This window comes from Cyclopterus lumpus, chromosome 13 (assembly GCF_009769545.1).
Source record: "Cyclopterus lumpus isolate fCycLum1 chromosome 13, fCycLum1.pri, whole genome shotgun sequence".
Taxonomy (NCBI): Eukaryota; Metazoa; Chordata; class Actinopteri; order Perciformes; family Cyclopteridae; genus Cyclopterus; species Cyclopterus lumpus.
Window position 1 is genome coordinate 17,377,365 of NC_046978.1, and position 137,755 is coordinate 17,515,119.

The 137,755-nt window shown below is 45.5% G+C and overlaps 17 protein-coding genes across 18 annotated transcripts in view; 8 read left to right on the forward strand and 9 right to left on the reverse strand.

Moving 5' to 3' along the window:
- Positions 1-1,690: 1,690 nt before the first annotated feature.
- Positions 1,691-3,404, forward strand: apoa1b (apolipoprotein A-Ib). The gene is made up of 4 exons (XM_034548344.1): positions 1,691-1,795; positions 2,368-2,419; positions 2,505-2,649; positions 2,801-3,404. The coding sequence occupies exons 2-4, from the start codon at positions 2,377-2,379 to the stop codon at positions 3,402-3,404; spliced, it is 792 nt and encodes a 263-aa protein (XP_034404235.1). The 5' UTR covers positions 1,691-1,795; positions 2,368-2,376.
- A 1,689-nt stretch (positions 3,405-5,093) lies between these two features.
- Positions 5,094-8,783, forward strand: LOC117741819 (T-box transcription factor TBX1-A-like). Its single transcript, XM_034549047.1, has 9 exons — positions 5,094-5,115; positions 5,277-5,451; positions 5,586-5,687; positions 5,864-6,035; positions 6,142-6,297; positions 6,533-6,600; positions 6,885-6,994; positions 7,100-7,273; positions 8,656-8,783. Exons 1-9 carry the CDS (start codon positions 5,094-5,096, stop codon positions 8,781-8,783), a joined length of 1,107 nt encoding a protein of 368 aa, XP_034404938.1.
- bace1 (beta-secretase 1) lies at positions 8,684-17,078 on the forward strand. Its single transcript, XM_034548343.1, has 9 exons — positions 8,684-9,584; positions 11,753-11,841; positions 12,044-12,260; positions 12,542-12,679; positions 12,804-12,938; positions 13,031-13,132; positions 13,415-13,564; positions 15,226-15,397; positions 15,577-17,078. The coding sequence occupies exons 1-9, from the start codon at positions 9,246-9,248 to the stop codon at positions 15,813-15,815; spliced, it is 1,581 nt and encodes a 526-aa protein (XP_034404234.1). The 5' UTR covers positions 8,684-9,245; the 3' UTR covers positions 15,816-17,078.
- Positions 17,079-17,536: 458 nt separating this feature from the next.
- On the forward strand, positions 17,537-28,210 carry pcsk7 (proprotein convertase subtilisin/kexin type 7). The gene is made up of 17 exons (XM_034548399.1): positions 17,537-17,664; positions 19,736-20,045; positions 20,417-20,653; positions 20,991-21,125; positions 21,285-21,450; positions 21,575-21,665; positions 21,912-21,966; positions 22,137-22,275; positions 22,388-22,488; positions 23,371-23,538; positions 23,637-23,741; positions 23,874-23,976; positions 26,142-26,298; positions 26,569-26,663; positions 26,840-26,945; positions 27,056-27,173; positions 27,781-28,210. The coding sequence occupies exons 2-17, from the start codon at positions 19,797-19,799 to the stop codon at positions 28,072-28,074; spliced, it is 2,319 nt and encodes a 772-aa protein (XP_034404290.1). The 5' UTR covers positions 17,537-17,664; positions 19,736-19,796; the 3' UTR covers positions 28,075-28,210.
- Positions 28,211-29,342: 1,132 nt separating this feature from the next.
- On the reverse strand, positions 29,343-36,132 carry tagln (transgelin). 2 transcript variants are annotated; one of them, XM_034548928.1, is made up of 6 exons: positions 35,997-36,132; positions 32,120-32,162; positions 31,245-31,433; positions 30,431-30,602; positions 30,196-30,298; positions 29,343-30,077 (listed from the first exon to the last, which is right to left on the reverse strand). In XM_034548928.1, exons 2-6 carry the CDS (start codon positions 32,129-32,131, stop codon positions 29,939-29,941), a joined length of 615 nt encoding a protein of 204 aa, XP_034404819.1. In that variant the 5' UTR covers positions 32,132-32,162; positions 35,997-36,132; the 3' UTR covers positions 29,343-29,938. The 2 variants fall into 2 exon arrangements, with proteins under 2 accessions (XP_034404819.1, XP_034404820.1); XM_034548929.1 differs by lacking the exon at positions 32,120-32,162 and having other exon boundaries at positions 35,997-36,127.
- Positions 36,133-38,624: 2,492 nt separating this feature from the next.
- cbln18 (cerebellin 18) lies at positions 38,625-40,803 on the reverse strand. The gene is made up of 7 exons (XM_034548882.1): positions 40,763-40,803; positions 39,918-40,017; positions 39,606-39,785; positions 39,324-39,482; positions 39,123-39,211; positions 38,960-39,040; positions 38,625-38,835 (listed from the first exon to the last, which is right to left on the reverse strand). The coding sequence occupies exons 2-7, from the start codon at positions 40,015-40,017 to the stop codon at positions 38,698-38,700; spliced, it is 747 nt and encodes a 248-aa protein (XP_034404773.1). The 5' UTR covers positions 40,763-40,803; the 3' UTR covers positions 38,625-38,697.
- Positions 40,804-43,524: 2,721 nt separating this feature from the next.
- Positions 43,525-44,456, reverse strand: LOC117741820 (complement C1q-like protein 4). Its single transcript, XM_034549048.1, has 4 exons — positions 44,450-44,456; positions 44,274-44,369; positions 44,052-44,192; positions 43,525-43,958 (listed from the first exon to the last, which is right to left on the reverse strand). The coding sequence occupies exons 1-4, from the start codon at positions 44,454-44,456 to the stop codon at positions 43,525-43,527; spliced, it is 678 nt and encodes a 225-aa protein (XP_034404939.1).
- Positions 44,457-45,614: 1,158 nt separating this feature from the next.
- On the reverse strand, positions 45,615-47,083 carry LOC117741821 (complement C1q-like protein 4). The gene is made up of 3 exons (XM_034549049.1): positions 47,077-47,083; positions 46,170-46,310; positions 45,615-46,084 (listed from the first exon to the last, which is right to left on the reverse strand). The coding sequence occupies exons 1-3, from the start codon at positions 47,081-47,083 to the stop codon at positions 45,615-45,617; spliced, it is 618 nt and encodes a 205-aa protein (XP_034404940.1).
- A 619-nt stretch (positions 47,084-47,702) lies between these two features.
- Positions 47,703-51,826, reverse strand: ftr86 (finTRIM family, member 86). The gene is made up of 11 exons (XM_034548276.1): positions 50,776-51,826; positions 50,347-50,442; positions 50,010-50,243; positions 49,735-49,897; positions 49,551-49,640; positions 49,406-49,456; positions 49,294-49,332; positions 49,152-49,193; positions 48,992-49,057; positions 48,694-48,896; positions 47,703-48,536 (listed from the first exon to the last, which is right to left on the reverse strand). Exons 1-11 carry the CDS (start codon positions 51,283-51,285, stop codon positions 48,201-48,203), a joined length of 1,830 nt encoding a protein of 609 aa, XP_034404167.1. The 5' UTR covers positions 51,286-51,826; the 3' UTR covers positions 47,703-48,200.
- nudt8 (nudix (nucleoside diphosphate linked moiety X)-type motif 8) lies at positions 51,813-55,776 on the forward strand. The gene is made up of 5 exons (XM_034548278.1): positions 51,813-51,917; positions 52,596-53,438; positions 53,519-53,651; positions 54,305-54,382; positions 54,884-55,776. Exons 2-5 carry the CDS (start codon positions 52,597-52,599, stop codon positions 55,067-55,069), a joined length of 1,239 nt encoding a protein of 412 aa, XP_034404169.1. The 5' UTR covers positions 51,813-51,917; position 52,596; the 3' UTR covers positions 55,070-55,776.
- A 95-nt stretch (positions 55,777-55,871) lies between these two features.
- On the reverse strand, positions 55,872-61,077 carry mfrp (membrane frizzled-related protein). The gene is given in 13 exon segments (XM_034548279.1): positions 55,872-56,385; positions 56,529-56,656; positions 56,803-56,937; positions 57,141-57,271; positions 57,576-57,724; positions 57,815-57,891; positions 57,994-58,119; positions 58,262-58,392; positions 58,958-59,186; positions 59,189-59,443; positions 59,634-59,771; positions 60,277-60,385; positions 61,013-61,077. Coding segments are annotated over 13 exon segments (1,887 nt in total). The 5' UTR covers positions 61,067-61,077; the 3' UTR covers positions 55,872-56,160.
- Positions 61,078-62,221: 1,144 nt separating this feature from the next.
- si:ch1073-280e3.1 (complement C2) lies at positions 62,222-68,028 on the forward strand. Its single transcript, XM_034548144.1, has 19 exons — positions 62,222-62,340; positions 62,436-62,542; positions 62,995-63,142; positions 63,243-63,428; positions 63,883-64,056; positions 64,394-64,492; positions 64,644-64,786; positions 64,866-65,007; positions 65,131-65,265; positions 65,427-65,531; positions 65,635-65,772; positions 65,876-65,994; positions 66,078-66,189; positions 66,616-66,763; positions 66,939-67,012; positions 67,104-67,195; positions 67,289-67,421; positions 67,518-67,567; positions 67,673-68,028. Exons 1-19 carry the CDS (start codon positions 62,289-62,291, stop codon positions 67,835-67,837), a joined length of 2,322 nt encoding a protein of 773 aa, XP_034404035.1. The 5' UTR covers positions 62,222-62,288; the 3' UTR covers positions 67,838-68,028.
- Positions 67,913-74,316, reverse strand: pnkp (polynucleotide kinase 3'-phosphatase). Its single transcript, XM_034548145.1, has 17 exons — positions 73,972-74,316; positions 73,530-73,576; positions 73,058-73,336; positions 72,010-72,303; positions 71,253-71,332; positions 71,092-71,149; positions 70,867-70,974; positions 70,702-70,773; positions 70,511-70,559; positions 70,202-70,272; positions 69,959-70,051; positions 69,761-69,857; positions 69,597-69,658; positions 69,281-69,390; positions 68,912-68,999; positions 68,593-68,660; positions 67,913-68,390 (listed from the first exon to the last, which is right to left on the reverse strand). Exons 1-17 carry the CDS (start codon positions 74,087-74,089, stop codon positions 68,270-68,272), a joined length of 1,815 nt encoding a protein of 604 aa, XP_034404036.1. The 5' UTR covers positions 74,090-74,316; the 3' UTR covers positions 67,913-68,269.
- A 276-nt stretch (positions 74,317-74,592) lies between these two features.
- On the forward strand, positions 74,593-81,286 carry LOC117741245 (TRPM8 channel-associated factor homolog). The gene is given in 13 exon segments (XM_034548147.1): positions 74,593-74,645; positions 75,402-76,078; positions 76,446-76,662; positions 76,838-77,129; positions 78,145-78,446; positions 78,528-78,702; positions 78,780-78,874; positions 79,048-79,258; positions 79,351-79,587; positions 79,745-79,947; positions 79,949-79,969; positions 80,102-80,212; positions 80,709-81,286. Coding segments are annotated over 12 exon segments (2,718 nt in total). The 5' UTR covers positions 74,593-74,645; positions 75,402-75,440; the 3' UTR covers positions 80,925-81,286.
- Positions 81,287-82,370: 1,084 nt separating this feature from the next.
- Positions 82,371-90,604, forward strand: LOC117741244 (TRPM8 channel-associated factor homolog). Its single transcript, XM_034548146.1, has 12 exons — positions 82,371-82,453; positions 82,696-83,362; positions 84,015-84,231; positions 86,356-86,653; positions 87,017-87,318; positions 87,490-87,664; positions 87,834-87,928; positions 88,149-88,359; positions 88,649-88,866; positions 89,121-89,381; positions 89,475-89,588; positions 90,046-90,604. The coding sequence occupies exons 2-12, from the start codon at positions 82,716-82,718 to the stop codon at positions 90,286-90,288; spliced, it is 2,781 nt and encodes a 926-aa protein (XP_034404037.1). The 5' UTR covers positions 82,371-82,453; positions 82,696-82,715; the 3' UTR covers positions 90,289-90,604.
- A 1,609-nt stretch (positions 90,605-92,213) lies between these two features.
- On the reverse strand, positions 92,214-96,150 carry si:dkey-243k1.3 (endonuclease domain-containing 1 protein). Its single transcript, XM_034549051.1, has 6 exons — positions 96,018-96,150; positions 95,672-95,691; positions 95,441-95,541; positions 95,158-95,272; positions 94,396-94,552; positions 92,214-92,605 (listed from the first exon to the last, which is right to left on the reverse strand). Exons 1-6 carry the CDS (start codon positions 96,148-96,150, stop codon positions 92,214-92,216), a joined length of 918 nt encoding a protein of 305 aa, XP_034404942.1.
- A 14,478-nt stretch (positions 96,151-110,628) lies between these two features.
- dpf1 (D4, zinc and double PHD fingers family 1) overlaps positions 110,629-137,755 on the reverse strand; it is a 36,251-nt gene continuing 9,124 nt past the window's right edge. Inside the window, 11 exon segments of the mRNA XM_034548618.1 lie at positions 110,629-110,714; positions 111,606-111,687; positions 112,204-112,316; positions 114,535-114,654; positions 128,906-129,037; positions 129,152-129,230; positions 130,326-130,415; positions 132,392-132,519; positions 132,936-133,043; positions 134,071-134,231; positions 134,812-134,841. Coding sequence (XP_034404509.1) covers positions 110,644-110,714; positions 111,606-111,687; positions 112,204-112,316; positions 114,535-114,654; positions 128,906-129,037; positions 129,152-129,230; positions 130,326-130,415; positions 132,392-132,519; positions 132,936-133,043; positions 134,071-134,231; positions 134,812-134,841 — 1,114 coding nt within the window. The 3' untranslated portion in view covers positions 110,629-110,643.

The following is a 137,755-nucleotide window of genomic DNA, read 5'->3' on the forward strand; positions in this document are numbered from 1 at the left end:
ATAGTCTGGGGGGTAGCCAACCTGAACCGAAGACATTCAATAGCCTTCTTCCAGCACGCTGTATGGTATTAAGCAAATACTGATAGTGCAAGATCAAAAGCAGTGTAGGCTTGTAGAGATCCTTTTTTTCCTCCTAAATAATCTCCACCCATTTCTGTAGTTACATAAAAGTTATGGCACCTGGATATTTTGTTGTTGTTATATTGCTTTTCCTCAAATCCTTCCAGTGTCAAGTGTCTTGAATGTCAAATGTAAATATGGGTGTATGATTGGAGTTGTGTCTCGCAGCTCCGTGTTGCGCAAGAGATGAACTGGATGTGTTTCGGTATTGAGAAAGACGACATTCAGAGAAGAAAAGTGCATTGATTACATGCTACTTCTGTACCTTCTGCACTGTATGTATATTATGCAAGAAACACAGGTATGTTTAAATGCCACTGACCCCTGATGACAATAAATTAACCTTGCACCGTTAGACGGGCCAATGAGCACACGAAGACGCTTGTGCAGAAATACCTTCGACGGCTCATTAATGCACAATTGCGCGTGTAAACGTACACATTGTGTAACCCTCTCTGGTTGAAGTAAAGACCTGAAGTTATTGATCTCACTTTGCATCAGTCTTTGTTTTCCAATAAAGGGAAAGAAGGACATTTCACCCCTATTTGAAATGTCAAAAGAAAAGCCGTGGAGCTTTTGAGGGCATGAGACATTATAGTGTCTATTTAGAGATTAACTTTCAAAACTATGACCATTCCTGTTTCACAAATTACACAAAGCCATGGTGACAAAGTCCACTGGTGATAGGACAACAAACAACCGCATGGTACACACTCCACTCTTTGACCTATTAATCATCGCACACACACGCAGACACACAGACACACACACACACACGTTATCCGTACACTGAGATATGTCTGTCTTGGTACACTGTCCTCGGGTTTCTTCCTACACGGCGTCATGTGTGTTCGCGTGAATTTGAGCGCACGCCGGACAAAATTCACTTTCCGGTGATACCCGCTGGGTATGCAAGAAAAACCAGTGGGCGGCAGGGTCCGCTTGAGTGTTTGCTGCAAAAGAATTTGGAAAATAAAACAGGATCCAGTACAGACGGGCTACCTTGAGCTATGTTTTTTTTTATTTTTATGTAGCCTATTTACTTGTCATTTTATTCCAGTTATTTCCATTAATCGTCTCCCTGCTCCCTGTCTCTCTACTTTATGTCTTTTCACCACCTCCCATTTTGAGTATATTCACACTCCTTTTCCTTAAGTGAACCAGCTTTCACGTCTCCGTCTTTCTCACCGGGTTGTTTATGTCAGCCTTTCATGTCCTTCGACACGCAACACACAAGCTTAAAGCGATCCCAGAAGTATCGGCAATAAAATATCCCGTTGCCCCCAAAAGAATGTGGTGAATTAAGAGGATTGATAGGCTCTCGCTAAGAAATGCTCCGTACTTTGGTTCAAAGTTACGGCGCATTTATGACACTGATAATGAAAAGCAAATCTGTGACTGCCTGTGTGTGTGTGTGTGTGTGTGTGTGTGTGTGTGTGCGTCTGCGTGGGTGCTGAGTGATCTCCTCCCAGCTGGTGACCATTGAACTCTCAACCCAGTCCCCCTGCTGAGGGAGCTGGCAGGGGGGGGGGGGTGAGGTCCACTTCCACGGAGACACACAACCCTCACACCTCCACCCCCGCTCCTCCTCCCCACATGGACTCATCCCGGACCCAGGCACTATAAAAAGTCTGCTCTCGCTGAAGTTTTTCAGTCTCATCACGAACTCCACCAGGTAAGACAAGCGACAAGCTGGGCTCTTCTTCTTGGGACGTGGGGCGCCAGAGCGGATAGTCAGAAGGCTTTCTGCAAGCTGTAAACTTTGTGTGAAGTTTAACTTTGGGATCCTGCTGTTTAGCCCCAGTGGTAATATTTAAACTGTTGTCTCCATTTCCAGAGACGTAAGATTGTCTCTCTGACTTGGTAATTCTGTGGCTGTCTTTTAACCTCAAAGCCAGGATGAGCATGACTTAGCGGTCCAGAGCTCATCAGCTTGAGCTCTCTCTGTGCCTTCGGAGCCCTCCCTAATCCACATAGATTACAGGTTATTTTAATTAGCAGCCATATGTTTAGTGTGAACTCATGTGGACCACTTCAGGGATGCGTGTGTAGCTTTAGCGGGGAGTTAAACTAGTGTGTACTTCTAAGCCTGCTCATCTGGCCTTATTGTGGTTTGAAGTGACTCACTGGATTAACGGGTTTCCACATTTAAAATTAGTTTTCTTTCCTTAAAACACGTTTTATTCAAACTCCTTCACTCCTTCATACTGTGATTGTGTTTTTTGTCCCTTTTCTTTCCCACTCTAGACCACCATCATGAAATTTGTTGCTCTCGCTCTCGCGCTTTTGCTGGCCATCGGTGAGTACGCAGCGTCGCTTAGCCAGAACATCGACATCGTTTTCTATCGCTCGTCGCTCATTCCCCCCCCTCCCCCCTCCCCCAGGCTCTCATGCTGCTACCCTGCAGGCTGATGCACCCAACCAGCTGGCCCACGTCCGGGCCGCTATGGATGTGTACCTGACTCAGGTGAAGGACAGTGCCAAGAAAGCCCTGGACCAGCTCGATGACACCGAGTACAAGGAGCTCAAGTAAGGCCAAGTCTCACTTTCTGTAATTGATACTTGCTCTGTCACTCTCTCTCTCTCCTCTCCTTCAAATTTCCTAAATCATATAATATATATATATATATATATGTATATGCTAAAATGGTCTTCCTCCTCCATCTCTGTTCTTTCCCAGGACCCGCCTGTCTGAGCGCATCGATGACATGCACACCAAGCTCAGGACTCTGCAGGGCGCCGTCTCCCCCGTCACCGACAACGTCGTCTCCACCATCGCCGACGCCACCGCCGACTTCCGCTCCTCAATCATTACCGACATCAACAACCTGAAAGCCCAGCTGGAGCCCAAGCGCATCGCCCTGAAGGAGGTCATCGACAAGCACATCGAGCAGTACCGCGTCACCCTCGAGCCCATCATCAGCGATTATTCCGCCAAGCACGCCGCCGACATGGAGGCCCTGAGGATCAGGATGGAGCCCATCGTGGAGGATCTGCGTATCAAGGTGGCCAACAACGTGGAGGAGACCAAGGCCGCCCTGATACCCATTGTGGAGGCCGTGCGCAGCAAGCTCTCCGAGCGTCTGGAGCAGCTGAAGATGATGGTTAGCCCCTACGTCGAGGAATACAAGGACCAGATGAAGGCGGCCTACGACCAGGTCCAGGGCGTCAGCGCCGATGACCTCACCGCCCTCAAGGATAAGGTTCAGCCTTTGGCCGAGGACATCAAGATAAAGCTCAACTCCATCTTCGAGCTCGTCGCCGCTACTATTAACAAGCACTAAAAATCCTTTCTTGTTCCTTGTAACTAACCTCAGCTCCCCATACCCAGTCCTTAGACCCATTCCACCTTTCTCTCCGTTCCTTCTTTTCCTCACAACGCGCAGCCAGACCCCCACCACCCCCACCCCTCTCAAAAAAAAAGCAAAGCCGGTGCCGGACTCGTTGCACTCGTTTGCAACCAAATGGCAGGACTCTTGCTCTCTCTCTCTCTCTCTCTCTCTCTCTCTCTCTCTCTAACACCTTGCTTTTTTTGTTGTTTTTTGGTGGCGCGCGCACCCTCAAGCACATGCAAGCAGCAGACACACACACATAACACTCAGCACACACATGCTTTTTACTCTTCGCATGACACGGCCAGCTGCTTACGTTTTGTGTAGGAATTGTATGTGAATGACCACAAGTGCCCTGAAGCTCTGTGTAATGATGCTTGTCTGAATGAAAACTGTGCTTTGAATACAGCTCAATAAACAAAATGACTTGTTTATACAAACTACCTCGCTCTCTGACTCTTAACTTGAATAAAGGTAACTTTATCTGAAACTGTGAAAATATATAACCTGATAACAGAAATGACCCTCTCAGGAATTTACCGGCACAGCTTCGTCTTTTTTTGAGGTCAAACGTATCACACGGGCAGCATTCTGAGGGGGGGGGGGGGTCATCATTGATCACAAGGACCCTTAGAAAAAATAACAGTATTAATACAATCAGTTGTGCTTAAGAGAGACGTCCAATGACATGTGACATATTTTCCGCCTGTGGTCCTGAAAGCTGTGATTAATGAGCTGGATGTGAATTGGCCTATTGACAATCCTAAAGTCGTGTTGTGCTTTATTAAAGGGGAAAAGACCGCTTTTCTGCTTTTGGATCCCTCAGGCAGGAACCCTTCGACACCGTCCCATCATAGAGCTACATGAGGCTACACGCGCACGCACACACACACACCCACACACACGCACACGCACCCACACACACACACCCACACACACACACACACACACATTACAACCACGCCACTAAACCTCTGCAACTCGCATTTGTACTCAGACAACTTTGATTCCTTTAAGATCATATATCAAATAATTGCTATTGTGCATCTCACACGTGTGCTATGAATGTTTAAATGAATCTAAACCAGGAATGTGTCCACGACATGGGAATATACTGACTCTCTAATTAGTATGGTGTTGAAAGAAAGTAAGTAGGCTATGAATAATAAAAGCAGTTTGTTGCTGTCTTCATCTGTCCACACTCAGCTGATTAGGGTGTTATTTGTGTCCTCCTGGTTCGGTCAAGACGAGCTCCACTTGGGTGCTTCGGGCGATATGAAACAATGGCAAAAGCAAAGCAGGGGATCTCTAGATGCTCCAGAAAGGTGTGTGTGTGTGTGTGTGTGTGTGTGTGTGTGTGTGTGTGTGTGTGTGTGTGCGTGTGTGCGTGTATTCACAAAATCTTGGGGGCCACATGCATGCATGCGCGTGCAGCTGTGATGTATTGTAATGGATGAGGCAGGCACCGGGTCCCCAGTGAGAGTCTCGTGGTTTATAAAACCAGCGTGTTCCTGGACACAAGCAGCCACTCCTATGCACGTCCACCACAGCGCCTGGCTCTGGACCCGGGAGGAAGATCCTTTTTTTTTTTTTTTTTTTGCCTTGATTTCTTTATCCATTGACGGTTCTCCGCTGGTCTCGATGTCAATGACGGCCGTCGCTTGTCAGAATTGGCAGAACGGACGGCAGTGAACAGAGGAATCGAAGAAAGGGACCAAACGGCATCTTGTAAACCTTCAAATTATGAATGGTGAGCGTTTGCTTTATGCAAAATGATCCGAGCGAACATACAAACGTTCAACCGCACATCTCCCCTCTCCTCAGGTCCTCATCTGTCTCAGAGCTGTGAGCTATCGCTGCCCTGCTGTGCAGACGGAGGGTCGCCGTCGAGCGCCAAGGCCCACCAAGTCAACGGGGTCAGAGTTCAGCTGGAGATGCATGCACTCTGGCAGCAGTTTGACCAGCTGGGCACGGAGATGATCGTCACCAAAGCCGGAAGGTAGAACAATAACGCTCGTCGCCTTTGCCCTTTCTCTCTCCCCCCCCCCCCCCCCCCCCCCCCAGCATTTTTTTCCGGGCAGGTCTCACTCCATCGTGTTTTTTTTTTTTAACGTGTGTTCGTGAAAACTGCAGGAGGATGTTTCCAACGTTCCAGGTGCAAATCTCCGGGATGGATCCGACCGCCGAGTACGTCCTGCTCATGGACTTTCTCATTGTCGACGACAAACGATACAGGTGAGGAGCATTTTTTTGCAGCACACCGTAGATGTTTTAAGCTCATTTATGATCTGCTCTAGTGTTCCCAATCGCTTTACTCGAGACCACCGGGGTCTCGAGTAACCTAGAACCGTGCCAAGTCGCCCCGTCTGACCTCAGCCGGTCCCGTTCGACCTGTTTTGTGCGTCCATCAGGTACGCGTTCCACAGCTCATCCTGGTTGGTGACGGGACGAGCGGATGTTGTCGCCCCGAGCCGGATGCATTTCCACCCAGACTCACCCGCCTGCGGAGCCCAGTGGATGAAGCAGACCGTCTCCTTCGACACTCTCAAGCTCACCAACAACCTGCTGGACGACAACGGGCACGTAGGTCCACGAAAAAAAGAACAAAAAAGAGCTTGTGTAGAAATGTCTCTTCTTTGACTCGCTTTGTCGTTTGTTGTGTTCTCCGACTTCCTTCCCGCGCTCCCAGATGATATTGAACTCCATGCATCGCTACCAGCCGCGCTTCCACGTGGTCTACGTGGATCCGGCTCCCAACAGCCACTTAAACGCGTACAGGAACTTCTGCTCTTTTTCCTTCCCCGAGACGCGCTTCATGGCCGTCACTGCCTATCAGAACCACAGGGTACGTGGATCAGTTTTTTTATTGTTATGCATTGTTTTATTTGTTTTACCTGTATTTGAGCTATTCTTATTTATTTATTTTTAGCTTTTAGGATGTTTTAATTGTGTGAAGTGTCTTTGAGTATTATGAAAAGCGCTATATAAATTAAATGCATTATTATTATTATTATTATTATTGTGCACTAACTTGTATAACTGGTGAGGGTCATTTCTTTGATTTGTATCTCATCTCCCAGATCACCCAGTTAAAAATTGCCAGCAACCCATTTGCTAAAGGCTTCAGGACGACGGACCCCCAGAACCGGTGAGTGTCCTTCAGTCATGTCTGAGTGCAGTTTGCCTGATTGACCAACACACGTGAAATACTATCTCTAGAAAAGGCCAGTCAACGAGATCATAGTGTATCTTTAGCGCTGTTATCAGCTGGTACATTGTGATAGCTAATCTTTGACCTTTGTTTGCAAAGGAGTTGGGGTTGTCGGCCATAGGGTAGAAATGTGAGGCACATGACATATGTATACATATGTGAGTGTGTCACTATATACATATCGCTATATACAGTTTCTATGTGGGTCAATGTGTGTGTAGGGTGGGTTATTCTGGACCCCTGGCAGTGTGGTGTCCACCAGAGGGCAGAGCTGAGCTGCTCTCCAGCAAACCTGGAGAGCAGAGCATCTGGGGCTCAAAGACCACAACCGGTGAGTATCTCTCTGCATGTCAGTGTGTGTTGGGTGAAAAGAAAAGTGTAATAACACATTTTCACCCACAACCAATACAGTAACTGTGTCCTCTTGCATCTCCAGGAGAGGAGGACCCGGCTCTGTTGCTGGGGGAACCGTGTGGACTGTTTCACCACTGTAAAGACTCTGTGGGACTCACCATGGAGGTGAAAGATGGGGATGGCGTGTTGGCAGCGGCTTCCTTCCTCCCTGTTCCTTCTTACTGGGACTGTCCGGGGTCATCTGAGCAGAGAGGCAGTCTGTCATAGGGAAGAAAAAGAAGCAAACTAACTTATTATTGAAAATTATATTTGAGCTATTGCTCCCGTGCAACTTTATTATGTGTTTGATAATGAATGTATATAATGTGTGGTCTCCGTCACAATGTATAGGATATACTATGCATGATACAAGTGTTGTATTAAAATAATAATGTAGGCTATATAAAAAATACGTAAATGATATGCTATCAATAGCATAGCATACCTAGATTATAGCAACAATACAGTGATGCCCCAAACGCACAGCTGGGAACAACAAACACACTGTAAGTTTAAATCACGTGGTCGTTTTTTGGTTTAACATGTGGGCAACTGCATCCGTCTGTTATCTGAGATAATAAAATGCCATTTTGCCATCTTGGTATCAGATTTTTCTTAAATTTAAACAAGATCATGTCGCATGGGAATAGAGACGCCTGTGATCCGCACAGCGATCACGGTGAAAACTGCATTACCCAGAATCCAGGGGCACTTCCTGAAGAGGAGATACGAGTCGCAATTTTGCCTTCAAAATAAAAGACGTTTGAAGTCTTGTTCAACAAGAAGCTAAATGTATTTTTGAATAAAATAATCAAATAAATAATAATAAAAAAATACTACTAACATAATTAAATAATGAAAACAATTATTGTAAGATAATAAAAACTATGATAATAATAATAACAACAATAATAACAATGACAAACTAAAATATCACAAACTAGTCTAAACATTATAGTTATAATTTAAATCCTCTGTGATATGGTAGTGATGTAAGTCTATGTTATTGGCCCAAAGAGGTCTTCTGGTGTTCTTCTCAGCGCAATCAAAACTCTTGGTGGACATTCCCTTAAAACCGTCTGGTGTGTGCCACTTTCATATGAATGATCTTTTATTTCCGTTTGGGTATCCATCCATCCATCCATTTTCAATACCGCTTATCCTCATTAGGGTCGCGGGGGCGCTGGAGCCTATCCCAGCTGACATAGGGCGAAGGCAGGGGACACCCTGGACAGGCCGCCAGTCCATCGAGGGCACATGTAGGGACATACAACCATTCACTCTCACATTCACACCTATGGGACATTTAGAGATCAATTAACCTGCAGCATGTCTTTGGAGCCCGGAGAGAACCCACGCTGCCAAGGGGAGAACATGCAAACTCCACACAGAAGGACCGCTCTGACCGGGAATCGAACCCACGGCCCTCTTGCTGTGAGGCGACAGTGCTAGCCACTACACCACCGTGCAGCCCCCGTTTGGGGATACACATTTTAAAAGACGTTTATCTAGATAATAACCTCAAAAAATCCATTTAACAGATTAGTCAGTGCCGCGATTACCCTCTCGCTGCCGTCTTATTTTGAAAACCCTCCACAGGAAGTCGTGCGATATTCGTGTTTAACTTGACGGTGGCGATGCTCGCTGCTCCCGCAGCACAGAAGGATGCAGCGGGGTGGATGGAGGAGGAGGAGGAGAAGGTGAAAGACTGGAAGGCGGAGAACTGAATGAACGGTTCGGGGAACGATGCGGATTACGGTGGCTCCTCGTCGGTCAGCCTGCCCTTCCGACGACGGTTTCGGTCGTCTGACATGAGGACGTGCAGGAGGAGGAAAACCGACAACGGGGCGAACCGTGCGGTGCGTTAAACCGAGCGCGTAGGGAGAGACCGTTACGACGGCGTAACCGTTAACCTCAAAGGGGCTTTTTGTTGCTCCGCGACACTGGTCTAGAATCGGTTTATGTTCTCTTAATTTAACCGGAGGGTGGGGAAAGAACACAGTGACCTCCTCATAATTTGCAACTGCCATCATGGTTTTAACCGTCGTTTTAGCATCCTCGCAACCTTGTCTCCTCTCCTGTGTCCTCGATGTCAAACTGAACGGAGCGTCGTGAAGTAAAAAAAAAAAAAAACAACAAAAAAAAAAAAACACCAAAACGTTAGTTAACCCCAAAAATATTATTTCATCATGGAGGCGTCGTGCCTGCTAGTTTGGGCGACGTTGTGTCTGCTCACCAACGGTCAGTCCGCGCCGGACGCCTCGGGCCTGCCTCGAGCCATCCGCGTGCCACTGCGGCAAGGCGCTCGCGACGAGCAGCCGACGCCGCTGCCACCTGCCGCCGCCGCCGCCGCCGCCGCCGCCGCCGCGATCCTCGAGCGCGGCAACGCGGTAAAGCAGCACGGTTCGCGCAGGCGGAGAGGAGCGGCGGCGCGCGGCATCAGCTTCGTGGACATGATCGATAACCTGCGTGGGAAGTCTGGTCAGGGCTACTACGTGGAGATGGCCGTGGGCTCCCCTCCGCAGAAGGTAATGGCTTTATTTATATTACAGTATTATGTTGTAAAAAAAACTCTAAACACTAAAGAAACTAGACTTTACCCTCTGTGGTACCACTTAAAACAAAACTAATTAAATACAGTGCTCTTTGTTGATTAAAAAGTGTCAAAGTGAAGGGCTTTTTATCTTTAAAGCCATAACATATTACATTTATCTCGGTTTTACCACAATCCTGCATCTCTATGTTGACGATTAGACAAGTTATAACACAATAATAGCAATAATAGGCATATTTAATAATACCAAATGCACACACTACATCATAATTATTATACTAAGGCCACTAGAGAAGATGCAATGCGATGTGATATCATTGATCATTGAGATGCATATTACAACACATTTACAGTGCAGCCCATGCCCTTTACCTTTACTTATGTGTGTATATATATATATATATATATATATATATATATATATATATATATATATATATATATATATCCTCAAACTTGAATATTTATAATGCAATATTTCTCCAATTACATTTGGAATGCAAAATTAAAGTAGTAATAGTAGTTAAAGTAAGTTGGTGGTACTTCAAATGAAATATACTGTCCAAGTATGGACTTGCAACGACAGATGGGCCTGTGTGTGTGTGTGTTTGTGTGTGTGTGTGTGTGTGTGTGTGTGTGTGTGTGTGTGTGTGTAAACTGAGAGAAAGGCCTGAATGGCACCGACAGATAATGGACCCATTATCAATTCTGCAGAGTGAGGAGTGTCAGCTGGGTGCAGCTGCGGTGTGAAGGCTGGCACACAGAGGGCGACGGAGAAAGTGATGATGATGATGATGAGGTGATAGAAGAAGAAGGAGAGAGGGAGAAGGTGAATGGGCAGGCAGTAAAAAGAAATGAATGAAAAAGGGAGATGAAAGATGAGAGAGTGAGCTGCTTAGCACCAGTTGAGGCCGATCAGCTTCACTGTTTTGGTGATTGAAGCTCTCTAGGCACAGATATATTCTGATATTGAATATTAAAGCAATGTTTTTTTAACACCTTACTTTAACAAATATATATATTATTGTTTTCTTTTTTTTTTATGTCCACAAATCAACAGGTTGTTGATGGTGTCTGAATAAAAAGCAAAAAGTGGCAAAATGATGATTTGAGAAACTTGATTTAAAAAGCAATGTATGACCAAACTACACGTATATTATATTATATACATATAAGAGGTATCCAAACATTTGAAGTTGTTCCCCCGAATGCATGGCTTATGACATGTTATGCTCTCCCCAATGCTGCTGTGTGATGCTCAGGTCATTTTCATCCCTTTTTGTTAGGTTCTTTAGGTTGTCTCACCCTAAAAAAATGATCGTAACCCTAAACGTAACGGCTTGAACGGACAGCGAGAGAGAAACGGACCGCGAGGGAAAGACGTGAAGTCTCAGTGTGTCAGGATGCAGCACACATCCACCCTGAGCAGTCAGCGTTATTACACGTGCAGACAGCAGTGTGTGTGTGTGTGTGTGTGTGTCATTGACTCGGATGTGTGTGTGTGTGTGTGTTAGAAGAAAAAGAGAGGGAGACAGAGTCAGTATTTGTTTCCGGGCTTTTCGGGCGCCACCCTCGAGACAGCAGCGCTCCTCCGTTTATTTAAGGAGCCGATCCATTATTGAACGGCCTGCTGTGGCTGTTTTTGTGTCCCTTCATCTGTTTTTGGATGCTTCTCTGTAGCTACCGCATTCCCTTCGATTTGTAGAAAAAAATAGTCGGTAGGACACTTTGCCGTAACTAAGGAAACCGTAGACATGAACCGGAAACCAAGTAACTTCTGTGACTGATTGGGCAAGAATATGATACTCACACACAGAGATGCAGAAGAGGAGGAGGGAGGGGGGGGGGGGGCAATGAAAAGAGGAATGGATACAGAGAATGACTGAGAGAGGAGAAATGAAAAGTGAGCCAAAGAAGTGCCAAATAAATAAAAATAAACTAAAGATGATATCAATAGCAGACATAAAATGTCTGCGTCTGTATCCAAGGAAGCGGTGATTAAACTTGCCCTTCGGAGATTGAACACAATCAATTTTCACAGTGTAACCCAAGCGTCAGTTTTACAAACCTATTGATTTTTTTTGGTGCAAAATGCACACAGCATCCAGAATATTTACTAAATCTCTCTCTCTCTCTCATCAGTTGAACATCCTAGTGGATACAGGAAGCAGTAACTTTGCTGTCGGGGCAGCTGCTCATCCCTTCCTGCGCAGATACTACCATCGTTCTCTGTAAGTAGAGTAATTTAGGTTTCATGTGATGAATGAATTGTTAAAACGGACATCATAATATCAAATCATAGTCTCATATTCTACATCTTATAGGTAGTATTGATTGAAAGTTAGTGTGCGTAGCTTTTTTCCTGGTTAACAGTCTCAATTGAATACTGTTGCCACGATACATATGACCAACTTTTCTCTTTTCGTTCCCAAGCTCCAACTCGTACCGCGACCAGGGCAGGAGTGTGTACGTTCCCTACACCCAGGGCCGCTGGGAGGGGGAGCTGGGCACCGACCTGGTCTCCGTCTCACACGGTCCCAACGCCACGCTGCGCTCCAACATCGCTGCGATCACCCAGTCGGATCGCTTCTTCATCAATGGCTCCAACTGGGAGGGAATCCTGGGACTGGCCTACGCTGATATAGCCCGGGTAGGAACTGCTGGTGGAGATATGATCCTTTAAAATATATCATCATGTCCCCATAAGCAGCATGTGGTTGCAGACTGCTTATGGGGGCACTGCAAAAAAATACTGACCTTCCTTTTATCCTTTCTAAACTTTCTGAATTCCTACTCGGGTGTATGACATTAGATCTGGGGAAGGATGTAGCATACAGTTTTTAAAAATGAAAACATCCTCTACTACTACATTTCTGTAATTCTTTCTCTCTCTCTCTCTCTCTCTCTCTCCCTCCCTCCCTCTCTCTCCAGCCTGACGAGACATTGGAGCCTTTCTTTGACTCTCTGGTTCGCCAGACTTCTGTCCCCAACCTCTTCTCCCTCCAGTTGTGTGGAGCCGGCTTCACCCAAAACTACTCCCTGGGCAGCGCCACTGTTGGCGGCAGCATGGTGAGACACACACACAGACACACACACACACACACACACACACACACACAATCACACACACACAAATCATCTAATGTCACATTTGGAGCCGGCGCTGGATTTGTATTATTCCCACTGCTCTTAGATCATCGGAGGACTGGACCCCTCGCTCTACGTGGGAGAGCTCTGGTACACTCCCATTCGCAGGGAGTGGTACTATGAGGTCATCATCGTGCGTATCGAGGTGAATGGACAGGACCTCAACATGGACTGTAAAGAGGTGAGATCGGATTTATATACGGCCGCACATAAATACTGATTTAATGCTCGGCCACTGACACTAAGAGAAACCGTTTGTCTGTCTTTTTTCAGTACAACTACGATAAGAGCATTGTGGACAGCGGCACCACCAACCTACGGCTGCCTAGAAAAGTCTTCCAGGCTGCAGTCAAAGCTATTGAAGCCGCCTCTTCGGTCAGTCCTTACGACGCCATGGTTTCCCTTATTATGATCTGCATAAAGCTTTGTTTACGCGCGTGGCACCGTAGCGCCGAGCCTCAGCAGGATTGTTATCGACTGTGAACCCATGTCTCATATTCATGGACTGCTTTATTGCCTTTATACGGGCCCTGTAAAGAACTAATTCATGCATTGAAAGCATTATAAAGACACAAAGGTCAATACACACTTATAGCATTTAACAACCTACATAAAAATCTGTTGCCCTGATTTGTAACGGGCAGGTATGTCTTTCAGACCGAACAGTTCCCCTCTGGGTTCTGGCTCGGGGAGCAGCTGGTATGTTGGCAGACCGGCACGACACCCTGGCACATCTTCCCAGTCATCTCCCTCTACCTGATGAGTGAAAACCACAACCAGTCCTTCAGGATCTCCATCCTACCGCAGGTACGTGGTCGCATAAAGCGACCGCCATGGGGGCCATGAGGTATCTGAAGTAATATGGCTTAACGGTACAGTGGGTCGCATATAGGGGGATCTATTGGCAGAAATGGAATACAATATAGTTAAGTAGGTGTTCATTAGTGCATAATCACGGGAAAATAAGAACCACATTTTCGTAGAATGAGCCACTATCCTCTTTACGGAGCCGCCTGCCATGTTTCTACAGGAGCCCAGAAAGGACAAACCCAACGCTGGCCGTAGTTGCGTTTTAAGGATTTTGTGTTGACCACCGTAGTTGTCACGGGAAAAATCTCAGTTGGATCGCCGCTAGATGGCGCCAGACCCTACACACTGCACCTTTAAGGCTACAATTCCAAATGACCAGCAGCTCCGATGTGTTGCTTAAACTGGATTGGTGATGGGGACATTAAATCTAATTTCGGTGATCGGTTTAAATCGTGAGACAGATGTTCGATTTCCCCTCTCAGCCTCTAAGGCGTTTTGATATTTGCTCTGAATTACATTTAAATAATCGGTCACTGCTATGAGCCACGTACATCCTCTGTAATTCTGAGGTTTTAGGTGATTTCACTGACTGCCTGTAATCCTGAATAAATGCAGTTTCCATCACCCTCTGTATCCTTCAGTCGTGCTCTTTTATGTAATCTCAATAGATGAAAGCCTGGCGAGGTACCATTAGGGTGATGAAAGAAGAAAAAAAAAAACATTTCAGAGAGAATTACTTTTGAATATAAGCTTTTTCACAAAGCCCGGAAAAAAGTAATTAAACGGTTTTCATTCAAAGCCTCCCAGAAATGCCTCGATGCTGGTTGAATGAAAAAAGATTTGACAGCGAGATTTAAAAAGACGCGGTTTACTGCTGCGAGGCCGGCGACCTTGATGCCGACGGCAGAATGAAAACGCTCGAGAAGAGTGTGTGTGCTTCCGTTGCCTTCTGTTGTAACTTCCATAGCAGGTTCAAGAGCAAATCACCAGGTATAGAAGGCACACTGACCTCACATATGTACTGGAAAACTTAAATATAAACTACTGCAATCTTTGAGGCTTTATAGTGACTAAGATATGTGCTGAGTGGGACTGTTGCCAGATGCAAAAGTCTGTACATGTCAGAATAACAGCACTTTTTTTATAAACACCATTTATCCAAGCTTACTTATCAGACAAAATACATTATATGCAGCTAGAATATATATATGAGATAAACTAAAACCAATAATAGGCCTCAGCCTTCCAAGACTAACATGCAGGAGTTTGAGGTGCAGGGGCCATTCGGTTTCTATATGTAGCGAGTCTAATAACGCTCATTAGTGGCGTGTAAAGGACAAGCACCACACCTCCTGTCCTTTGACTGTGTCTTTTCAGCATTTTATTGCAAAGCACCAAACATGGCAACGGCATAATCACCCTGAAATTCTAGAGACGCAAACTATTCAATGCTCTTAGTGACTTACCAGGAAAAGGTCCAGAAGGAAAAAGAATAACCGCATACTAACATTACAAAAATATCAAGACATTTCTAAAACAAAAATAAATATAGTATGGTTCATTAAATGAAACAAATGATGACAACATTAGCTGTTTTGTTTTAGGTAGCTGTGTCTGACCGAGGGTCCTTAATTTCTTTCTGTTTTTGGTTCCCGTAGCAATACCTGCGGCCGGTAGAGGACGTGGCGTCCGCCCAGGAGGACTGCTACAAGTTCGCCGTGTCCCAGTCCAGCACTGGTACCGTGATGGGGGCCGTCATCATGGAGGGCTTCTACGTGGTCTTCGACCGCGAAAAGAAACGCATCGGCTTTGCCGTCAGCACCTGCCACGGTGAGTGGGAGAGCGTGGAGGGGTTGAGAAGGAGAATCATTCAGGTTTGCAGGGTAAAAATAGAGGAAAATACAAAAAGATGGCGGCCCCATAGAAAGAAGTTTTGGGGTGGAGGGACTACTGTCATCGTAATCTTTGTGTCTCTCACACACCCACCATCCCATTCCCCCTATTTGTAGTGCACGATGAGTTTCGCACAGCCTCCGTGGAGGGCCCGTTCCACGGCGTCGACCTGGAGGACTGCGGCTACAACATCCCTCAGACGGACGAGTCCACCCTCATGACCATCGCTTACATCATGGCGGGAATCTGCGCCCTCTTCATGCTGCCTCTGTGTCTCATGGTGTGCCAGTGGCGCTTCGCCCGCTGCCTCCACCCACACGGGGACTTTGCTGACGACATATCGCTCCTCAAGTGAAGGGGGGCGGGGGACGGGGACGGAAGGGATGGATTGTGGTAAAAGAGATGTGCATCGTTACAAATCGGCCAGGGGTCGTTTGGTGCGGCTTTGAGAAGGGTTCTTCAGGAGTACAATAGGTGAAAAATGCTGACATACGGCAAATATTAAGCAAAGCGGAGCATTCGGGGATAACCAGAGCCATCACTAACCTGAAGGACAGACGGGAGAGAGTCGGTGTCGTCCGCGGCAACGTCTCCTGTTTGAGCTACCTATGCAGATCAGCACGGCGAGAGGAAGGGAAACGCAAAACAAAACTCTTGGTTACGAATCTGTGTGTAAATAGGCCACGGAGATGGATTGGATTTGGAGTTTTTAAAAAGATCTGCCTCTTACCATTGCGGAGCTCGGCGCTGAAAAATGATTTACAAACAAGGCGAATTGAAACAAAAATAACACCCTCACAACCTGGATGTGAATACAACGTGAGCGCGTTAATAATCGAGCTGCTGTTTGTGGCTTGTGTGGGAATGAAACCAGGTAGATGTGCGTGAGCATGCTTGTGTGTGTGTGTGTGTGTGTGTGTGTGTGTGTGTGTGTGTGTGTGTGTGTGTGTGTGTGTGTGTGTGAACAGCTGTACTGTTAAATGAGAGTGTATGGGAAGATTTAACGAAGATGAAGATTATACTTGTGAAAGTGAATACGATACTACTGACTATGAATAGCATCTATTAAATTACACTTTTTTGCAAATGCCTGCAAAGAATTCTGCAACGCAAGCGAAGCATAAGTTCGTTTGATGAAATGTCAGATCGTAACAGCATTTATTGCATACAAATCAGTTTTGCTTGGTGTGAAACTGAGACTACTGAACGCAGTCAATATCAGATGTCATTTCCTCCTCCTTTATTTATAGCTTAAATGTACTTATTGTAAATAAAATGTGTGCATACCAGATCCTCTATTACACATTGTTTAGCCTCCTGCTGCACCATCTGATGATTTGCACATGTAACAACACATTACATGTTAACTAACCAGGACTTAATAGGGCTTCTTCCACAGAAACAACTCACCACATCTCTCAATGGGGACCACATATGTATGCTTGGACATGGAAACCAGCCCAAAGTATGTTATACACGTAAGAACACTATGTACGTCTACAGTGGACAGTTGTTTTGTCACTCAGCAAGCTGTAAATAGATAAACTCAGAACTGTATATTTATCTGTCAGGCGCTGGCAGCACTGTGGAATCAATAAAGTACTCATTGTAACTGTGACGATCGTGGTGTCATTTTCATTTCTTCACGCACGACACAAACCGGGGTAAACTAACTTATAGATTGACGTCCAGCGTAGTTGAATTTTAGAACATCAGTGTCTAAAAAAGTTTTTAAAAAATAACTTAGAGAAAACAAATGCAATTAAAAATGTAATTCCTGTTATTATTGAGACCCTTGGAGAACTGTTTTAAATATACAACTAGATCCCACAACAATAACAATTTAAGAGGTGTGCATAATAATAATCTTTCATCTTTACATGGTTGTTACATTTTCTGCACTCCACTTTTTTCAACTGTTTAATAAACTATTTTTCATTTAAAAAATATGCAGAATAAAATGTAATAAATAAGATATCTTGTCTGGGGCCCCTACATCTGTTACTATTTGTGGGCGTGTACCTCGTTCGCCTCGCTGTGACTCCTGACCAATCAGGTTGCCCCTTCGACGACGCATGCGCAACGACCGTATGACGTATCACGTTCGGGGGCTAACCACTCTTGCGTTACGGAAATAGAATGACGTGCTTATTGTTATTCCTACATTTGACCAGGAACAGATGCAACAGCAGTTCGGCGGAAAGGTAAAAGAATATTAAAATAAAAACGGACATCATAATGTTTCCTTGCATTAACAGAGATTACGTTATATCACCAGTTAGTTAACGTTAGTTAGCGCGTGACACAGACGTTAGCCGACTGTCAACAAACAAAAGCCTCGGCTTTTTAAAGTCACACTCCCAAGTTATGACTTTATTCCGTTGGTTTTTAAAGCTCGTACCGGTTTGTTTTTGTAGCGTTTGAGTGTCTCCAGTTAATTCACGACTCTAAAGAAAAAAACGACCATCGTTAACCTCCGCGAGCTAGCTAGCTGACCCTTCTGGGGTTACTACGAAACAAAAATATAAACTCAGCAAAAAAAACTTGAGCGCTAGCTCGCTCAGGCTGTCGGGAAGCTAGCAAGGTGTGATTATATGATTATGAGCAAAAGCAGCGATATCGGGTTTTGTCTCACACACAGGTTTTCACCATATGTCACACAAAATGAAAGCTTATTTAACTTAAACTCTTAGATGCCGCTGTGAATGTTAAACGTCGCGTGAAGCAATCTGTTGATACATCACTCCCATCGGATGTTATCTGTGTGCTGTGAGCACGTGTTGTATATCATTTATAACGTGGTCATAGCCAAATATTTGATTCCGGTTTGGCGTTAAGCCCCAGGATGTTAAGGGCACTTTTGGGCGTTGGTGACTTGACTGTTTTTTTTTTAATTCTCCTGCAGCCTCTGGCTGTTGGGGTGACCGTTGTGACATCTAGCTACATGACTGTATTATAATCTTGTTATTTGACAGTTTGTGGTTGGTGAGTCATTATTTTCTTTTATATATATATATATATATATGCTGAATGACTTATTTCTAAGAAATTCTTGAGCACATCTCTGGTACAAACACGATTTAACGTGGTGTGAAACTCAGTGTTATGGATCTGTTGATTAAATTCGCTGATTGATGAGTGTTTACTATCTGTATTTAGGGTATTATTTTGTCACTGTGCTTGGGAGAGACCGATAACACACAACCCCCATAACAGGTTTATCCAGCCGCAGGTAAAAGTGTTGTGTTTTTTTGTTGTTGACTGCTCTCCGAAAAACAATCACGTGTACATTACATTACATGTCATTTAGCATTAAACCATGAGTCCAAACTCAGAACAACAAGAATCAAGCAAGTACAATTTCTTCAATAAAGTTAAACTACAAAGTGCTATCAGTAAGAGACATTTAAGTGCTACTACGGCTCCACCTTCCCTATTCAAGGTATAGTCGAAATATGTGTTTTTAGTTTGCGACGGAAGGTGTAGAGACTTTCTGCTGTCCTGATGTCAATGGGGAGCTCGTTCCACCAATGAGGAGCCAGCACAGCAAACAGTCGTGACTTTGTTGAGTGTTTAGCTGAACGAGCTGGGGTGTATGGTTTGACCATGTCCTGGATGTGAGGTTAGACCATGTCCTGGATGTGAGGTTAGACCATGTCCTGGATGTAGACCGGACCCGATCTGTTCGCAGCACGGTACGCAAGCACCAATGTTTTGAAGCGGATGCGGGCGGCCACCGGTAACCAGTGAAGGTCGCAGAGGAGCGGAGTAGTGTGGGTACATTTCAGGAGGTTGAAGACCAGTCAAGCTGCTGCATTCTGGATGAGCTGTAGCGGTCGAATGGCATTCACAGGTAGACCGGCCAGGAGGGAGTTACAGTAGTCTAGACGCGAGATGATCAGAGCCGTGTGCAAGAATGCATTCTCCAACCTAATCTGTCAAATCAAGGATACGGTGCGTTGCAAATTAAAAGATGCCCTCACTTGAACTCTCCGAGGTTTGCGTTCGGTTATTTAACTTCCCGAGCCCGACGGTCGCTAATGGAATAGCATTCATCAGTTAGAGCCGCTGCACGGGAGTCTGTGCATTGAACACTGAAGTGACCGCAAAGTGTTAATCGAATGTGCTGCAGCCACAGCCGTCTGAACCGGTGTCCAGTTAGTGCGATGCTGTGAATTTAGTAAGTGGCCTCTGAATGCAGCACGCAGGCGGCGATTCTCATTGCCCTCAGGACTAACAGGGGAAGGGGGGTCCTTCTTTTCTCCACCCTCGCAGGTTGCTGTACAGATGAGGAGGGCTCGCCTGGTTGACCCGGTGTGTCACCCTCTCCGTTGCCATGGCAACGCCCTATTTCCCCACATTCCTGCTCCTCCTCTTCCTGTCCTCCTTCGCCCTCTTGCTCCTGATCCTCCTGCCCCCCGTCGCCCCGTCGAACCCCTCCTCCGGCTCCCCTCCTCCCTCGCCCTGGCGGTCGCTCCCCTGCGGCCTGGGTCAGTCCTGGGCCGTCCGGCTCCACTCGGGCCCCCGTCGTGAGGGAGAAGATGGCGGACAGAGCTCTGTGCACCTGGACGTGATAGCCAACAGGGTACAGTGCTTCATGAACACTCTCAGCCGATACATTTGGATCTTTTCATTGGAGCTCACGTCTTCATAACCTCAGAATTAACTTGCTATACTAATTGTCCATGGTTTGTGGGAATGATGCGTTTGGTATTGCCATCTTCCTACTACATAACATAAGTTTGACAGATATTCTTATATAATGCTCTTAAAATGTAGTTTTCTTTATCTTAGTCATTAAGCCTTTTTTTAAATTCAATATACTGTGTGTTTTTATTCATTTGATTCGTATCCCTTTTTCTCCACACCAAACTTCAAGGTAATATAACTTTTTTTTAAACTTTTGTTTAAGTATTGTCCCAGTTTAATTAATCTTCAGGATTGTCTCCATCCCAGGTTGCAGAGAAGGCTGGGCTGAAGAACCACGGCCAGATCGGACAGCTAGAAGGTCACTACCTGCTGTGCTCTGCCACGCCCGGATCCGCGGCCGGCATTTGGAGCAGGAGTTCCCGGCCCGGTGACGTCCTGGCGGCCCACCCTCACGTCCTGTGGCACTCCCAGGAGAGAGTGCTGAGCCGCTCCAAGAGATCGATGGCCTTCAACGATCCCAACTACCCCAAACAGTGGCACCTGGTGAGAAGCTGGACCATTGTGTGTCTTTGTTGTCATCTTGCTCAAGCACTCGTTGTCTAGAAGTCCGGCTTACTTAAAATGTGTGCCTGAAATTAAATGAATGGCTGTCAAGAATACAATTAATAAATGAAAATTGTACCTATCAAATAATCCGTATAGCATATTCTTTAGTGATTTTATTGTGTTATGTTTCAATGATGACACTTTATGTATAACTAGTCTAGTTTGACAATGTATGCTTTTATTTACTTTTGCACTTTTGGAAACCCTCACTTCAGGTTTCCTCTCCTTTTTTACCCGACCTTACCCGTCCCTCCCTCCACTTGTTCTCTTGCAGCACAATCACCTCAATAAGGGAATGGACATCAACGTAACCGGGCTGTGGGAGCGCAACATCACTGGCCGAGGAGTCACGGTGGTGGTGGTAGATGACGGGGTGGAGCACACCCACAAGGACATCCACCCCAACTATGTAAGTCAAAAACCTCCAATGTCCTACGATCAGTGGCTTGTTACTTATGAACCGTGTGTCCCGCTCTCACGGCTGAGGATTTAAAAAACAATAAAGCTGTTTGGAAGCTAGCCAGCAATTCCCCCCCTCCCCCCATTCCTGATTGTTCGACCCTCTCAGAGTGCAGAGGGCAGTTACGACCTGAACTCCAATGACCCGGACCCCATGCCTCACCCGGACGTCCACAGCGACAACCACCACGGGACGCGGTGTGCCGGAGAGATCGCAGCCGTTCCCAACAACAGCTTCTGTGCCGTGGGGGTGGCCTACGGCAGCAAGGTGGCAGGTACAGACCAGTTTGGAAATTCTAAACGCGAATGTCCCAGTACTAAGAACCACTGAGACCGGAGACTTTGGATAAATGTGTGTTGTCTCTCTCTCTTTTTTTTTTTTTTTTTTTTTTTGTTCAGGCATCAGAGTGCTGGACGGCCCGTTGACAGACAGCCTGGAGGCCATCGCCTTCAACAAGCACTACCAGGTCAACGACATCTACAGCTGCAGGTACCAAATCGATACTCTCTGGTTCTGATCCCTTAAAAGAGGGGCTTTTATGAACCGTAAAATGTTGTGTATGATGTTTGATATATCCTGTGATGCCTTTTAAGTGTAAATAGACGGATGGATGGATGGATGGATACTTTATTCATCCCCAAATATTTGGCTGCCATGATGTTTTAATGCCAGAATATATCGCGTTGTTGTAAGACGTCTTGCTGGGATTCTGATTTAGACCCTTGTCTTTTCTAGTTGGGGTCCAGATGATGACGGACACACCGTGGATGGACCCCATCCCCTGGGCAAGGTAAGAGGAAGACAGTTTGTGTGCAGTAGGGAGTTTGTCCTGCAGGGGGCAGTACGCTGCAACGGATCAATGGCAGAGGAGACGGCTTAGAGAGAAACTGTAAAAGTGAAAAGCGCATTCTTCCCTCTTTTATCGCCGGCATTATTTATTTATTTTTCTCCCCTCCACAGGCGGCGCTGCAGCACGGGGTGATCGCAGGCAGACAAGGCTTCGGCAGCATCTTTGTGGTCGCCAGCGGCAACGGAGGTCAATACAACGACAACTGCAACTACGACGGCTACGCCAACTCCATCTACACCATCACAATCGGTAAGATTGGGAGGCTCCCAGCCTGAGAGTTCACTTGTGTTTGGGGTGTGGACATGTGTTCTTCGGGTCATAAATAATTATGTGTGTGTGTGTGTGTGTGTGTGTGTTGCAGGAGCGGTTGATGAGCAAGGCAGGATGCCCTTCTATGCTGAACAGTGTGCGTCCATGCTGGCTGTCACTTTCAGCAGCGGGGGAAGCACGCTGAGGAGCATTGTAGGTCCCACCGTAACACACATAAAAGCTTTTTGTGAGCATGTGGACCTCCACAACATGTTTGACCAGATTGTGGATCCCATCATTGGGCTAAGGCGGGGTACACCCTGGATAAGTCGCCGGTCTATCGCAGGGCACATATAGACAAACCACCATTCACACCTAGGGGCCAATTTAGAGTCCAATTAACCTAAACTGCATGTCTTTGGACTGTGGGAGGAAGCCGGAGAACCCGGAGGGAACCCACGCTGACACAGGGGGAACGTGCAAACTCAAAGGACCGTCCAGATCGGGAACCGAACCCGCTGTGAGGCGACAGTGTTAGCCACTACACCACCGTGCAGCCCCTTAAATTGAGTTCCATTAAATTAAATTCAGTTCAATTCAACATGACTTTAAAGTTGAAAAAAAACATGTCGTCCTCATGTAAACACAGAGGACTGGGAGTTCCTCAGCCCTCATCGCTGTGATCCTGCTGTCAGACCGGCTGTCACTAATGCGTGAAGCAGCCCTTGAACCCTGTCTATAAATCCTTTTGTTTAGGTTAACCACTGTCCGCATACCTTCCCTGCGTATACATTTTAACATTTTAATTTATGCATTGTGTTCTTTTGGTCTTTACGTCCTGGCATGGACCTCCACGGGGCCTTGTCACCCTCGTCATACAGTCCAGTGTCTGCTCGTTGTTTAGTTTAGGGGGAGAATCCTCCACGCTCGAGGATAGCTCGTGTTGGATGTACTCTGTGAAGGGGTTGTAGTCACTCACGCGGCCGATGTTTACTCGCATGCGTCGGTGCCAGTTTGCGTTTGGCCTCCTGCCGGGCTCGCGAGTCTCCGTGGTCGCATCTCCGGTGAACCACGTCTGCGTCTCTGCCTCCGCAGGTGACGTCGGACTGGTCCATGCAGAGGGGCACCGGCTGTACCGAGGGCCACACCGGCACGTCCGCCGCGGCCCCGCTGGCGGCGGGCATGGTGGCCCTCATGCTGCAGGTCCGTCCCTGTCTCAGCTGGAGGGACGTCCAGCACATCATCACCTTCACGGCCACCAAGGTAGGCCGGCTGCAGGGTCCGTTCTTACTGAACACACGTGCACCTGGATGCTTATACGACCCGGAGGAGCATAACTAGGGTCGTATTTGTTCCGTCAGTGTGACAGCAGTGCCGACTGGAGGGTGAACGGTGCCGGTTTCCACCACAGCCACCAGCACGGCTTCGGCGTGCTCAACGCATGGAGACTCGTCAACGCCGCCAAGGTACGCGCGCACACGCATTTACACAGGGCTGCAAACCACCAGCTACTCTAACGCCAATTAATCGCTTGTTTATTCAATGAGTCATCCGGTCGAGGTAATTACAAACGTGGTTTTACACTTCCTCCCTCTCAGGTGTGGGAGTCGGTGCCGTTTCTCGTGTCCTATCAGAGTTCAGTGATAAAGGAGGAAGCGCCCGTTCCCAATTATCCGGACGAGCTGGTCCGAACCTGGAAAGGTAACTCTCGCCTGCGCCTCCTCTCTCAGCTCTGCACTGAACAGCTGCTTGTTGAATTGACTCCCTCCCTCCCTCCATGTGTGCTCCTCGGCCAGTCTGCCTCTCCATATTAGGTCATGTTCTCTTGTTTGCGAGTTCCTGCGTACACAGTGAACTACTGGGCTGAGAGCTTTCCCAGATTCCTCCTCTTCCTTCCCACTCAGCCTCCGTATTTCACAACTCCTCTCAGTAGCTTTTTTTGTTAATTTTATTTTTTTTTGCACTTCTCAACTCGTCTCCGACTGCCTGGCGTGGCGTATGACGCCATCAGTCAAACACGCTCACGGGGATGAGGTCACATCCTGCTCCCTCGTCTCTTTTCCTTCAGGCTCACCAGATCTACATCTGCCCTCTTTTATGGCCTTGTGGTCAGGAGCACAGCCAGTGTGTGTGTGTGTGTGTGTGTGTGTGTGTGTGTATGTACAAGATCGCTGACAGTTACAGAGCAGACTCCGTACTTAATTCCAAAAGGTTTCAGGAAAAAAACGACTATTTTAACTCCTCCGTTCAGTCCGTCTGACGGGTCACTTGCATTACTTGCCTGTCGCTAGTCTGCAGTGTTTGTTGTTGTTTATGTGTGTGTGTGTGTTTGTGTTTATGTGACTCACCGGCTCATTTGTCCTCAAGGGCGGGGAAAACCGGTCGCGTCCCCCGCGGTTTACGTCCTCACGGCGTGCGTCGGTGTCACAACGTTGTTTGCGGCAGTCGCGTTCGAGTGCGTGTACCGATGGTCACGCCCGGTTAAGCTCGTCGGTGAAATAAAGAATGGGATTCAAGGGAAAAGTCGGTAAATAATACAAAAAAAATAAATGTACAGGTACAGTCGGTGAGAACTCAATGTCTACGTATACATATTTGTTCATACGTCTTGTTTTTAAGGTATTTGAGGCAACAACACTTTGGATACTCGACCCCCAAAAGGTGTTGAACTGGGGACATAAATGCGTTTTCATGTAAACACCCTGAAGCATGCGGTCCTCCCACACATTTCCACGTCTCCATCCTCTCATCTCTCAGGTCCTTCAGGTGTTCACCCAGTGGATCTCGTCTTTCTTTAAAAAGAAATCCGGATGAAAAGTCAAGCTGAAAGTGCAAAACTGCCAGACGTGTGCATATTGTGGGAAATCATATTGAATTCATGACTTTTAAATAATGCATTTGAATTCTTTTCTCTTTTCTACCTCTATTTCATCTCCTCCACAGCTCCACTTTCCTCGCCTCTCTCGGTGCCTCTCCTCCACTTGCCCCCCCCTTTCGCTACATCTGTCCCCTGACACTTTCATTCCTCACCTCTGTTTACGCTCCCTCGCTCCCTCGCTCCCTCGCTCCCTCGCTCCCTAGTCTCTTTGCGCCCCTCCCCGCCCCGAGGATGTGTGCGTCCCTACATGGTCTGAGAGCTCACTTAAAGAGAGGGAGGGAACGCCGACTGATATTTCAAAGAGAGAAAGGGTAGAAGAAAGACCGAGAGTCCGATGGAAGATTGAGATTTCTATTTTTTTAATTATTATTTTTATCGCTATTTCTCCAAATACGCAACTATGTTTTTCGGCTTGTTTTCCCCCTGTTACCATTTTAGATGTAATTTGTATGTAAAATGTCTTATTAAAGTGGTCCATGTAATACTATCACATGTGTACATTAACAAGCCGACATTAATTTATGTTTTACACAACGTAGTCGTGTAAAAATAAGATAAATGTAACAAATTAAGTTCTACTATTACCATATTTGAAATGTAAAAAGTACAAATTATGTGGAAAACTGTGTGTGTGAATAACAATTGTTATAATGTAATTTAATTTAATTTTTCTCTTAGTACAGCAGCAGTCTGAATGCTGACACAGCGTATCTGCAGGTCTTAGAACGCATTTAATTACTTTTTAAATGACCATATCTTGAGGGAAGTGATATAAAAACCATGCCCACAGGTTGTCCATCATACTTTTCATTCTATGGCATTCTATGACTTTTCACTCGTGACCCCTGCATGAACCTTGCTAAATTACTCAACGTGATTGCGTAACAGATACGCGCGAGTGTTTACATTTTTATTTGTTCCAATGCAGTCCGTGTCAGATGTTCCCATGTACACTAAGCTGCTCCCTCCCCTCCCTCCTCGCCCTCAGTCTCTGCCGACGACCTCAGACAATCTGGAATGGAGACACTGGAGCACGCCGCCGTCACCGTGACGATCACCCACCCTTGCCGCGGCAGCGTGCAGATTGTGCTGGTCTGCCCCGGCGGGATGACATCGGTCATCGGGGCGCGTCGCGCCATCGACAGGTACAAAGAAAACAAAAAGGAAAATGTGGTTGTTTTTTTTTGGGCTGCAGTCTGATTACGCAGTCTCTCTCTCTCTCTCTCTCTCTCCCTCTCTCTCTCTCTCTCTCTCTCTCTCTCTCTCTCTCTCTCTCTCTCTCTCTCTCTCTCTCTCTCTCTCTCTCTCTCCCTCTCTCTCTCTCTCCCTCTCTCCCTCTCTCTCTCTCTCTCTCTCTCTCTCTCTCTCTCTCTCTCTCTCTCTCTCTCTGTCTCTCTGTCTGTTTCTGCTCATAGAGACCCGTCGGGCTACCAGGACTGGACCTTCTCCACCGTGCGCTGCTGGGGAGAGAGGGCAGAAGGCCAGTACACCCTCAAGATGACCGACGACAGTAAGCTCACGCACTGACACCGGCGCAGGGAAATGTCTCTTTCTCCCAGCCGCGGGGGAAATTGCGGCCTCCTTGCACGTGCCGCCGTTGCTCATGTCGCTCCCCCCCCCCCCCCCCCCCCCCCTTGTGACCCTTGTGTGCGCTCACCTGACGCCTCTCTCCCCCCGCTCCCGTAGAAGAGTCGACACTCGCGCAGTGTGCCGCAACGGGGGTGTTGAAGCAGTGGCAGCTGACCCTGTACGGCTCCTCCATGACCGCCAGCGAGGTCCAGGACAGGCGGAGGTAAGACATTCAAATGCCGTGTTTCCCCCCCACCCCACCCCCCGAAAAAAACCTGCGATCGCGACTGTCTCGGCGTTCTGCGTGTTGATTGGCTGCGTCTCGATCGACAGGCTGGTGGAGGAGGCTATGAGCGGCAGGTACCTGGACAGCAGCTTCTCTCTGCCCTGCCCCCCAGGCCTGGACATCCCTCCAGAGATCGTCCGCCCCTTCACCTCCAACAACCTCAAGGTAAACAGCTCACTGTTTACCTTGTCCCTCTGTCTCCTCTGTCTCGCTTCAAACTTTCTGTCTTCTCTTATATGTTGAATATCGGAACAACCCCCTTTTTTTTTTTTTAAATCACTATTAAAAGGATAGATCCATTTCAAGGTCATTAAAAAAAGACCAAACTGTTGCTCTATGCAGAATGGAGGTATTAAACAAACGTGTCTTCACAAGAACTGACGCATTTCTTGACGATCAACAGATCCTAAACCTCAGACATTTATAGCAATAACCTCTCGTGTGAAGCCTGAACCCAACACATAATTATTAGATCTGATTAAACGAAGGGAGGCAACGCCGGGCTAGCAGGAAGTCCTGCCCGCCAGTTACCATTTGTGGTGGAAAACAATAACAATCATTCAGCAAGTGAATGTGAAATTTGACACCGTTGAAGAAGAGGTGATGTGCATTTGTTTACCTATTTAGCAAACATGCAAATTAGTCCCATAAACACCCCAGCTGAAATACTAAAAAACGTCAACAGATCAAATTAACTTTCACTTTCTTGTGGTTTACCTCGTCTACGTCTCCTTTGTTCTCCTCCACCCCACCCCCACCCCCTTCCTCCCAGTTCCTGCTGTTGCTGGGCTGCTTTGCTCTTTTCTGGTCCCTGTACTACACACTGGAGGTCACACTGGCCCACCTGGACCTCAGGGGCCTCCTCTGCCTGCGCAGGAGACGGGGAGGTCACCGGGCCAGGGGAGGGCGCCGAGGGAGAGGAGTGGAGGACGCGTTGTTGGAGGAGGAAGTGGGGGATGAGGAGGAGGAGGAGGAGCAGCAGCACGACTCTGGGGTGGAGCTGCAGGCGGTGTTGGACTCCGACGCCAAAGCGCCGCTTTTGAATGGGGAGCGGCTGGCGACATAGCACCAGGCCGGGGGGGGTCGGGGTCAAAGTGAGGGTCCGGCCTGAGTTTAATGTCTGCGTCTAGATTTATACACTGAGAAGAACTGAGCTCACCGATTGGTGGGATGTACTTGACCAACACCTGTGGGTCTTTAAACCAAAAAGGTAAAAAGGGCGATTTGCACTGCGGGAAGGTACAAATCTGCAGAGTGCTTTTGTTATATGAAAGGTCTTCCATGAAAAAGTGTCCTCGAATACGAGGCTCCAAGAATACTTTTTTATTTATATATATATATATATATATATATATATATATATATATATATATATATATATATATATATATATATATAAAAACTAGATTTGTTTTCTGAGGTGTTATTTTGATTTGTTTTTTACGTCTTGGGGGTCGTTTTATGCGGGTTATCAACCAACTACTGATAAAAACTTGAAGTGGGATTTTCAAGTGTGGGATTTGTATATGTATTTTTTTATGAAGTGTAATATATATATACACGGTGTGCCTGCTGTACAGATAAATATATCAAGCGTGTAAATGATTTCTACAAAGTGTTTTTTTTGTAAAAAATGTAATAAAGAGTTCTAATTTTTTTAAATGGGAATGAGTGTCTGGAAAAGGTTTGCTGTGCGAGTCGCAGGTGATCTGAATGATAATAAAAAAGACTTGACGGAGGATTTTGACTGTCGATATGGTTTTTAAAGCTATTATTCACTATTATAAATGTATGGAAAAAACAAGTTTCTGTAGCTTTTAGCATGAAATGTGTTTTTATTAAAAGAAAACACGACTTATATGATACAGCCAAGCTAAGCAGCTCCTTTACTGAAGCTAAATGTTATCGCCAGCATAATAACTAATAAAATGGCCATCTGATAATGCTAACACACTGATTTTAAGCTTTAAAAGTTGACAATATTCACCATCTGAGCCTCCTAGTGTGCCAACAGTCGCCAATTAGCACTGAAGTTGATGGGAACGTGATCATATTTGCACATTTGTGTCAAACCAAAGTATTGGCATCAACAATACCGTCTTTCATCATACAAAACAAATGCAACTCCAATAAATTTGATATATATATATATTCTCCTGTCTTTTAAGGTCTTCTCTCAATTCTGTCCACCGTTTTCATATAATGTCCAGATACTTATATATAGACATCTTTTGACTTAATGGTAGTAAAAGAAGAAATCCGTTGAATGAGTCTTTAATTTTCCCCAGAAAAAGTCCAACTGAATTACCAAAAATCACAAAGTCAATTCAGAAATGCATTTCAAAGTCATTATTTAATAAGACAATGTACAAAAATATTGGCGCTGATACAGCAGGCGAAGCATCGTGGTGTGTGGAAGACAGAAAAAAAAAAAAAAGAACATAATTGTAAATGTTTAGGGGTGTAATGGTGCGCCGCGGGGGGATGGGTCACCACTCAAGTCTGGAAAGTATATCTCTTCTGTAAGTTACGTAAACACAGAATCCAGAGCCAATATTACAAAATAAAAAATAAAAATCTAGGAAGCAAATGCCGAAAATTCAGACATTTATTTTACTTTGCATCAGAGATGAGACGGTGGTCAGTTATGGCGCATTGTCATCTTGGTTTCTACCTCCAGGTCATTTTCATGGTCACTTTTTACTTTTTTTTTTCCCCCACTTATTAAGACTACAAACGTTGTACTGGTCCTTCCTGCAGTGGGAAGGACAAAGCATGATGAGCACCAGTGCAAGCGTAAACATAGAGGGGGCAAGTGTCAAGACTGGGAAGTATGGGAGGAGGAGGAGGAGGGGGGGGACGTTTACAGGCTCTAAGAAGGCTTTTAGGGGGCTGAAGAGGTTTCGGGGGTATCTGGGGCTCAGTGGTTTTTACAGGATCTGTCGGGATCTTCCGTAGCTCATGCCCTCCTGGGAGGCTCCCTTATTTGACCCCATCTGTAGACCAATCACATTTTTGCCCGCCTTCATCTGGTCGTCGCTGAAGTCCCGCTTGTTCTCCTGGGATTTCCTGCAACACAGCATTTTTTTTTTTAATTAAACTGTTTTTTGTTGTTGTTTTTTTTTAAACTCACTTATCCGCAATGGGAGGAGATGGAGCGGCGGACATTTTCTTGCGTTGGACTCACTTGAAGAACCAGTTGGGGTCTCCGTTGTACGTGCCTTCGTCCTTAGTGAAGGCCAAGCTGCCCAGAGCTGACAGGGTCCTCTGCACCGCCGCCAGGTCCTTACCTGCCCCCACACACACACACACACACACACACACACAGCAAGGATTATCATCTCCAGCATCACTCACGTTATGATCTTTCCGTCCATATCGACTTATTCCAAATCAAAGTGGACCGTGAACGCCTCCCTCACCTTCCCAAAGGTCCACGGTCTGGAACATGTCGGTCTTGGTGACGCCGTACTTCTCCGAGGCGTTGAGGAACTGGGAGATCTGCTCCATCTGTTTGAAGGCTGCGGTCGAGCTCTGGATCTTCTTCACCGGTTTCTCCGCGGTGAACAGACTGTTGATCAGTTCACTCAGGACCTGAGGGGAGACCAGACGGAGGGACGGGAATCGAGGAAGATTAAAATGTGGATTTTAAAACATCAAATCAACTAAATTAAAAAAATGTGCTTGATTTGAGGTTCGTCTTGCATCGAACTTCAGTTTTTGTTGCATTTAATTAGATTTAATGCTTCGTTTTTCTTTATTTGTATTGACTTTGTGCATTTTAAAAGAAATAAGTTTAAAAATATTTAGCTAAATTTACATTCCGCCATTACAAATTTGATTTAGAGTTATTGTTCCTTTTTAATTCAGTTCAGAATCGGAATCAGAACCTTTTATTTTCACATACAAGGAATTTGTCATGGCGGGTGGTGCAACAATACACAATAACATTAACAACAATTAACAACAATCAACACAGTTTGAGAAAGTTGTATCATCTCATAGCGAAAAGGAGATATTTAAACTCTACTGACGAAGTAGCCGTGCAGCAACTTGTGACTTTCCTCAAGTTGTGTTTGTAAAAAGATTCAATCCCACTTTCTTCACCAGATTTAAACGTCGTGGTGAATTCACGAGCTGATTTAGGAAATTGAAGATGTATTTTGACACCAGCTTTTTTGATATAGCGTCTGAAAAAAAAAAAAAGAAGTAATCGAAGAAGGGCGTTGCACTCACACATCCGTCTTTCAGCCAGGCCTGGAAGCCCATTTTTCCGGCCTCCGGCTTTGACACACCGGCGCCGCACTGACGGCTGATCCACTCCACCAGGATCAGCTCCAGCTCGGCGTCGTACTTGCTGTCGATCTTATCCTGAACGTGCCGGCTCATGCCGAAGGCGGGACCTTTGTTAGCCATGCCGACTCCCTGAGACGGCGAGGCGGAGGAATGGCCGATGCAATGAAATGAAGAGGAGAGGTCAAAAAAAAGGGTCACAAAGAAACTAAAATCGTCTCTGGAAAAAAGTAACGAGGATCTTCACTGGAATCAACCTTATCTGCCATCTCGAGAATTCAAAGCAGAGAGTATACCGATGACAACATATAGTAAGTTTTATAACATCTATATGTTGTCATCGGTATACTCTCTGCACCAAAATAAAAAGGTGACACAAACATCTAACATTCACATTGCAGTGACATTTGGATGGAGCCTGTATGCACCAACATGCATGAAATGTAGATTGAAAGCATATTCACTCACAAACACACCTGGATACTCCTTATACACACTCAGTACACTCATGCAAGTCAAAAGCGTGAACACAAGCGTATATGCTCAGCACTTCATTTGAACCCCTTTCCCCAGAACGGTGGCGTTAACAGCGTCGCGTCTCCCAAAGCACACCAGTTAGCCTCATCCGGACCTTTGTCCGAGGCCAAGTGGTGTACAATGGGAGCTCTATGAATCAGCATTCGCATAGCTCGCTCTCCTGGTGTAAACGCACACATCATTGCCAGAACTTCATTATGCCTCTGTATTGCCTTTTGGGCCGACAGCCAAGTGCAACAAAAAAAAAAAAACATATCAACGTGCCGTCTGCAACACCCAACCTTTGTTGCCATCTTGATGTCAGGTCGTATCAACTTCCTGTTCCTGAGGAGGTTCAAAGTTAAAATGTTAAAAAGAAAAAAAGGTTAAAACCCACGAGTTGAGCTGGAGGACGTCTGTCATCTCTGGAATGGGACGGGAAATGTGGTCACCGGGGGCAACAATACAATTTAGTTTATAAACAATTGGAAACACTTGTGTGCTCTGGTCACAGGATTTTTCCAGTATTCAGAATGTCAAAGACGGGCCAAGACCGGAGTGACGAAAGTCTTTATATATTTTAAGTAAATCTGGCTCATAATATTGACAAAATACAAACTTAAGCCAACACGCGAGTTCCTTTCATCCTCAATCCTTTATATTTCCCTTCCTCCTCTTCATACCATTCTTCATCTGATCCGAGGGCATGCGAATGAATCCTTAAAACTAGATACAAAAGATTTGGCATATGCCCACCTTTAACATTGATATAGCATGAAGTTGTCTATATTTCCAACTTAATAATGTACCCCGAACACGTCGTCGGGGTCTGCAAAGTTAAAGTGCCTGAAATGTGCATTCTTTCTAATAGCCAGCAGGGGGCTCTGTGCACAGACAACAACAAAAAAGAGTTTTCAACGTTTTTCGTCTTCCAGCTTTAAAACTCTTTTATAATCTGTACCTTTTCTGATGGGCTAAAAATGTAAAATGTAGCATTCGGTTGTACTTAGCTCCTCCCTCGCTTGGCGCTTATGGTTTAAAAAAAACAAGATGGCGTCGGCCAAAACAACAAACTCATTAACTTCCTACCGGCAGAGCACAAACCAGTGGGGTGACGTCGTTTACCATTCCAACATCCGTCCATTTGGCCGCTAAATGCTAACATGTGTTCACCTGCTAGCCGCTAACTTTTTCTAGACATGCAACGTAAACTGCAGTAAAGTTATTAGAGCTTTTTCTCTAAAACGGCTGGAACCCGGAAATTATTTAACGAGAGTCCGATTTCCTTTCAGTAAGTAAAAGCACCACTTTGAATGCATGGATTTAATTTTTGACCTTGCGGTAATGCTAAACAAAAGCCCTCGTATACCCGCTCCATGTAGATCTACTGCACATTAGCGTCTGCATAGCCGACGGCATCAATGGATTCGCTTTTCACCGCCGACCTCGTGCAAACACCCTGCGGTGCTTTTCCCAGGCCACAAGAACCCAAACACACATGCCGGGGAATCACGCTCACTTGCACACAAACCACAAGTTCAGATTCCATATTTCATCTTGTGTCTGGGTTTCATTCTTCACACACACACACACACACACACACACACACACACACACACACACACACACACACACACACACACACACACACACACACACACACACACACACACACACACACACACACACACACACACACACACACACACACACACACACACACACGGGAAAGAAATAGAAGATTATGTTCCCCACGTGAACTCGCTGCCTTCTAATGTCTCGTGAGAAGAGAAGCACTATTCCTCCCTCGCATCCAGTATTAGCCTGCATGCATGACAACCGTCACATAATATTTTAAAGGGAGGTTAAGTAAGTTCGTCAGGGTCTGGTCTCCATTTCTGGTATTTATGTGTATCCAGGGACCTGTTGTTATCCTTGGGATGCGGCCCGGGTCCAATAACTCTCAATTATCTGCGAAACAAGCTCCTGTGCTGTCTGGCTATTTCTGGATAACTTTAGTGCTGTGAATTAAAAAAAACACTGGATTAAAAAAAAAATTTTAAAAAGTGAAAAAAGATGGAAAAGATTTAAAATGGAGGGAAAAAAATTACCGTCTAGTATGAATATTGTAGTTTTAAATTACACCATTAAAAAACTAAAAAAGTGCCTTTAAAAAAAACCTTTAAATATAATTAGATTACTCAAATGTCCAGTTAACTTAAGCTAACATGACAGAAGGTTCTCCAAGTAAACCTTTAACCTCTGACCCCCACAGTGGGTTCCAGCTGGCACTTTTCTTCAGCTTGCAGCTTCTGGAGGAACTTTATTTAAAATGTGAACGGGTTCCTAGAAGAACCCAGGGCCTAAAAGGATTAATTTAAGAACCCTGGACTACACAATGACTCCTTTCGCTATTTAAAAAAAAAGAAAGAAAAATGATGAGAACTACTGAAGCCTTTTGTGACCAATTTTCCAATAAGTAATTATAACATTAGAGGCAAGTTAGAGCATCAAATGTTTCCAAGGAACATTTACACAATTCAATAATAAGTGATTGAGCAATTAAATAAAAGTAATGACCTGAAAAGGAAAGTCTGTAATGACACTTTATTTAAAGTCCTAATGTGCTGCAGCCCACATGACTTCATCCCCTCAGTTGTGTTTCGCCCTGTTTCTCCATGGTGGCAACAGCTTGAGAGGACATGGCGTCATGCGGCCTCGCCTCCTCGCCCCCTCGCCCCCTCGCCTCCTCGCCTCCTCGCCTCCTAATGGCCTAACCACCACATAATGACTTGGCACGTATAAACTGGACTTGGACTTATTAACCGCCACTGAAATAATTGCATCCCATTGAGGTCGGGAGGTTGTAAAACAGATAAAAGGCGTCCTCTCCCTCTCCCTCTCTCTTTCTCTCTCTTTCTCTCCATCCTCTTTTGTTACAAGGTCGTGGTTTTGTGTGTCGGCCGCACAGAATCTGCTGCTTTGCTCAGATGTGCCAGATTATTTAGTTTTTTAACGAGAGCGTTTTTGCAGCCAAGCCCCTCCACGGTTTCTGATTCTCCTTCTGACAAACTTCATATAGCTGCTGTGCGTATTTTATTTTTTTTGATTTGTACTCACTCTGCAGTAGTCGAAAGGCTTTTTAGACACTGCCCACGCTTTAAATTTCAATGGAAGTTTGGAGGATGGTATCTCTGCTTGTGCTTTCCGTCTGCAGACCTGATTCAGTGTAATCAGGGTTACCTGGCCCAGGTGTGTCCCTTAATTGTCCCTTAATTGGCACCCTGCATGCCTTTCTGGTTTCTAAACCTTGTTTGTTTACAACACGACATCCACACATACGTCAGTACAGGCTCCTCCCGTCCTGTCCGTTCGACCTATTTCGCCTCTCCTTTTGTGGTCGATAATTTGCTTATTATAATTCATTTCTTAATTATACCCCGTGTGTCACAGTTTTCAGGGCCGGACCCTGTGCTAGTCTGTGCTCGTTTTTTTTTGGCAAGTGTTGTTACTCTTCATCGTTGCCTTACAGGCGTAAAAAGAAAAAGAAGAAGAAAAAAAAGCCCATGTATGGCATGTTTATTATTCGCTTATGCAAATACAAGTGTGGGCACTTACAGAGATATGCCACACTGTCATGGCCTTGTCCTCTCACGACACATGGACAATACAACCCTTTTCAACACCTGAATCATATTAAGGAGGGTCAATTCAACGAGGTGAAAACATAAAAAACCCACAATTAGGTTAGAGTGGAAAGAATCAGGCTCCATGTATAAAACAGATGATTGTTTTGAAAAGTGAAAAATACTCGATCGACCCAGAGAGGATTAAATGTTAGGATTTTAGCAAACTCCAAAGCAGATATGATATGCACACATGTGTGATAGCTATTATTCAAATCTTTCTCGATGCACCCCACAGTGTATTTACATGCGGACCTCTCCCTGGACATTTGGATGATTACATTGCTCTTATTTTGAAAATGACGACAATTTCTAAATTCAAACACAGAAGATAAAGAACATCATTTTTTTTTTTTTATATATAGGAAGCTAGAAAGGCCTCAAAACTCTTGACTGAGAGGTCTACAAAGCGATGCCCGACTAAAATGTACCCAAAACCCCAGTTGGGGAGCTTCGTCCTGTCCACGGAGGAGTAAAAGGAAAGTATACTCACTGTGTGAAGGAATAGGTCAGATCTCTGCTGGCTCCTAGTGCAGACTGAGTGTTTGTATATGCGGCGCAAGGAACCTCCCTCTCAAAAATGCCGGCTTAAAAGGAACAGATGATGGAAAGATGACTTCACTATTCTACCTAGAGTGAGGGAGGGAGAGAGGGAGGAGTGAGAATAGGAAGGAGGAAGAGAAGGAGAAAAAAAAGAGGAAACTTCATCCTTAAAAGGGCATGGCCTTTCAGCAGCTCCCTGCTCCCTGTCTGTCCGCTTACGTCGAGTCAGAAAGTCCAGCCTTATTTGGGTAGAGCTGCTCCTTGTAGAGCGGAGGCAGCAGCCAGGCGGCCTTCGGTTCGGTCGGCAGGAATGCTCCGAAATACTTTCACCACATCCCTCCCCGTCCGAGAGGGGAGAGAGGGAGAGAGGGAGAGAGAGAGAGAGAGAGGACGACGGGCTGATGGAGAAGGAGGAGTGGAGGCGGTGCGGGAAGAGATGGGCCTTGAGGAAACTAGGGAGGGAGCGTGAAGATGCAGGGAAGGGAACTATGTAAAAAAAAAATGACTCTTTGGTTCCACATTGGGGGAAGGAAGGAGGAGGCGAGGAAGGAGAGAAGAAGAAGTGCAGAAGAGGAGTAACAAGAGTCACCATAATTTTAGGCCAGATAGCTCCATGTAAGTCCTGGCATCCACAGTAGCTGCACCCAGTGTGCGTGTGTGTGTGTGTGTGTGTGTGTGCGTATGTGTGTGTGTGTGACATTTCCATCACTTTTCCGTTCCATTGCGGTCACTCGTTGGCAGCACGTCAGAGGTGTGAGACGTCAGCTTCACTCCCACAGCGGAAAGTCAGAAGTTAGATGGATCACACTCAAGATGACAAACCCATATGTATACTCACACACACACACACACACACACACACACACACACACACACACACACACACACACACACACACACACACACACACACACACGTTCTGTTTACTACACACATAAAAACAAGCCTTCTTCTTTACAAAGTAAATGGGGAACATCTGCTTGATATTCAGTGTCATTCCTTTGTGATATTGAGAAAAACAACGCGGTCGATATCACAAAATTCGTCTCTCGTGAGCACGAGGAAAACATTTCTTTTAGTTTTTAGTGGCTGTGGTCGTCTCATTAAGTCCTGCAGCAATCAGCTGTAACTAGAGACCCGAGCCAGATGTGTGTTTGTGCGCAGCAATTACTGCGTGTGTTGTACCCACTTTCGTTTTTAAGTGATGCTTTTAAGTGCAAAAAATATTTAAAACACCAAATTGAACATTATTAAAGAATATTTCAGCTTCTGCATGATATGCAGATCCCTGGGTAGTGTTTCCACTTTATGTAGTTGCTTTTTATGCTGTAGTTGTGTATATTATATTATATATTTACATAATGCACCGTTGCAGATTGAGCTCAAGTATATAGTTGAAGTAAAACTAGGAACGCAATACTTTATATTGCACATTTATGCTGAAATATTGATCTTTTTAGTCCACCACTTTGGTCACAGACATGTCTCATTGTCGGTAGCTTAAATAGCTCAATTACTGCCAGTAATTTACTGTAATCTCTCCCAGTAAAACGTTTTTCCAGTGTACCTTTTCCCAGTCAGCCAACAGCCCTTCGGCTCTCCTGGGATCGTAGATAACGGAGGGTGGAAAACAATTCAAAATGAATTTTCGCATTATTGTGAAAAGCCCCCAAATACCCCACCCCCCCACCCCCCCCCCACCACAATATTGCACATCCAGCAATTTTGAGCAGTGTTGTATATATGAAAAAAGCGCTTTATTGTTATCATGAAAGCATTACTGTTATTGATGTCATGCATACTTCCTTAAGCCCTCTGATCCTCTGCAGACATCCAGTGAGTGAACGCTTCATCTCTCAGGTTTTGGGAAACAGTGAACCTGCTTCTCTCTCTCTCTCGAAAGGTTACGCAACACACCTCCCAGCTCATCTTAAACCTCGCCCGGCTGGAGCTGCGTAATTAACGGACAGGTATCGATTATCTCGTCTCAACTCGAGAAGGCAAATAGGCCGTTATATTTAACCAAAAGTGTGCACCATTCCTTTAAAGCAGCATCGGGCCGGCGGCTTCCTGCTTCATAGGAGTCCAGGAATGACCGGTATGTGTAAAGAGCTCCGTGTGCAGCTCCTTACGTCACCTATTTATTCAACTGAAGGAATTTACAGGCCTCACTGTGGCTCATATTAATTTGTAATAAGCTTCCATTAAAGGCACTTGTTTACAGTGTTGTGCTCAGGTCAGACTCCAGCACCGTTTATGATCCAAGATCATATCCATATGCCTCTGACTGCTATTTCCATGAATGGTCTATGTGTATGTCAATGTGTGTGTGTGTGGCAAGCTGAAATACACACCATATATTAAAGTCACATCACCTGTCAAATTAACTTTTTATTATCTCCAAATAAAAAGAAAACGATGTCACACGCATGCTCGTATGTTCAAATATATCACAACTTTCTGTTTATATACTATGCAAAAATAAAAAGAGTGTGAATCCAAATGCGAGGGGTCACTGGTGGTGGTGGTGGGGGTGGGGGGGGGGGGGGGGGGGGGGGGGCAAAGAGCTCTACTTTGTTTTCATGAATCAGCAGTTGAGGGAGGATTTGTTTTTTATTAATATTGTTTTAAGGGTCCGGGAGTCTGCAGGTTTAATACCCGTGCTCGTCCGCGATGGGGTACAGCATGTAGCCGGTGAAGATGTTGTACTGCAGGTGTTTGCAGAGCTTCCTCCCGGATATCAGCTCAACGTAGACCTGATCGCCTCGCTGCAGCTTCAGCACCACCACCTGAAAGAGTAGACAGCGATGTCGTGTTTCGTGGAGCCATTAAAGGACCGACTCAAATGTGACCGTCGGGGGATCCCTCGGCTCGGGAACTTCGCTCTCGTTTTTTTTCTTCCTCGTTTCTTACTTGATTGGCGTTGTCTTCAAAGTCCTCCCGGTTGTTCTCCCACGCGCTGACCGCCACCACTCTGTTCTTCATCAGCAGGACCTGCAGAAACACGAGAAAAAACACACACAATCAACCTGCCGGTAATGTGTTTGGAGATTAATTGCGACGCCGATCTGGTTACTTTATAGTAGAGGAGCTCTTTCTCCCCCACATATGAGTAGACGGTGAAGGAGAAGACGAAAACACCGGAGCAAGGAGCCGTGAAGACACCTGGAGAGGGAGGGGAGGAGTTAGTGGCACTTGAAATGGTCAAAGCTTTCATCAAATGTGCGTGTGTGTGTGTGTGTGTGTGTGTGTGTGTGTGTGTGTGTGTGTTTCCTACCCAATGAAGGGTTATATGCATTGCCATCGTTAAGACTGACGATGGAGTAGGGGATCGGCACATTGGTATTGAAAGGACCAAAGCAAGGCAGAGAGGCTCCAAATATTCTGTTGCTATTACTTGGATCCATGGTGGCTTTGAAGGCAATGTGGCTGTAATCTGAGATTAGGAGAGAGAGAGAGAGAGAGAGAGAGATTTATTGCACTTTTCTTGTGTGCATCGCTGCCGTGCGTTGGTCCAAATCGGTGTGTGTGTGTGTGTGTGTGTGTGCACCGCGCTCACCTGTGAGCATTTCCGCTTTGTATTTCAGTGACGTGACGTCGTGCCACAGGTTATGAATCCTCCCGAAGCAGTCGTCCTCCAACTCGAACATCTGATTGGCTGCACAGCAGCAGCCGCGCTGGTGCTGGAAGGCGCAGTTGCAGTCCCACTGGCCGCACGGCAGAGGCCCCTCCCACTCGACTGGGAGGAGGCGAGAGATGGGAAAAGTGAGAAGGGAGAGAGAGATGCATTGTTTTGGATCGCGATGCATTCGCGGCCCCCGATATATACGTGATCAGTGCTGGAGGAGAGGGATGGGAGGTGCTGGCTTACGTGCGGCCTTTGTCAGCAGCTCAATGGCGGTGGACTGGAACTGCCCGCGGCCGCAGAGGAACTGCCACCCCAACAGGAACAAAAGTGGTAATAGAACCATCTTGCGGGAAGAAGATAAATACTGATAGTTTTCAGTTTTCAGTCAGTGGGGTTAATGTAATGCAACTCAAACCAAAGCAAACACATGCAATCTCTCACAGTTTTCCGTTCGGGAAACGTGACCCCGAGTGGCAAGTTTTTTTTTTTTAGAAACGTGTACGATTGTAGAGTCTTTATCCACTTTTAGCCCAATTTAACTATAAATAACTTGAGAGCAGACATTTCCACTCCTAGAATTTAATGATCTGCAGGCCTCTGGTTCAACAGCATTTCACAGACGTGTAAAAGAAAACGTCTTAACGTGGGAATAATTCATTTAAAGGTCGATTGAATGTTTTAAAGTAGCCAAGAATCGATATGTACAGACGACGCTTGGCCTACAAATCTACAAATCAATGCTTATTTTGCTCTGAGTCATCTGCACAGCGGCTGTTAAAGAAATTAAAACTTCATCGTAAATCTCTTTAATTATTACACAGAAGAAATCATTGTTATAAAGGCAGAATAATCCAAAAGTAACAGGAAGTATAGATAACACAACCGACTGTAATTAGGTTGAAATCCACTGATTTGCTCTGAGGTATTTAATCTAACATTAAACTCATCACACTTCAAACCCAACCTGTTATTGCGGCACAAAATCATCGCTATACCCAATCATTAACGATTAATGATTGACAGCCCAGAGGGACCAATTTAGTTCACTTAGTCTTTTTTAAACGATATAATTTGAAACATGAACTTACTGTTGTTCGTTCCTCTCTCCCTCCTCGGTCTGAACCAGTACGTCAAGTTCTGGTGAGTTCGTCAAACTGAGAGTTTTATCTTCTTTATTGATGCGCTTCAGGTGATCCCCCCCCCCCCTAAAAGACGCCTCCTCACCTGTCGACACACACACACACAGAGCCAAACACTTTCCACTCCACAGAGAGGAACACACCGGTAATACCAATTCCCTTTGGTGTGACAGAAATCTTGTTTTGCCTTTCAGGACCCCTGTTGTTTGGGCGATAATACTCCTTATTAGGACAGAAGTGTCTGATTGCCGTCGTCCCAGAGGACGACCCCCGCTGAGAAATGTTGATATGCAGAGCTTTGTTGTCGAGATATAATGGACCACAGGCGCGGAGAGAAAAGAAGCCGATGGAAAACGCGTTATCGTCCCATCGATGGAGGCCGAGGTGCGAGAACAAAATACGGCGTCACCCAGTTCTCATGCTGGGAAAGAAGGAACGGAGTAGTGATACCGGTTGTTCCATATTACGGTGATTGGGACTGCTTTTTTAAAATGTATTTCTGCCCTTTATATAAGCTTTCTGCATGGCCACAAATAATAAAAACACACAATACACTTCTTTCATAGCCTGCTGAAGATGTTATCTATTCCATTTGAGGAGGAAATAAGGAGATATCAGGTATCATATTCCTGTTTACCTTTTTGTGTAAGCTGACCCTTCTTTGGGTTATTCTTATCATTGATTTACTAGACTAGTGTACATATATTTATTGCACATCATTAATACTTGCACGTTTTCCTCTGAATTAAGACTCCATGGTCTTTTCCGCTAAATGTTATTACTATAGGTTTAAAAAGCTGTTTATTAAAAGAGCCGTATTTAACATTCTGTACATTAATGTGGCAGCAAACAACTATAATCTTTAATAATATGTAGTAGAGTTGGCTATCTTAGCACGTTAGCACTGTTAGCACTATTAGTAGCGTTAGCTGTCGCCATGTTGAGAGCCGTTGAGAGGCAATCAAAAAGCTTACAATCTTATATTTTTCGCATATAAGGTGAAAAAAAAAAGAAAGCTTAAAGTAAAACATGTTGTCTAATTGGTGCCATTCTACTCTGCAATAGATTAATCAGGGTTTGTTCGGGATGGGTCAGGATGTCCAGGTTAAACTTACCACTTTTCCAATCCCCCCAAAACAACCTAGAATACTATAAAATAGATTTTAACCATTTTTTAAAATTATTTTGTTGCAGTTGTACACCACATTGAGGTTTCCATTAAGGTTTTTGGCACAATATTGAAGCTATGACAACGTTATGAAACCAGTTAAAATGTATGTCCTTCCCTTTATGCATTGCAGGGTCCACTTCCTTGTTTATTTATTTGTGTACAACTGCTCCAGCTGTCAATCATCTCTACTGGTTGTGTCACTATGCGTGCTCTTCCTTATAGACAACAGGTCGTTTCCTGTGTTGACTGATAACTTGTCTCCAGTGACGGTGCATTTTCTGGGGTTTTATTTCTTCTTTTATGACATGTGGGTGTGGAGTCCCACATCAACTGACCTGGTTCTTCACTAATCTTCTGGATGGAGACCAGGCTGTATCAGGTGGTTTATGTCTGCTCTGCACACATCTCTTTAAAACCCTGCAGTCCTTGAGAGATGATTACCTCAAACGGCTTGGGATGAAAAAAAGGGGGGGGGGGGGGGGCGTGTGCTATGCCTTAGATGATACTTCAAACCGGAGCTTCAAATTACTGCGTCATGTTGAAAATAACAGAGCGCTCGTGTTTCTGAGATCGTTCGATACGGAGGGGTGAACATGTGCCAAGAGATCGTCTTCCCGTGGCCTCGTCTTGCTGAGGAGCAGCAAGTTGAAGATTTCTTTTGTTTGAGCTTTTTATACAGTTTATTTCCTCATTGTTTAAAAGAGAAGAAAATCCGTGAAGATTCTGCCCTTGTGTGTGTGATGCAACCCTATTAAAAAAATTTGATTTTTAAAGCTCCTGTAGCCCGAGTTCGGCTGAGCAGCTAATGGACGGGACGGTGTGTTTAGCTAACGGATTCACACAAAGCCGTAACACGACACACAACACAGTATCACGGCAGTTCGTGAAATATTCACGAAACTTTCTGGTTTCCAAAATCTTATTTTGCTTAATTAAATAACTTTAAAAGTGTCATTCATAGATCTTTTGTATGTCACACCTCATTCACTTTGTTGTGTGCCTCATAATCTGATTATTGTGATCAATCCAACTACATTTTAACATACATATCTAATGGTAATATTTCTAAACGTCACCTGGCAGGTGATAGGGAATTCATTTGAATATCCCTTTATGTTGTTCTGTAAGCAAGGGTTACAGAAACTCTCAATAAATTCATTTAAATCTAATTATATAAGTGTTATCAACTCAAAGCCAAAGTGCACAATAAAATGGTTTCATTCAAAATGGTAAAACCATGGTGTATCAAGAATAGACAGCAAAGCAAGGGTTATATTTCAATACTTTTAATATTGTCATCAACTTCTTCCATCCTGCTTTGCTTAAGATGATTTTACAGGCGCGTGGGTTTGAAGGGAATTTCCTAAAATCATTACAAGGCATAATTTCAGCAACAAAACACACAAATTGCATAGCTTGAAGGGCTCCCCGGGCACCACGGAAATATTTCTTCTAGCAGACTCTTAACCTCGTTAGTACCTTGTTTTGTACTTTGTTGGGTACAAAAAACCACGACGACACTGCACTGTGCATCCCTAATTTATTCAGTGGGATAAAGAAGGAAGGCGCTGAACGTGTTGTAGTGGCTGCTGTCGTCACATAGGAAACTCCCGGCGGGCATCTTGGCGGCCACCGTGTCCCCCGCCGCCAGGTGGAGGGCCGCGACCACGGTGGCGCTGTCCTCTTGGTCCTGCTCGTTGTTCTCTCGGTTCCCCGCCACCATCTGGCCGTTAACCAGCAGATTGGCGCAGGCGGCCAAGAGGTTACCGGGGGAACCGGCGTCGCTGTAGACGGTGAGGGCCAGGCTGTAGACGCCAGAGTGCGGGACGGTGAAGACCCCGGTGTCCGCGCTGTAGCCGTCGCCCAGGTTGATGAAGACGTGCCGGTAGGTGATGAGCTCGTCGGAGGCGAAGGGGCCGAAGCAGATCAGATTGTTGTTATCGGTTAGAGCGACGGAAAAGGCGGTGCGGCTGGCTGGAGACATGCAAACAAAGATCTCATTATTACAAAGAAAAGTCTTCTTTTAAAGATCGCTTTTCTTTTTCATAACTGCTTCGTGTAACCCACCTTCAATTTTGTCCAGACTGTGCTTCGTTTGTGCGTACTCGTTCTCCAACGTGTTCAACGTGGCGTTGAAGTACGTCGTCAGCCTGTCCATCTCTTTCCACATCAGGCAGCACCCGCAGGAGCCCTGGTCCGCCAGACACTCTGAACACCAGCGCACACAAACACACATGAACACACCCAACAAATGCAGACACACTGATTACGCGACACACAATTCCTCACCCCTGCCCGGTTTGGCGTCTGTAGGCGGTGGGTCCTGGCCAGGGTCATTCCACTGAAATGGAAGGACCGCATGCAGCAGGCAGATCAGCACAATAGCTAAAGGAGGGGGAGAAAAAAAAGAAGGTATTGTTGTATACGTGAACCATTGCTACCTGTGTGAATGAATGAAGTCTCACCTCTCATGTTGACGGCTTCAGAAGGATGGAAGGTGTGATAGACTGATCGGTAGAGGAAGGTATATCCTTTTTTTGTATATCTCAGCGCCCCTCCCTTGTTATTACGTTTTATTCATCCTCTCCTATCGTCGCCCCTCCTTGTTTTTGTTGTTCTTCTTTTTTTATTATTATAGTCCGTCCCATTTTCCTTTATAACTGAATAACTGAGGATGTTTTATCGTCATCACCAAGTGCTCCTATTTAAAAAAAAAATAAAAATCACACACATACCCTCCAGGTATCACCTACAACGTCGAGAGAGATCAGTCATTCTTTTTGTAGAGCTGCGTGATATATTCTATATGCTGTGCTGGCTAATTGTATCCCAACATGTAGAAAACCACTACATAATTTAAATAGCTATAATTATTGTCTAAGGCAGCTGCACTGTTTTTCTGTACAGATGCATTACTTCATCTAACGTTATGTATTGGCAGAAGAGGAAGAAGAAGAATTAATAATCTGTGGGTAGCAGATCAAAGAGACTGCTGTATTAAAGGTATAATATATGAATATATAGATGTGTTATAGATCACATCTCATTCCTGCCTGACACAATGTAACGAAATAAGACCCTCAAAACAAATATTTGTCATATTTAAGTTACATTTGGACTATAGTGTATATAATAAATACTTTAACAATATATGTATGTCATCTGGATGACATTTATATACATCCTCGGTTCCTATGATTGAGGGTGTTCAAAAGTGTAACCTCAATAAAATGTTTCATTACGTGGTTGAAAATGATTTCAACCCTAAAATACATTCATTCTATGTTATTTAGTTGTATCAACCAGTACGCAGTATCTTAACTATCATTATTTTGTATTTTTGTAAAGACTAATGTAGGCATCTGCAGAAATTGAAACAAATGGACTCAATAGTTTGTTTAACAGTCGTGTTTATTTCACCGGTCAGTTTCAGAAACATTGATTTTCATTCATATTTCTAGCACAATTAACATCACATCATTTCAGCGGCGTTTGAGATCAACGGCTGTTACAATAGAAAAATACACACAAGGCCATATATTCCATATATAAAATCAGATGAAGATTAATCAAAATAATCAAAATCAGTGTAATCTAACAGACCCGTCGGACTTGGGACGGAGCCCGGAGCTACACGTTGAGAACTTCGCAGGGATACAGCAGGAAGCCCGTGAAAGTGTTGAAGTAGCTCCTGTCATCGCACACGAGGTATCCTTCGGGCAGGCTGACGGCCACCGCGTCCCCGGCCTTCAGCTTCACCGCCACGACGACGGTGGCGCTGTCCTCGCGGTCCGGGCTGTCGGCCTCCTGCAGCGACGCCACCACCTGGCCGTTCACCAGCAGATTGGCGGCGGTGCCCCCCGTGGTGGTGGTGGCGGCGGCGGCGGCCCCGCCGGCGGGAGAACCGTTGGAGTAGGCGGTGACGGCGAGGCTGTAGACGCCGGAGCGCGGGGCGGTGAAGGTACCGGTGTCCGCGCTGTAGCCGTCGCCCAGGTTGAGGAAGACGTGCCGGTACGGGATGAGCTCGGCGGCGGCGAACGGGCCGAAGCAGCCGTAGTTTTCGCTGTGGTTGAGAGCGACGGAGAAGGCGCTGCGGCTGGCTGCAAATGCAGAGAGGAAGAAGGAGTTCAAAAATACATTTTTTTCCCCCATGAACTGTCGACCCCCCCGGTCGCCGTTTCTCACCTCTCATGTCGTTGAGGGCCGTCTTCGACTTCGTCAGCTTCTCGCTCAACTCCTCGACGGTCATGTTGAAGAACGACTCCATCCTCTGCATCTTCTTCTGCATCAGACAGCAGCCACACGAGGCCTGATCCACAAGACACACTGCGTGCACACGCACACACACACACGGCAGATGAGAGTACATGCAGATTCGCTGACTATGTATCGACAGAAGGGACGGACGTAATATTTCGTGACCGATCTCTCACCATAGGGTTGTGTTTGTGGGCTCGAGGAGGCAGAACCGCTTGAGGAGGCTGAACCCTCCCAATCAAACTGACTCTCACCAAAAGCTCCACGCAGCAGAAACAACAACACGATAGCTGGCGGAGGGGGGAAGAGCAAAGGCACACAAAACCAGCAAGACCTGGATCAGCCAACTCTGAACCACTTCTGTTGAGGCGGAAGCTTCCATGAAAGACCGTCCATTATGCAAGTTGAGCAATTCTCCTTCAATACACTACTTCATCCCCCCAAATTGTTTTGTTAATACTTTGCTGTTACTACTATTTATTTTCAATCTTAACATACACGCTTGAACCTTGGTATTTAACCAAAGCATGGTGAAGGAGTTGGTGACGAATCAGCACCTCGAGGCGTGATGTTTCTAAACCCCCCTGGTGCTGCTACTGGAGTCCAACCATCACACCTGAATATGCTGCTACTGGAGTCCAACCATCACACCTGAATATTCTGCTACTGGAGTCCAACCATCACACCTGAATATGCTGCTACTGGAGTCCAACCATCACACCTGAATATTCTGCTACTGGAGTCCAACCATCACACCTGAATATTCTGCTACTGGAGTCCAACCATCACACCTGAATATTCTGCCACTGGAGATGCAACTCATTGCTAGTCTCACCTCTCATGTCGACGCTGGTAAATGACGACGAAGGATTCAGAAGGATGGAAGGTGTGTCGACTGATCGTGAGACTAAAGTCGTGGGTATATATTTTTTCTGAGAGCCCCTCCCTCGTTACCTTTCTTTATTAATTCCTCCTCTTTTGGCATCGCCCCTCCTTGTTTGTTTTTTTATTGTCTGCCCTATTTGACACACACACACACACACACACACACACACACACACACACACACACACACACACCCTGCAGGGCGTTGTTGTAAATGCCACCCGGGTATATCAACTATCACCTGAGATGAAGTCTGTACTGAATGTGGAGTTCAGTTTTCTCATCAGCAGCCAAACATTATGGTTCATGGTGCTGCTGCATTGATTAAATTATGCAATTTTTTTACACCTGTATTTATAACTCACTTGATTTATTCCCTCAGTAAGACATTGTAAACATGAGTTTATGCTCTCAGTCGCTTGTGTCAAGTCTTCTTCAACAGAGTATGTTCATTTAGTAAATTATGGTCCACAAATCAAAAGGTGACCTCACGGTGACGGTGTCCATAAGAGCACTCTTTTGACTCTTCACACACACTGCAGGTTATTAAATTATATTTTGGTAGCTGTGCCGAGAGAAAGGAATGGGTGGACAAAAGACCAACGGAGGTCAAATAGTTGTTTGCAAATCCATGTGGGACTAGTGAAGATACGACAGATAACTTAAGAATGCAAGAGAAGCTTAAAGCATCCAGGTCACCGAAGTGTGGGGATCCAATTTAAAATCACTCACTTTAGTGACACAGGACGCAATCTGTGTTGGTCTATATCGACCACTATCACTCTAATACTGAGGGCTACTCAAGCATCGACGATGCTTTAACTTAATCTTCATCTCACATGTTTAAAAGAATGTAAAAGATGTATATATGAAATGTGCGTCCTTGCTCTTTTATTCGCTGACAAAGATATTTTCGAGAAAAATGTACTTCAGATCAATAAAATGGTGCAAAAAGAATAACATGAAAACCAGAGCACATTTACTTCCTTATTAAAAAGTGTCACACTGCTTCCAACCTGAACAAGCAGGTTGCATACAAAAATAGAAGGAAATAGCCGCACTATCATATGCAACTCAGTCCAATTGGCAAACAGTCACTGTAGAACTGCCCCCTGGCCAGAACCTGAACCCTGGGAACAGCGGGCCGGTGAACTGGCTCTGGTGCTGGTGGATGAGATCCGCCTGGTTCCGGGCGATGCGGTAAAAAGCCAGGATCCCCGCGTGCTGGTCCAGATAGACGCCGATCCGCCGGGCCTTCGGCGAGCCCAGGAGCTTCTCCTTGCCGTCGTGCCAGAAGGAGAAGCCGGTCGCGGACCAGTACAAGCTCCAAGACTGAGCGTTGTGGCCCAGGCGGCTGCCGTCGTCGGAACCTTTGCGCTCCATCTCCTTGTAGGCCACGCCGACGGTGATCTGCACGGTGGAGAGGACACTGGCTTAGGAAAGGAAGCATATCCAGGGTGGTGCTCAGCCTGCTAACATGTTGATGATCTTTTGTTTCTGCTTGATAAATAAATCCGATATTGTATTGTAAGCGTGACACCACCCATTTCCCCGCTGATGGATCTACCTTCTTGCCAGTCCACTCCACCTCCCAGTAGTACGGGCTCCCGGCCAGGGCCTCTTTGCAGAGAACCTGTCTCCAGAAGTGGAAGCGCTCGGCATGGTCCGGTAGGTTCAGGTTCTCAGGCCGCATCGTGGCCTTCCGCCCGCCGTCTGACAGCTGCACGTGGCGATACGCCGTCTTGGCGTCCATGGTGGGTTCGAAGCGGACTGGGAGGGAGAGGATGCATTTCAGTGAAGAACGTGCTCCTCCCCGAAAGGCTTCGACATTGTGTGCTTTATTCTGTTGGATATGATGGACTCACATTTCAGCATTTCCTCTCTCGTCTTCGGCACCAGGTTGACGTGTTCCACTGTGGTTACAGGAGGTGCTTAGAGGGGAAGAAATATATAATTGTATATTTCAAAAACCGTCTTCACTTCTGCAAGGGGAAGTAGTAGATTGATATACAAATCTGTATTTACTTTGTGGTTGACGAGGAGGGAGGGGCGGAGGTGGCACTGAAGCTTCATGTTCAGAGAGATGAAGGGGAAAGAAAAGAGCACGTAAACCAAATGGGATCTCGACTCCCGTCACCATTCATGTACTGCGTCAGGCTTTTCTTACCTTGAAGGTGTGCGGGGCGTCTTGTAGAATCCTCGTGCCCTGAATAAATGAAGCAGAAACATTAACTCGGGGTCCATTTGTTCCCAGGAGCCTCAGAGCTACGGAGACTCACCTCGAGGTCGCGGAGGTAGCAAAGGCAGTTGGGCTCTCGTCATCGCGCACACTGCAGGAAAGAGAGGATGAGTTGTTAGGAACACAGACTGAGCTGAAGGAGTCCCTTTCCATAAGAGTCCAAGCTGATTTTTAAGTTACCGTACATGCGTTTGGTGTGGCGGCCTGATCGCTGTCGTTAGATGCTGCTGCTGCTGCTGCACCACCGGGCGTTGAAGCCCAAGGATCAGGATTCACTACAGAGAAAAGAAAAGCTTTAACTGTCTGGAGAAAGGGAGGAGGAGAAGAGAGGCGAGGAGGAGGAGAAGGGAAGAGGAGACGATATCTGACCTAATGTGGCGATCTTGGCCAGGCTGGTGTTGCAGAGCTCCTGCATTGACTCTTGCAGCTCTTTCATGGCTGAGCGGACGGAGGCCACCACCGCTTCCTCCTGACTCAGTATGGAATCTTCTGCGGCGCCCGACGGACCCGGCGGCTCCGTGATGGCGAAATTCTTCAAAACGAACGACACCAAGGACAGATCCCATTTTATTGACTGGTGTAATTATTTATCTATCCTCTGAAATTAAAAAGAAAAATCCCATCTCCGGCAACACAAACTTTACTTTCAAGAAGCAGATGTCGTCCTGCATGTCGGCCAGCCGGCTCAGCTCCTCGCTCTTCCAGCGCAGCGGGGCCACCTCCTGCTCCAGCCTGTTGACCTGACCCTCGACCCGGCTGCCAAGGGAGGTCTCGTGGTTGCCGAGGACCTCGGCGACCCGGATGCCGGTTAGATTCACGTTCCTGACAAGCTCCGAGAACACGTCTGTGCCCTCTTGCATCAGGGCCTGCACCAAGGCCTGGGAGCATATGGAGAGGAGGAGGAGGAGGAGAATGTCAATGTGTGTGTCTGTGGAACAAGCAAAAGGTTTCTACAGCAAAACAATCATGACTGTTGCAAACCTTGTGTTGGCGAGCCACATGTGGGAGCTCCACAAGCCTCTTTTCAGTCACCTGGATTCTCTTCTGTACGTCCACCTGCATCTGAGCCAGCTCTTTCTAGACACACACATATTATCACCCTACGCTTAGGATGGATACAGGTATAGAAAAGACCACACACACAGACACACAAACACACTGCAGGACAGTAATGGACCTAGCTTGTGCTTTGTGTTGAGACATTTGTGATGTTGCAGAAACATATTTTCACATGGAAGAAGAGGAAGAACCTTTCCACACAGGAATGTGCAGAAAAAACTCATTTAACAAGTACTTCAAGTTTAGCTACATTTTGGAAATGTTACACAACAACAGTCTTTTATTCACCCACAACGACTAAAGAGCACTCATACTATCCCCGTGGTAACATTTGCCCTGTCCGTGACATACCTGTCTCTCCTTCCTCTCTTCCTGCGGTTGCAGCACGCGATGTCCCACGTGTCCATGCTGGCAACACACCTCGCAGACACACTCTTTGTCCTCGCAGCAAAACAGGTCCAGGGGTCGGTTGTGTTGAGGGCAGGTCCTGGGGCCCGCCGCGGTAAGCTGAGGGTACATGCTGCCCGGTCGCGTCCCTCTGGCTGGTAGGACCTCCAGGTAGATAGGGATGGACGGCAGGGTGGAGGAGACAGCCGTGGAGGAGCTTTGCTTGAGGCTGTTGGTTCTCAGTTTCTCTATACAGTCCGCGAGCATGGTGCTCTTGGCCAGGGGGGGTCGAGGGTTGAAGACCTGCCTGCACTGGGGGCAGCTGTACTGACCCTTAGTGTCTCTCTTGTCCCAGTGGCTGCGGATACAAGCCAGGCAGTACGAATGTCCACAGGGTAGCGTGGCCGGGTCCTTAAGGGTGTCCAGGCAGATCGAGCAGACAATAGTCTCCTCTTCAGACCAGGCTGAGGCCATATTGGTGCCGGGGTGGAACGCAGAAAGGATGAGCTGGATTTCTTGGGAGGTCAAACCTGGACGAACGGACGACCACTAAGGTTCCCTTGGAGTCTGTTAAGTTAAAGGAAATGCTGCCAAAGATGGCGAGGCTGAAATGCCAGTTCACATGAAACTCGTGCTGCTTTAAAAAAAACAAGGCAGGCTGGACTCAGGGTGGAGCTGGTAAAACAGGTGCGGTGAGTAGTCTCTTGCGCTGATGTCATCGGTGCCTCCCCGGTATGTCAAATGATAAATAACATGCATTACTGTATTGGCAACTTCACGTCACTATGAGAATTAACCTTTGACCAACATTGATATCATATAATGTTAAAAGAGCCACACAGGGATGTGATGTTAGGAAATTAAAACTACTTGTGTTGTATAAGTCAAGGCCTGGTTAACATGCAGACTGTTTTTTTCACCCGACTAGTGGTGCAGTAAAGTAATGCAAACAGTCCCTTTAACCCTGCATTCACTCGCAGTAAATACAAGCTGAAAGAGCAGTACTGACGCGCATCAAGCATGCGCACCGCTGCGCATGCGCCATATTGACCAGTGGCAGCCGGCTAGCCTGGCGAGAGGCCAACGGCGTTTATTAAACTTTCAAGGTGAGTGTTTTCTCGGTTTCTAATGACGTTTTAACTTCCCAATGCGGGGTCACCGGCGTGTATTCTGACTGGGCTTTGACCGCGTTTAAAGTGTAGCTTTGGGATACATCGACATAGCTTAGTTTTTTAAGAGGTTTTAGCGAGCTAAGTTAGCCTCGACGTCTGCTTTTAGAGGCCGGAGGAGATATTTAACGGTTACGACAACCACAACATCTTCGTGGTGGTTTACGCTGGCAGCGGAGGAGCCAATAAAACCCGCCTCTTTAACGTCAATGTGTTTTATTTGTTTCTATACACTGTTGACGTAGCTTTCACAACTCGGCTAAGCTAGGTTAGCTAGCTAACTAGCCGCTGTAGCTGGTTAGCGGAAGTTTGTGCTCCGACAAACTTCAGGACGACGAACAGCTGCGTGGGTTCGAGATGAAATAAGCTTCGGGCACATGTGGAGGCTGAAGCTTTTGACCTCAGCAGCTCTCGTGCTAACACGTTCACTCAGACGTTACGTAGCTTAAACGTCACTCCTCCTCTGCAGGTGGAGCCATATGGCATGTATGCATCACCTGAGCCCATATTTAATACACCAGTCACGTGCTGGTGCAAGTAGCTCATGAAGCAAAATAAGCTTCGGTGGCTGATGCATTTAATACTGTCTTTGTGTGTTTCTGGTTCTTTTTCCAGGATGTTTAGGGGCCCACAGGTCCTGATTAGGTATTGTCCCCTAAGGCCATTACTGCTATTGAGAGAGTGCCACCTCTCTGGTTTCTCTGAGCACACTGCTGCTGGATGGCAGGGTGCTCGAGATGCGAAGAGAAGGAGAGATGATGGGATCCCGGGAAGTAAGGTGGGGTCGCCGTCCACGGAGGCAGTAGCGCGGTCGACACGGCTGTCTTTATTTAACTTGAACTGTGACAATCCAAAGCAGGGAGATGCTTTTTTTCAAAACCTCCGGTCCAAAGCCATTTCATTCAGCTATCAACAACTCCCTCGGGTTCCTGCCTCCGCAAACCCCAAATCTGTGAGCACTTACCAAGACTGTTTAATCAACACAACTTGCCTTCAACCCTGGAGAAGGCCTCAGGACATTTGCCAACCTTCGCACAGCACCACCTATAAGACTCAGTGTAACCTTCTCCAAAGCAGTTCATATTGCAGACAGCACTCTGTTAGATCTTTCAGCTCGTCGACACGCGCGCCATGGATCTTGAACCACTTTCCCAGTAGAGGACAACCCTCCGTCGTCGCTCCTCAAAAACCCAGAGCGGTTCATCAGGCCGCCCCTCAAAAGGCCGATGTCTGGAGGGGCTGCCTTTCCCTGACGAATGAAAACAGGTGTCGACAGAGCCTGGGGCCCAACTTGAAGCTGTACGACGCCGGGGAGAAGGGGGCAAATCGGAGCCAGGGAAAGAACCAGGGGAGATGGGCGTCAGTCCTGGTCTCTCTGTGCTCTAATCAGGGGGAGCCGGCATTTCTTTTCACCCTGCGCTCCAGCACTTTGAAGGGCCGCCACAAGGGAGATGTCAGGTAGGTGGCAGGCTAGAAACCGCATTGTTCTCAATCTCCAGTGTAATCGCGTCTCCGTCGTCATTTCCAGTCGTTTGTAGCTTTGCAGGAGGAAAGAGCGATCCAGTGGATAGCGATGTGGTGGCCACGGCGTTGAGGGAAGCCAGGGAGGAGCTGGGCGTTTCTGTGGCAACCGAGCAGGTCTGGGGCACCTTGAAGCCCTTGAGAGACATGGCGAGTACAAGTGTTGTTTAATGTATTTAAGATTCAAATCACACTATAGATTTAGAGTGTCATGATATAATTATTACTGTTATGGGCATTGGTGCACCACTGATTGCTCAATTATTTAATACGCTTTGAAAAGGGGTTGTAAAGTCCTAAATAGGGTTGCAGCTAATATGTATTTTAATTACAGATTTTAATCTGGAAACTATTTTTTGGGGATTAATCATTCACTCGATCAATATAATGATGTAAAGTATTTTATAAAATAATGAAATAATGTATTTTATAAAATAATAATCACATATATTTAAAGAGCTCAATGTCTCATCGTCAAATTGCTTGTTTCGTTTGACCAGCAGTCCAAAACTCCGAAATATTTCATTTTTAATGAGAGTTAATTTTCACACTAACTTGTTTATTTTTCTTTTTTCTGGCAATTGACTACTCGATCAAGCGATACAGCCTTAAATTTAGCCTGAGACAGACTCTTTATGCCCACTACTATACAGACTGCTTTGTAAGGCCATAGATTAATCTATCTTGATAATAGAAAAACAAACCGTTCATGGTTTTGTGTCACTAATCATTATTTTAATACATTTTGGATGCAGAATCTTTGTCTGGTTGTGACGCTGTTTGTGTCTTTCGTCTCTCGTCAGTCGGGGATGATGATCGCTCCCGTCCTGGCTAACCTCGGCCCCATAGAGGAGCTGTCCTTCAAACCGAACCCCGGAGAGGTAAAGCCGTCCTACTTTTTAGCACTTTTTATATTTTATTTCTGCTTGTGTAAGTGATTGGAGAGTTTGTTTTTTGAACATGGTGGAGATGATAAAGTTACGGAGAGGAACTTTTTTAAAACTGGTTATAATACTGATGCCTTTTTATAGAGCATCAGCGAGAAGATGATCTATTTCTATATAGTTTTTTTTCTTAATGCTTGCATTCGATGCCACCGGGGTCAGATTCTATATCAGATACAAATCATCATTATTCAGACCCTGCTGCAGTGAAATGAGAGGTTTCCTGAAGGGGCTCTGGTCCTCGGGAACACTACCACCTCCGTCCACAGGGACCGCCAAAATCAACACAAATTGAAAGTTCCTTGTAGTAGCTCTAAACTAGCAAACGAATGAATAGACAAGTAAACAAATAACTTTAAAAAAACAAATCCCACCTCTCTTTTGGTTAGTTTAAATCTAAATCCAAAGTTTTAAACCGTTCTCCCGTTTCTGTTCCAGGTCGAGGAGATTTTCACCTTGTCCCTGTCCCACCTGTGCGACCCTCAGAACCGCGGCTACACACACTTCCGCACCGGCGACAAGTACGGCTACACTGTGCCAGTGTTTCGTAACGGGAAGCATCGCGTGTGGGGTCTGACGGCCATCGCCCTGGACCATACCCTGAAACTCATTGTCCCTGATTGAGCAGCTGAACCTACTGTTTTTGTTTTTACGGTTCATAGTACACTTAGACCGATCATGTGACTCGAAGTATTGATCGACAGGTTTTGTGTAGCAAATGCCAGGAATGTGAAATATTTTCTTTTATAAAAAGGTCTATTTCTTTCCAGTCAGGCGAAATATATATTTTTTTCTTCCTTCTCCTCTACTTGTGCACTTTCTGAGCTTTTGGGTGTATAAGAATGAGCGTGTGTATAAAGGTGGTGGCCAGCTTTGATGATGTCACTCACAAAGAACAGTTGTTAAAAGCACAAATATGACGTAACAACATCAAAAAGTGGCGATACTTTTTTTTTTTACACCCCATTCATTATTACCTGAACATTTATCCGTATTTCTCTATATTAGGAACGCCTTTGAATTTCAAATGTTCAAAATCCTTTTTTTAATTCAGCTGGAAATCTCCTGTACCAGCAGTTACCAAATAAATAGATATTAACAAGCTCAATCGGGATATAACTTTATTACCGTGAGGTTTTTTTTTTTCCAATGAGAGTTGTTTTTATTACATTCTTTTTATTTTGTAGGTGAAGTGCAGAGATCATGGTTTCCAGTGTGAGTCGGCTCACGTACGTTTTTTTTTTTTCTCACACTGGATCAAGTCCTGACTTAAAAAACACTGAAAGGAAAGAAGGTTGGTGAACAGAGCAATAAAGATTGTTTTAAAGGTATTCTCACCTGTATTGTTAATTATTTCTTATGTGAAAGGTAATAAATAGTGCAAATTGAAATTTCGTTTTGTGAATCACAGAAAACACAAATTATGTTGTATTTATGCACATCAGAGCTTTTATTTTTAAAAGGCTACTGTGCACCGATAGTCTGCATGCACCACAAGCTTCAAAGGTTTTTTAATGAGGTTTGTGTTCACGCTACAAGTCAAAACCGCTTTCTACAACGAGGACCTGCTGGCCCGAGTCCAGAAAATAAGTATTCAGTTCTGTAAGATGCCGGCTGTTCGGTCCTCAAACTGAAGTGAAATGTTCTGTTGAAAGGTCAAAAGGCGACGGGGTGGAGATGATCATCTCTTACTAACAAAAACACCCCCGTAAACATCAAGGCAGCGAGCACTCCACGGGGTCCTGCGAGTCCGGCAGGAGGTGGCAGTTGAAGGGCCAGCTGAAGGAGAAGAGGTCCAGGGCTTGGCTGCATTGCTGCTCGGCAGAGGAGCAGACGGAGCGGCAGGGCTGGAGGACGCCTCCCCGAGCGCTGCACTGGGGCAGGAACATCCCGCACACCAGCATCCGCAGGGGCTCGAAGCACGCCAGCTCCATCAGCACCTGGGACGGAGAAAAGAGGAGGAGCACGTGAGCCTGAGCTGTGTGGTCGGTGTTAGACGTGGCAGCCGTCGGGTGTGTGTGTTTTTAAAAAGATAATACGGCGACAACGAGGAGTTAGGGAGGTCCATGAAGGTAGTTTGTACCCGGTACTGTCGCAGGAGCGTGGCTGCCTCTCCCTGGTCAGCAATGGACAGCCAGATGTTTGGGAAGGAGGTGAGGTTGTAGCTGAGGCCGAGACACATCTCGACCTCGATGACCTCGCACGAGGAAGCTGAGGGCACACAAAACATTATTTTACATATAAACGAAGGAAGTTATGTCATCGCAAACTTATATTCTGATATTCTAACAGTCAAAAAACTGGGAACAAAAAAAAACGTGTGTCTCTGATCGGGTTCGGAGATAACGGGGACTCACTGAAGGGAGGGTAGGTGGAGTTGCCACAGCCCCGCTCGTCTGCTCCGTCGGGGCAGTCGTTCCATCCGTCACACAACCACTGCTGCTGAAGGCACTCCCCTGTGCTGCAGCCAAACTGGCTGGGACCGCACGTCCCTTTGAATCAAGACAGAGGCCAACACGACAGGGTTATGGAACGCAAATACGACGATAGGGAAGCATTTGAGTTTGTATTATGAATAGAAGGTGAGGAGAGGAGAGGACGGGTGGTCCAAAAGAGGTGGGATGTAAAACAAGGAGAAACTATGGAAGGAAAGAAGGACCACGCAGCTGTTTGGTTCCATAGGAATTGAACTCACTGCCCAGGACGGACACTGCCTGGTACGTAGCGTTGAAGCCGCTGTCGGCCACTCCCTCATCAGCCACAAACACCACCGTCATGTAGGGGCTGGAGGAGGTCAGGTCTGGAGGGAAGGTGGTCCCGCAAAACCTGAGACGCAGGAAGAGGAAACAGAAGCTGCTTCAGAGCTCTCTGTAGCTCTATAATCTACTTTATTTATTTATATATATATATATATATATATACATATATACAATATATATATATATAAATGAATATATATATATATATATATATATACTGTATATATATATATATACTGTGTATATATATATATATATATGTATATATTTATATTTATATATATATATATATATATATATATATATATATATATATATATATATATATATATATATATATATATGAATATACATATTTACATATACATCACCTTCCCAGCACTCTTCCATCTCCAGTGTTGACGCTGTCGTGCACCTCCACGTAGTCGAACTCGCACACGTCCTGAGTCTCCAGGCTGAAGTTCTTGAAGCTCAGCGTGATGACGTGACCCTCCTCCACGGATATGTACCATGTGCACAACTGATGGGGGAGGGGGGGGGATAGGAGAACACCAGATTAGAGAGGAACACGGCCCAATGATGGTCAGTTCAGAGTGAAGCATATATGCACCTGCTGGTGAGGGTAAGGCCCGGGGTGGTTTGGACTTGAGATGTAACCACTCGGCCCCGTCTTCTGCCCACCGCAGTCTGTTGAAAAGAATACAAAGCCCACGAGTTCCCTCTTGTGTCCTTTTCAAGTGCCTTTAACTTCGGGGGGGGGGGGGGGGGGGGGTTGTTGCATGCTCTCACCTTTATGCTTATGGCTGCAGTTGGCCTCGTCTGTTTGGTCGTGGCAGTTTGGATGACCGTCGCACACGGACACGGGCAGCAGGCAGCGACCGCCGTCACACAGGAACTCCTCTCTGGAGCAGCTCTCTGAGGAAACACACACACACACACACACACACACACACACACACACACACACACACAGGGGAGCAGACGCAATCCACGTGAATGCTAATGTGCAGCAGTGCCCATGAGTCGATGCGTTGGCAGACGCGTGCGCCCCACTGACTGTGTCCGGGCAGCATGGCCCTGTATTGAGCGGTGAAGCCGCTGCCCGCGATGCTGCCGTCGGATCGAAAGGTGACCCACACCGAGCTGCTGTTTGTGTTCACTGTCGCTGGGGCGACGTTCCCGCAGAACCTGCAGGGGAGAGGTTGACCTTTTAATTAACCTCTTTGGGTTTTTTTTTTTTCCCCACTCCATTTTCTCCTCTTTCTCCATATCACAGTGGAGTCTGAACTTTGCACTGTCAATTCTTTGTGGTGTTAGAATTTCACCAATCGTTGTTATTACGACACTTTTCCGAGAATGAAACTAGGTGGAAAGTTTCCTCCTGTGTTGAAATATTTCCAAGAAGCCCCCTCGGTGCACCTCTCCTGTCACGCACAGACATTTAGCGCCACCTACCAACCATTTAAGGTAATGAACACAGAAGGTTCCTTTGCATTCACATAAATGAGACGAGCACATATAGGTTCATTTGAGTTTTGAATTCCAGGTCTGTCTGCACATCAATACTTTTGGAAACACCGTAGAAACTTGGATGAGATAGTTTGAGTTATTAATCTCAATTGTCAAAAGAAATTTGAATTTGAAAGAAATTTTGAAAAATCTACAAGCGGAGTGCAAAGTTCAAGGTGTTCTTCAAACAGAAGCGTAGGCCTCTAAAGGAGAGCATTAGGCAGCAGACGGTTTGGGGGTCTACCTGGTGACCACGGAGCTCCGCTCCATCTGCTCCTGCACCTCCAGCCAGTCAAACAGACATGGAGACGGCCCCTCGACGGTCAGAGAGGAAACGTGGATCTGGACCTGGTGGGTGGGCGCCACTCGGATCACCCAGACGCACAGCGAGTCGGGGGGGTAGGATCCGGGGTGGTTTGGAGAACTGAAACTGCCCTCCGAGTCGGTCAACACGCCTCCGCAACCTGAGAGACGGAAAGGGGACAACCAGGTTTCAGCCGAGAATAAAAAAAATGTTTTTACAAATTACAATGTGAATGTCCATTTAGCTTGAAGCAGTCACGTGTTTCAGATGTCGGGATCCTCGCCGGCTGAGGAGCAGATGTACTTCCCTGTTGACTTCTGTTGACGGAGGTTGTGGGTGAAGTTTGGGCGCCTCCACCTCCTCCATTCAGGCCGAATGGAGAGCTGGTGGACGGCGACGCATCCTCCACTGCCTGGCCTTTCATCTCTGGAAACATGGCATGGAGGCTATGGTTGCAGTATTGGTTTAAATCATGATACTTTATGTGTTTTTTTTTCCAGTTTTGCTTGAAAAGCAGGTATTGAATATATATAAAAAGTCCTTGTAATTAGTTGCTATATCTATTTGGGTTTGGGTGTGATGACGAGCGATGCCGAGGGCTGCAGCAGAGACTCACGCGTGAGGATGAGAGCCAGCGCCAGTCCGAGGGCCGCCAACAGGAGCAGGGCGGCGGCAGAGACGGCCACGACCCCCCAGCCACAACCCGGGCCCCGCAGACGCATCGCACACACCCCAAACAGACCCCGGCCTAGACCTGAATCACAGCACACACACACACACACACACACTAACACATTAACCTTTCTGTTGTATTCATTTATTTATTGCATTTTATTCCTCTTTCAATTGAGACTACTGGACTTTGTTAAACAGTTTACTTCCTCATATGTATTGTTCTTCACAGACTCAAAACATTTCCCATAATGCAACATGGTACTTGACATGTCTTTCAAACTCTAACACTTCCACTTTTTAAAACTTTACTTTGATGCATTTAGTCTCCAAACCCCGAGCTCAGTCAACCCTGATGACATCACTGTGACATCATCAGGGTTGTTTTTTTACTCCAGAGCCACAGCGATCACGTGCTACACGGATTTACTCTTAAACCATAACAACCACGTTTTACACACACACACACACAAACACACACTTCACCATTCTTCGGCACGATTGGACTTTAAACCAGAGTTCTGTGGGCGAATGCGGTGATGTTGCTAATCCGACGCAGAGCGCTGCGCGCTGATTGGCTGACTCACCAGCCGCCGGCGGTTTGATTGGTTCCGGGGTGGACGAGGATGTCCTGAACCCCTCCACTCGCTCCTCTCGCTCGCCCTCCAGCTCAAAGGCAGGGTTGCAGAACACATTCTGCAGAAAAGTGGTGAAAATTAAACTATATTAAAAGAAACAAAACCTTTACTCATTTGTTATGGGGGTGTAACGCATAGTGCTGTACATTACAATCAGTTTGATAACTTTATTTTCTGTCTGGGGGCCCGTTACACTACCTGGCTAAATTTCGAATCCTGCTATGTCTAAAGCATGACCGCCCTACTCTGCCTCTGATTGGATAATATAAAGGCTAAGCCAATCGGAGGCAGAGGGCCACGTTTTTTTCCTAATGTTGTTTTGGTTGCTATAGCTGCTGTTGGGAGGATGTACGGTTCTGGTGACACCGAAACTGTGGTTCTCTTCGCTTAAGTTTCCATAATAATAATAATTTTGCTGAAGCGAATGCCAGCGTGGATACTGTCGCCGACGACAACCCCCGTGTCGGGCAAACGTTGCATGGCCTCGCCTTCAATATTTACCCATTGTTACCTGTCCACATTTAATGCACACATGAGAGCATGCAGAATACAAAATTATTAGGAATAATAGTTTTTTTTTTTTTTTAAGATGATCATAATGGACTAAAAATGTCTCACTAGCTCCGTGACCTTTCCCACATCCCCTTCGTCAACCACCACGATGCAGCTCGTCATCCTCGCTCACCTTATAGATGTCTGAAGAGTCGGAGTACACCGCAACCTGGCTGAGGTCAGACATCTTCAGCCCGCTGTCACTCACTCACTCTCTCTCTCTCTCTCTCTCTCTCTCAGTGCTCCTCTTCTTAAAGAGCCTGGCGTCGTGATGGACGCATCGGCGGTGACATGGCGAGCGCGAGTCTTCTGAACATTGTCCCCTCTCCGCTCCTGCAGTCGCACTGAGGTGCAGAACGTTTACGGCCTTAAAGCCCCCCACCCCATCATGAAAGTGAGATATCCATCAACGTAGTCCAGATTAAAAAAAAACAAAAACAAATCTGATTAAAGTTTCAAACTCCAGGGTTTAAAAAAAACAACATCCATGTTTTTGCTGCCGCTCTTCGGCCTCTTCGTCTGTTTTCGGCAGCGTCGACCTGTGTTCCCCTCGTTCTCTGATGGTGTGCAGAGGGGGTTACAAAAGAGTTTTAGAAACTCCTTCGACGGGTCGAACAAAGCCGAGTCAGCTGAGAGGACTGAGCCCCTCGGAGGAGGAGGAGGAGGAGGGGGAGGGGGCATGGGGAGAAGGGGTGAGGGTGAGGGTGGAGGTGGGTCTGGGTGGTGGGGGGGTCCCTGTTAAATCTCCATAATCCCCATAACAATCTTTTAAGATGCGTTATTCACATGCACGCTTGCATGCTTGAACGTGACGACCCCTGAACACCGGCACGGACATCGAGTAGTAATACTTCTGAATAACAGGCATCCAAACATCAACAGAGGTTTTAGGAACGAATGACTAATAGTTAAACGTGCTGAAGAGATTGCGATTTGAAATTGCATTATTCGCCCAAAAGGCATTTCAGTTGTTTTTTTTTGTAAATATGTTTTATTGATTTTCACAGTTTTTAATCCCACAAGGGAAGAGGATTCACACATGTCTGAGGACAGTTATATTATGGAATGTATACCTTTCAGGTAAATGCAGGTACATTCAGGTGATGGACATAATATCAAAAATAATTGCATTAATCGATCCTCAAATAATAAAGTGAGAAAAATAAAAATGCTTTTATGAGGTTTTAAGAATAAGTAATGCAAAGGATTCACAGAGAAACAAAAGAAACGAGTGCAACCAATAATGAAAGTAAGATCTCAAATCTATGTTCTGCCCCCAAATTGCTCAATCCCCCCCCCCCCCCTCTGCTTGGTGCTGCTGTGTTAATGTGTAATCAGTCATCAAATATCAGCTATCTATCACTGTGGCGTCTGTCTCTCACAGACTCGGACACCACTACAGTCTGGTCATGTATGCCGGGCTCATTCTCTGGATCCTGCTCGTCACATCTGTCCAGGAGGGTGAGAGCTTTTCTTTTCCCGTCTTTAGTCGTATACGTTTACATATATATACGATTTTTGTTTCCATACGGCTGTGTTTACCGTTTGCGCTCCAGCGGCCTCGCAGGATTACGACTATGAAGATGAAATGTACGCGGACCCACCGCCTCTGAACTGCTCAACCACAGAGCGCATCAAAGGTGGACAGGTCACCTACTCACAGGTGAACACAACACCCTGCTGAAATTAGAATCTTTTTATCATTTTATATTAAATATATTCTACGTTTGAACATTTGAAGATGGGTAAACTTATAGTAAGAGGTCACATCTTACACCAAAGTGAAATAGAGCCCCTTTAAGAGTGTGTTTGTTTTACGTGTAATGATTTCTGGCTAATAACAGTGAAATATTTCAAAAGAAAATAGGCAAAATGGAGGATGGGAAAATAGATAATAATGAATAATAATATGTTATGACAAAACAAAGTACAAATAAAGTAAAAGTGAAGCCCATGAGTGAATCAGGAGGCTCATTTTTCCGATGAAAAAAAGGAACTAAAAGTTCTGGAAAGTGAAACAAATCAAGCGCATTTACTTCCCGAAAACAGCTTCACGTTACTTCATTTAGCTCCAAAAAAAAAGAAAAAAAAAGTGACCACTGGTTTCCTGTGCAGGGCGGACTGGAGGGCAGTTTGCTGACCTTTCACTGCGGCGCCGGGCGATACCCTTTCCCGGTCGCCGCCCGGCTCTGCGGCGCCGACGGAGAGTGGTCGTTCATGAGGTCGGCCAATGGCAGACAGGTGTTCCGCGCCACATGCAAAGGTCACGGTTCACGATGCATTTCTCCTGAGTTTACTATCAAAAGCACCGCTCTGTGATTTTTCATCCTCCTCTCCTCCTCCATCCGCCCACCTCTCTCCAGATGTGTTGTGCCCCGCTCAGCTCCAGCTGGATCACGGGGACCTCCGGCCCAGAGACCAGTGGTCCCGTGTCGGGGCGACGCAGAGCTTCTCCTGCCAGGACGGGTTCACCCTGCTCGGGTCAGCCCAGAGGAACTGCACCCTCTCTGGGGAGTGGACAGGAACCCCGCCCGCCTGTGTCAACCACGGTGAGGACTTTACAAACCTTCATGGATGAAGCAGAACTTTAGGATTTAAATGGTGTACAATGCGCGGCTATATTACTACTTGAGAATATCCACTTTACACGAGGCCCTGAGCCTGTGCACCGACTAAGCTCATACTTTCTGAGGTTTACATGTTAAAGCAGCTTTTGTTGAATACATATAAATGAGCCCCGGCAAACAGATTTTTAACTGTTGTTTACCGTGAAACAGAAGTTTTGCATTTACCCTTCTTAGCGCAAACAATTCAGTGTTTTAAGATATAAGCTTACAACGTGTCTTGGGTGCATCATTTCATCATCTTTTGGAAATAAAGTTGTATTGTGGACATTTCTATATAAAGCACAAAAACACCCTTTTTTTTTTCTTTTTTAAGAATTTATATCATCACAAAAATGAATCACCATTGCATGTGTTGTCGACTGTTTCCTTTCTGCAGCTGACGACTGCAGCGACCCGGGGATCCCACCGGGGGCCCAGAGGTCAGGGGGCCGGTTTGACACGGGGGAGAAGGTGACCTACCGGTGTCAGGCTGGTCTGGATCTACTCGGGTCGGCTGAAAGGGTTTGCCTGGAGAACAGGGAGTGGAGCGGTTCAACGCCGCGGTGCCAAGGTGCAGAGTGATCGTTGCTTTTTCTTTTAAAAGGTCCAGTGTGTTGGACTTTGTGGACTGTATTAGCAAAAATGGTAACAAAAGTAATCACAACTATATTTTCAATAGAGTATAATCCCCTATAAGTAAGAACTGTTATGTTTACGTAGGGAGTCCACCATGTTGCACGCCAGGGGGCGTTCAGTTGGAAGCAATCTGCAACCTGACCACTAGATGGCAGCAAATCCCACGCACTGTGCCTTTAAAACAACAGAAGATACATTTGGAGAGAAAAAAAGAGCGACAGGCATCTGAAATATTATTTGAAGGTAAAACATTCTCGATGCTTTTACTGCAGGCCCGAATACCTTTGACTCCCCCGGCGCCGTGGCGGAAGCCATGGCGGGGTCACTAGCCGGGGTCATGGACGTCATCTCGCCAGACTCCAAAAGGAAAGGTGCGTGTAAAAAGGACCGCGACCCCGAAATAGCACGCCATTTTATAACTGCATATACATAAACCTAAAGAGCAACTCGCTGAATTCAACCGCAATGTGTGTGTGTGTGTGTGTGTGTGTGTGTGTGTGTGTGTGTGTGTGTGTGCGTAAGATGAATCAATGTCCTACGGCCGAACCATCCGTGTGGCGGAAGGCAGTCGTATGAATGTCTACATTTTACTGGACACATCAGGAAGCATCAGAAAGCAGGACTTTGAATCATCCAGGGCCGCCACCATCGCACTCATCAGCAAGGTGTGCGCCAAGTGTGCGTGTGTGTGTGTGTGTGTGTGTGAGAAACATAGGCTTCATGCCTCCTCCATTTCCCTTCCAGTTGGACAGCTACGAGGTGCAGCTGAAGTTCCACGTGCTGTCATTTGCCAGCGAGGCCAGAGACATCGTCGACATCACGGACGTGGACAGAAGCGGGAGCATCGACGACGTCTTGCACAGTCTGGAGCAGTTCAAATACGACAGTAGGACTCGTCGCCACCTTCGCTGTATCCGTTGCCGTGACAACCATCGAACCAACAATGTGTTTTGGATGGTTCGAGTTTTACGACTTTTTTTTTTGTTGTTGCGTCGTTTCCATCTTGCAGGCCACGGGCGTAAGACGGGCACCAACCTGCACGCCGCCCTGCACCGCGTCAGCATGGTGATGAGCTTCTTGAAGCGAGACAGCGCCAGGAACCATTTTAATGAGACTCAGAACATCATCATCATAGAAACAGACGGTGGGCGCACACACACACACGTGAAAAAGCATCTGTCAAGCATCTCCAGCTCAGGATTTACACGATTCCTCTTTTTTTTTTGGGGGGGGAAACGGGAGCATGAGAAGCGCCTCGTCCTTCAGCGTACCGTCGCCATTCATTCTCTCTCCCGTGTCCTGCAGGTTACTCCAACACCGGCAACAAGCCTCAGATTGCCCTGAACCAGATCCGAAATCTGCTGGGCTACCGCGACACATCGTACGATCACACGGACGAGACCATGCTGGGTACCGAGACTTACGCGCACACAGTATTTACATTTGAGCTACTCTCCCGATACTTAAATCCGATATGTTGTTTTTTTTTTGCTGTAATTTATCTGTTTTTCAGACGTCTACGTATTCGGCATTGGGGAGCAAGTGAACAGAGCTCAGCTGAACTCCTTGGCCTCGAAGAAACGTGGCGAGGAGCACGTCTTCGTGTTGGAAGGCTTCCAGATACTGGGGGAGGTGTTCAACGCCATCATCAGTGAGTAGGAGATTATTCTCGCGTTTCCCCCCCCCCCCCCAACTTGACATTAAGCATTTATTAATGCTCACGCGAAGGGAATACCAATATTTTCGTGGCTCAGGTGACAAGAGCGTGACGATGTGCGGGGTGGCTCAGGAGCAGGAGGAGCAGGAGGAGGAGGAGGAGGAGAACACGGCCTTCACCAGGCCCTGGCACGTCAGCGTGCAAACGGCCTCCAAGGTCGGTCACTTTTCCGTCCAGCTTTGAGCTCCACCCCCCCTCACCTCCCCCCCCACTTTTTTTGACGCTTTCCTCCCTAATAGACGGCGCCGTGCGTCGGATCCATCGTGAGCCCCAACTGGGTGCTGACGGCCGCCCACTGCTTCGCCAAAGCGAGCTCAGACGACGTCTCTCAGCAGGTGCACATACGTCACGGTCAGTGCGGTGAAAATATTTTTTTTCTGGAGATTCAAGAGAGATATAAAAAAAAAAAAAAAAAATAGCTGGGAGAGAAATGACTGTAAAGAGGGGCTGATGGGAAAATCAAGTGGAGGATATTTTTGTTTGAAGCAAAGCATAAAAACACGCAGCAGAGTATTAAACATGCGATATAATCTAGAAACACATGCTACATGTGTAGTAATTGTGTTAAGCTGTTAATATTATGAATGACGATAAAGTTAATTTGAGGATTTATTCCCGAATGCATTTGTTGTGTATTCTAATGTTTGAATAAGTGAGTAAAAAAAAAAAAGAGAAGAAATCTGATGTTATCTTTTTAAGAGTCAAATAGATGAATGAAACCATAAAAGCTCTAGATATTTTTACCGTGGTGTACACGAGTCATGTCTGGTTCACCAGGTGAGGGCACGGCGGTTTCCGACCAGGTGTTGGTTCACCCGCAGTACAACGTCCGGGCGCTCGAGCGCAGGAACGTGCCGGAGTTCTACGACTACGACGTCGCTCTGGTTCGGGTGAACAAGAGCATCCCGATCTCCTGGAAGGCCAGGTGAGATAATGAAGAGGAGATGGAGCGCGCACACACACACACACACACACACACACACACCTCACCGCAGAGCTACATTCCCACCATTTTCTAGCTTATAAAAGGAATAAATGTGATGCAACTATGATACATGTGCCTGTGTGAGTGTGTGTGCACACACTGTGTCATCCAACAGACCCATCTGCTTGCCGTGCACCGTCCCAGCGGATCGAGCCATGAAGAGAGTCAACTCCACCTGTCAGCAGCACAGTATGTGACCTTTTGACCTTCACGCCTCGCAACAGAGTGTTAATATCCAGAACTCAAGACAAAATAGTCAAAAATTAATGTGTGTATTCAGGGAAGGAGCTGCTACCGCGCGGGGAGACGGCCGCCTTTTTCATCCATAAGAACAGCCAACGCAAGCACACACACATTCACACAGAGGGTCAGGTGAGTGACAGCCGATGGGAGGGGGCTGCTGTCGCTTTAAAAGCTCAACAACGTGGAGGAAACACGTCAGTACATTTCTCCTCCCGTCTGCAGAGGCCGAGCTGCGTGGAGAAGGCGAGGCAAACGCTCAAAGGGCCCACCAACGTGACCTTGGACGAGTACGTGCCCGCCAGATTCCTCTGTTCCGGGGGATCCTCGAGATACCAGGACGCCGTCACCTGTAAAGGTGTGGACGCTGCCTCTGGACAGTTCGACACAACGCGGGATTCACGCTCACGTACAAGTTATTCGTCTACTTTTTTTTGTTGTTTTTTTGTGGCAGGTGACTCCGGCGGATCGCTGTTCCTGCAAAAGAGGAAGCGCTACTTTCAGGTCGGCAAAGGGTTTTCCCCGCGTATTAAAAATCTCACTTTTTTTCACGTCACTCCAAAAATCGGCATGACGTGGGACGTTTTCCCCCCTTCCCCTGCTTTTCAGGTGGGGGTCGTGAGCTGGGGCACGACGAACGTGTGCAGCTTGCCCGACCGAGACGTGAAAACTTCTCCCGATGCTCGGGACTTCCACATCGACCTCTTCGAGATAATGCCGTGGCTGAAGAAGCATCTCGGGAAGGACGTCCAGTTCCTGCCCGACGTCCACTGAGAACGGCTTCCGAGCGCAACGCAGAATTCAACAGGGCTCGTGCGTGAATGTGGGAATAATCTGCAATTTGTCAAGTTATTTTTCCAAAGCTTTATTGTCAAAAGGATTACAGATGAATTGTTATAGCTACTCACTTGCAAAAGGACAGGAGGGTTCTTTTTCATATAAAAACATTAAAGAAGAAATAATTATTGTGGTTTTCAGTGATCCTTTCTCAACTCAACATGTATAACACATAATCTGAGGGATATATAATGGCAATATATACCTGCACATTCGTATGAATTTGTTGCGTTGTTCGGAGCTCAAACTGTCCACCAGCTGAAACCAACGGACTCACTTGGTCTCACTCCTCTGCGGCTTCAACCGGCGGTTTTCTGCCTATTTTGAAATGTTATTTCCTGTGTCAGTGAGAATTTAAAAGTGGTCCAATCAGCCCTCAGAAAACTGCCGGAACAAGGTTTCCGATTGGCTGTCCTTGAAGTTCGGGACAAAGTGGATCTGGAGGATCTCGGAGAATCCCTCCGTGAGCGCAGGAGCCACAAAGTGTTTCCTGTCCGGACAGAGAACCAGAATCAGAGCGGTCAGAACCAGAGAGAGAGAGTGGCTTCTTTTACCAGAATCAGGAAATCCACCGTGTCAGAATCTCATTTTAACACAGAAACAAAATCAGATCTGAGCACAAGTTTTTGTGTAAAATAAATATAAAAAACTGTTTTGTATTTCATATGAAAAGAAAGACGGGTACCACTTACTTGTAGCTGTGGTAAATCATGTCGTTGACCTTGGCGTGTTTGGTGTTCGATGGAACCATCTCACGGAACTGGGAACAACAAGGCATTCAATAATAATAATAATAATAATAATAATATATATTAAAAAAAATATATATATATATATATATATAAATAAATATATATATATATATATATATACATACATAATGTATATATATATTTATATATATATAAATAATAATAAAAACAGTAATAAAAACAACAAAATTAAAATGACAATATTAAAAGTACCATTATAAACAACAATAAAACAAAAGCAAAGAGTGGAGAGACGTACCCGGTTGTAGTGCTTGGCTTCCTCCAGAGAGGCTGAGAAGTGGAAACAGCGACACTTCACTCCTGCTGCCTTCGCCACGTCCACATATCTGGAACACACACACACACAAAGAAAAATATAAATGCACGTACCAGCAGCAGGCCGGAGTAACTTCATACCACAACATACAGCAAGCAGCAGTTTAGTTTAGCACCAGGTTAAAGAGCAGAAAGGGGATCAACATGGACCCAAAGCTTTATTCTGTCTGTGTCCAATATGACTGACTGCACCAGAGAGAGGATGAACCTGAGCATATATGCATATGAAACATGCAAGGACACACACACACACACACACACACACACACACACACACACAGTTGTGCTTTACCGTTTGCGAGACTCGGGCTCTGGGTTGGTGTTGTCCACGGCGACGCTGCGGCCTTCTTTCAGGGCGCGCTCGCACGCCGAAACGCAGCTCTGCCACGAACCGAGTGTGTCCTGGGTGAAAGACGAAACATTACAACAAAACGTCGGTCCCAATACCTCACGTGGACTTCCAAGGAAAGGGCCCAAAAATCATAACTATCTCCGTGCTGGCGTTTCCCATCATTAGTCCAACAACAGCATCTTTTACACAACAGTTTACGCAACACGTGTATGAAATGCATTTAGAGCCGGAGCCCCGCTCGTCGACACCCACTCACCCTGTTGACGTACACGTAGCCTTTGGGAATGACGTGGGCGTGGAAGAAGGTGGACTTCCCAGCTGTGCAGGAGGAGAGGAGGAAAGGAAACAAGGTCAGCGTGGTGTTGCTGTTTTCGGTAGGGGAGAGAGGGGTCGATTAAACCTTCCTTTTATATCTCTTACATGCAGGGAAACCGACGGCTACAATGACTTCGGTGCCGCAGGAGGTGAGCGAGGCACTCGGAGGGTCGTACAGCGCGGCGGTGGAGTCGAGCTTCCTCTGGATGGTTGAGATGAAGAAAGAACATGAACATCGGATTTCTCGTACCCTGTAAATAAACAAACCAAAAATGCACAGCAGGCCGGGTTCATTGTACTCACGGGGTCAAAATCAGGCAGGCTGTAGGGGGCGCTCTTCCAGCCCAGGAAGTACTCCTCCGGGGTGTGGAACTGCACTCCGATGTTCAGAGCAAACTAGAAAAAAAAAACAACAAAAAAAGGAGGAAACTGCTAAACAAAGCTCACGTTGTATTAATTTAGGTGTCATTAAAAAAATGTTTTATTTACGTTGAAAGTGACACTGACACACACACACACACACACACACACACACACACATCTCACCAGTCTGTCACTGCAGGAGAAATCCTTCTTCTTCTTTCCTGGAGCCCAGTTCTCTGGCCTTCCTGCAGCATCTGTGCACACACTTAAAGTAAGACGCTGTGTGTGTGTGTGTGTGTGTGTGTGTGTGTGTTTCAAGCACTAGCAAGAGGGTTATTTGTTTTGCATTTCTGCACTTTGAAGATGAATTTTAGGTATAGCATCAAACAAAATCAGCATTTTGGGGAGATTTCAGGTAGTTCATTTTTGGGGTTTAAGGACCACATATCAGACCACCGACACACACACACACACACACACAACCTCACTCACCTCCAACATAGAAAGTCTGCATCTTGTCAACGGTCACGCCATCGTTTGCCTGAGCAGGAAACACACATATTAAAACTAGAATAGGATGTTTATTGCCAAACAGAACCTCCTTAATGGGATAAAAGGGTGGCTTACGACTCATTGGTGCTTCAATAATATGTGTGTGTGTGTGCCTCTCCTCTGACGTTTACCTCCTCACACAGGTAGTTCCACATTCCCATCACCGGCTTCCTGTATATACCAGAACTGGTGGAGACGAACACCTGAGACGCAGAGACACGAACGTCCGCTTTGGTTTTTTGAACAATAAAATCACGAGAGCGATGCGAGAGTTAAAAACCGCGAACGCCACCGACCTGCACGGGCAGCTGCAGCGCGGCGAGGATGTCCTCCACTTTGGACTTGAAGACTTCCGGTTTCAGTTTTCCTCTGGCGATGCCCCTCTGGTTGGTGAAGAACACCACCTGGGGGGTTGGGGGGGGAGAGAGAGCAGGGGGGGGGGGGGCGACGACGGGGATAAACTCTTCAAAACTGCACTAAAAAACATGATTTGGAAACTGTTGCGTTCATCTGATCCTCACCTTGTATCCTCTCTTGAGCAAGCTGGCCAGCCGGGGCTGAATCTCAAAGTACAGTATCCTGTTTATTGCACACACACACACACACACACACACACACACACGGATCAATATCACGATGAACCAGAGAGAGGCCTTTTAAAAGAGGGGATGAGCAGACGTACTTCCAGTCGTCCGGCGAGGTGGGGAAGACTTTCCCAGACTTGGTGGTGATGATGCAGCCGTCGATGTCGAAGCCAGCGATCTGGAGAACGACCAGAACAATTGTTTTCATTATTGATAATATAAGATTTTTTTTTTAATCCCCGAAGGAAATTATTGTGCCAAAGTTTGATCAAAGATCACTAAAGATGAATAAGAAAAAATACTAATAAAAGTATAAACATATATGAACAATAGAGTAATTGTACGTTTTAAGTGTGTAAGAAGTAACACTGACAGCAATGCAGAATAGAATTGCATTAAATGTAATACTTAAAAAAAAAAAAAAAAAACTAAATTAGAAAAAGTAAAATAAAACAACATAAATGTGTTGATTATTTTCTCAATTACTCAATTTATCATTTGGTTTGTCAAATATAAAATTAATAATGTCCGTTTTTGTAATTAAATGTCTCGTTTTGTTTGACCAATACCCAAAAGATATTAAGTTTACATTGATAAAAAAAACAAAAAACACTGCGAACAGCAGGAAATCGTGCCAAAAAGATTTTCTGTTGTTCAACTAATAAATAATCAATTAATCGTTGATGGATCTGCTGTGGCAGAAATGCATTTGAGGAAAACGTGAGGAAATCCTACTTTTATTACATAAAGACATGAAAACTGTACCTTTTTTTAAACACGTATGCAATTAATACAAATTTTGATTTCAAGGCCAACATTTATTTTGAAAGTTGCTCTATTTGAACCCGTTGCCACCTTTTCACTCCCTTTGACGCCAGCAGCCGTGTAGAGCATCAGGCCGCCGACCTGCTGCCAGCTGCTCTGTAGACATTCCTTCGAAGAGGATGAAGATGACGGAGGCCGGGGGCCGTTACCCTTCTCCGTCATAGACTTCTCCGCCAGCTTCCGCAGCTGCTCGAGCTTCTCTTCGGCCGCTCTCTCCTCGTCCTCGTCTTCGTCCTTCGTGCGTCCGCCTGAGGCCTCCTCGTCTCGCCTTTGGCGCTTCACCTCAGGGTGCCCCCCCTCCGGACTCAGCTGTCTTTTAGATGACTTCACACGAAAGAAAAATATATACAGCTTTATATACATTTCAGTTTCACCTTCTCTTGATAATTGTTATGTTTACGGGAATAAGCAAATAAGACAAATTAAATAATGCACTGAGTAATTTAAAAACTGGATTAAAACACAGTTTAACTTTAAATAATGTTGCACCAAACCTCATAACTAGCTTCAAATGAATTAAAATTAAACATCTTTTTAAACGCCGTTTTAATTTTTACACTAAACAGATTAAATTGAATTATGTTGCACCAAAAAGCTCATCTTATTGTGATCCTGTACGTTTTAAACTTCCACTGAAATGACACTTTTATAGATGGATTGAGCAAAATTATTAATTTCCTTACAGAAATTTAAGGGACATATTAAACCCATCTGAGTTGTATGATGATGACGCTGACCTTCTCTCAAAGCTTAATGGGAACAAATGTGTTTTCCTTACTTATTATTATTATTATTATTTGGCCATATTGTTCCATCAACAAGAAATTAGAACCTCTCTTCTGGGCTGTCATGAGTAACGTCATGCCAACTAACAGACTTTTAAGATAGCTTGCAATTTAGTTAAGGAATACAGCCAAGACTTAACCCGCCCCCTTCTCTCTTTTATAGCCTACTTACTAGAGATCTGGACAGCAGAGTTTGGGTAGGCAAGCTGGATTTACTTATTTTAAACGTAGTTTTGCCTAAAACCTTGTTTGTGAACTTAACAGGCGTCAACACAATAATTAAAATGTGATACCTTCAAGGGAGAGGTAGAAAAGAAATCCTTTAAACTGCGCTTGGGAATCGTGCTCGACTGTGCCTCCTTGCTTTTCACACTTCTTCCTCCTTTCGTCTTGTCGGTGGCTTTCGGGCCTTTCTGTGCGCTGCTGGTGGCCGTTCCGTTGGAGCTCGGGGAGTAGTGCAGTTTAAAAGGGTGGCTCTGGTCAACCAGGAAGAGGGTGCCACCGTGGGTGAGTTTACCGGACTGGCTCCGGCCCAGCTTCTCACCGTCCAGGAAACTGGGATTAGGACCCAGCTGTTGGAAGGAAAAATAAGATATCTGTGAGCTTTGGTCAGCATCCTTTTATGCATACACAGAGAGCTCAAAGGGTGTTAGATAACCAGGGCGTGTCTAGATAATGACATAACTGATGTTTTGATTGTGTGCTGCCCTAATATTAACCCCTCAGGTGTTTCTGGCATTGGGCATCCCGTGTTTGTTTTCATACCTGAGTAACAACAACATCCTGGTCTGCATAGCAAGCCACCACCTTCACTGAAGGAAACACAAGGAAACACCATTACCATCATGTATACTCACAGACACATGCACACTCATATGCATACGATGCAAACACAATGCAAAAAACAAGCAATTTGCACATGTCGGCTTTATTAAATTTCCCTAAGTAGACCATATGATTAATTAAAGAACATAAGCAGATTAATTAATAATTAAACATAATTGCAGCCCCTACATTCATGACATATACACAACTAATGTGGCAAAAAATACTGACGTTTGTCATTTGCTGTTCCCCAAAAATAAAAATAAATTAAAAAAACAAGCAGGGTTGAATAATTGTTCACGCTGCACGTGCATTCATTCATTGTTATTAAAAGCATAATTAATTATGGCCATGTGTCAAATGGCTGCGTGTGGTGACTCACCCTGGTGCCTGGAGCATTTCTTGTCGGTGACTCCGGTGTCCGGACCCCGGCCCAGAACCACCGCTCGTCCGTTCTCCAAAGGGACCCGAGCTCTGGAGCCAACCAGCGTACACGACATCTGCGCGAGCGGCTTTTCTTTTAGGCTTTATGAAGTGCTTATGAACGATTTAATAAAAGTACGAACGGAAACACGGAAACAATATACTTATCACACGAAGGCGCCCGTGTTTATTACGCGTAGTGACACGTGACTACTTTTGCCACAACTTCTTTTGTATCTTAATTGGTTGTCATCCTAGCTAACCGGATGGGGGGATTATTTTTGAGGCGCACCCACTGTCCGTCGGAGGAATTAGGCTCGGGGGAAAACGTAACGTCCTTGAAGGTTCCGCTCGTGAGTTTTCCGGGATTTCAAACGTTTAGCATAGTCTTGTAATTCTTGATAAATATCAAAAAGAAAACACCCCCCCGCCACGGTAAAGTAGACTTTATTTAATTAATTTCGTTTTTTCTTTTAATAACAAAAATGTCGTTTATTATACATTGTAAGGAGTTTCGGGTTTAAGTGTTGCGCAGAACAGTAAGGTGAACCTACCTGAGCGACTGACCTGTTTGCGCTAGTCACACAAAGGTCAGAGAAGAAAGATAACATCAACACACACGCAGAAAACAAGGTATGATGACACCTTTTCTATTCTTCTACTTACTTCCCGGTACGTTAAATGCTGCTTTGCGCACTTTGGTTTGTTTAATTTAGTTAGAAATAGACAGTCCAGCAGAGCTTAGGCTTCATGTTAGATTCACGTTGTTTTCTAACTTTTTATCCAAAATGTACAATCTCGCATGTTTACACGTGTTAATTGTCTAACGAATTAGACTACCCCTGCCCCCCGCCCGCCCCCACAATACAGCTATCTGGTTGGCAATAAAACATATAAATGATATCCCCAAATATGTGCTGCCCCGACAGGATGAACAGGTACAGGGTGTGGTCACACACTGAGTGTGTTGACAGACAGGTGTCTTTGTACAGACTATACATTGATGTTTATACCTGGCCGTTTTTAACAGCCTATCACTGAGCTGTAGTCACTGAAGTCCCGCCTCCTGTGCTCATTTTCCACTAACTACTCAATGCTGTTCACACTTTCCTTTCTCTCTTCTCTTCCTGTCAGCTAGTGTCCTTGCTGGGTTGCCTGTCTGGAAAACTGCCTTATAATACAAGCAGAAAGACAACTTGACTTTCAGGGTAAAAAAATAAATAACTTTTTCCTTTTTTAGATGTTGTTTGGTTGTAATGAAAAACTGTAAACTCATAGTAGCTCCAGGTGGAGGGCAACTAAAATATGTTAACAGCAGTTTTTGATTTAATCTCTGGATTTTCCCTCACGACAACCAATTTATATCTGACTTTACTCTTTGCTCTCCAGCCTCTTCATCCGATCGACAGAGCATCGATCCTTCTCGCCATGTCCGAGGAAAACCACCACGAAAGGGCCTATATGTCCCTGATGAGAGGCTTCAGGGAGCTGGACCTCCGTGGCCCCTGTGTCCCCAGTGACCTGGTGCTGACTGGAGACCATGCCTTTCCTTTAGCAATGAACAGCCGAGGTCAGGTCCTGATGGCAGCCTCTTTGTACGGCCGTGGGAGGATTGTGGTCCTGGGTCACGAGGGCTACCTGACCACCTTTCCTGCTCTGGTAGAGAACGCTCTGACCTGGCTGAGAGGAGATGGATCTGACAACGTCTCTGTGGGGGTCCACAAACGCGTCGAGAAAGCCGCTGATAATCTCAGCAAATCCAGCTTCCAAGTCGCAGTCGTCGGGGCCTTCAGTGACAATCGGGCGGTCGGCGTGTACGTGACGGACGCCTACAGCGTCGGTGCAGACGTGAAGGACCTGGTGGCTTTTCTGAAAGCCGGAGGAGGAGTGCTGATAGCGGGGCAGGCGTGGAGCTGGGCTGCAAACCACCCTAAGGAGAACACGCTGCTTCAGTTCGAAGGGAATAAGGTTTGCGGCGTGGCAGGAATCTACTTCTCTGACCACAAGGGTGAGGCAGAGTGCCTGCCTGTCTACCCACAGATCCCATCCTCCTGGATGGCCGTAGTGTGAGTGTATAATGTACTTTTTATTTATTGCAATTTTTTTAATTCGAAACCTCTTTGCATATTTTGCCCTCCACTTTATCGATATAGAACATATGTTTTAGTATATAATATAACAGAATGTAATAATTATATTTTAATGTAATTACTTTCATATGAATATAACTGTAAAATAATATAAAACTGTTTGTCATGAGGTTAGATTCTGGCTATTTTTTGCCTGAACGTTAAAAAATGTGAGTTTCATAGAGACACAAAATCAACCCATCAAAAGGTTTGATTATCTATTCAAAAATATTTTAAAAAAATGTGATCGGTACACTTAACTAATAGTCGGCATCTATCTCTCTCTTTCCGCTTTCAAATACAGGATCGGAAAGGATTTTGAGGATGACTTGCAGTTCTTACTCCAGGGGGTGTCAGAGTTTGACCTCCAAGGTCGACTTCTGGCTTCTGAGGTTCTGGTCCACGGCCCGCTGGCCTTTCCCATCGGGACCACAGACAGTGGACAGGCCTTCCTGGCAGGAAGCTACTACGGGCAGGGACGAGTCATTGTGGTCACACATGAAGGGCTTCTGGGACGAGAGGTAGAGTTTACATCCGACTCACAAGTCACAAGTCAAATAATAAGAATATGTTCATGTCGTATGAGAGTAATTGCGATTGCTACGCCTGTTTATTTAGTTACATAATAACTTGCTGTTGGATGTTTCTCGTGTGCTGACGTGCCCTTTCTTGTAATAACTTCCTTTTTAATCGCAGACCATGGCTCCATTTTGGAAAAATGCTCTTCACTGGCTGGATGAAGGTCGCCAGGGGGTCGTTGGCGTCGCGCCAAACGCTCCCTTCGATGTCCTCCGCAAGTCGGGGATGCAGTGTGAGAAGACGCACTTCAGAGAAGGCCTGAGCGTATTCGTGTGCACGGCGTATGGCGATGCTCATGTGGAGGAAATCCAACAGTTTGTGGCAGAGGGAGGAGGCCTGCTGATCGGTGGACACGCCTGGTACTGGGCACAGTCTCGCCCCGGGGAAAACGAAATAACTAATTTCCCAGGTATGATAGCGCGCCACCGGAGTGTCATTCTACGCTTCCCAGCTCATCCCACGCTAACATGACGTAACACAAAGCTAAATGTTCACCCTTGGTGTGATAATGTGTGAGGCACTGACTCGTAACCGACACAATGTCTTCCACTTTATTGAGTGAGAGACACATTTTCAGTTGTAAAAAGGTATTCCTGTGCACAGGTGGAGCACAGGATGGTGCACAGGGATAGGTGATAGGATAAATTTACAAAAGCTTATGAAATGGGAACTGAGAAATTCACGAAAACACCTTTTTAAAGTCAGGCTTAAATCAGACAAAAAAAGCAGACCTGGAGGAAACTGAGGATTTTCCAGGCCCTTCATGGATGGACATACACATCCAGCACAGAGAAACTAAAGTTAAATATATTCCACTTCAGATGACCAGTCTGGGTGCCTGCAGGGGTGACACACTGGATGACTATGTGTCATGCTAAACAAATAAGAAATACTTTAGGACATGTTGTCTGACCACATCTAAGGGCAAGCGTGTTCATCCCGGATCCAAAGTCTTGGCCAGTCGTCTTTGAGAGGGGAGAGGTGCAATTCATAGCACTGCATCTGGTTGTGAGCATAAAAAGGGCCAGAGAAGTTGAAACTCAGTATTGTTGATTTCGGAAAGTCACAGAACTTGTTGGCACCGACCAGAGCGCACTGGTTTGTGGACACTGGTCGAAGAAATGATGCTCGAGCACCGGGCAACTGTAGAGACCTAGTGGGAAGACCTTAAGGGAAGATGGCAGGGTCATGTTCCACAAAAGTAGAACGGGCACTCTGGTTGAATTAGTTAAAGGCATGACTGTCTTAGACACAAGAAGCCTGGGTCGGGAGGCAATGAGTTTGAAATGACTAGACTTTGAGAGAACACATTTCCCCATTGATAGGCCATTTTGCTTTACACAGTATATCCATATAAAACCATCCAGTCCCGCCCCTTGAACTTAATGATTTAATCAAATCCGGTTTGCTGGAATGTCTTTCAGGGAACAAGATCCTGAACGCAATGGGCTTGAGCTTGTTGAAGAAAACCGTCGGTGCCGGTTTATACAAGGCCCCCGTGCCAAGCAAGGCCATCAAAGACTCCTACCACTTCCGCCACCTCCTGCACCGCTTCGCCAGCCACGTGTCTCACGGCGTGGAGCTCAACGGGCACGAGGAGGGGCACCTCAAGAGGCTGGGCGCGGACTGCGTCACCTACTTGAACATGAAGGCTCATGGATGCCCCTCCTACACGCAGGTGCTGTCCACCCTCACTGACATCGTGATGAAGTCGGGCATGCCTCAGGTGAGCCGGTTGGAGCGCCGCGAAAGCTGACTTCCTCCCCGATGTGTCGTAAACACGTTTTTTTACATTCTTTCTTTCAAGGTGTGCGACAGCTGTCCTGTGAAGAGTCCCAGAGACCACCTGCTCCTCAGTTTGGGGACAGAGGTGTATAAGGTCTGCCCAGATCCGGATGCCCTCCTGCCCTACCTCATCAAGGACAACCCCTTGATGCAAGTCGTCTACAACCACAGAATCAAGATCGATGTCCACACAGCAGGTCAGAACCTCGTTGCTGTGGACACACATGCAAACTGGTTATGAGTTACAACTTACGTGTGTGTGTGTGTGTGTCAGCTGGATTGGAGTGGATCAGTACAGGGCTCTACCTCTCACCTGGTATGAAGACCTACATCGCCATGCCAGCAGAGATTGTCAACAAAGAATGGAAGGTGCTGTACACACATTAAATTTATTGTGTACGTGTTACTGTTGTGCCCCTGGTGGAGGCCCGGCCCACTCCTTGGATGCCCCTGTCCCTGTCCAGTGTGCACAATATCTGGGGGGGATTTATTTATATTACAAACGCGACGCTCTACAATCAGTAACACGCATTGCTCCTCAGATCCAGATCAGCTGTCAAACAGACTACCTGAAAGGCGACCAATTGAAGAGAGCGCCGTGTGTCCACGAGAAATTTCCCGTCATTTCGGAGATGATGCAGGTGTGGAACCTGTGGGGGGGGCTCATCTACCTGGTGGCTCCACCCAAAACTAAGGTGGAGGGGGTAGAGGCCATCGTGCAGATGGCTGTACCTGCGCCTTACTATAAATCCGGTGAGTCTGCGGTGGGTCACACACTGGTATTGTAAATGGCAGATGTGTGGGGATAATGGTTCAAATACGTCCGTCCCTTTCTTAATCTTCAGGCGTGACTACAGCAGCTGATTGGTTGTTGCTGCGCACAGCTCCCTCCCCCTGGGCGGAGCTGGAGTTCGACAACATCATCCTCACCGTCCCATCGGACGTCGTCCGGAGCCTGGATCGCCCCGACGAGCTGGCGGCCCTTTGGGACGAGATGATGAGGAGCATCGCGGACCTGGCTGCCATACCGCACACATTTCCTCGCAAAGAACGCTTTGTAGCGGATGTGCAGATTTCCCACGGTTAGTTTTATTTATTTATTTATTTTAGCTTTTTCTCGGAAAGATGAAGCCCATCTCAACTCAGTCTATCACAGAACTACGAGAAATAGACAGACGGCCATTCAAATTCACACTCACTCAGTGTCAACTGTTTAAAAACCTATTTGTATCCTTCCAGGTTGGATGCACGCCGGTTATCCCATCATGGGACAACAGTCCACGGCAGGTGAGCTGGTCAGCGTTGAACGTATTAGGAGTAAAGGCCTGTGGGGGCCCATCCACGAACTGGGACACAACCAACAGAGAGGCTGCTGGGAGTTCCCACCAAACACCACGGAGTGCACGTGCAACCTGTGGTCGGTGTATGTGCACGAGGAGGTGCTTGGGGATCGACAGGGCGAAGGTTGGAGTAATGTATTTGTTGTGACGTGTTTTTTTTATACCAAAGATGTCACGGAGGACGACTCCTTTCGTTTCACAATATAATATATATATATATATATATATATATGTAATTTCCTCTCGCTCAACGCAGGCTCATCCAGCTGTGACTTCGGCAGAACGCCAAAAACGAAAAGAGGGTTACGTGAAGGCGGGCAAGAAGCGCGGCAGCTGGGAAATGTGGGTGGCCCTGGAGACGTTACTTGCAGGTGAGAGACACACACCACACACCACACACACACACACACACACCACACACACTACACACACACACACCGATGGCAACGGAGCTGTCAAAATATGACGACCGGACAAATGGTTCGATGAGTGGGAGCCAATTTCCTGCCGAGCCCTAAAATGGTGACCTTTTTTTTTTTTATGGTCTTATCCATTTATAGGATGTATATCAAATTTAGTGTTGATACAGTTATAAAAAAAAATCCCCCAGAAAGTAGAGTAAAAATCCATCATGACTTTTTGTAGAGCAAATTGAGTTGGGATCTGCACATCACATAACCAGTTATGGGGCAGAAGTTCACGCTTGTTTTAAGGTTTGAACCCTAATGAGACTCAAAGCCAAATCGACCCGGTGAGACTTTAATGCGTATTTGCACGCCAACCAAAATGTGGATAAAAAACAAGACCAACAATGCTGTTTTTTTTTCCACGTTTTCCTTTTAACTCTCTCTCCTTCCTTGTAGCTCCAGGAACAGTTTGGCTGGGACGCCTTTAAGAAGGTGTTTGCCGCCTACCACGAGATGAGCGACTTTCCCAAGGACAACGAGGGAAAGATGAACCTGTACGCTGTGACGCAGACAGGAACCGTGTGCTTCTTCGAGGCTGGCCATAGAAACAACGAGGGAAAGATGAACGACCTGCCTCCCTGGAGCGACCACCCCATGGTCCAGTACGACTGAACCTTGAAAATGCAGATATATGAGGACCACATTTATGACATTGACTATTTAGTGGGTGATTTATTTAACTGACTCTCTTTTCTTCTTTTCTTGTTGTATTCTTTTCGTATTCATTTTAATATATATATATATATATATATTTTAAAAAAAAGAAACGATAGTTGACCGGATATATATACAGCACTAGCTCTGTCACCGGTGCTGTAGACAAGTTATTAACTATCATCTGTGTCAAGATACAGTGGAGTAATGGCGTCTCTCATTTGCTCTGATGCGCCTGCTTATTTTTACACTGTATAGTCATGCTTTATAAGATCACATGTCAAATGTCTTTTAATGCAACATTTGCCTTTTTATTGTCAATAAAAAAAGACACTAGTAAAAATGTAATTCACCTGCACGCTTGCTTTCATTGTTGTAAAACAGCTCCCCTACTGGTTGAAGGGAGAACTGCGAAGGGAATTACTTTGAAGAGAGGTACAGGTTAAATCCCGCTACGTGGGCAAACTATGCCACCTGCTGTCGTAAATGTGTACCTGCAAATCTCAACGGATAAATGGGGGTTACACAGACACACAATGAAGAAATGTTGCTGGTGGGAGGAAAAGTGAGATATTGATCTAAGTTAACGTGAGGGAGTAACATGCCCACGTGGTTCCACTGACAGATTTAGAGGTCTTTGAATCTCCTACTCTGTTTCATTTGCACAGGATCATAACACACCTGTGAGTCCTGTTTATCTGGGAACTAGATCAGGACTGAGAGTGCAAATAAAAGCTATTTGTTTGCATAGTTAATGTATGCCCTTTATCATTTAGACTTTTGCCTCGTAAACTAAGTTCTTGGTTTACTTGATGCTTTGAGTGCCGGGTTCATATCCGGCCTGACACACATGCAGCTCCTGTGTCACTGTGAGTCCTGTCAAACAGAGTGTTGACAGAAAGGCTCCCGACGTGTCATCTAATCTTGTAATGACAAGCATGTAAGATTAAATGATTCTACTATTGATTTAACTCGTGAAGAAATAATATACCTTTCATATTTCCACTGACTTTCATTTGGCAAGAGTTTGTGACTTCCTATTTCTGCATTGAGATTATGCAAGCATACAATCTGCAGTCTTTTATCTATAACTGAATACAAGCTATTTATTTGGATATCTCATATATGACCTCTATATATTAAACTTTGCCTCGTCAACTTAGTTTGATATCTGGGTAGCTTAATGACGTTTGACCTAAACCACAAAAAAGGAGTGTCTACGTTGTCGTACACTAACTGGATGAACATGTTTCTTACAGCCAGCTTGGCATTTCAACAATACGTCACTGACATGTGTAGTTATAGTCAGTTGTTTAGATGTCCGGTGGTATGAAGTCCCTCCTTTTATTGTTCTTACCGCTTTCAACATAACAATCCCTCATGCTCTCGTTTATATTGAGTCCTCTCTCCTGTAAGAAAGTGTTCTCGGAGGATTGCTTGTTTTTGTGTCACAGTGTAATAATACAAGCTGAAGGACGACTTTACAGGTAAAGAATTTAACTTGTTAATGTTTGGTTTGTTTGTGGATGATAATAATTTACCGGATATATCTTTGGTTTCTGAGGCTGTTATTTTTTATTTTTCCAACTTCATTGTTCATGTCTAACATAAAGGAAAAGTAGTTGTGTGAGTAGTACTCATCATCCACCCATTTGAGAACAATTGTTAAATCTGCATGTGACAAGCTTTTTTTCCCCCCTACCCACCTTCCTTCTCATCTGACCTTCAGATCAAACGGTCCTTCTCGCCATGTCCAACCAACCCATCGAAAACCACCACGAAAGGGCCTATATGTCCCTGATGAGAGGCTTCAGGGAGCTGGACCTCCGTGGCCCCTGTGTCCCCAGTGACCTGGTGCTGACTGGAGACCATGCCTTTCCTTTAGCAATGAACAGCCGAGGTCAGGTCCTGATGGCAGCCTCTTTGTACGGCCGTGGGAGGATTGTGGTCCTGGGTCACAAGGGCTACCTGACCACCTTTCCTGCTCTGGTAGAGAACGCTCTGACCTGGCTGAGAGGAGATGGATCTGACAACGTCTCTGTGGGGGTCCACAAACACGTCGAGAAAGCCGCTGATAATCTCAGCAAATCCAGCTTCCAAGTCGCAGTCGTCGGGGCCTTCAGTGACAATCGGGCGGTCGGCGTGTACGTGACGGACGCCTACAGCGTCGGTGCAGACGTGAAGGACCTGGTGGCTTTTCTGAAAGCCGGAGGAGGAGTGCTGATAGCGGGGCAGGCGTGGAGCTGGGCTGCAAACCACCCTAAGGAGAACACGCTGCTTCAGTTTGAAGGGAATAAGGTTTGCGGCGTGGCAGGAATCTACTTCTCTGACCACAAGGGTGAGGCAGAGTGCCTGCCTGTCTATCCACATATCCCATCCTCCTGGATGGCCGTAGTGTGAGTGTTTACTTCCTTTTCTTTGCACATTTGGTTGTATCTTAAATTCAAGTTAACTGAGGTTATGCTAACATCTACTTGAGGATATGTTGAGGCTTTGAGGGGGGTGGGCCAGCTATGCATAGGAGCCAAATGCAGACCGGAACAGGTCAGGGATTACAAATGGATGGTAAACAAAGTCTAAACAGAAGTAACACAGATAAACAGGAACATTGGCTTGAAAAAATACAGATTTAAATTATATTCAGGTTCCAATGCTCCAGTATTCAAGGTTCACATTTCATGGTTTAGGCGGCGCGAAAGAAAAGGCATGAAAAAACAAATCTGGAAACTGACTCCGGAAAAGGGACTGCTACTGCAGCTCATGAAGGAAAGTGCAAACGGGTGAAAACATGGGTGGGTACGGTCAGTTGGAGGAAATATAAAAAAAGGGATTTACTGCATGGCAGAAGGGAGGGGCTGAATGTGAGAGTGGGGTAACTGGGGAGGTGGAAAACTCTGGTAGATGGGTAGAGAATAGCAATGAAGGGGACTTGGGAAGTAGAAATTTGTAGAGGTACAGAAATGCTGGCCGTGACTCTCATATCCCGCTGTCTCTTTCTCCCTTCTGAATCACATTATATAATATAATTCTTTCATACTTGGCCCTCAGAACCGGTAAGCATTTGGAGGACGACTTAGAGTTCTTACTCCAGGGGGTGCCAGAGTTTGACCTCCTTAATGGAGTGGTAGCTTCTGAGGTCCTGGTCCACGGCCCACTAGCCTTTCCTATTGGTACCACCGCGGATGGAAGAGCGTTCTTGGCTGGAGCCTACTATGGGCAGGGACGGGTTGTTGTGATCACACACGAAGGACTTCTGAGACGAGAGGTAGGGTCCAAATATTGTAAATTGTGTATTCTTTTAAGGCTGGGCGAAACGGAGATGCATCACGATTTTGTATATATATATATATATATATATAATCATTAAAAAAGTGGGTAAAGGTAAATAATAGAACCGCTAGAACAGACTGGTAATGCAGTGGGTCGACCTGTACTTCACTACCGGGTCTCCTGCTAGTTGGACATACTCTGAAAATGTTCAAAGCGAGGAGCCTATGGTGGCATCCTGATCAGATGCACGAACCACATCAACTGGCTCCTTTTGACGCTCCTTTTGACTGGGGATCTCCGAACCCAGCCACCCTACTTAGGGAACTCATTTCTGCTGTTTATACCTGCAATTTCATTATTTCTATCACAGCCAAAAGCTTATGAGGGTTGGGTTAGTTGGCACCCATGTGCCTGTCCATCTCCCACTCCATTTTACCCTCACTCGTGAATAAAACCCAGAGATACTTGAACTCCTTTGCTTGGGGCAGTAGCTCAATCCCAACCCAGAAGGAGCAATCAATCGGCTGTTTTCAGGCCTCAGACTAGACTCTCATCACACTTGGCTGAGAACCTCACTATTGCATGTTGGAGGTTACGGTCTGATGAAGCCAAAATAACCACATCAACTGCAACGAGCAGAGACGCAATGAGGACGTGAGGTTTTCCCCAGAATCCTCAAACTGCTCGACAATATCCCCAGTTAGGATAAGCAGTTCATCTCCCCTGCTGAACACAGCCTGGACCAAGCCAGACTTTCATTTCCTAATGGTTTGCCAGAAATTCCTTGAGGCTAACCAAAAGTCCTACTCAATAGTCTCCTGGAACTCCTCCCACATCTGGGATTCGGCTTTTGCGACCACTCTAGCCCTTGTGGCCCCCAGTCTGCTGCTTCTGCCAACCCAGTCCGGAAGGCCTCCTTTTTCAGCTTGACAAGCTTCACCGCTGGTGTCCACCAACAGGTTCTTAGGTTGCAGCTACGACATGACCTTCCGACCACAACTCCTGGCAGCCGCCTCCACAATTGAATTTTGCCCACTCGATTTCCGTCTCTCCAAATTCCTTCTGGAGGTGCGAGTTAAAGACAACAGATTGGGCCTTCAGAAAGATATTCTCAGTTCACCCTCTCTATACAATTGAGTTTACCAGGTCTGTTTCGGAGCCTCCACCAGTTGGTGATCAGTTGACAGCTCTATCCAAGATATACAAGATACATATGGCCGCAGATTTGATGGTCAATCATTGTTCTTTGGGCTAGGGTGTTCTGGTCAGAGGTACACTAAGAAATCAACCTATGCTTGAACATGGTATTTTTTGATTGCCAATCCAGGACTAGCACAGAAGTCCAATACCAAAGCCCCACCCAGGTTCAGATCAGGCAGGCCGGTCCTCCCAAACACCCTCTTTCAGGTCTGTCCACCTTTGATCATGGGGGTATTGAAGTACCCCAGAAGAACTATAGAGTCCCTAGACTGTATCCTCTCAAGGTTGCTCCCTAGTGACTCCAAGAAAGCTGTTTGGTGTATAAGCACAAACAACCCTCTCAGCTACTTGCAGTTGAACAGAGGCGACCCTCTCCAGGAGAGTACCAGGCGGTACCAACTATGTCTAGTTGGTACCGCTCCACCTCCTGCACCAGTTCTGGCTCCTTCCTCGCCAGAAAGTTGGCTCATGTAGTTCTTTCGGGCTGTGCCAGAACCAGCACCACTGGTCAAGGCCCAGCCACCAGACACTCTGGGTCACGTCTGGCTGCAGGAGGGGGCCCTGGTTTCCCTACAGGATCTCAGAGTGAAGCAAAACCCTCCACCACGATTCTTGTGTTGTGTTTTTCTTTAATTTGTCACCCATCTGTGTAGTATAATAAAGTAGATTTTCCAATTTTTGGTTGAGAAAAAAAAGATGGGAATGCTTGTTTTGGGCTAATCAAGTGAATTATTGAGTATTTAACACATTACATTGATCAAACATACTCTGAGTCATTATTTCCAGAAAGCTTTTCTTGCTGATTAATTTGTGACGACCAGCAGTTGGTTTAGTGTGCTAAATAATGAGACATGCTTAATCTGCCAAAGGTTTTTTTTTATGTGATGAATAAACCTTTTTGGATACATCTTCATCACAGACACTGGCTCCATTTTGGAACAATGCCCTTCATTGGTTGGACGAAGGCCGCGATGGGGTCGTCGGGGTAGTTCCAGACCTCAACGAAGCCTTTAACCTCTTCAGCAAGTCCAAGTTTAATTGTGAGAAGACCAACTTCAGGGAAGACCTGAGTGTATTTGTGTGTACAGCGTACAGCGAACAACATGTGGAGGAAATCCAAGACTTTGTGGCAGAGGGAGGAGGCCTGCTGATTGGTGGACACGCCTGGTACTGGGCACAGACTCACCAGGAGAAAAACCCAATGACAGACTTCTCAGGTACGATGTTCCACAAGAGTTTTAATGCTGTCAATTTCATTCCATGTTAATATAACCTATTTATATATTCTATTTGTAAAGGGACCATTTCTCAGTACCAATATTACACACACAAGTTATCAAGCACATTTAAGTAGGGGCCAGCCAGCTCTGGGATATGGTTAAGTGGTGTTTGTGGGATTTTACACTGACAAGCAAGAAAAGATAGAAAAAGTTGACCAGGAAGAAAAACAAAGAAAACACCAGGACTAAGAAGAAACAGACTAGAAACTCTGGTGACGGCATATCTAAAATAAGTTTGTTTTTTACATCGATAATACTGAAACAACATATAGATCAAGTCAGGCTTTTTTTGTGTTTTAGGAAACAAGATCCTGAACAAAATGGGTTTGAGCCTGCTGGAGAAGATAATCGGGGAAGGTTCCTACAAGGCCCCTGTGCCCAGCCAGGCCATCAAAGACACTTACCACTTCCGCCACCTTTTACACCGCTTCGCTGGTCATGTCACCGAGGGGGAGGAACTTACAGTGCACGAGGAAGAATTCCTTATAAAACTGGGAAAGGACTGTACAAACTTCTTGCACCTCGAGGCTCATGACTGCTCCTCCTACACTCAGGTGGTGTCCACACTCACTGACATCCTGAAGAAGTCGGGTATGCCACAGGTGAGCAGTGAATTACTTTACAGTCCTGTGATTGTTAATTAGTTTGTGGCAAGGGAGAATGGTCTTTTCTTGTTTCTATACCTTTTTTGTTTGGTTCAAGCCATTCACTGCCTTGAGAGGTGAATATTCTATTAATCGTAGTCAGTTACCTTGTACATATACTTTTTAAAGGTGTGCGACATCTGTCCTGTGAAGAGTCCCAGAGACCACCTGCTCCTCAGTGCGGGGACAGAGGTGTATAAGGTCTGCCCAGATCGGGATGCCCTCCTGCCCTACCTCATCAAGCACAACCCCTTGATGCAAGTCGTCTACAACCACAGAATCAAGATCGATGTCAACACAGCAGGTCAGAACCTCGTTTAACGCATGATGGAAATTTGATCGCAACTGTATTTGCAGAACTGTTGTGGTTCCGACGTAATGTTTGCGCACAACTGAATATTTATTGCAGTAATCTTTGTGCTTTGCGTTGCATTGATATGCAGATATTGTGTGTATCTGTGTATGTGTGTCAGGAAGGGAGGAGTGGATCAGTACAGGTCTGTACCTCTCTCCTGGTATGAAGACCTACATGGCCACACCAGCAGAGATTGTCAACAGGGGATGGAAGGTGAAGTTTATGGAGTTATTAAGGTCAAGATACTGAAGATACAAGGCTTAAATGGGTTGATTTGTTTTAATTGAAACAAATCAAGCCGATCAGTAATACATATCCTATCTATCTACGTATCTTTCCACCCTTTGACTCATACACACATACACACAAAATATACTGCACTTTTCACAGAGTTATTCATTACGCAATAACACATATTCCATATCCTCCTCAGATCCAGATCGGTTGTCAAACAGACAGACTGGATGCTAAAGAGTTGAAGAGAGCGCCGTGTGTTCACGAGAGATTTCCTGTCACCTCAGAGATGATGCAGGTGTGGAACCTGTGGGGGGGACTCATCTACCTGGTGGCTCCACCCAACACGAATGTGGAGGGGGCAGAGGTCAAAGTGCAGATGGCTGTACCTGCACCATACTATAAATCTGGTGAGTCTGTGGTGGTTTACACTATATATATATATATATATATATATATATATATATATATATATATACGTTGCATTGTTTTTCCAGTATAGCTTAAAGAGAACATTGAACATATGAACATTTACTGATGCAAAATCTGCAAGCTAACCTACATTCGTAGTAGTATTCATTTATGAAACTTAGTCATTAAAAAGACAAAATACATAATTTTGTTTATACTACCAATGCAACCAAGGTTTTTGTTGTACAAAATGTTATCTTTTTCAATATTGTTTTTTCTTCTCTTCAGGCGTGACTACAGCAGCTGATTGGTTGTTGCTGCGCACAGCTCCCTCCCCCTGGGCGGAGCTGGAGTTCGACAACATCATCCTCACCGTCCCATCGGACGTCGTCTGGAGCCTGGATCGCCCCGACGAGCTGGCGGCCCTTTGGGACGAGATGATGAAAGGCATCGCGGACCTGGCTGCCATACCGCACACATTTCCTCGCAAAGAACGCTTTGTAACGGTAAATTAAATAAATAATATTAATAATTTATTTACAGATCTAAAACTACCAGGGAGCCAAAGAAAAGAGGCCAAGGTTGGGGTGACGCAATGTCATCTCTTAAAACCAGTGAGAAGCCGAGCTGCTGCGTTCTAAACTAGTCGGAGGCGAGAGAGTGACTTTCGGTCGATGCCAGAGAGGAGGGAGTTACAGTAGTCGAGTCTTAAAAAGATAAATGCATGAATGCATTATGTATTGATTAAGAACCGTAACAGCATCCCAGTGACCACACGTGTCACCTGCTCCATCCAGGCTGGATGCACGCCGGTTATCCCATCATGACACACCAGTCCACGGCAGCTGAGCTGGTCAACGTTCACCATGTTAGGAGCAAAGGCCTGTGGGGGCCCATCCACGAACTGGGACACAACCAACAGAGAGGCTGCTGGGAGTTCCCACCAAACACCACGGAGTGCACGTGCAACCTGTGGTCGGTGTATGTGCACGAGGAGGTGCTGGGGATCGACAGGGCGAAGGTGGAGTAAATCCCTCCTGGAGTAATGTGTGGTCACACTCTTTCAATATTATGTCATTTCACTTTGATCAGTAATAAAATGTGCTTAATGCAGGCGGACTCGATACTGAGCCCGACAAGAAGGAAGTCTCAAGCAGAAGAGTATGTGAGGGGGGGCAGGAAGCTCAGCAGCTGGGATGTGTTTGTGGCTCTGGAGACGTACTTGCAGGTGAGAAGACAACTTAGTTATCCAGTATAACTGTGAATCTATTCCTACACTGGGTCCGCATCTACACCAGCCCTGTAGAGCCAGAGTGCGTCACTACACCAGGCTTGGCTTCCTTTTATGTTGTCGGTGGTGGATTTGGTGAATGTCATTACCTGCTGGAGAAAGTGGGGATGCAAAATGTCTCTGGTATGCTCATTACACTCCAACGAGGACATCTGTTGAACTTGAATTCCTTCCCACTAGTGGACAAAAAAAAAGAAGGACATATTTGGCCTAATGGCGGCATTGAATGGAAGGTCACCCGAAACCCAACGATGTACCCTCTGTTCAGAGGCACATCTCAGGCATGTTGTTAGATTGGTTTCACCTTTTTCAGTGTGAAGCCCCAAATTATGTCGTGAATAATCCTACTCACATTTCCATTGACCTCTCACTCTCTCCGTCTCCTTCCTTGTAGCTCCAGGAACAGTTTGGCTGGGACGCCTTTAAGAAGGTGTTTGCCGCCTACCACGAGATGAGCGACTTTCCCAAGGACAACGAGGGAAAGATGAACCTGTACGCTGTGACTTTCTCCCAGACTGTGGGGAGGAACCTGTGTGCCTTCTTCGAGGCCTGGGGCTGGCCCATAGAAACAGCCACTGAGGGGAAACTCTCCGACCTGCCTCCCTGGAGCGACCACCCCATGGTCCAGTACGACTGAACCTCTGCTGATTGAAAATGCAGATATATGAGGACCACATTCATGACATTGACTATTTAGTGGGTGATTTATTTAACTGACTTTTCTGTTCTGCACTGGTAGGCTACCAATAAACATTCACTCCACCCTTCAAGCGCCCTGCTGTTGTTGTCAAACAGCTCCCCTAGTGGTGGATGTTAGAACTGCCGAAGGATAGAAAGAAAAGGGAAAGAGAATTACAGATACTGGCGTTGCAGAACATTGTCAAAGAAATAAATTGACTATGTGTGTTCCCGGTGGGATGCACAATGAGATGCACAGTTTGATAAGAGAGAGACAGCGAGGTGTGTTTTTTTTTTTTTACCGTGGTAGATGGTTTTTTCCAATTATTTAAAAAAAAGGATTTCTCTTATGAATAACAAGGAGATGTGTGGAAACTGTCTCCCTCTGTCTTGAGTAGACACTAACGTTTCATGCATGAATCATCTCCTCCTGATATCTGTGTGGGAAGAAGAACCAACATTTCAGGAGGAGCTGTGGGTTTATCTGTGGGTGTTTGATGAAATCTAAATTGTTCCTTAAACTAATGTAAAAATGTAACAATCACATTATAATTAGCACTACTACCGAAGTCACTATTTGCAGTCTCTGTAAATCAGTGAGTTACAGTTTTGTGGCTTGGATTAGAGGAGATAAAGCTGACTAAGTATATGGCTCAATGGGTTTGACACAGAACATGCCGGGCAAAACCCAACGATAGATTGGCGAATTGGGAACGACACAACAAGCACATATGTGGTCTTTCTTGATATTTAATACTACTATGCATATTTATGTGGATGCGTTTTAATTTGTGTCTACACCAAGAAAAAGGATCCTTTTCATTGGTATTGATGTCATACTAATGACCCAAAAGATTGGGACAAAGTCCGTGTCCATGTACAGATAAACCTTTGTCTCCCATCTTCAGATTCATTTTTCTTCCCTACAGTTACATCAGGATAGAGTGCTGCGCGTTTGAAAAGCCGTAATTATAAATGCGGTTAGTATTCATAAAAGTTATAACTCATCCTCTGGAGGGTTCATGAACGTCTATACCAAAATTCCACCGCTATCCATCCGATAAATGTAACGATATTTCACTCTGAAGCCTCGTGATGGATTTGATGGACTGAGCGACATTACAGCCTCGTTGTCGTGCGGCTAATTAGCCTCTTAGGGCTTTCATTGCAGTTCATTCGTTAACTCGCTCATAAACTGTCATTCACCCAAAGTCTTTTACCCTTTTTACCTCCATTTCCTTCTTTGAGGCCTGGGGCTGGCCCATAGAAACAGCCACTGAGGGGAAACTGTCCAACCTGACCACCCCATGGTCCAGTACGACTGAACCTCTGACTGCAGCTGATTACACTTGCAGACAATTGCAGTAGTGTGTAAAAGAATAGCAATACTCTTTTTAAAAAACAAAAAATTGACAGTAATTTGACACACTGAATATATATATATATATATATATATATATATATATATATATATATATGTTGATTATAGCAGCTATAAATATTTTTTCAGAAACCATAATAGCACAGGGTGACGCATGAAAGGCCTATTCTAATTGAAAAGTAAATCTTCTTTCAGGGTCATATATTCTAATAGTTTTACAGATATTTGTTTCTTTTGTGTTTTCTATGCTTAAGTCATTGCTTTGTGTGTGTGTGTGTGTGTGTGTTTACACATTAACCCTGAAGAAATCTATTCAATGATATAATATATTAAAATGATTAATTTTGTGATACAGGCTGTGTTCAAAAGACATACACTTGTTGTGGTTTTCATTCATTATTTATTTGTATCCATCTATTTGTGGTTGAATGAGAAGAATTACCGGGGATGTGTTATACTTAAAGCTGTCACACGTTAACGCGCGCCGTACTTTTTAGGATTCTTTACGCCCTGCAGTTTTTGTAAAACAGCTCCCCTACTGGCTGATCGGAGAACTGCTGGAGGAATTCTCCCAGTTCATCCAGTGAGAGCTTCTCCACCCAGTTGTTCTCCGTGTTCCTCGCCGTGGCGGCGCCACTCAGAACAGGTCTGCCGTTGTTGTCCACGCAGCAGTGGGCGTTCCACAGGTAGTCCGGGATGTTGACGCGCTTCACGTTGTTCTTCACAATCCAGTTGTCTGCAGAGGGGACGGCGCCGACCAGCACGAAGGCCTTAGAGCACTGGGCCCGGAACAGGTTGGTGAGCTGGGACTCGTGGATCCTCCAGGCGTTCTGGTTCAGCTTGGGGTTCTGGGGCACCACGTTGGTGAGGGTGAAAGTGGCGTTGCGGCTGGGGACTGAATGGCGGATCGCAGGAAGTTACGTGAGAAATTACATGGTTCCGAAGAAATATAGTTATGTGAAGGTGTCGTTCTCATGCTACCTAAAGTTTAACATTTCACCCAAATTATTCTTTAAAAAAATCCAAGGCAGCTGCAAGATAATGGTTGTTTGTACCTATTCTAATGTGTATCAGACATCCGCTAATATTTGAACAATAATTATTCTTATAGTAGTTGTAATATTAAGACTGCACATAACAGCAAAAAGCACATAACAAATAATAGATAACAATAAGGGATTAAATGAATAATTAGTATTATTTTTTTGTATCTTGCGCTAACAAGCCTGAGATGATAAACTATTCAGAGGATGCAGATGAAGGAATAATTCCATGGCAAACATTAATTTCATGATCAAAAGTAAATACAAAATGGGAAATAATTACTGTAGAAGCAATTCCCTTAATCTCATTTTAAACATATGAATACAAGTATAAAATAGACTCTGCAATTATTTGTTAAGTATTTCGAAAATATCCTCTGTCATTAACTGCTCGATTTAATACTGAGATAAGATTGAAGATATTTCTCTGGCTGCAGCCACCCATCGCTGCCTCATGGTTGCTATGATAACAGACGCCGGAGACACAGACTTACGAAACCATAGAAACCAGAAAGTAATTTGACTTTCTGTGACACCGTGTCACATATTGATGCAAAGTTTAGCTGTAAAGGATTACGTTTAGGTACAGACGGCCATTATTCCTCCATTCTGCGGCAAAATAGTGTTGAATGCAAAAACATACATCTGTGAAATCTGAGTGAAAGCAAGATTAAATATTAATTTTCTCCCAATATCAAGTCAGTAAACTTCTACAGCGAGAGGCATCAGCTGCGGATAGAGCCACGTTGCCATGGGGATCAACGCCCTAAAAACCTTGTTCAGTTTCGACGTGTCTGGACTGGATCATAATTTGGTGGATATGTTGTGTTATATTACTTTATAAACAACAAGCTATCTTAAAGTGATGACGAGGAACTTTAATTTTGTGTTGATTCTGGCGGCCCCTGTGGACAAAAGTGGAAGTGTTTCCGCTCACCAGAGTCCCTTTGGAAAACCTCTCATTTTACTGCAGCAGGGTCTGACAGTCTGCCCCTCTCAGTCCGTTTTCTCCAGCTCTCCTCCCCCTCACTTTAAACTGAGCTGGTCGCTGCTCGAGGTATTAATAATAATTTTATAGGAATGACCAATCTTCTCACTCATGGTCTGGTTTACTTGTTCAAGTAGAGGCATCACTTAACCCGGCTGGTCTCATCCAGCGTCGGTGCCGATACCTACGAAATAATAATGCATCGTAAAGACATCCTGCCAAAATAATTTAGTACGTTATAACGGGATCATACAAGTAGTATACAAGAGGTGGATGGGTCCAACAACCAGCGGTCTTTACACCCAGGAGGCCGCTGTTCGTTTCCCCAGATCTCAATGTGGATTTATTCGCCACGTAACTTGGGTACTTCAATAGCCCTAAACGTGTTTTAACCCTAGTTACAATCCTTTTCTAAACCTAACCGAATATTTTTTCGTTGTGTAAATCAAACTGTTGATTTCTTGTGAAGAGGGGGAAGTTTATTTTGAGGATTAGCCGACTTAACTGAGACCGTTTCATAACTAGTTCAAAGTTCCTCACAGTAACTTTGAATGCCACTAGACAACGTAAGAGACGTAATAATTACATTGTCGAGCATTGATTTTAAGGGGGGGGGGTGTGTGTGTGAAATGACCCACGCTCCACCTCCACTACCTGCGTGGTGTCCGTTGGGGTTGAGGTGACCGCGGTCGAAGCCAGAGTGTGTGTAGTCCTCGTTCAGGGCCTGTCTCTCTCCTTGGTAGACCCCAGGGTAGTCCCTCCCCAGCCAGTAGCCATCCTTCATCTCTGCTTGCCAGGACATGTTCACCAGCTGTGAGGCGATAACCCCTTCAGATTTAAACATATGTGCACAGACTGTGACTCATATCGTAGCATATACTGAAAGATCTCAATGCATTACGGTTGACTCATGTTGAACACAACACTGTAAAATTACAGTAAATTACTGGCAGCAATTTCACCACTAAGCAACAGCACAGTGTAAAGAATACAGCAAATTACTGTAATTACAGTTATTTGCTGTATTCTTTTGATACAATGTATTAATTAAACTCAAAGTACCGTTTTTTTTACTGGCAGCAATTTGTCAGCTGTAAGCAACAAATTAGTGTGAAAAGAAAACATGGACAAGGTTTCGCCTCTTGAAAAAAAGAATTTGTTCTTAATCTGTTTCGCCTGGCTAAATAAAGGTAAAATAAATAAAAATAAAAAGCAAGAGTTATGTCACCCAGAATGCATTGCTTTCACAGCAATGTAAGCACAATACAGCGGGGTCACTGTTAGAATTTCATTGTAAATGTGCGTTACAATCGGTGCGTTGTTACTGTACGACGCTGTTCTCTCCGAACCTGACGCCATTTACGACACACATTCGGATGATTTTAGTCCACATCAATATGCTGTCGACGCACGAACCTGAGGCTCCACAAACCACCTTCCCTCCCTGCCTCCGCCATTGCTGGGCTGGAAGTGATAGGCGGCGTAGACGGCGATGCGATGGATCGTGTCGTACAGCGTGGCAAAGTGATATCTGGTGGAGCGAAGGTGCAGTTCAGTGATGGGGAGAGAGATAAAAGAGACGAGGTGTGAGAAACATTTAGCGCTGGAAAAAACAACAGAAAGATGTTCTGCACTTGTGAAGTTCACACTATCGCGCTGTATATAAATTAAAGTATAAAAGTCTGATTTCTCTCCCTACCTGTTGCTGAAGCGCTGACAGAGGCGGGACGCACCGGGTATAGAAGCCCCCCACTCTGGCACCTTTTCTTTATAGAAGTACTCCATGCATTCTGGCACATCCTGGGACCAAAAACAACAACAAAATAAAACACAGGCTTCTAAGTGAGCCACTTGTGACACACACACACACACACACACACACACACACACACACGTTGTTTTTTGACCGAATTGGAACAAGGTCACGCACCTCAAAGCGCTCCACCACATCTGCATGAGCAGAAAAGAGGAGCGAGAGAATAACGCACAAAGTTCCCACGGTTTGCATCCTGGACTATAGCGTTAGTCTCGGGGGACTCGTCCTAGAGAGAGTTGAGTCAAATACAACAGGAAGTGGTTTTTATACACACACAACCACTAAATGCAGGTTAATTGCGACGGCTTCGGAGGATTGGAGTTGTGTTTGTATTTCAACTCACCTGCTGGTGCACCTGTCTGCAGCCGCGGTCCGTCCCTGAGCAGAAACCGGCTTTTATGTGGGACTTCTCCTCACCTTTCACCCCCCCCCCCCCCCGTCTGCCCTCGGCACGTGATACCCGTGGGCCTGTGAATCCCATATCTCGGGTCGTGGGTGACCGAGAGCGAGTGTGTGAGAATGAACAATGTTATCGCCGCCGTGGATCCCAAGTGGAGTTTTTGTGAGGACGTCCGCGCGTGTGAAGAGGCCATTTGAATGGGTCGTCACCATGACAACGTTTCACGGCACCCACGTTCTGCTCTTTTACACTTTTAATAACTTTAGCTTTTAGAAATTCACGAGCTCCCAAAATCAGGTCCACAGATACATTGATGATTCAATTATATTTTAAGTATATTTTGACGTTGATGCCGTACCTTTACTAAGTAACACTTTTACTCATTACAAATCATTTCTACTAAGTTAAAGTAGAACATACATGTATGCATTAATCATAATAATACAATTTAATAACAATTACAATAATAATACATAATATTAAAACTTTCACCGGGGCCACTTTTGATCCGCGTACTTCTTTCACAACTGGTTTTAAAGCTTTAAGTGGAAATCATGGATTGTCTAACACTGTATGAAATCAATACACACACACTGAGGTGAGGCATATAAGTGTGTGTGTTTGACCAGTCACTGACTCTATTAATGAGTTATAATACCACAAACACACTCCCGTAACTTGATATCCAGTTCACCTCCTGGAATATTGAAAACATGTGCATTTTGGCCGATTCCCCCACAGTCTCCCACGGAGATATCTGCTCATGTGTCGTGTTTCCCACGATCGGAGCCGAGGCCGTGTGCAAAAGTTCCTTAACCGACATTTGCTCGAAGCCAAAGTACTCTCCGAATGTCTATAATTAACCCGTTCAGTGCGCCCTGGAGAGGCCAGGAGGTCAAGCCACAACTATTCTACACAACACCGCGCTTCACTCAGTTGATTTCATCCCACCCTGAATTCGACAGGGTGGTGGTGCCTGTGGGCGTCTTGGATTTCTATCACTCGTGCAGCTTATGGATCGTCTGTGTTCATGTGTAGTCTGCGCATGTATATGTTTGTTTGTTGAATTCAAACCAGCTAATTCTTTGCAGGTTCAACCTCATTTTTCAAAACAGTGTTAAAATCCTTAATATCCATGGGTAATCCGATTGATTTCAAAGTCAGTCTGGTTGAACTTAACACCTCCATCTTGTACCTAAATATCCAAAGATCCTCATTTTGGGAATAAATATAAATATCCACTGGACTAAATAGTTTTAAAGTCTAGTGTCATCGTGTAACCCTCTCTGGGTTAAAGCGAACAACAATTTTAAATCATCCTCCGTCTCAAATTCAATATATTTAAGGGAAATGTGTTGCATCCATAAAGCAAAGTGCAATAAACGCACAAGAACTTTGTAACAGTGATCTGCCGTGTTGACAGTATTAAGTGTCTAATTGTTTTAAGATGTTGTTTTGGGGATATTTTCTTATTTAAATCAACGGATTGTAGCACTGCGTCGAAGACAAATTCCCCCTCAGGGACCGTAACGTTTATCCATCGGTTGTGTTAAATCTGTTGTTATATTCTAAATGATATCTTATGATCTCTCTCATTATTATTGTGTGTGTGTGGGTGTGTGTGTGCGGGGACGTGAAGTGGATGATCTTGACTTTACTAGAACGTGTTTACTCTTACTTTGTGTTTATTTTGATTAAATCAACAACTTGAGAAAACATGCTTGACTCAGATAACAGCTTTACTCGTGCACTGTGCACTGCTTGTTGCAGTTCAATGCCATTCGTCCCCACACATCATCCCACCAATGGCTGCTGCGCCGCGTTAAACAGCGGCCAATGATGCCGGCTAGCCGGTTTTATTGTCCCCCCCCCCCCCCCCCCCCTCCCCTCCTCCCCCTTTATAATCACCCCATATGTGTTGAGACTGTCAATCAAAGCTCATCTTTTGGGAAGGGAAGAGATGCTGCACAAGATGAGACAAAGAAAGAGACGGAGAGACGTATTGCCCGTTGTGCACACGACTATATATATATATATATATATATATATATATATATGTATTTTCAGATTGTCGTGATGATGATGATGATGATTCATTGCCACATTTAACCCGATTCTCATTTGTTACCGCTTGACAGATCATTTTACGCTACTGGCCGACTCACGTGGTTTTTAAGGCTGTTGTTGTCCGAGTATCGCTCACCGAGCATCTGAGAAACACACACGTGACCTCTGTGTTTCTAAAACCCCGGCGTTCGGCCTATTTTGATGGTCGCTTTAAGTAATTATTTTCATGCAAAATGCCAAAGATTTCCTGTTTCCTGCTTCTCAAATGTGAGGATTTATTTTTGTTATTCTCTCTCAAATTACAATGTGGACTATTGGTTTGAGAAAACGAGCGCGTGAAGCCTCACAATGTATCTTTACAACTAGCATGTCTGGAAATGGGATAATTACTGTTAAACATATGTATTAAAGAGTGTAGCTTGACCCGAACGTCGCTCTTCTGAACACGTACCAGCAACAGGCCCACGTGAAGGCGAGGTTTCCCAGTTCCTTGTTAAAAGAACCAAAAGAACTTGTACAGACCACTTTATATGTCTTTATTGAGTGCACATTGAGGTAATAAATGTAACAGCCTTTCCTGTCAGTTACCTGCAGCCGACGATCCGTTGGAAAAAGACCGAGCCGCTGTAGCACACCTGCCGAAAATAGACCGGCCTGGATAATTGGACTGTGCCACGCTTACCACAGCCAGAGGGGTGTCCTCGGCAGCCAGTATACGTCTGCACCACCGAGGAGAGAGAGAGAGAGAGAGGTCTTCTCTCCCCTTCAATCAGCCGTGGACTCACCGACATTGTATATATTCTGCAGCGTTGCTTGTTACATAGAGAAACACTGTGTTGGGTCTTATTATTTATTCATTCTTTTTTTTGGTCAGTTTGTTCATTATTTAGTTTATCAGCCTCCCTATTTAAATAGATGAAACATTTGTTTGGGGACTTTATCGTTTAAAGAGGTGAAACTCATCATACGTCACAGAATCTGAATCAGATTAATTCTTCACGTGTGCGTATAAATAAAAAGGAATCTGTCTCTTTTAAGCAAAAATTAAACGAAAAACAAGGTCAAAAAAGTAGAAAAAAAGCGTGAACATTTACCTACTATGTACACATGTTAATATATATATACATATATAAAGATACCTATATATATATATGAACATAAAACACCAAAACAATGCAATGAAATGGAGAAAGTAGTGCATTATGACGAGTGCTTGGTGCGGTTGCCGAGCAACAACATGATCCAGCTCTAAATTAGAAGTTTAACTGTCACTCGAACTTGAAACTAGTTCATGGACGCCGTGCTGCGGTTGACCTCTGACCCCAAGCGGCTCCATACGGATCCTTAATTTGATTAATAAAGTTATTTTCAATCCTTATATAAACTGTTTTGGATTTTTAAAAAAAATGTTTTTAGTGTCCCACTGAAAGGTTGAATAATATTAAACTGGAACAAAGCCAGAGAAAACATAGAGAACATTAATAGGATAAGATAAAGTGCAGCTTTATTTAATCAGCCTTGTATTTTCCCATTTACTCTGCTGACTGTTGTTTTTCACTCCTTCGGCAGCACACGATATATGCTGTATATATAATAGATAATAATATAATACAATTGAGAGATTTCAAGAATTTTTATTTAAGACTGTTGTTGAAACAATGCACTTTCAGTAATTAAATAAACAAATCGCATATATAATCACAGGAAAAAATGCTTTTGCATGTTTCATCATTCACTTTTCAATTGTATTTTAATGTGAATGAGTGTTTTTCTCCCTGTGCGTACATGCATTTGATTTACTTTCTATGTGTGTGTCGGGTAACAGGCAGCTGTTGTTGCTCCAGTCTGCCGCTAGGTTGCAGTGTTGAGTCACGATTTAAAGTTCACCTTTTGAAGTCTGTTTCATCCCCTCTCGAACACAATTTCACTGCAGATTATTCAAGTGTTCAACCGGCCTGGAAAAAAAAATGCCCCTTCTCCAAAACCGATGATTCCAAGCACTGAGAGGCGGCGTTATCAACACTCAAAACAAGCAAATTACAGTTTTCTCTCAATTGAGGGCCATAAAACACCTTCAAAGTGACGACTGTGGCAGAGAATCATTAAAGATGACACTCCGAATGACAGGAGAGTGCAATAAACCACTGTGGTTGATTTAAGGAGGGTGGGTCTTTTTTATGCTTTTTAATATTTTGTATATCTAGCCCAGAAGTTAATTTGAGTTGTCTGCATCTTTAATTGACTTGACGAGCGCTTTGTCGCTCGAAGAGATCACTGGGAGTTTGGTTCCCCAGACACAGATTTAGTCTAATCCTCGACTCAAAAGCATCCTGTTTGTCAACCGGGGGAAACCGGAGGTGTGAGAGACCACGAACAAATCAGTTACATTGATCCTGGTCACTTTGATTGATTAGCATGGTCAGACTGTGAATGAACCACTTTGATTGTTAATTGCCTGGGGGGCTCCATGGTTTTTTATTGATCCTATATGCTGATAGTGAAGATTATTGTTGTTGGGTGAAATTGCGATGGAATCAGCTTTTTAATTTGTCACCGGACGTGGACAAAAAGTTTGTTATTCACATTAACCCTCATGGTTTGGGGGTCCTGGGGCCCCATCTTTAACGGATTGATGCTTCATGACTTTTCTTAATTTTGTTGTTCATAAATGTGAGCTGTCGTAAAAAAATTAGTGATTTACCTGAGCTGGGAAAACCTGGTTGAACACAATAAATGTGTTAAGCTCCATAACTCTGCGTTTTATTGACAGTTTGTAAAACGCAGCACTATCCTCATAAATCCGAAAGTATTCCTCAATTAATAACTTAATGTCAGGTGCATTTCTTGGCAAGAAAAAAAAGGAATATATATATATATATATATATTTGTGCATGTAAGATATATACAAAATCTAATGTGTCCTTATTTTATATGAAAATTATCAAATGAAATTATTCTTTAAAGTGACACTTTTATTTAATAAAGTTTTTTATAAAAAGCAAAAGGGTGAATAATCAACAGGAATAAATCTGCTTCCTTGTTGTTTCTTTTTTTTCTTTTTTTACTGGATCGGTGAAAAAGAACCTGTGATTTTTTTTTTTTTTTTTAGCACCTGTTTGGTAATTTTCTAAATCTATTTGGCATTTGGCAAAAAGAAAGTGCACAGATGTGAGATTCCACGCCACGTTTTGAAGTGCGTTATCTTGGCCTTCGTATTATCTTTTTTTTCTGCAGTGCCGAGGAGGCAAGGAGGCAAGGAGGTGAGGCTGCATCTCTCCACACACACTTACCTCTCTGCTCCAAGGACGGATGGACAGACGCACATCTCAGACGTAGGAAAAGACTGGAATTCAATCACACACTACAGAGCCCCCCCATCCCTCCCACTCCCCCAACCCCAAACCCCATTTCCCAATATCTTCTCCCCCCCCCCACACCCTCCACTCCTCCCCCACTGCCCTTTTATCATTTTCTCTCATTCTTTGTTTTCTTCATCTTTTTAAGTCGCTTCATTTCAGATGCATTCATACATTTCCAATATCTTTATGTATGAGTCTGCCTCCCTCCCTCCATCCCTCCCTCCCTCCTGCTCACCTCCCCGTGCCCCCTTCCTTCCCTCTCCCCCCCCCCATTTTCTATATCTCCCTCTTTCTTTCTCTTCATCCCATCCTCGCCTCTCTCCGAGTCTCCCTCCGTATTTCTTCCTCCCTTCTTCCCTATCTTCTTCTTCTTCCCTCCTTCCTTCCTTCCTTCCCTCCATCCCATTACTGTAATCCATCACTCTTCCATCAGCCACCATGCAAACAGGCCTCCTGGTTACCATGGCAACCACCTCCGGCCCGGCAGTGCGCAGCCCATCTCTGATTGGCTGGCAATGCCTAGGCAGTCTCAGTCTGTCTGGGAGATGTGGTAATTGGCTGGGAAGTCACACACACACACACACACACACACACACACACACACACACACACACACACACACACACACACACACACACACACACACACACACACAGTACAGTATTCACACATTGGCATACAGTATGCACATGGACAAAAACACACATAACCACACTTGTGCTTACTCTGGGCCTAAATAAATATACATACACATATTCTATTGGGTATTGAGAGGAAAACACACACAGACACACACACACACACACGCATGCATAAACATCCTCAGAGATATGAAAGGGAGACTGGGGTCAGAGTAATGAAGCTCATAAGAAGACGGGAGCTCTAGGCTGTGTGTGTGTGCGTGTGCAGCTACTGTACAGTATGTGTGTGAAAGTGCATGCTTGGGTGTGTGCGTGGTCTGAGTGTGTGTGTGTGGCACTGGCGTCTGTGTGTGGGTTTCTGTATGCACAGGATGGCGGGGGGTTGGGGGTGTAGTGCAGGATTTTGGATAAGGTTGGAGCTCTGCCAAAGGATGGATGGAGGAATTGGTTTTTGCAGAGTGTATTGTTAAAAATACCTATATTCCCCCAAGGAACCAAGTGTGCACTAGTTTTTTTTTTCTTTTTCTTTATGACTTCTCGAAGGAAGGAGGGAATGGAGGAAAAAAAAAAAAATGGAATTGTTGATCAGCTTGACTTCACCCTGCTGCTGTTGCTCAGCCAGGTCTGGCCAACACAGCAGCTATGATGAATGTCTCATCTCCAGGAATACATCACAAATAGCAACAAAAAAAAAAAAAAAAACTGTATACCTGTCCTGAATACCAAAGTGTGTTCTCCTCTGCAGTGTTGTTTCGAAAAAACAAAACAATTGCGGACAACAGGGTTCTTTTGTCCCCCACATTCACAGTTTTTCAGGCAAGCAGCAAAAAAGCAAAAACAATGCCCCCACCCCCATAAATCTTTTGTCAATTCAAAGTCAATTTCTTTCCTTTTTTTTCTTTTTCAAACTCTTGAAAAGGTTAGAATATTTTTTTGTGAGTGCGCTGCAAAAAAAAAGAAAGAAAAAAAAAGATGGGTTTATAGGGTTTCTATATTGTGTTGGAATTGAAAATGCTAATTAGTTATTCGCAGTTGCTGACTTTTAACGCGCGGGGCTTTTGATAGATTTTTATCTATGCTGTGAAAAGAGGAAGAAGTGGTTGGTGCTTGAAGCCCACGAAAGTAAAAGTGCACGTGAGGTAAAAAAATAAATAAAATGCCGTGGGCGAGAAAGTCGTCTCTACCTGGAACAAAAGGAGAAGTTAAACTAGTACGCCGCCCTAGTTGGCATCAGTACAGACACCCAGACGAGCAGACTGTCCAAAAGACACACGAATATATTCAGTGATGTACACACACCGCAGGGACTGGAGCAAATAAAATGCACACGCACACCCACCCACACACACACACACACACACACAATGACAACACAAAAGGTAGAGGTCATTTTTCAATCTCATCTTTTTAATGGAAAAAAAAAATAATCGAGTCAAGGGGAAGAGAGAAAAAACTGGGATAATTGATAAAGTCGGATGAATTCACAGAGAATGACTGACAGCGGGTGATGACAACAACGCGGTCACAGTCCACATTTCGAAAGCATTCCCAGGTATATATATAGAGAGAGAGCGAGAGAGAGAGAGGAGGAAAAGGGGGAGGGAGCGGGTGGGGGGGTGGGGGGGGGGTTAAAAAAAATGTCGAGGAAGATTCCATCTTCCTCTCGAGGTAAAAAATACAAATTAAAAACTCATCTTCATCCAGTGTTGCTCACAACAGACAATCACGTTGAAATATGCGTAGATTAAAAATATACAGTGCGCCCGCACTCACACACACACACAAACAAACACACACACGTACATACTTACAATTAGTTTCTTAATTTTGAGAAATGAAGAAAGAAAAAAGAAAAGCAAGATCACGGAACGACAATTTACAAGAGAGAGAGAAAGAGAGAGAAGTCTTTCAACCCTCCGGCCGAGCCCCTCCCTGAACGGCCTAAAATGGGGGGGGGGGGGGAGAGAGTTGGGGGTAATGCCGTCAACTTGAGGCCTGGAGGCTCCTGGTGCAGCTTTGTTTGACCCCCTCGAACCCCCATCATCATCATCACCACCAGCTTGGTTCGTCCATTTTTTTTAATACAAATAATCACACTGACACCTACCCTTCCAAAACCCCAACATGGCTGCCCCGCCCTCCCCAGATAGTACAATCAAAAATGAGTTTGACTCCACCAAGCTTCTCCTATTAAGTGCCAGGAAAGCTCCCAATATAAAGGCCTTTCAGTCACCTTCATCATCATCATCATCATCATCGTTGTCGTGGTGATCATCGTCGTCGCCGTCCATCCAACACACAAGCATCTTTGATTACGGATCATCATCAACATCCATTTCATCATCAAACAGGTGATTGGATAATGAAAAAAAAATAGTTTTGATTGGAGACTGCTGCTGTTGTTGTTGTTGTTGTTGTTGTTGTTGTTGGCGAATATACTTCAGAATGAAACCGCGTTCTCCTTTACCCAGGTGCCTTGTGGGAAATGTGTACACTCAAGTACATACAATAATAAAAATTTTACTATTTTGGTTTCGGTTTGTCTCCTATGAATCGCCACCTTAACGTGGTGGAGGAGTTTGAGTGGCTCAGTGATCCTGGGAGCTATGTTGTCCGGGGCATCAGCCCCTGGTAGGGTCTCCCAAGGCAAACAGGTCTCGGGGGAGAGCCCAGACTAAGAGCGGTTCAATAAACCCTGATGATAAGCAGCCCACGGACTGAAGCTACCTTGCCCGGACAAGGGAAACCGGGGCACCCTCCCGGAGCCAGACCCAGGAGGGGAGCAGCAGTCACCCTGTGGACCCACCACCCGCAGGGAGAATTATCGGGGTCGGGTGCTATGTAGACGGGGCGGCGGGCCAGGCGGGAGACCTGGGCGGGCCGATCGCTGGCGGCATAGACTAGCTCTAGGGACGTGGAACGTCACCTCACTAGCGGGGAAAGAGCCGGAGCTGGTGCAGGAGGTGGAGCGGTACCAGCTAGATATAGTTGGGCTCACCTCCACGCACAGCATGGGCTCTGGAACCAAGCTCCTGGAGAAGGGTTGGACTTTGTCCTTTTCTGGAGTTGCCCAGGGTGAGAGGCGCCGGGCGGGAGTGGGGATACTCACGAGCCCCCGGCTGAGCGCCGCTGTGTTGGAGTTTTCCCCGGGGAACGAGAGGGTTGCCTCCCTGCGCCTACGGGTTGCGGGGAGTAAGGCTCTGACTGTTTGTGCTCATGCACCGAACAGCATTTCGGAGTATCCGGCCTTCTTGGAGTCGGTGGGAGGGTTCCTGAAAAGGGCGCCGCCTGCGACTCCATAGTTCTCCTGGGAGACTTCAACACTCACATGGGCAATGACAGAGAAACCTGGCGGGGCGTGATTGGGAGGAACAGCTTGCCCGATCTGAACCCGAATGGTGTTTTGTTGTTGGACTTCTGTGCTAGCCACAGTTTGTCCATAACGAACACCATGTTCGAACATAAGGTGGCTCATAAGTGTACCTGGTACCAGAACACCTTAGGCCGGAGATCAATGATCGACTTTGTAATCATATCATCTGATCTGCGGCCTTATGTCTTGGACACTCGGGTGAAGAGAGGAGCAGAGCTGTCAACTGATCACCACCTGGTGGTGAGTTGGATCAGATGGCGGGGGACTCGGCTAGAAAGACCTGGCAAGCCCAAACGTGTAGTGAGGGTGAACTGGGAACGTCTGGCAGAAGATCCTGTCCGGGAGGTCTTCAACTCCCACCTCCGGAAGAACTTCTCACAAATCCCGAGGGAGGCTGGGGACATGGAATCCGAGTGGACCTTGTTCAAAGCCTCTATTGTGGACTCGGCTGCTCGGGGCTGTGGACGGAAAGTCATCGGTGCCTGTCGTGGCGGCAACCCGAGAACCCGGTGGTGGACACCGGGGGTGAGGGAAGCCGTCAAACTGAAGAAGGAGGCCTTTCGGGCCTGGCTGGCCCAGGGGTCTCCTGAAGCAGCTGACGGGTACAGGCGGGCCAGAAGGGCTGCAGCGGCGATGGTCGCGGAGGCTAAAACTCGGGCATGGGAGGAGTTGGGGGAGGCCATGGAGAAGGACTTTCGGTTGGCCTCAAGGAAGTTCTGGCAAACCATCCGACGGCTCAGGAAGGGAAAGCAGGGTCTACCCCAGGCTGTTCTCAGCAGGGGGTGGGGGAACTGCTGACCCGGACTGGGCACATCGTCGGGCGGTGGAAAGAGCACTTTGAGGAACTCCTAAACCCGGCCAACATGTCCCCCGGAGAGGGGGCAGCGCCGGAAGACTTTGGGGTGGATTCACCCATATCCCTGGCAGAGGTCGCTAAGGTAGTCAAAAAGCTCCTTGGTGGCAAGGCGCCAAGGGTGGATGAGATCCGCCTTGAGATGCTGAAAGCACTGGACATTGTTGGGCTGTCTTGGTTGACACGCCTTTTCAGTGTCGCATGGGGGTCGGGAACAGAGTTAGCACCTCCAAATCTAAGTCCATGGTGCTCTGCCGGAAACCGGCGGATTGCTCCCTCCAGGTGGGGGCAAACTGCCTACCCCAAGCGAAGGAGTATCTCGGGGTATTGTTCACGAGTGAGGGTAAGGTGGAGCGGGAGATCGACAGGTGGATCGGTGCGGCTGCAGCAGTAAAATAGGCGCTGTACCGGTCCGTCTTGGTGAAGAGGGAGCTGAGCCGGAAGGCAAAGCTCTCCATTTACTGGTCGGTCTACGTTCCAACCCTCACCTATGGTCACGAACTCTGGGTCGTGACAGAAAGAACGAGATCTCGGATACAAGCGGACGAAATGAGCTTCCTCCGTAGGGTGGCCGGGCTCAGCCTTAGAGATAGGGTAAGGAGCTCGGACATCAGGGGGGAGCTTGGAGTCGAGTCGCTGCTCCTTCGTGTCGAAAGGAGTCAGCTGAGGTGGTTCGGGCATCTAGTCAGGATGCCTCCTGGACGCCTCCCATTAGAGGTTTTTCGGGCACGTCCAACTGGTAGGAGGCCCCGGGGAAGACCGAGGACACGCTGGAGGGATTATATCTCCCGGCTGGCCTTGGAACGCCTCGGGATCCCCCAGAATGAGCTGGAAAGTGTTGCGGGTGAGAGGGAGGCCTGGGTCGGGTGATAATGGATAGATGGATGGATGGATGGATGGTTTCGGTTTGCTTTTCACTGACCTTGCCAGTAATTGTAAGTGGTAACACACACAGACACACACACACACACACACACACACACACACATATACAGCCGCGCACATACGTACACACAGAGGCATGAACACACTTGGGAAGCAAATGCAGCCACGCTGTGCAAAAATGTGAAAAGACCCGGATTACAAAACCAAACAAAGAGACATGGTTATTTCTCATCATTTAAAAAAAAAAAAAACACAATAATGACGATATCAAAATATGAAATCAGAAACATTTCAGGTTGTCATTCATGCATCAGTGGAGTCACGTTGGGGGGGGGGGGGAGCACAGTATTTTGACTTTACAGTTCGGGTACATTCTCGCGAGCCATCTGATTATAACAAAAATATATATAATAAAAATAATTTAAAAAGCCTGAATTCGACCATACTTTGATATGTAGGCCAACACAAGAATATGAAATACTGTATGAAATGGCAAGTTGTTGCCCTATTTACAGCTATTGTCTCCAACACATCGTTGGATGGACGCCGTCTCTATGGTATCAAATCATGTCGAAAAAAACTTGCCTTGAGAAGTCCAGTTCAACTTGAGGATAACATAATGGGAAGTGCACCAGTGCAAGCTCACAACTAGACATGCTGGCCCGGCTGACTCGATTAATCCCGTTATGTCAAACTCAACGTGAACATTTCAACTTGGACTTCAAATGCTAATTTATCCTAGCCTAGTGGATGCTAACGTGCAGAGCAGAGTGGCAGACAGCAGATTGTGTGTCTTCTCATTTTCCGCAGGACACAAAAGTAAAACTAATAATAATAAAATGGTTTAATTTGGCGAAGAAACAGAGTCAATGCTCTTACAACTTGGGACATGAATTTGACTTTCACACCACTTGGTTCGCTCGCCAAAACCAAAAGATTAAAAGTTATGATGTCGTTAAAGCTAAAGCTCCCGTACGTTGCTGGCGAGTGTCAACCTGAAGCAGTATTTCCACTGCATGGTACGGCACGGCTCTACTCAACAAAAAAGTTGTAATTTTTTGGGTACATGTCGGTTGAGGTTTCAGTCAAAATGAGCCAATTAAAACGCTTGGAAACAACGTGCAGACGTTTCTGTGTTTGGTCGCCGATGAAAAGATTCAGCGAAAGGTCAGATCAGCGGAGTAGTGATGAGTGTCGAGCCGAACCAATGCGGTGGAAAGAGGCCTCTTTATGGTGATGCCGTGACTGTTTAGATCTAAATGTACAGTGGAGAAGCGGATTGAGTTAAGGGAGTGGTTGAGTGTCTGTTAAGAGCCACCGTCAAGCAGAAAAGTGCTGAGTGTTTGATCCTAAAAGGCCAAAAAATAATTTAAGCCAGTAACAAAAAGCTCAGCCTCTCCGCTAATGTAAAATCAATAACCCGCGCGACATCGTCAGTGCGTCGTAGTGATATTCATCCAAGATGTGTTGTCCCAAATGTCATATACTAATATTATAGGGTTGTGAGAGACAAATGCATATGTTACTATTAAGTTGATGGTTTTAAAAGGAGCTGCAAATGGCACAGGAGATCATAATTTCATCCAATATACAGTTAGCGTAGCTTAGCGTAAAGACTGGAAGCAGCTAGCTAGCAGCTAGTTTGTTTAATCTGTGCAAAAAAAAAAACCCAAAAGGGTAAAAGTGACGAGCTAGGTTTTTTTACGAGTTTTTTTTAATGCGTGGCAGTATTTATTGGCGGGCACAGTGACTTCCCGGAGTTACTGCCAAGAAATAGTCTGGTGCATTGGCCCCCCTCGTAAAAAAACATAACTTTTGAAATTGTACACTTTGAGTATCGCGCTAATTGCCCCCAAAAGGTCAAACTGTGTCTTTTTTTTTAATGCTCGCTGATCTTGACTCGGGACTTCAGTGCCGAGACTTGAGCCTCGTGACTTGCAAAAACAATGACTTTAATGTCGACTTTCCTTACATTCACGTCACCTTCACGCCACTCAAACCCTCTCACCACCCAGCATGGAGCTACGGCTACCGTGGCGCTCGGATAAACTCACGCAAACACACACGCAGGCACACACACGCACACACACACAAGAGGTTTAAAACACACACAGTTTAGCCAAAATAGTTTGTATCACAAACACGTTATTGCGAATTAAGTGTGCTTTCTTTTCCATTTTCGATTTAAAAGTCTTTTAAAAACAATTCAAATAACGACATGCGAATGAAAATAAAAATAAAATGTAAATAAATCAAATTTTAAAAAAGGAATCATAAAAAAAGGACAATTTTCTTTTTCTTTTTTTTTTTTTTTCTTCTTTTTTTTAGGAGAAAAAGTTCTGCATTGTCCACACTGGTCAATCCTACATTCTTAACACACGGGGTAATACACGCCAAGCACCGGCAGTGTTTCAGTCTCGCGTTGGCCTCGCGGTCATTGTTTCATATAGACGGGAAGGGCGATCGAAGGTTCAGGTAAAGGAATTTGTGAGCGATGCTAAAGCCTAAAATTGTCATTTTTAAATACACTGTTTTGATCGGGCTGATTAAGAGAACAATCCGTCTCTCCTCCCGTCCGAGGATCACAACAACAAAAAACCTTCGCCGTCGATTCCCGAGACTGCATCATTACATTTTTGTGGACACCCCATGCAAGGAGAAAGGGAGGAAGATGGTCTTGAGTTCCTAGGCCAGATCCTCGTTGAGTTTTTTTTTTTTTGAAGAGTGCGTGGATAGAGAACCAGTCTGAATTCTGTACAATTCCCTCCCTCCCTTTGTCTGCAGCGAGCCCCGCAGACAAACAGTGGAGCGGTGGAGTTCAACGCCTCAGCTCGGTACGGGGTAAAAAGGACAGGGAGGGAGTAAATGAACTTTTGGTTAGGTGTATATTTCACAGTTGGCTAACACTGAAACCTGCTGCTCCGTGGCGATCCGGGGTCTTCCAAGCCACCGTCCTCAGCCCAACACCTATCCGTCTTATTAATTCTCGCTCACTACTTGACTGAGTTGCAGCTGAAGATCATTAGGGCTCTTCCGAGGGCCCTTAAGAGGGTTCTTGTGGAGCAGTGTACCTCTGAAGTGCTCTTGGCAGGCTGGAGTGTGTGTGTGTGTCTCGCTAGCAAACTTATTGCCAGCTGATGAATTCCTGCTCAGGAAGCGGTGGAGGTTGGGGCCAGGTGGGGAGCTGGGAGGGGGGGGCGGGGGGGGGCTTTGGGTTCAGGTCAAGCATCGGGGGCCATGTGTGTGTGACCACACACAAAAAAAAGGGACGGAGGTCGGTTCTGCGGGGCTTGTAGAGACGTTGAAGGACGGGGTGCAGCGCTGTGGGTGCTGTGTGCTCAGCCGTGTCGGAGGTCACCGGGACCGGATTGTGGAGGAAGTGGCGGCGACGGATAGATCAGAGCAGGAGGAGGGGGGGGGGGGGGGGGGGGGGAGGGAGAAGGGGTGACGAAGAGGTGGCTTTTGGGAGAGGATGAAGGGCCGAGAGGATGAGGCGCAGCTCCGCGGATTAAGTGAGGGTGATGTAGGCTGAGGCCTTCTCCTTCAAGTGTCTCAGACACAGATGACAGCTCCAGCTCCCTGTACAACACGCACACACACACACACACACACACACAGGAAGTTAAACCACCGCCATTGTGCAGCCTTGTGGATTAATCCCTCATTTTAGACAGAGCGTTAAGTAATACTGTAAATTAAAGCTGCATGTTAAAACACCACATGCTGTGCCCGTGGATTGCGTCTGCAGGGGATTTGACAACTAGTCTGGTTTGGATTGGAGCTCGGGATTTGTGACATTAATTAAACATCCAAAAAATGCGGCCCGGAGTGCACGTGGACCCTCGCTGTTATTACGCCTAGAGATGTTATGTATACAAACATACGCTTCCCCCCCCCCCCGAGTGAGAGCTCCGCCAGGCCTCCTCTTGAGAGTAAAACCTTTTTTAAAAAAAAAGAAATTTGACGACTGCTGAATAAAAAAATATAGAGTGTGTGTGTGTGTGTGTGTGTGTGTGTGTGCGTGTGGGCGGAGCGTGACACTGTTAGCGAGTGTTGAACACAAGTGCCACCGCCGCTGCACGTTCAGCCAAGTGACACTTTCGCCATGGAAACAGATTATCTTTTTTTTTCTTTCTACGACTCATTTCCATGACAACGACGCGCCATCAAACATCCCCGAGGCAGCCATCTTGTCCGTTTGCGGTGCGGTGGGGTGGGGGTGGGGGGGTGAAATTTCTTTAATTTGAGCAAATGTTGCACCTGCTCCGATTTTTATGTGCCCCGTGGCACCTTCGCTATATCTGGACCGCCGAGATGCCGATCCACAACGAAGTCCCCCTTCTCTCCAACGCTTTGAAGTCGACACGGGGGCAAAGCGGAACCGTTTTCCACGCTCCTCGCCGTGGTTGTCATGGCCTCCTACTCTACGGTTACACTGTTTCCCATCCCCAACAGGTTTTTCATACGTACCCTCTGGTGGTTCAGACATGGGGGGGCTCAGACAGTACATGTGGTAGCCTCTGTCACAGTCGTCACAGAACAACAGCTGGTCCTGGAACAGGGGAGAGAGTATATTTACACGGGCAGATGTTATGATGAGCGGGAGCATCAATTTAATGTGCACTTGAAAGATATGAATTTGTATACTAATAAATTAAAGGGGTTGAGGCATACTTTTTTGGGGGGCAAATTCTCTCCACATAAATATTTCTTTACCCTCTCAAGGCAACAAAAAAAATATAATAACCTGCACTGTGACTTTAATCGTCTGCACTACGGTTTGCGTGAATACAAAAAATGTCTGCTTACTCTTCAGGAATAAAAAAATAGGTTGACATGTATGTATCTTTTACATTTTCTTTCAAAACGTCATGAATATGAATTAGCTCCTGGATCAATGTTCAAAAAAGTGGGTTAAAGGATGAATAAATTAAACTTGCTCTATCCTATAAAAGACTGCATGAAACCTTTTAAGGTTTTCCAGTATTACGTGTGTGTGTGTGTGTGTGTGTGTGTGTGTGTGTGTGTGTGTTGGGAGTTAACACGTATGTACAAAGTGAGAACCTACGTCGTTCTCAGAGGTGCCACACAGACTGCAGGACTTGCACTCGATGCACTGCCAGCGATAAGTCCTCACCGCAGCAGTCATGTTCACTGTGAACTGCAGACAGGACGGATGGCCTGAGTGCACACACACACGCGCACACACACACACACACACACGCACACGCACACGCACACGCCCACACAACGTTTTTCTTTTTTTCCACTGTCGCTTTCTGTATTCTGAGGACAGTCGTCCATCATGTACCTACTCCATCTACCCGTCAGTTTGTTGTCGCACGTGTGATTTATCTCTACTTAACGGGAGGAAACAGAGGTGTTGTTGTACAGGTGTGAACATATCTGAAAAATGCTCTTGGATAGGTCACATTTTGTTCCCCCCCCCCCCTGTATCTATAATTTCTCACATTTTCTTTTTTCTTCTCAGTACCTTCTTTTTAAATTCATCTTCGAGAACTTCAAACAATGAAAGTGGAGACAGATTCCAGATGTCACATGAAAACAACCGTTCCTTTTTTCTTCTTCTTCCATTGCAGGCCACTTTAAAATGTGTCTTCCATCTCTCTCCTTTAACCCCAGTTGTTATATAATATTAAAATGTTTTGCAACAGAAACACCGTTACGTCTCCCGAGCTTCAGTCTGTCTCCTTTCGTGCGTGTTCATAAAGATAGAGGACCATACCAATGCTTAGCATGCCCCATTCACTACAAGTCACGTAAATCCTTTTCAGTTCTGCTTTTTTTATTTTTTTCAGATGGAAAACAAAAAAATAATACGTATACAGGTACATGCAATCAAGTAAATGAAGTTCTACAAATTCTTCACCACATACACTGCGATCTCTGCGTGTATACAAATGTACAAGCACATCCCACAAACCAAAAACAAGGGGGGGGGGAAAAAAAAAATGATATAACACAACCAGATATTCGAGAAATAAATTATTCTTAACCCCCGCTCTGATGAGATGCACCCTTCACAACCACAGTACACACTAAAAGGAGGCCGATGGGACAACGCTCTCAAAAAGAAGAAATAGACAACGATTGATATCACAGTTGTAAACGGAGGTTGTTTCACAGGAAGCCAGGTAACATTCAGATTGTGTGTGTTTTCTTTTTTTGGGGGGTCAGACAAAGGTCACACCAAGATTTACATTTAATTGTATCCATTCATATTTTAATGCTTTAATGCTTTTAGTGTTTTTTATGTACTTGTAACACTGCAGATCAGTTAGCATCGTATATGTATTGCATATATTTGGAGTTGCATGCATATTTAGTTAAATATCTAAAAATTGCATCTCATCTTTTTTTGTGTGGATATTCTTGGTATTCTACAAAACGTTGTATATAAAATGCTTAATCCTGTCTCCGACTGTGTTTATAGTGTCATCACTTATGATAAATTATACTGTAATAAAGAATAGCACTTTATTATCATCAGGTGTTGATGCTTTTTTTTTTATAATGTTTTTTGAAGCGCATTATTTATTCCTGGCACACCTCTACACCTCTCAAGCAGCAAACAAGAAATTCTTCTTGCAGAGAAGATTTTTTTTTTTTTTAGCACATTTTTACATTATCGCCACTGTTTTTCCAACAAAACAAAAAAAAAGCACATCATATTGTTTTACGAAGTTTTTGTGTGTTTTCTATACCTTTCAGGCAGCCAGAAGAGAAATTAACTTTTCAGGTTTTGTGACTTAATAGTAATCAAAATTAACCTGCGCTTAAAAATTATTACAAAGCGACACAAATAAAAGCAGGCATTCATTTAATTTTTGATTTTCTTTACGTACGGTGGCCTTCTAAGGACAATAATAGTCCTCAAAGTACCTCGTTAGTGTTAAAGTTAATTGGTAAAAGGCCCAGATGATGTGAGCTGGTGCTACCTTGTTAGCTAAAATGTGTGAAATACCATTAGTTATCTTACTTTTGTATGTTTTTGTATTGGGGAGAACCTCCCAAACCATTATGTATGTGTTTTGTCCTTTGGGGGCCACCATAGTAAAAAAGATTGTATTTTCAAATTGTAAATCCACTAGCTGCCTGGAAGGTGAGAGAAAAAAAACCCAGAAACAAATCAAAAACATAACAGCAAATGTCCATTGATAAGACTGTACATGATTTGTAGTAGGTGGGCTAAAACAAAACAAAACAAAACACTGGTATGGTCCATCCATTGAAGCGTAAAACAGGAGTCGAAACTTGCATTTGTTTATATAGTAAATTACGAATTATATATGCTCATCGGAATGGAACATTTCAAAAATTGTGCATCAACAGAGGACCGCCTTCCTCCTGCCAATCATCCCCTTCAGCGGTGCCCTACCTGAGCGCCCGCAGTCCGCACAGGAGATAAGGTCTTCGGGACAGCCGGTCTTCTTTGAGCCCCCGAGGCAGAAGTCGCAGTAGCCGTTGGCGATCACTGAGCCGTCCGGTGCTTTCTTGGCTGGAGGGGAGGAAAAAGAAAAAAGAAGGGGGGAGGCAGGTCAGGGAACGAGTTTGAGTAGGGCTTTAGCCAAAGGGAGGGTGACACGGGGGGCAACATGTGGAGGTGTAAAACAAAGAAGGAGAGGAAAATAGATCTGTAACTATAAGTCCCTGTTGCCAGACTGCAGCTGGGGCTGTCTCTCTCTCGACTCTATCCATCTGTTTAGTTAAAAACAAGCACCGGTGCAGGCCGGAGGCTGGAAGCCTGGGACTCGCCGGACCCCCCCCCCCCCCCCCCCCCCCCTCCTCCGGCTCACCTGGGAAACGGGAGACGGGGAGGCAACAGAGAAGGACGCCTGCTGGAAGAAAGACCCCCGGGGGTCTCGTATTTTCAGGGGATGAGGAGAAGGAACCGAGTAAGAGAGAGAGAGAGAGTGTATGTGTCTGTGTGTTTATGTGTGTGTGTGTGTGTGTGTGTGTGCATAGGGATTTTGTCAGGACAGACCTGCCTCCCTGCTGTGCGCGGAGAGAGGAGAGAGCTCCACCTGAAGCCGTTTCATAATGATTATTAACAAGAGAGAAATCTCCCCTTTCTGCCTGATGCATTCCAACAACGCCCCGTCACATGTCTGTCTGTCTGCCTGTCTGTCTGCCTGCCTGTCTGCTGTTGATTGCATAATCGCTTTAATGGAAGCAATCACATAACCACTGCAGACCATCTTGTGTGTGCGCTTTAACGCGCTGGACGTTATCGGGTCCTTCAACAATGACTCACCAGGCAGGAGGGAGCAACGGTGAGTACAATAGAGTGGATTACGCAGGTACACACACACACACACACATGCATATATATATATATATATATATATATATATATATATATATATATATGGCACGCACAGAAAGCCATTTGCTCTGCAGAAAGACAAAAAGCAAGAGGCAGACACAGACAGTGCTGCAGGTGCATGTGCGAGAGGTCGTTTAATCCATCCATTTCAGGGCGGAGTTGTGTTTGGCCGGAAGGGAAGAGGGTGAAAAGGGGTGAGGAGAGAAGGAGGAGTGAGAGAGATTGGGTTTCCACTCCGTATGGGTCTGGCTTTAATCCTCCTGGAAATAAAATAATAATTTTAAAAAACCTCTCTGATCAGGATGACAGACAGGGGAGGGGAAAGATGAGCTGTACCTGCTACATGCAGAATTCAACAGGAGTGCTCTGAGCAGATAAAAAAAAATTTAAATAAAAAAAGCTGTCATCTTTACTGAGAGAACGAAACCGCATAGGACTTAACTGCCGGGCATGTGCACTTTCATGTGTGGTGATGAAAGTGGAGAGACTACTGTATCTATGGAAAATAATATTGACATAACATGTGCACAAGGATTTTTTTTCCCCACTGCTACAAATGTACTGCATTATAAAAAAAATGAAACCGAGTGGTGCTTGCGTCAGCTTTTAAAAAAAATAAAATAAAAAATGATGATGCTTTTTTCATTATAGAAAAAAAAAGGCACATGGACATTATCAGGCCTGTGTGCTGGCGAGGGGTTAAGCAGACAATTAGTCCCCCGACTTTTTATTAAAAATCATCAGAGAGTCACTGTGGTCCTTCATTTCTGCGATATGATTATTATGGGATTATATTGGAAATCTGCATCGGCACCGCAAAAGGAAGATTATACTATTATTAATATAGACTTGAATTGAACAAAATGCAACATTCTCCTGTGGTGTTTTTGAGCTAACATGCTCACAATTATGCTAACATGTTGATATTTAGCAGGTATACGGGGAGTTTTTTTTCCATTATTCTGAAGGGTGGCATATTTTGTACACAGTTCTTTTTTTTTCTCGCTCCATTGCGAGAAAAAAACAAACAGTGTTCATTTTATTGACGCTACATCTGTTTAGTTACGACACTGATTATAAGCTCGCGTGTACTAAATCTTCACCTGCACAGTCATTAGTTTGCGCAGGTATTTTGTATTAAAAACTAATTAATAGACACATTGGTCACAATAGATATATAAATATATATATATATTTATATTTACGTCTGGTGATGGACCGACTGACACTATTTATTATTCAAAGCTGATGCTAATTTACTTTGAAAAAGTCCAGCTCCATGTGCATGAGGAACACATATACAGTAGATTGAATGATACACAGTGTATAAGTGTATTTACTTCTTTTACAGTAAGAACAACAGATGTTTACTGAGTGTGGCAGAAGGACGCACCGTGAAGCTGTAAAGAGGCGTGTGTGGCGTGCAGCCCTGGAGCCAACGCAAACACGCTTTCGCCTCCTTGTTCCGGTCAAATAAATTGCTTTTTATCTTCGCATGCTTTTTTTTATTTATTTTTTTATTCAGGGCTCACCGCCGCTGATTGGGCCTCGCAATCCCTGGTGGGATAAACTATACAGGCACACATGTGGAGCGCCACACACACACACACACACACACACACACACGCACACACACACATCCAGGCTACATTTTTATCTGAATCTGTGTGCATCCCTGTTTGCCTTTGTAGTCGTGTGTGCATGTGTGTGTTGGTGTGTGTGTGGTGTGTGCGTGTGTGTGTGTGTGTGTGTGAAGGCCCAGAGAGTGAATCAGCAGGTCCTGACGCATGCGAGTGAGCCGGGGCTGCCCGCTGGCCTGCCTGCATGGAGGCAAAAAAAAAACAAAAAAACCCTCCATCAATGATTAAACGCCTGCGGCCATGTTTCAGAAGCCGCCTGCAACCGCAGACACGCCATCGCCGGCAAAGGGAGGGGGGGGCGGGGGGGGCGGGGGGGGGGGGGGGGGGGGGGGGGGGGGGGGGGGGGGGGGGGGGGGGGGGTGGGGGGGGGGGGGGGGGGGGGGGCGAGAGAATAAAAAGGAGTGAGCTAATGAGCAAAATAAAACTGATATAAGCCAGGTTGATAAAAATAAAAAAAGAAACGGGTTCTCTTTCTTCTAACCCTCTTGTTAGTTTTTTACCTGGTGCTCCTTTTCCTCTCTGTTTCTAAATCTTTACCTCCTTCAGCCACCTTCCACCTTCCACCTCCACCTCCACCTCCTCCTCCTCCTCTCCTGCCCATTTCTTTTTCTTGCCTCCCTCCTTTACCTGACCCTCCTCTCCCTCTCCTCTCCTCCCTCCCTCCCCGCCGCTCCTCTTCCAATTACCAGGAGGAGTATGAGCAGAACCGCACACTTCACAGCTTTCAAGTGTTGGAGAGAGATCCTCCTGGGAATTATCCAGCAAGAGATGAATCCTCAAATGCTCCTCACCCCACCTCCTCACCCCCACTCCCCCTTACACCTACCCTTCCTCCCTCTCATGCTTAGTAGAATGTTCTCTCCCCCTGTCTCATTTTCTCTTCCTTCCTCCTCCATGCTGCTCCTTCGTTACCTTGCGTAGTTATTTCGCTGCTCCTCGTCTTCTTTCTCACTTTTTGCAAAAATAATTGTCTCGTCTCACGTGCACTCACTTTACTTTATCTTGTTTCATGTGTTATTTGTGTCTTCTGGGGATTTGATGAGGCACTTATTTTTTTTCCTTTTTTCTTTTGTCAAAATGAGATTAATAATGTTTTTTTTTCACTCGTAAGAAAAAACAAAAAAAATTGAGAAAAAAAGATTAATTGGAGGCAAAATATTAGACATCGACGGTTTCTCTCACGTTGCACTCCAAAAAACACGTGTATTTAAATTAACCTTATTATAGTGAGTTCAGAGTTTTCTTTTGGTTTGTTTAAGTAGAGAGAAAAACTTTACACACGCAGATTGCAAGAAAAAGAATGACAAAAATGACATGTTCAACTCTTGAGAGAATAATCTGGAGATTATGTGACTATCGGCGACCTCGTAAGAAGAACATTTAACTGTTGTCAAGGAGCAACATCATGAAAAAGTCCAGAAACCTAAACGTCCTACTCCTCCGGCTTCTTCCTCCAGTGTCTCCCCTTTCTGTCCCCCTTTCAAACCTCACCCTCCTCTTCTTCATCCTCCTCTTCCTCTGTCTCACTTGACCTGGAATCAATACCCCAGACCGGTCGATAATCTCGTCCTTCGGCCCGGCCGCAGTGGAAAGAAGCCTCATCAACTCGGTGCTTCCACCCGAAAGAAAGTATGTATAGCGCCACACGCACACACACACCACACACACACACACACACACACACGCACACACACGCAAACAAAATCGGCCTACCTGTTGACTTTTCTCACTTTTTTCTTCCACCTCACTTTTCTACATTTTATCACGTTGGCTTTGAACCGACTGAGGTGACTTATTAATGTTCCTGTTCCACTTCTTCTACTCTGCTGTAGACGACGCACGTGAAGGTGTACGCCCGTTAACAAAAAAGAAAGGAGCACAAGTTGCCGTGGCTACCGTCACGCCGTAGAATACAAAACTTGATTCATCAAGGCCGAGGCTGAGATGGGGGGATTAACAAGCGACGGTTGAGCGTGAGCGGTTTATTATTTTCCTTCACTCTCAGAGTGTATCTGTTCAACAAACACACACACACCACACACACACACCACACACACACACACACACTCCGGCACTGCAGCTGCAGATGGGAGGAAGGGGGTGAGGAGGAGGAAGAGGAAGAGGAGGCTCATAGGTGGAGGAGGAAGAAGTAGAATAGGGAAGGATTTCGAAAATGAACGAGGCAAAAAACGGGGTGGGAAAGAGAAAAGAGGAAGAGGAGGAGGAAGATGAGGAAGAGGAGGAAGCACAAAGGGGAGAGGAGGAAGGGAGGGAGAAGGAGAACAAAAAAAAAAAAAAAGTGTCTCTCTCCCGTTGTATCGGAGCAGCGGTGTGTGAAAACACACACTCTGCACTCCTGTCGCCTCGCTGCTTAATGAGGAGAGCCTCTCAGGAGTAGCGCACGCACACACACACAGATGAAAACACCCACGACCACACGCGTGTACAGTAGAGCGCGCGCACACACACACACACACACTCAAAGATTTACAACCAAGCCTTTGCATAATAACTTTTGCAGTCCAGTTTCAGTCCCATCCCCCACTTGGTCTCTTTAACATGATGAATGAGAGTCTGTGTAACCTCGTGCAGCCACACACACAGACCACACACACACACAACACACAGACAGACGTGCACACACATAATTGCACTCACAAAAATTGCACGTATTTAAGAGGAAACAAATTTAAAAAGCGCATACATGTCGATTCCACACAGACACAAAAGCCCCGAATGCTCAAGGAGACATCTTCAGGGTTTTTTACATTTTTTTTTTATGCAGACAAGGAGGCAAAGACGCAGTCAGATGGAAACCGTCAGTCACAGATGAAAAGTCACCGGCTTCCTTTCTTTCTCTCTCTCTTTCTCTTCCAATCTTCATCCCCTCACTCTCACACCCATCCTCTTCCTCTCTGCACTTTCATGCGTTCTCATTATTGCTGCTGCTGCTCTCTCTCCCTCTGATTCGATCTCTTCTCTGCGCTTCATTGTGCTTCATCTCTTCGCTTCCCCTTTCCCTTACTCGGTATCCGTCTAGTTTTTTTTTTTTTTTTTTTTTTCTCCTCTGCTTTACTCTCAAAAAAGGAAATTGGAAGTCTTTCCTGCAATCCATCTGTTGTCACACTAATGCCTGCTGCACCAGTGCTCTCCTTTACCCTCTGTTTCTCCCCCTATTTCTGCTCCTTTTCCATCCCTGCACCCTCCAAACCTACCACACCCCTCACCCTTACACACACACACACAAGTACTACTTTCACTCATGTCCAGTCAGCAGGTTGCGTAACTCCCAGTGCATTGTGGGTCTGGATGCATTTGTGTGTGTGTGTGTGCAATGTGAGCTTGTGTGCAGAGATGACATTGCAAAGTAAAGAGGACAGAGGCAGTTTTGGTGCATAATAAAACTTGATCTATTGCTGCTTTGTAATCACACTGACCCACCGAAACAGAGACACACACACACAGACACACACACACACACACGTCAGGCTCTGCAGTCTGCAGATATGTGCACATTTAGCAAATAGACACGCATGCCAATACATCACACACACACACACACACATATAAAGACACACCAACTCCCCCATGAATCACGCATTTAAAGAAATCCCACGTAGACACAAATATACACACTTTACGCACGCACACACTTTGTGCACACACTTAAAAAGAGCCACTTAGCCGGTGCAGGCTCGTGTCCCTGTCGATGAAGAGTTAAAATGCAAATAATTAATCCTATTTTGTCCCAGGGAGAGAACCGGCTGGTCTTGTGACTGTGAAATCCTGTTTGAATTGTGCCCAGCCTCACGTGGTCCACTATATGTACCGTTATGTGTCACACAAAAAAACATTACCAGCTGGCCAAAAACACGAACATGAAGGAAAAACCAAAAAAAAGGGAACGTTTTACAAAAAAAAACCAAAGAACAAAGTGGATGTGAAAAGCATGCATCCCATAATTTGTGGCGTTTTTTGGCAGAGAAACGTGGGGAGGTGAGTTGGAGTTGGAGTTGGAGGTGGTTGCAGATTTCTTTGTGTATTCAGTCAAGGTGGCTATCGCGGCGCGTGCTAACTGCCAATTAGGGATTTTATTCCAAAAACCAAAACCAGAATTCTAAAAAAAAAAAAAGCCACTGAAAAGGATTTATTTATTTAATTTTCTTTTTCACAAAGTATACACGGCACACATGCTTATAATCTGACGGGAATATGGAGAGAAGTTTCCCACGACTGAAATTATGTAAATCCACATGTGGACGTTATACTATACTAAAAAAAAAAAAACTGTTGCGTGTCTGATTCTTATTTCATCCTCGGGCCACAGACAGTAAGACAACAATCAGTCAGACAGAGATGGATGGTGGGTGGGGTGGTATGGCTGTTTCAGGGGTGTTGTGGTGGTGTGGGAGCATATCCAAACATGGCCAAGACAACCGACTAACACAACCAGCCGGCAAGCCGCAGCACCACACGTTAAGACGGAATACCAAATGAAGCAGACTCCGATATCAGCCTGCCTCCTCCACCGCTCCAACTGTCTGGGGGAATCTATATGATGAATCATGAAGAGCTTCTTCTCCTTTATGTATCTCTCTGCTTCCGCCTCTCTCTCTCTCTCTCTCTCTCTCTCTCTCCATCCTCCTATTCTTTATGTTATCCTTAATGAACTCCTCCGCTCCCCCCTTCTCTCCCACACTTCAACTTATTCCATTATTCTCTCTTTCTCCTCTTTTCTATTCTCTCCGCACGTCTCCTCCCTTTGCTTTCTCTCTCTTTTCTTTTTCTCTCTTTTCAATGTACATAACAGTGTACTCTTTAGGAGGGAGCCGCGGCGGTATCTATGGCAACCGGATTGCTAGGCAACAGCCGATTCTCCCTTCCTCTTTTTTTTTTTTTTTTTTTTTTTTTTCTTCTGCGACCGTGCAGCAGCAAGCGGCAACAATCAACCAATCGAGAGCCGGGGCTGGGGAGAGGAATGCCGGGTGTGTACGTGAAAAGTTCAGAAGACATCCAGAAAAGAAGCGAGACGCACAAATAAATCCGCCCTTTTTTTTTTTATAGACAGGAAATCAGAATTGAACATTATGATAGAGGCCTGGAAAATAGAAGTTCAATTTTTAAAGAAGCAAACAAACCGTGGAGAAAAAAAAAATTGATTTTTTTTCGCACAAAGCCACGTGTTCCCCTGCAGTCACCGCTGTGCACCCTGGCAAATAATAGGCAATTTAGGCACACGTGTGCTCATTAACATGCAATTACACCTCTGTGCAGTCACCGCTGGAGCCCGCTTGGAAACAAGTTTACAAGACGACTCATTAAACACGCGCATCTTGGGAAAGCTTTCGTCGTTCCTCCGCGACAGCGAGAAAGAAACTCATCAGATGTGTACAAAAAGTTTTGAGGGCATTTAAAAAAAGAAGAAAAAAAAAAATGTATCACGTCATCGATTCGAAACGCATTACTTCAGAATGTTGGTGGCATGGAAAGTTTTTTTGACAAAAAAACACACACACGCACACACATACACACGCACACACACACGCACACACACGCACACAGATTAGTTGCATAAACACAGGAGCTGGAGTCTGGCTCTCTTCAATTCAAGAGAGGAACAAGAAGATGTAGAGAGAGAGAGAGAGAGAAAGAAAAAAAAAACGAGGCACCGGTACTTATTATGGAGTGACAATAGACACCGAGCAGGGAGTGGCCATTTTGGGCTCTCGCCGTTGTTTTATATTGATGTTGGTTGATCAAAATTCGTCCTTCACTCCTCTGCAGACAGCAGGAGGAGGACAGGGAGGCCATTTTGAGACACAAGGTAAAAAAAAAAAAAGGGGGAGAAAAAAAAAAACACAACAACCAACAATGGTGAGTGGTAGAAGAGGGATGCTGACCTTCAAAGAGCTCAATTACATGTCGCACACACACACACACACACTCAGAGTTGGGCATGATTGCCCATACAGCACATTCACACAGCTCGGTGGCACGCGGAAGCACAAACAGACACACACATGCACAAACCAAAAGAAGAAGAAAAAAACCGCACATGCATGTGTGTTTTGTGTGCATTTTTTTTACACACGCACACACACACGCAGGCACACACACACACACACACACACACACACACACACACACAGCGTTCCTGCTGCTCCACACTGTCGGACCGTCTGTCCATCCAGATAAAGTGGCTTCTGAATCTCAGTCCTGATTTGAGAGGGGGGGATTTACTACAACCCCCCCACTCTCTCTCTCTCTCTCTCTCTCTCTCTCTCCCTCTCCATCTCACTCTCTCTCTCTGTCTTTCATTCACAGTTGCTGAGCCTCTCAGTTTGTGTCCTTCTTGCAATCTATTTATCTTGTTCCTGCTATTTCACTATTCCTCTCTCTCTTTCTCATTTACCTCTCACTCTCATTTACCTCTCTCTCTCTCTCTCTCTCTCTCTCCACAAACCAATTTTCAGGTGGACTCTGCAGGGCCGACCTCTAAAGTAAACATCCCCCGTATTCATCCACTCTTCCTCCTCCTCTTCTTCCTCATCTTCCCCCCACCCCTACCACCGTCACATCAATGCCAAAGGAGCCCCCTCCACATCGAACTCTCCCTTCCTTCCTCCATCTCTCCATCCCTCCACCCCCACCTCCAACCTTCTGTTTGGAGGAGAAGAAGTAGAAGAAGAGTAAAAAAAAACACACAAAAAACACACATAGCATGAGGCGCAGTCATGAATTTTAATGGTACTGCTCATTTTAAGTAAATAGTATATCATCCGGGGTCCAGATATATGGGGATGTTGAGCAGTGGTGGGTTGTTGATTCTGGTGGTGATGATCGGGAGGGGGAGTAGACACAAAACAAAGAAATAAATTAAAAAGGAAACCCAAAGCTGGATGATGTCTGTAAGCACGTCAGAAGAGAAGAGAATGGAAAACGAGATGCAGAGAGGGCCGGGAGAGGAGTGTTAAAAGGAGGATGAGAAGGGGGAAAGATGGACGAAGAGAACAGAGAGGGAATGGAAAATCTCATTGGGTGCTGGAATAATCTCTCATTTATCAAACCGATGGAAAAGAAAAACAGAAAGAGAGAGAGAGAGAGCGAGAACGGAGCTGGACGAGGTTCAGAAGAGACAGAGTTTCATAGTTTTAATGATAAGTTTCGGCTCACGCTGGCGTTGCGTACGCAGCGAACGTGTACATGCGATGGCGTCTAGACCGCTTTTCGATGCCAGCATGAATTATGCATGTTTTTGCTCTCATTCCGGGGAGCCGTGTTAATATTATTACATATGTGGCAATATAGCGGAAAAGGGTGGAGGGTGGTGGAGTCTCCTCCATGACACTCGGCAAATTGGGGGAAAAACGGTAATGGCGCACACACACACACACACACACACACGTTAATTCATGCACACTCACACATATTACACACTCACAGAGCCTTTGCAAATGCATGTGCACCAGCGCATGTGGACACAGACACACACACACACACACCAAGCCAAAAGGCTAAGCTTCTTTTTTTCATTTCAGCAGAGAAGATTGCATTTTCTGAGGCTGTGTGTGTGTGTGTGTGTGTGTGTGTGTGTGTGTGTGTGTGTGTGTGTGTGTGTGTGTGTGTGTGAGTGTGTGTGATTACTGACTGTTTGGGTGGGAGTGATGGGGGATATTAAACGATTCAAATGCTGTCTCTCTTGCTCTCCTCCACTGGAGAGACCTAAGACTGCAGCATGGCCACACACACACACACACACACACACGCACACACACGCACACACACGCACACACACGCGCACACACACACACACGCACACACACACACACTGGGCCAGCCTTATCGTCAGACAGGCCAATTTAAAAACACACACTGCCAATTAACTGAGAGGCAGCATAGTTTCAGCGTGGACATTGTTGTCGAGCAGCCTGCACAGACAATGTGTATATGTGTATGTTTGTGTGTTTATCTGCGTTTCATCGTGAGCAAATTGCTTGTTTTAAGAACCGGAGGAACAAAGAATGCCGATGATTCGTCTGCGCTCTCTTTTCAAATGTCCACAGCTTTCGATCTTGTGTTTTTTGTTGTTGTTTTTTTTGTGTCTGAATAACCGAAGACATTTTTTTACTAACGATTACTGACCAAAACACAATCTCCCGCAGGATGAACGCACGCTATTGTGCTTGAAATAAGTTGCTCGAGAACAAACGAAAACACACACAGACGGAAGATGACGGCGAAGGAAGAAAAAAAAAAACAAAGAAAAAACGCACACCGTCAGAAAAGCCCTGGGAGTGAAAAATAAATGGCCCCGAGAAACAAAAGACGGAGAGCAATTTGGTTGGTGTGGATGCTGCAAGCTGACAGGAGGTTTGAGGTCTGAACCTGTTTGCAGAAACCTAAATATTTGCTTTACTCGTTGGCCATGTATTGCTTCCTTATGGTGCCCTTGATACGTTTAGCAGAACCTTTTGTAGCTTTGCGCTAAGTGCAATCTTGGGACGGCTCCCTTTATGTACACTGGACACTACCATGCAATGCTTTTTTTTTTACTGCGAGGTGATTCTGGAAAAGCATGCTCGACTATTTAAATGGCCGTACAAACCTGGATGGTGGTTTTGCACTCGGGCCCCCTTTAGAGCTTCAGGAAGTCTGCCAAAACGCAATAACTATCACTTCCTGCAGTTCATCTCATTAAATAAAAGCCAAAAGTCCCATAGGGAATGATGTGACCAATATTCATTGGGAGTAAATGTCCCCGAGCCAGATGTACATGAGACATTTTTCATGATGGGCATTAAAGCTCGTCCCAACGCAGGTGGTAAGTAATGACATTTTTAGTGGCCACATTTCATTAAATTGTTCCATGCATGCTGCCAAGACATGGTTGATATATGCGGGCTGATTGCGGCACCTACATGGAATAAAGCCATCGTCATTGGCGGAAGGTAAAACTTAAGAATGTTTAACTCTGATGAAATGATGACTCTGCAGATTGTGCTCTGACTTCATGAGGTGTTTGGCCTTCAAGGGTCATTGACAAAGAATGTTGATATTGGATGATTCTGCAAAACTCAAACTTAAGTTCAATGTTGTTGTTTTTTACATTCAATGCAAATAAATGTTTGCTTTCTAAAAAAAAAAATACAAATACACGTTTGTTTAAATTCAGTTTCTGTTTCGTCATGTAAATCGTTGGGTGTAAAATTGTCGAAACTGAATATAATTCCTCAGGTACATGGGCTTCATAAGGTGTTTGGCCTTCAAGGGTCTACAGACCCGCTATTAGCTCTGTGAGGCCGTTTTGAGCTAAATGCTAACATCAGCCTGCTAACATGCTCACAATGGCAATGTAGCCGTTTTGAGCTAAATGCTAACATCAGCCTGCTAACATGCTCATAGTGGAAATGTAGCCATTTTGAGCTAAATGCTAACATCAGCCTGCTAACATGCTCACAATGGCAATGTAGCCGTTTTGAGCTAAATGCTAACATCAGCCTGCTAACATGCTCACAATGGCAACGCTTATGCTAAACTGGTGTAATATCTGCCATGTTCACCATCATGGTGATGTTTATGTCTCGATGTCAATGATTTATTGCTGTGACTAAAAGTAAAATGCATGATACCTTGCATCCCTTAACCCAAGACAAGGGTGTATTTTGGCTATTGGCTCTGTGAGGCTACTTTGAGCTAAATGCTAACACCAGCCTGCTAACATGCTCACAATGGCGACGCTGATGCTAAGCTGGTGTAATGTCTGCCATGTTCACCATCTTAATATTGTGCATTGTCATGCTAACATTTGCTAATTAGCACTAAACACAGTAGTACAGCTGAGGGTGAGTGGAGTGACATTGGTTTTGTAGGTGTTTGGTGACTTCAACCTGAACGTGTGTACCAAATTTCATGGCAATCCATCCAATAGCTGTCAAGTCTGATCACTCAAACCCATAAATGTGAATGTCATGGTGGCGCTTGAGGAAAAGTGTCGGGGATCAACAGAGACATTAGTGAGCATTGAGCGTTAAGTCTTCGTCACTCCCTTTTTGAAAATCCGTCATGAAGCATTTTGATGTCTGCAAACTGTAACTGAGTGCGCCGGTAATTTCTCAGAGCGTTTGACTGGTGTTTGTTCACCGACGCTCGTTCGGAGTTGAAACAGGTTGATTGAGGAGCTTGTTTGTTCCCTCGTTTGAGATGATGCATCTCTGCAGCCGCTGTTCAAACTGTGTGAAGTGTCACATTAACTCATACGGCCGGCGACTGATTTGAAAATGTAAAGACGGACGTCCATTCCGGGGGTTTTCGAAAGTAACAGCATGTAATGATAATTGTTGCTGCTAACGTAAAAGCCAGTATTTTATGGCGCAGCGTACTGGTTTCCGGGCTTTCTGCTGCATGTGAAGAGTAATTTAATCTTTCTATGGATTATTATCAAGGCGAGCCGGTTCTGCATTTTAACCGAGTGTCAGACCTTCGACACAAGAGGACTTTAGCCCCGGGCTACAGCAGTCCCGAGAGTAAAAGGTTAAATAGTACATTCTTTCAAAAGAAAAAAGGTACAATTACCCCGTGGGCTAATTTAGCTTTGGGGAAACCATGCTAATTGTACGGTGTCATGTCACATGGAAATAACGAGCAGAAATGTAATAATCAGTGTAATAAAACATAAATACACTTGTAATGCAGGAGGCACAAATATGAGGCAGGTCTACTATATGCCCTGTTTAACCCCCATTCACATGCAAGGTCATTCCTTGTGGTCATTTCTATGGCAACGGTAAGTTCCCGGTTGAAATTTGCTCCATTTTAGTCTTGTAGACTTTTTTTTGTCTTTACCGCCGGAGCTCTAATGTCACATGACGGGACACACTCATCGACATTGGAGAAGGAAGCATAATGGGGATTGGATTCGTTCGTGGGGAGCGGACCTCGAGGCGATAACTGCCCCCCCCTGCACGGCCGAACCGCCGAGCCGGACCCGGCGGGCCAAAACGCCACTGAAGCGGCGCCGAGAGGGAGGAGAGCCGACATGATGAAACTAAGCCCATCCAGCGAGGACCCAAGGCTATATATTCCACCACCCGGGATCCCACATCTCTACACAGACCTGGCAACCCGGATCAAGCGGATGCGGTTTACGTCAATGATTGGTGGTTAGTCGATGGACAGCGTTTCCCACGATGTCGACTTTTTTTCAATGTGAAGATGTCGGCCATATCGACCAGAAAACGGTTCCCTGCATGCCTCGTGATTTCTTTTTTTAAATTCTTTTTTAAAGCTGTTTTTATTTAGTTGTTTGTGATGTTTTTACTGTATTTTGTTGGTGCAACCCTGTGCACCATTATCTTCCACAGAAGCCTCCCAATTGGAACACACGGCCCGTTTACCAAAGCCAGCGTCCGACACCCTCTTTAACCCGGTTCAAGAGCCGGGTCCAGACGCCGAGGCGGACGCTGGCCCATTTCGATCGGCCAGCGTTCCCAGCGAGAGCTGAAGAAGTCGGGGGGGTGGGGGGGGGGGGGGCGGTATATTATCTTTCATACATACACAAGTGCTCACTTTGTAATTTGGCTCAGTCGTCTATAACGCTGCAGGAGGAACTCCATGGCGATCAATAGCTCTTGATGATATTCTGAATATTAAGGATTGTTGGAATAAACCTGAAACTGCTATACATTTTTTTTTTAAAACACCCCACTTGTAAGTAAATGACGGATGATGACGGACAGCCGGTCGACTTCCAGTGAGTTTAAATAATATTCAGACAGCAGACTCACGCTTGTGGTTGTTCTTGCGCTGGAAGGGTAGTGTGTGTCGCTCCGAGTCTTCTTCCCCCTCCTCATCTGCCAGGTGTGTGTGAGTGTAATGGTAACTCAGCCCTGGGCGGTTTTTATAGCGCTTTCCACAGACTGTAACACACACACACAGACACAGACACACACACACACACAGTGCATGCAATTAGTTTTCTGTAAAAGAATGAGGAGAAACAGGAATAAAGAAAATAAGGTTGCAACGCTCACTGTCACAGACGTAAGGCTTGTCTCTGTCTTCAATGGCAGCCGGCTCTTGTCTCTTCCTCATGCCCCCGACACCGCAGGCCTGCAGAGACCACACACACACACACACACACACACACACATACACACACACACACACACACACGCGCGCACACGCTTGTAAGAACTCAGACAGCCACATGCAAAATCACTTGTACTCAAAGAAAGAAACAAAAAGTTTGAACTTCAACACTTGTTACTACACAAGTCCTGCATACATACACACACACACATACACGATAAAAAAGAGCGTGAAAGCACACTTGTGTGTTCATGTGTCTAGACACACACACACACACACACACACACACAACATTGCATTCTACTGTAATCATCTGCTCTCAGTGTAAAGCTCCACTTCCAGCAGGAGGGGGCTGATGACACCTAGCAGGGGAGCAACAGCTCCAATTAGCAACCCTGGTGTCTGTGTGAGCATGTGTATGCGTGTGATGATTTTCAGAATACACTGTTAACACTTGATTATCTTCCCATAAGACGCCCAAAAAAGAGCTGGGGGGAGGGGGGGAGGGGGTGTTAAGGAGGGGAGTGACAGGACAGTTTGATCCAATCAAAGTTGTAAACACAATAAAGTTTGTCTCAGCATGATTTCAATCTCCGGATGCATTTGCATTTATTCTCTGTAATGACTGTTGCAGGCTCAGGAATACAGGGAAGTCCAAGTCACAATAAATTAAACCTATCATAACCTCACACCAGCATTTATGTAGATGCAATTATAGTACAATGTCTGCATGTATTTACTGTATCTGAATATAAGCTTTCAATACTGGCGAGAGTCATTTTGACACCAGCACCACAGGCCCTCTTATACACTATACGCTCGTATGGGTTGTGCAAATGTAGCAGAAGCCATTTAAATCTCAACACCTGAAGGGCTCTCATTTCACTGTGTAATCTGAATCAGTATACTCATTATGTGTCCGACAGGCTGAACTTTCACATCACAGTTTGACTCCGAGCTTGATCTGGGTCAAGTCCGTGGACTTCCCGAGCGTCACTCCTCTGCACTGACAGACAAACCGTCTCTATCGTGGCTCGGTAGTTCAAGATAGAAAATGACCTGGGAGTAAAAAAAAAAAGAGATGAATCTTGAAATGCCATTTGGTGTTTTTTTTACCCGTGCTTTGGTACGGTTCTTGCGTTTCGGGACGTCTTCCTCTATCTCGTCCACCTCCAGCTCATGAGGGAAATCCCCGACCAGCAGCTTCTACAGAGCAGAGACAGAGAGACATAGAGACAGAGAGACAGGAGACAGGAGACAGAGAGACAAAGAGACAGAGAGACAGAGAGATGGGAGACAGGAGACGGGAGACGGGAGACAGAGAGACAGAGAGACAGGAGACAGGATACAGAGAGACAGGAGACAGAGAGACAGAGAGACAGGAGACAGAGAGACAGGAGACAGAGAGACAGGAGAGACAGGAGACAGAGAGATAGAGAGACACAGAGACAGGAAACAGGAGACAGAGAGACAGGAGAGAGAGACAGAGACAAAGAGACAAAGAGACAAAGAGACAGAGAGACAGAGAGACACAGAGACACAGAGAGATAGGAGACAGAGAGACAAAGAGACAGATAGATGGGAGACACAGAGACAGGAAACAGGAGACAGAGAGACAGGAGAGAGAGACAGAGACAAAGAGACAGAGAGACACAGAGACACAGAGAGATAGGAGACAGGAGACAGAGAGACAAAGAGACAGAGAGACAGAGAGACAGAGAGACAAAGAGACAGAGAGACAGAGAGACAGAGAGACAGGAGAGAGAGACAGAGACAAAGAGACAGAGAGACACAGAGACACAGAGAGATAGGAGACAGGAGACAGAGAGACAAAGAGACAGAGAGACAGAGAGACAAAGAGACAGAGAGACAGAGAGACAGAGAGACATGAGAGACAGGAGACAGAGAGACAGAGAGGCAGATATACAGAGAGACAGAGAGACATGAGAGACAGAGAGACAGGAAACAGAAGACAGAGAGACAGAGAGACAGAGAGAGACGGTTGCACTGTCAGACAGGAATGTTAGTTTCCTTTCCCATATTTTTTTGTTTCGTTTTCCTCTCAACCATCTCGGCCTCCACTTGCTTTTGTGCCGCTCTGCATGAAATTGCACATCTTCCTGCTGATTTTGAGAGCATTTGCATAATCCCAGTGCAGGAAACAACCTTAAGAGCAGAACCATTGCACTACTAAATATAACCAAATGTGTCACCATTTAATCGTAATAAAAGATGCGGTAAAAGACTTCCTCAATTAAAAAGGGCACACCACGCAATTTAGGATTGTACGTCAGCGGATAAGAAGTGCTTGATGTGCACAAGAAGGCACATCAAGCAGTAGAGGTCAAGATGTCTCGATTCTTAGTCCTTAATATGAGTCAAGCTCCAAAAAAATCCTACACTTCCCATAATGCAAAACTGTTTACAGCTGTTTTCACAGGCTGGTGTAGAGCTCCTTGTGACACATACACTGAACTTGTAAATGCCCCTTTCCTTGTCCTCAGTGAAGGAAAACCAGGTTTATTTTATAAAAAAAGACATTAATCTGAGCCGGGGAAACATCTGAAAAAGATAAGCAGCTAGGAGAAGAGCTGAGTGTGCACACGGCCGAGTGCTGAAGTGACGTCTGGCTCGACTGGATTCAGGGGAAGCCCTGGATCAGAGGCCCTAAAACACTGCTCTATCTCTCCAAGGGGGCCACTGTGAGGCCTCCATCGATTAGCTGTCCATCTGAATGCGAGAGAGCGATCGCCCCCGAGCTGCTGAAATACTCCGGCCGGATGGGAAAGTGTTCAGCTCCGAAGTTACTGAGTGTAACATTCATCGTGCGTAAAAACATTTTTTTTTTAAAAAAGCGGATTGACTTCCCTCAAATAATAGCTTTTAAGTTTGTGAGACGGAATCCTGGTAAAACACCAAGAATGACACACACACACACACACACACACACACACACACACACTCACACACACTTGTGACCCGGTGCCAGGAGGGAGCTGTCAGAGCTGCAGGGAGCCCTTGTCACCGCCAAAACACACACACACGCACACTCGGAGAGAGACAAAAGAACCAGAAACGCAGGCGGCCTGACATACGAACAAGACACCGGGAACAACAAAGTACACAGGAGAGAGGGAATGAGAGAGAGAGAGAGAGGGAAGAAAGAGAAACGAGAGTCTCACCTGACACTCGCTCATTGGCTCTTCTTCCTTGGTTTCTACCTTCTTGTCCAGGGTTTCCCCGGCGAGCAGCGACTCCAACACGGGACCGTCCGGGATGCCGCCCTCCTTCTTTAGAGAAGCCTCGTAGTCTGGAGAAGGAGAGAGAGAGAGAGACGCAATCAGAAAAACAGCAAATAATCCATTTTATTGGGGATAAATGCACTCAAAAATATGGCTGTGCATAAACACTTTCTTTCAATTATGAGCCATGGGCCATTTCTGTAAGTGGTAAAGTTATTTTTTTTAAAAGGAGGAAAAACAAGGTGGACGCGGTGACATTTTCCGACCTTTTTTTAATTTATAGAAGCACGATAACCTCGCGAAGTGCAGCACAAATCCACAGAACTTTATTTAAATACCCAGATCAAAGTTTTAAAAAAGAATGAAGCTGACATTTTGGGACATGTTTACGAGATAAAATAGCTCCCAGCGATAGCACTGCCCATACAGAATAAACAGCATAACGCGATACCGTCATAGGATTTAAAAAACGCCTCTTAATTACCGATCTTGAACTCGATCGGTACGAGCCGCGGGTCCTCCAGGATGTTTAGCCGTCTCTTCTTGCGCCAGCAGCGAGCGGGATATGTGTACAGCTGACCTGGAGCGTGACCTGCAGCGCAGAGGAGGACAAACACAGCTCGGTTATCGGGCACACCAACGCCATCCAGACGCTCATCGGCGAGTGGATGAACAGAACATGGAGGATTAGATCAATAGATTGAATTGATTTTCTTGGCAAAGCGGTGAGTTGAGCTAAACGCTAGCACCTCTTTTACGTTTATTGTGGTCCATTTGATGGAAAAAGAGTAGGTTTTTCATCCAATAGTTTCATCCAATGAATATGTCGTCCAATAGGAGACATTTCAGTCATAATTAATGGGGACGTACATTTTTTGGGAACCATGAATTTCTGTACAAAAGCCTTCTTGCATGGCTAAAGATATAAATGCCTGTGGGGTAAATGTCTGTCTGTTATGATCCTGTAGATGTGTCATTATTGATACAGTTTTTTTAGTCCAAATGACTTTTTTTGGTTTTTGGAAAATAATCGGCCATAAAAAAACTGATCGAAAAGTAATGCAAATGTAATCTTAAACTCAAACAAAATATAAATCAATTTAATTCAACACTATTCCATGCGAATCAAGTTATACCAAATAAAAGCCGTCGACTGGCAGACACCAGGCAGAGCCTACCAACTCAAATCATTAACACACTCAAGCACACACACACACACACACACACACACACACACACTCTCTCTCTCTCTCTCTCTCTCTGGAATAGTTGGTGCCAGCGGCGTATCATTGCCTACAGGGGTGTCTGATTCGCTGCCAAAATACACTGATGTTACAGAGAGAGAGGAAATAACCGTTGGGGAAAGTTGTTATTAAAAAAATAAAAAGTTGAGGTGTGAAAGGTAGGAGGCCTGGAAAAAAAAAAGATGGGGGAGGAAACGGGGGAGAGGGGAGAGGGAGACGAGGAAGAAAACGAGCAGAGCAGAGGAAAGGAAGGAAAGAGACAGAGACACAGAGAAAATAATGTGTTTAGCAGAGCAGCAACAAAGAAGAGAGCTCAAGGTATAACACACACACACACACACACACACACACACACACACTGAGAGAGACACACACCTGGTCCGCGGTGGTTCTTCTCCATCCAGATGTAGCAGTTACTCTGGGCCACGCCGGTCTGGGAGTCCAGGAAGGGGAGACGCATGGAGCGCTCGGCGCACAGGCGGGCATTGTAGCTGCGACAGTGTTCAATGGCCTCCTTATAGAACTCCTCACCAAGACTGAGAGGATAAAGGAGAGGAGGAGGAGGAGGAGGAGGAGGAGGAGGGGGATGTGAGGGGGTCAAAGGACAAGGCCAAAAGGGGGGATACAATCCAACTTTAGCGAGGGGAACAGATTGTCAAAAGCAATCTCGTGTGTGTGCGTGCGAGTCATGAAAAGGGAGTTTCATGGACAGGTGTAGGGCAAGTGTGTCTGTGTGTGTGTGTGTGTGTGTGTGTCAGTTTAAACCCACTTTGTGCATGTGTGTAAAGTCAAAAGGGGCATTGCCCAGTCGATCATGAGTAGTTGTGGTGTGCGTGTGTGTGTGTGTGCGCGTGTGTGTGTGTGTGTGTGTGTTTGTGTGCGTGCACAGTCCTATTAACCTGTGTCACAGCAGACGATCTGGCAGCTACACTCTGTTACAGCCACACACACACAGACACACACACGCACGCGTGCAGCAACAGTAGCACATTCGTCCACCGCGAGGACAATGCACGCACTCGTTGAACTGCATCTTGTGAGTTTGATTAACATTCAGTGTAATATTCTTCTCTTTGTTCCTCCCCTCCCTCCCTCCCTCCCTCCCTCCCCCCTTACCTGTTCTTGATGACTGCACCTCCAGATTGTCTGTAGGGAAAAGAAAAAGAATGATAGATGTGTGGTGAGTCACTCATCCTCTCCACCTTACATCCTCTCTCACTGCCTCTCCACTTATCAGTCTTTTCAAAAAAATAAATTATTTTATTTTTATGTTGGTGCGTGTTTAACTTTCACACTTTGCCCATTTTTTTTATTTGCATCTTCCTTCTTTCGCACTTCTCTGTCTCCTCTTTGTCTCTCTCCTGTTAATCACTCCTCTCTAGTGTCTTCCTGCTGAGTGCAGACATCAAGGTCACGATACAGACACACTACAAAACTACAGCTACACACGTACGCACACTACAGCTACACACATACGCACACTACAGCTACACACATACGCACACTACAGCTACACACGTACACACACTACAGCTACACACATACGCACGCTACAGCTACACACGTACACACACTACAGCTACACAACGTACGCACACTACAGCTACACACATACGCACACTACAGCTACACACATACGCACACTACAGCTACACACATACGCACACTACAGCTACACACGTAGACACACTACAGCTACACACGTACGCACGCTACAGCTACACACGTACACACACTACAGCTACACACGTACACACACTACAGCTACACACGTACGCACACTACAGCTACACACGTACACACACTACAGCTACACACGTACGCACGCTACAGCTACACACGTACACACACTACAGCTACACACGTACGCACGCTACAGCTACACACGTAGACACACTACAGCTACACACGTACGCACGCTACAGCTACACACGTACGCACACTACAGCTACACACGTACGCACACTACAGCTACACACGTACACACACTACAGCTACACACGTACACACACTACAGCTACACACGTAGACACACTACAGCAACACACGTACGCACGCTACAGCTACACACGTACGCACACTACAGCTACACACGTACGCACACTACAGCTACACACGTACGCACACTACAGCTACACACGTACACACACTACAGCTACACACGTACACACACTACAGCTACACACGTACACACACTACAGCTACACACGTACGCACACTACAGCTACACACGTACACACACTACAGCTACACACGTACGCACACTACAGCTACACACGTACACACACTACAGCTACACACGTACGCACACTACAGCTACACACGTACACACACTACAGCTACACACGTACGCACACTACAGCTACACACGTACACACACTACAGCTACACACGTACGCACACTACAGCTACACACATACGCACACTACAGCTACACACGTACGCACACTACAGCTACACACGTACACACACTACAGCTACACACGTACACACACTACAGCTACACACGTACGCACACTACAGCTACACACGTACACACACTACAGCTACACACGTACGCACACTACAGCTACACACATACGCACACTACAGCTACACACGTACGCACACAGCCACCGAGCGACCTCACAAAAAAAACTGTGAGAAAATATTCACACCAGAGATATTGTCCTTTTTTTAAAGCAATGCATGCGGCCTAAATTACCCACAATGCAACTCGATACGTTCAAACAGAGATTTGGGGGTGTAACGCTAGAAGGAGGAGCGAGTTTCACTTGTTTGTTTGGTGAAATAACTTATTTTTAAATCCACGCACACATTATTTTTTTGTCTATTTCAAAACTCTGACTCAAGTGACATCACTCGAGGATGTTTGTCTGACTTTATTCGGCTCCCCCTGGAGCCACAAATGGTTTGATCCAATCTCCAACACCTGAAAACTCACTTTTGATGTGTAGCCTATACAGGTAAAGGAATCTGGCAAATAATGACAGAAAATAAAATTAAATGGTGTACAGGGGCTTTTATGGGCTGATGCATGATGTGCCAAGTTTGGTAATGATTGGATCAAATTTGCTGTTTGTCGGTCATTAAATCCTGACGGATTCATCATGATCCAATAGAAGAATTTATTTTAAAACTCCAAAATGCTTCTTTTTAAAAAAAGAAATTTTAAATGAAAAAATATGTCGTATTAGCTTTATCTGCACCGAATCTAACTAGACTAACTAGAACCTTTTGGCCCAAGCCTTCAATTTGTACAAGATTTGACTGAAATCTGTAAAAACTTTAAATATATATATATATATATATCTGCTAATTAACAGACGAAAAGCAAACAAACTGGACTAAAAGCCTCCTTGACTGAGGTACTTATTGAAATCTGCCACTACACACTCTCAAGGTACAAACAGAACATCTAATTATCTTTGAGCAGAACAAAAGATAACTTTGAAAAGATGTGACTCGTTGTCAAGACGCTGGATTATTTACACTTTAATATCTTCAAACTGGATTTAAGCTCAATCAACAATCAACTGTCCCGGGTGGATATAAGGACAAATTGAACCCCCTGCCGGCGATGGGTTCTGACAGCTTGTGTGTCGGCATCTTCCAAAAAAACCTCCTGAACCAGCTCGTCGACCTCGCGGGGGCATCGCTAGATGAGTGACATTTAAAAGGATGTGATCCGGGTGTCAATGTGTGCGGTTCAGGATGAACCGCTCGCCTTCTGCTGACGAGAAGGCGTTTCTGTGCAGCTCGGCGTCTGCGACCGGCCTGAGCATTTCGACCAGGAGAATATTTTAATGGCGGCGGCGAACTGAACAGGGGGGGGGGGGGGGGGGGGGGGGGGGGGGGGGGGGGGGGGGGGGGGGGGGGGGGGGGGGTGTCCTGTCCAGAGAGAAGCAGCCACTGTGGATAAAAGCAACACCTTATAAATGATTGATTTAAAGTCAGCTTGTCCCTTCAGAAGCCAAAATAAAAAGGCAGCAAATACACCTTTTCTTTGTGTATAAGTAGGGGATGAGGAGGGAGAAGAAAGGCTCACACACACTGAGAG

What these genes read in the sequence shown, in the direction of transcription:
- apoa1b (XM_034548344.1), top strand. Translation starts at nt 2,377, where the DNA reads ATGAAATTTGTTGCTCTCGCTCTCGCGCTTTTGCTGGCCATCG. An exon ending in CGCGCTTTTGCTGGCCATCG is followed by an intron (nt 2,420 to 2,504) that starts GTGAGTACGCAG and finishes CCCCTCCCCCAG; the next exon opens with GCTCTCATGCTGCTACCCTG. An exon ending in ACCGAGTACAAGGAGCTCAA is followed by an intron (nt 2,650 to 2,800) that starts GTAAGGCCAAGT and finishes GTTCTTTCCCAG; the next exon opens with GACCCGCCTGTCTGAGCGCA.
- pnkp (XM_034548145.1), bottom strand. Translation starts at nt 74,089, where the DNA reads ATGTCGTGTACGCTGGTTGGCTCCAGAGCTCGGGTCCCTTTGGAGAAC. An exon ending in GAGCCCGAGTCTCGCAAACG is followed by an intron (nt 69,000 to 69,280) that starts GTAAAGCACAAC and finishes TGTGTGTTCCAG; the next exon opens with ATATGTGGACGTGGCGAAGG. An exon ending in AAGCCAAGCACTACAACCGG is followed by an intron (nt 68,661 to 68,911) that starts GTACGTCTCTCC and finishes TGTTGTTCCCAG; the next exon opens with TTCCGTGAGATGGTTCCATC.
- si:dkey-243k1.3 (XM_034549051.1), bottom strand. Translation starts at nt 96,150, where the DNA reads ATGGCCTCTTCACACGCGCGGACGTCCTCACAAAAACTCCACTTGGGA. An exon ending in TGGGATTCACAGGCCCACGG is followed by an intron (nt 95,692 to 96,017) that starts GTATCACGTGCC and finishes CTGCTCATGCAG; the next exon opens with ATGTGGTGGAGCGCTTTGAG. An exon ending in GGTGGTTTGTGGAGCCTCAG is followed by an intron (nt 94,553 to 95,157) that starts GTTCGTGCGTCG and finishes ATCGCCTCACAG; the next exon opens with CTGGTGAACATGTCCTGGCA.
- nudt8 (XM_034548278.1), top strand. Translation starts at nt 52,597, where the DNA reads ATGTTTAGGGGCCCACAGGTCCTGATTAGGTATTGTCCCCTAAGGCCA. An exon ending in CGCCACAAGGGAGATGTCAG is followed by an intron (nt 53,439 to 53,518) that starts GTAGGTGGCAGG and finishes AGTCGTTTGTAG; the next exon opens with CTTTGCAGGAGGAAAGAGCG. An exon ending in TGAAGCCCTTGAGAGACATG is followed by an intron (nt 53,652 to 54,304) that starts GCGAGTACAAGT and finishes GTCTCTCGTCAG; the next exon opens with TCGGGGATGATGATCGCTCC.
- tagln (XM_034548928.1), bottom strand. An exon ending in CCTGGCTGAAAGACGGATGT is followed by an intron (nt 30,603 to 31,244) that starts GTGAGTGCAACG and finishes GTCTCCCCTCAG; the next exon opens with GTCCTGAGTGAACTGATCAA. An exon ending in GACCGTGGACCTTTGGGAAG is followed by an intron (nt 30,299 to 30,430) that starts GTGAGGGAGGCG and finishes GTGTGGGGGCAG; the next exon opens with GTAAGGACCTGGCGGCGGTG.
- cbln18 (XM_034548882.1), bottom strand. Translation starts at nt 40,017, where the DNA reads ATGGTTCTATTACCACTTTTGTTCCTGTTGGGGTGGCAGTTCCTCTGC. An exon ending in TGCATATAACCCTTCATTGG is followed by an intron (nt 39,212 to 39,323) that starts GTAGGAAACACA and finishes CTCCCTCTCCAG; the next exon opens with GTGTCTTCACGGCTCCTTGC. An exon ending in AAGAGCTCCTCTACTATAAA is followed by an intron (nt 39,041 to 39,122) that starts GTAACCAGATCG and finishes GTGTTTCTGCAG; the next exon opens with GTCCTGCTGATGAAGAACAG.
- LOC117741244 (XM_034548146.1), top strand. Translation starts at nt 82,716, where the DNA reads ATGTCCAACCAACCCATCGAAAACCACCACGAAAGGGCCTATATGTCC. An exon ending in TTGTCAACAGGGGATGGAAG is followed by an intron (nt 87,929 to 88,148) that starts GTGAAGTTTATG and finishes TATCCTCCTCAG; the next exon opens with ATCCAGATCGGTTGTCAAAC. An exon ending in CTCTGGAGACGTACTTGCAG is followed by an intron (nt 89,589 to 90,045) that starts GTGAGAAGACAA and finishes CCTTCCTTGTAG; the next exon opens with CTCCAGGAACAGTTTGGCTG.
- LOC117741820 (XM_034549048.1), bottom strand. An exon ending in AGACGCCAAACCGGGCAGGG is followed by an intron (nt 44,193 to 44,273) that starts GTGAGGAATTGT and finishes GCTGGTGTTCAG; the next exon opens with AGTGTCTGGCGGACCAGGGC. An exon ending in CAGTCTGGACAAAATTGAAG is followed by an intron (nt 43,959 to 44,051) that starts GTGGGTTACACG and finishes GCATGTCTCCAG; the next exon opens with CCAGCCGCACCGCCTTTTCC.
- si:ch1073-280e3.1 (XM_034548144.1), top strand. Translation starts at nt 62,289, where the DNA reads ATGTATGCCGGGCTCATTCTCTGGATCCTGCTCGTCACATCTGTCCAG. An exon ending in TTCAACGCCGCGGTGCCAAG is followed by an intron (nt 64,057 to 64,393) that starts GTGCAGAGTGAT and finishes CTTTTACTGCAG; the next exon opens with GCCCGAATACCTTTGACTCC. An exon ending in CACGGACGAGACCATGCTGG is followed by an intron (nt 65,532 to 65,634) that starts GTACCGAGACTT and finishes TCTGTTTTTCAG; the next exon opens with ACGTCTACGTATTCGGCATT.
- LOC117741819 (XM_034549047.1), top strand. Translation starts at nt 5,094, where the DNA reads ATGTCAATGACGGCCGTCGCTT. An exon ending in TGCTGGACGACAACGGGCAC is followed by an intron (nt 6,036 to 6,141) that starts GTAGGTCCACGA and finishes CCGCGCTCCCAG; the next exon opens with ATGATATTGAACTCCATGCA. An exon ending in GGGCTCAAAGACCACAACCG is followed by an intron (nt 6,995 to 7,099) that starts GTGAGTATCTCT and finishes TTGCATCTCCAG; the next exon opens with GAGAGGAGGACCCGGCTCTG.
- bace1 (XM_034548343.1), top strand. Translation starts at nt 9,246, where the DNA reads ATGGAGGCGTCGTGCCTGCTAGTTTGGGCGACGTTGTGTCTGCTCACC. An exon ending in CCACTGTTGGCGGCAGCATG is followed by an intron (nt 12,680 to 12,803) that starts GTGAGACACACA and finishes CACTGCTCTTAG; the next exon opens with ATCATCGGAGGACTGGACCC. An exon ending in GGATCTCCATCCTACCGCAG is followed by an intron (nt 13,565 to 15,225) that starts GTACGTGGTCGC and finishes TGGTTCCCGTAG; the next exon opens with CAATACCTGCGGCCGGTAGA.
- LOC117741821 (XM_034549049.1), bottom strand. An exon ending in GGCCCTCAACGACATGAGAG is followed by an intron (nt 46,085 to 46,169) that starts GTGAGAAACGGC and finishes CTGCATTTGCAG; the next exon opens with CCAGCCGCAGCGCCTTCTCC.
- pcsk7 (XM_034548399.1), top strand. Translation starts at nt 19,797, where the DNA reads ATGGCAACGCCCTATTTCCCCACATTCCTGCTCCTCCTCTTCCTGTCC. An exon ending in GACCCCATCCCCTGGGCAAG is followed by an intron (nt 21,967 to 22,136) that starts GTAAGAGGAAGA and finishes TCCCCTCCACAG; the next exon opens with GCGGCGCTGCAGCACGGGGT. An exon ending in CATCTACACCATCACAATCG is followed by an intron (nt 22,276 to 22,387) that starts GTAAGATTGGGA and finishes TGTGTGTTGCAG; the next exon opens with GAGCGGTTGATGAGCAAGGC.
- ftr86 (XM_034548276.1), bottom strand. Translation starts at nt 51,285, where the DNA reads ATGGCCTCAGCCTGGTCTGAAGAGGAGACTATTGTCTGCTCGATCTGC. An exon ending in GCTACCTCCGCGACCTCGAG is followed by an intron (nt 49,333 to 49,405) that starts GTGAGTCTCCGT and finishes TCATTTATTCAG; the next exon opens with GGCACGAGGATTCTACAAGA. An exon ending in TGGAGTGGACTGGCAAGAAG is followed by an intron (nt 48,537 to 48,693) that starts GTAGATCCATCA and finishes TCCACCGTGCAG; the next exon opens with ATCACCGTCGGCGTGGCCTA.